Genomic DNA, 115,161 nt, shown 5'->3' with positions numbered 1-115,161 from the left:
TAAAGATCCAGACAATAAAACTTACTTTGCACTCGGCATAGCGCTGCCGTTGTTCCAATGTCAATTCCCCAATCTACCCACACCACAGCCAAAGAGGAACTATGGTCTCCAGCGCGACTCTGGAACTTGACCTTGTTCGACAATTTCGTTTGCTATCAGCTCCTGGTCTTAACCATGTCAACCCCTTCAGTTGGGAGCGGTCCTTGTATTTGTTAAAACCGCCAGCGGCCAGTGAGCTGAAGGCAAGTCGCTCGAACCACCTGCACTCCTGACAATTCCCCAAAAGCGTACGTCGGAACACAAATCATTTTGTGCTTCAGTTCCCCGGTGTCTCACAGGCACGGGATGGGATGTGGGGAAGGAAGAACAACCACCACGTTGCGGAAGGCTGATCCCTTTGCGAATCGGGGTGGGATGGACGTGTCCTCCCGAGTTGAGGGGGTCGCATTGGTGGCGGTATTGGGTTTGGAGGAGGAGAGGTCGTTTTAAACCCGGGCTTGCTCGACCCGATCCAGTGAATGTCCTGGGGAGAAGGTCTCCCTCTGAAAGCAGAGCGCATTTTTAAAACTCAGTTTCATTCAACCTACCTCAAACTTGCGTGTAATCATCCTTTATGTAGAGATAGAGAACGAAGTTTGTATTTGAACTTCGCCCTCACACTTGAACTAAAGTGTTTGAGTTCGACCCGTCGAATCTCTTGAATAGCGGGAGAGAAAGAATCAACTCAACGATACAGTCTATAATTAAGAACTAAGTTAAACCAATTTTAACACAAGTCTCAATTAATAGGCAAAGACAAGATGACCAATTACAACCGAGCCCCACCTGTACCCGTCACTTGTGCAGAGGACGTATTTAGGCTATTTTACGTAATGGACGAGGTGGGAAGGACGTGGCAGGAACAGAACTGGGGCAACCACCGATTTATCGCCGGCTGCGATATAATATAGAAATATTATAGCTGTCCAGATGTAAGGAAGTTCGATTAGTCCCCTCTGCAAACTTCTAAACGTTAATGTTGCGTATGAAGATTTGATTTTTTTTTTCCGGATATTTCTTTTCAGCTTGCATTTTTTAATTGAAAGTTCAATCATTTGTTTAAACTCGAGCATTTCCCTTGAAAAACGACAAAGCAAACGTGCGGTGTCTGTGGAGATGCGCTGCATTAAAGAGATTCGTAGAACGTGGAGATTTTACTATTCGGGAGTCTGCAAGATTAAAGAGTTCAACATGCAGAACTCCGAGGATTTTGCGCAGAAGGTGTTACATTTGCTTAATTACCTTACTGCTGACTTCAGAAACACTTTCACCGGCCTCACTCAATCCAGGAGAATGCACCTCTTTCCTGCAAATCACTAAACCACCTGAAATTAATCCAAGCAGCTGTTTTGTTAAATGTGGTCAGATTAGTTGAGGTAATTGAGCAAACTTCTTAAATCTTCATCGTGTGGTTCTACTTCAACCCAGCACCCTTTGAGTTTCTATTGGAAACGCCTTCAGCTTGTCTGTGTGCATGAGGTGCAGAGTGGTTTCACGGCGCACATAAAATGGAGTTTCTGGATTGCCTGTGAGATGATCTTCCTCCACTGTTCGCTTCCAAAGCCCTAGTTCACATCACATTCATCTCTTGTTCCCAAATGCTTTCATGCGGATCCCATAAAGCAGCCATTCTCAACAGCAGCACAGCGCATTTAAATAAATTGGGTTTTTTTTTCACCCCACATAACGTGTACATTTTAATTTTTTTTAAGTCATAGGGAAGAAACTAAAACTTAACTGCTTCTCGGGGAAGGGGGGACTATACACCGACCAGAGTCCTAAAAAGGCTGCAAAGCATAAGCCAAATTATTCTCTTCCATAGGGTGTTGAACTACCAGGTCAAAATGGCCCCAGTCAAGAGGGAATGACTCGGGAGAGGTAAATCAGACAGCTCCTTTTCTGCCTCTCTCCCCCTGTCATTCTGGTGTCTCGGTCACACATGTTTCACTTCTCCCACATAGATTGTGTCCTACTCCTCCAACCCTGTCCTCTTCTCCACATCCTCCATCTTGATGAAGGCTAAGGTTCCTTCTATTGTTACTTAATATATTAAAAATGTCATATGCATGATGTACTTCAATTTTTGTCTGCAGTTAGGCAGGGTCACCCTGAGCATTGCCTGGTGCCCCCAACCATGGGAGAAAGGGAAACAGAAGAGAGTCCCTTTAGAGACATTGGGTGTCCATGGATTTGCCTCTAGGGTCCCACAGTCTCTGTAGCCACACAGGCTTTATACCCAAACACCTGACACACACACAGGCATCAATAGGGTTGGTGTCACCCCACCCCCCCCCCCCCCCCACCTAGACCTCCTCCTGGACAGACCATACAGAATCCTTAGTTATGTTTTTTGTACCAACATTGCTCATAAATTGTAATTCCCATATATCACTGAATGTCATACCAACAGTAGTGAGATAAACTAGCAACATTAAAATTACAATATGATATGCACAGCCTAAATGTATTTATATTTACATAGTTTTGGGTGGTTAAAGTGAAAATTCAGTAAGAAAGCATTAGAATTGGAAATAAAGATGTTTATAAACTACATCAAAATTGTTAATTTTAACATTAAAGTTTATTCTTACTTGAGAAACATTAATGGATTAATTAGGTTTGCATAATCTCCTTTTCCTTCAATTACTTCTTTATTCTCAAAATACTTATTGATCTAGGTTCACAAATACTAATGACCACAATATTGTAGCTAAAACGCAGAAAATATGACAAAAGCAGTGACTATAAAAATACCAGCAGCAATGAAAACAACAGCGCGTGCTGATAGCGTGGGCAGACGAAACCACGTGATTCAAAGCATCATTATAATTGGGTAATAATGACATCTCTAATCAGAGCACATTAGAAGGTTCAAAAAGTAAATTAGCAGAGTTTCAGCCTTGTAAGCTGGGCTTACGAAAAATGTTTCAACTACAAGGATATTTTTGTAAAAAATAATAAATTTTTGCTGAAACACTGCACAAAAATGCTATAGACAGCATTTTGTTGTCACCCTTTCTAATGGTGTCACCCAGTGTGGTCATATCCCCCTAGTGACATCAATGCTGACATAATAAGGAAGCATTCAGCACTCAAGGCCCTCTGGGAGCCGTTCTTGCTCTCATCACCCTCTTGAATCCCAGTTCTGATACCTGGTTCCCATGAGCCAGTCTCCAGCTCGCAGCCTGTGTGGGTCCTTCAACTGCAAGTCGCCTGTGTGGTCTGCTTTCACCATCACCTTCCTCGTAGGGTCGCCTCCCACAGGTCTTCTCACCAGGAATTGTTCTCCCTATTTCTGATATCCTGCGCCAGTCCATTGCTCTTTCAGAGTCTGCAACCCTCATGGTATGCTGCACAGCAAGGACCACCATCTTGGGCATAGATTCCATGGATGCAAATACTTTAGGGCTTGAACCCTAAACATCAATCTCTCCCATTGATGCTGCGCAACCATTGAGTTTCTCCAGCATATTGTAGTAGTTTTAGATTCCAGCATCTGCAATCTCCTGTGTGTCTCCAGAAAAGTTATTGCTCGTTTCTAACATGTGTGTAATGTTGGAACTGCTGTTGTCACACAGAAAGTTATATAAAACCCAGACAAGACCAATAAATGTAAAGAAAATCCAGTTAGGGATCTGAACCCACTTCCTTGATACCATCCACAATGCAGGACTGACTACATGACCTCAAGGCAATGAAACTGGAAAGGTGAATACACAGCTGGGAGAATTGTGGTGATGCTGAGGTTTGGTTAGTGGTTGGAGTGTATTGGCCAGGGCTATCAGTAACTCACTTTAAGGAGCTGAACATTGATCAAGGGATACAGGAAATGAACAATGGGGAAAAGACTAAAATGTGAAACTATTTCTTCCCTTTCTCTGGCCTTCCCAAATGTGTTGCGTGGAGTTCCAGTCTCAACATTATCAGTACCTTCAGTGACCTTCCTAGTACAGCTGCACTCATATCCATTACTGATTAAAATGTAGGACACAGGAAGAATGTTTTAATTCAACATGAATTTTCATTCCCATCCACACATTATGTGGAGATCCATGACCGAACAATGCCCCAATTAAGAGTAGGCTGATGCAAGAGGAAGAGTTTGACCAGTGCACTGTATCATTCAGAAGATAGTTTGCAAAATGTTACACATTCTTGCTTCATTAAACGTTGCATCAAAAGAGGAATGGAGTTGGTAGATTATTAAACGTGTCTCCAACTAAACTCTTTGCTTAATGACTCATTTAATCAAGGGAATCTTCCATCATCCTTTAATGGCGCTTACATTTAGCTTATTCTGAAAAAGGGGAAAGATCTGCTTGAATGTGCTTCTTATAGACCTATTTCTTTACTTAATGTTGATATGAAGATTTTGGCTAAAGTATTGGTTCACAGATCAGAGAATATTTTATCATCAATCATTTCTGAAGATCAAACTGGCTTTATTAAAAATCATTATTCTGATTTTAATATACACTGTTTATTGAATATTTTATATTTATCCCTCACTCCCGTCTCTGAATGTGTTCTTTATTTAGATGCAGAGAAAGCTTTTGATCGGGTGGAATGGGGTTATTTACTTGTGACCCTGTAAAAATTTAATTATGGACCATGCTTTTATTAAATGTATTAAATTATTATATTTATGTCCTACCGCTTCAATTCTTACTAATCTACAACAATCAAAACCTTTTAATCTTCAACAGGCTACATGTCAAGGTTGTCCTTTAAGTCCATTACTTTTTGAATTGGTATTAGAACCATTAGCAATTGTCCTTCAGGAAGATAGAGAATTTACAAGGATTTACAGGAAGGGCATTGAAGATAAGATTTCCTCATATGCAGATGATCATTTGCTTTTTGTATCCAATACAGATGTTTCTTTACCAAGCATATTATCTTTGTTATTTCAATTTAGCCAATTTTCAGGATACAAGTTGAATCTGCACAAGAGTGACCTTTTACCTCTAAATGGTCCTTTATCAAGGTATTTTAATTTTCCCTTTAAAATTGTGAAGGATCAATTTACTTATCTTGGTAGTAAAATTATTAGGAATTATAAACATTATTTTAAGGAATTTTTTCTATTTTATTTAATCATGTTAAATCATTCCTATTGAGATGGTCACCTTTACTTCTTTCCATGATTGTCACCTCAATTCTATTAAAAATATTTTTCTTAAATTTTTGTATCTTTTCCAATCTTTAATTTCTAAATCTTTTTTCGATTCACTCATATCTTCTTATATATGGCAAAGAAAACATCCCTGTTTAAATAAGGTTTATTTTCAAACAGCTAAAATGAACAGAGGTTTGGCATTTCCTAATTATAGATTTTATTACTGAGCGGTTAATATATGTTACTTGATCCAATTTGATATTTGTGTTGACTGCCCCACATGGGTAGAAATGAAACTTAATTTTGTTAAGAATACTTCCTTTTTGGCAATTCTAGGGTCTTTCTCATCTTCTTCTTTATATAAACTAACTGATATCCTGATAATTAAACATAGTTTGAGATTATAGATGCAATTTTGAAGGTTTTTTTATTTCAGTGTTTTTCTTCTGCCAGCCCTATTACATCCAATCACTCTTTTCTACCTTCTTTACAAGACATTGATACAGATTGGGTATTAAATGTTTTAAAGACCTTTTTATTGGCAACAATTTTGCATCTTTTGAACAATTGGTGGTAAAATTTAATTTACCCAAAATTCACTTTTTTAGATATTTACAAATTAGACACGTTGTTCAATCTGAGATCCCTGATTTTCCTAGAATCCCTGAGGTCACTATTCTTGACACCTTCCCATAAAGGCTTAATATCTCTTATTTATGATAGTTTGACTGATCTAAGACTAGCCTCCCTCTAGTTAAAATCAAGAATGCCTGGGAGCAGTATCGAATCTTTCATTGTCCGATGAGGTTTGGGACTTCATTTTGTGCAGGGCATTGTTTGCTTCGATTTAAAGCATTACATAAAGCACATATGTCTAAAGTTAAACTGTCTCATTTCTATTCATACATAAATCCTCTATGTGGCAAATGTAAAATAGGTAATGCTTCTTTAATTCATATGCTCTGGATCTGCCCTGACTGAGAAAATTTTGGAAAAATATTTTTGAAGATTCAATTTATTGTCATAGTAATAAAGCAGTGTCATGTTACATGAAATTTCTTTTTGCCTGCTGCAAGGTAGACAGATTTGCCACCAGCAGGAATTGCCTAAGTGCCCCTTACAATCTGACTCACAGTCAGAGAGAGAAGCAAAAGACAGTCCCCCAGAGTCACCAAATGTCCGTAGATTCGCCTTCAGCACTTCCACAGCCCCCACAGCTACATGGAGTCCAGTCCAAATCACTGACAACCTGAGCTCCAGGTCCGAACCTCTGACACGGTCTGGAACCCTTCAGTGCCCTTGGCACCTCCTCGCATCCCGATTCCGATTCCTGGTACCAGCCAATTCGAACCAGCCTTCAGCAGTCCACAGCTCAGTGCAAGTCTTCCAACAGCACCCTACAGCTTCCACGGGTTCCTCACCTTGACTCACCAGCAGCCTGGAGCATGCATTGGTCCCTCAGCCTCAGAGTCACTGGTCCGCTGCCATGGTCTCCAACCCCAAGGTTCGTCTCCTCTGCTTCTCCCTCTCAGATGGTGCGTGATCTTCCCGTCCTCCACTTCCTTGGAATCTGCAGCCCCTCATGGCTGCTGCCGATTAATAGGTGCTGCCATCTTGGGCGCAGACCTGCGGTCATGGGATTTTGATTAAAACTGCCGTCGGCTCCCTCAATAGGCCGTTCAAATGCGGAGCTGATGGCAGTCAACTAGCGGGCCCTCGGGTAGCAGAGATGCAGTGCTCCTGCATGGTCCATGCAGAATGCTGCATCTCCACCCCCCCACCCTCCCCACGGGTCCACCCCAGTGGCAGCACGGCTGCTATAGCGGCTCAGTTATCTTAAGGACATCTTTCAAAGACTATCGGTAATTCTCAAGTTAAAATTGGAACCTTGCTCTTTAATTGCTCTTTTTAAGATTATCTCAGGGTATGATGTCTTATTGACTTCATTTCAAAGCCATATGTTATCTTTTACATCATTGATAGCCAGCTGTCCAATTTTGTTTAATGGAAAGATAATACTCCACCTACACATGCACAATAGCTAAGGGATATTATGGCTTATTTAACTCTAGAATAAATTAGATATGTTATCAAGGACTCAAATGTTAAGTTCCAAAAGACATGGGGCCCATTTATGGACTATTATCATAATCTTAAGATTTAAGGTTGTTCTGGAATTCTGGGACCGTGCTGTCCATCTCCAAGTCGTTGTCACTTGATTCATTCACATCAACTTTCAACCTTACTTAGAGAGGAAGGGGTTTTGAAATTTTTCTTTTGTTTTTTTTTTGTTGTTAAATCTTATTTTATTGTTTTTTTTAAATACTTTATTAATTACATGTATGGAAAAAGTTTTAAATAAACAATTAATATATAACAACAGAAATTTAAATGGAAGGTTATAATCTCTCCCCCCTCATCCTCCCCTCTAAACCTACCCCCACCCCCCCAAAGAAGTTTATATATAAGCAAAATAAAGAACATTTTAGTTTTTATCTTATTTTATCGATATGATCATGCTCTATGCTCTGGATTTCCTTATCATGAGAATATTGGATAACGTTTTAATTTTTTTCTTTCTTGAATCTTGTAGCGCATTGTATAATTGTACTGTTCAATTGTTTATATTGTAAAATATCAATAAAATATTTTAAAAAGAAAAAGTGTTAACAGTCTGTATTGGATAAACCCACAAATTTTAACAGGCATTTAGTCATTAACAAGGCAGATCTTGCACTTTGTCATCCTCCTCCTATGACATGAGTTCATGAACCTCCTTGTTAAATAGTGAACTTCAATGCACCTTTACAATGAATTTTCAGATTGCCTTTTCTACGAGCTCATGTTAATGTTGCACCTACTCTGGCTGTCCAAGGAACACTGTTATACATTAAAAAAAACTCTCTATCCATTTCCCTTTCACCAAAAGCCAATTACAGTGGATATTGATAGTTTTATTCCAAATACAGAAAATGTTGGAAACTCTTCATAGCCCAGGCAGCATCTATGATAAGTGAAACAGAATTCGAACATAAAACAGTCCTTTCAGCCCACGATGTTGTACCAACCAATGTAAAACTACTCCACAACATTGTAATTTTACCCAACCTTACACCTGTCACCCTCTATTTTTCCTCACAGGTTAAACAATGTTTTATTTTAATCAGAACCAATAATGCCAAGTAGCAGAATGAAAGGAGTTGTGGGGGGGGGGGGGGGGCAGGGAAACAAGGGAGATTTTAAGGAGGTAAATTGAAAGAGAAGTAGTGATGAAGATGTGTAGATAGAGATCTTTTAGCTCTGATATGGTCAGTTCTCATGACAATTAGTTATATTTTTTGCATAAGCTTCAGCTACAAGAAGAAAAATCACACGGGACCAACCCAAATCCATTCAAGGTCGCACTAACCTTCATACTGAATTTTTTGCAGGAAATTCACTCCTACACTGGAATAGCAGCTGAGTGAGGTGCCAACACCAGTGAGCATGGGATTGTACGTTTTGACAATAGGATCAGTGGGGAGTCAATTCCAAAGGAAAACAGAACAGAATCAGCCCTATAGCACCAATCTAACCCTTCCTTACTAACAGCCCATACCTTTCCATTTTTCTTAGATTCTTGTGCTTATCTAAGATTTTTAAAAATGTCCCAATTGTACCATCTTTCAATACTATCCATGGCAGTATGTTCCAGGCACCCATCACTCTGAGTTTTAAAAAAAATACCTTTGACATCTCCCCTAAACTTTCATCCGCTCACCTTAAACTGATGTCCTTTGTATTGGCCATTGCCACCCTAGGAAAAAGGAAACTCAACAGATGGTAAATGCAGAGATGGAAACATTCCCCAAAAAAGAGATTAAACACTGAACTGTGGCTCATTTGCTGAAAATTCCTTGCACAATCTGCATTTGATTTACTGGGTTGACAGATGATATTCATTCCAATTTGTTCAGCCTCTGTGGTTATGTGAACTGATACTTTTCCTGTCCTTGCGAAATTCTTGAATTTTGAAATTCTGAATATGGGAAAAATTTTGTTTTAAACAGTTAAGAATAACTATTTAATGTGATTATTTGTCATACTTGCAGGGATCTGAAGTTTACAGTCTTTGTGCTTCAGATGAATTGCAGTGCCCAATAGAAAATATTATCACATAAATCGTTTAAATCAGCATATAAAGTCAAGGAAGAAAAGTGAGAATTTCTATCCTGATCGCTTTTCAACAGTTTCTTTTGGAAGTTGCTTGAGTGGACAACAACACGTTTTACCCAGCAATACACAGAAGTGCTGGAGAAAGACAGCATGTATAAGAAGCAATGGGTAGCCAATGTTTCGAGACATTTTGCTCAGTTTGCTTATCAGCTCGCAAAGGAAGGGGGCATAAATGGAATATACCCCAGAAAGAGTCATACCTTCATACAAGTAAAGAATAAACCTGAAAACAAAGATTACAGGAAATGAATGGACATAAAAATTGATAGATTATGCAACTAATATTAATGTCAGTGCTTACTGAATAAAAATCTGAAAGATGGTATTAAATTTGAATGCAAATGCCAAACAGTTTATACTAATGTTTTGAACATGAGGTTACAATTTATTCATTGAAATTAATGAGTTTATTCTCTAGCTGGAAATACTTTGACTTTGCCTTGATGGGCTATATTGTATCCATAGGCAGCTCTCTAGGACACCTTCACTAAGTTGTGGCCAGTGCAAATTTAACACATACAAATAGCAATTAACTTCCTTTATTTTAGTTTAGAGTTACAGCACGGTAATAGGCCCTTCCTGCCCACAGCGCTCAAATACACCCACATGACCAATTAGCCTACTAATCTCGTACATCCTTGGAATATGGGAGTAAACTGAAGCACCTGGAAAAAAAACCCACTCCGTCATGGGGAGAATGTACAAACTCTTTCCAGACAGTGGCTCACTTGAATCCGGTTCTCTGGTGCTGTAATAGCATTGTTGCCCCAGCAACAAATTGTTATTATTATATCTTTTTAAAGAAATAAAGGGCAGTTATGGTTAGCATAGCGGTTAACGCAACACTATTACTGTGCCAATGACCCAGGTTCAAATCCCGCACTCTTTGTAAGGAGTTTGTACATTCTCTCTGTCTCATACTGGGATTGTGGGTTAATTGGAGCATTTGGGAGGCTTGGGCCAGAAGGGCCTGTTACCTTGCAATACATCTAAAAACAATCTCAAATCAGGTGTAACAAAGCAAGTTGATCATAAGGATCACAATCAGTCGAAAATCTAGATGAAACCAAAATGAATATATTTGGTAACTGAGGAAGGAAGGAATTGTCCATGTAACTATGGGCATGTCAGCATCATCATTTTTGGTCAAACTTCACCCCCTACAGGAGTTCTAAGGTGGTGCATCACAATTGCCAGAGAGAAATCATGGAACGTTATTAGCAAGCTTTTGAGAAACTGACGTTGATACATGCAACTGTAAATATTTTTGGCATCTCCATAGCCATCATGTCATTATAATGAATTAGGCATTGCAGAGGGATGAGGAAATGTAGAAGTTAATGGAACTAAAAGACAATTCAATCCCCACAACTCTGTCCTCTGGTTTGGAAGGAGATAGTAATGAATCTTGCCAAATTGAAAAGTTCCCAGAGCTGTTGACACAGACATAAATGTGCAAGTGTAACCCTACAATTTCAGGAAAGAGAAAATAGCAAACTACAGACCAGTGAGGAGGGAAAATCCTGCAATCATTTATTTTAAACAGCGCACTCAGAAAATGATCAGTATTGGGTAATCAATGGATTCATGAAAAGAAAATGATGCCTTCTAATTTTCTTTTCGGCAGGATAGAGGCCAATCTGGTGTATCAGAGGCCTTTGACAAGAGGACATTAACAAAAAAAGGATGGTGGGTTTACCAGCAAGATATTGATATGGATTGAGGTTTGGCCATTTGATCAAACATGGAGCAGGGATTAAATGATGGCCAGATTCTGATGCTACAATTAGTGTGATACCACAGGATTTGGAATTGGGTCGTTGAATGTACAAAATATGTAGCAAAGGTTTAGATTTATTATACGTGGTATTCTAATTCATGTCTGCTCATGCTTCATAACTGGATGATAACATGGTTAATGAGGTTCAAACAGAGCAGATTCAGGAATGGAGACAGGCTAAACAAATGGGGAGAAACATGACAGATGAGATATGTGGAAAAATCTTGATAGAGCAAAATAGAAGAGCTGAATATTTGTTAACTGAGAGATTGAAAGGTGTTGTTGTTCTGAGGGACCTGGGTATCCTCGAACTAGATAGTTAACATCTAGGTTCAGCAAACAATTAGGAAGACAAGTGGTGTGTTAGCCTTTATTGCAAGAGGATATGAGAGCAAGAATAAAGATGTCTTACCCCAATTACATAGGAAGGTTGTGGATGGGTCTGCTTTCAATTCCTCAGGAAAGGAATACTCGTGACAGAGTAAGGGAAACCCATTGATTCCTGGGAAAGGATGTTAGTATTATGAGATGTTAATCAGTGTTGCCACATCCTTTTGAAGTTAAAGACAGAGGTGAAATCATTGAGACGTGCAACATTATTAGTGCCTGGCATGGCAATGCATGCTGTTTCCCCTGGTTGGGAAGTCCAGAACCAGAGGTTACAGCCTCAAAGACAGGAATTAGCCATTCAGGACTGAAGTAAGAAAATATTTCTTCATCCACAGGGCAGCAAACAATTGGATTCACTGGATTGTCAAGTATAGAATCAAATACTTTTTTGGAGAATAAGGGAATGATGAGGTACAATTAACCACAATACTTCTGTTCTTCTCTTTGGCTTGGCTTCGCAGATGAAGATTTATGGAGGGGTAATGTCCACGTCTGCTGCAGGCTCGTTTGTGGCTGACAGGCAGACACGGTTGCAGCGGTTGCAAGGGAAAATTGGTTGGTTGGGGTTGGGTGTTGGGTTTTTCCTCTTTTGTCTTTTGTCAGTGAGGTGGGCTCTGCGGTCTTCTTCAAAGGAGGTTGCTGCCCGCCGAACTGTGAGGTGCCAAGATGCACGGTTTGAGGCGATATCAGCCCACTGGCGGTGGTCAATGTGGCAGGCACCAAGAGATTTCCTTAGTCAGTCCTTGTACCTCTTCTTTGGTGCACCTCTGTCTTGGTGGCCAGTGGAGAGCTCGCCATATAACACGATCTTGGGAAGGTGATGGTCCTCCATTCTGGAAAGGCGATGGTCCTCCATTCTGGAGACGTGACCTACCCAGCGGAGTTGGATCTTCAGCAGTATGGATTCGATGCTGTTGGCTTCTGCCATCTTGAGTACTTCGATGTTGCTGATGAAGTCGCTCCAATGAATGTTGAGGATGGAGCGGAGACAATGCTGGTGGAAGCATTCTAGGAGCCGTAGGAGATGCCGGTAGAGGACCCATGATTCGGAGCCGAACAGGAGTGTGGGTATGACAACAGCTCTGTATACGCTAATCTTTGTGAGGTTTTTCAGTTGGTTGTTTTTCCAGACTCTTTTGTGTAGTCTTCCAAAGGCGCTATTTGCCTTGGCGAGTCTGTTGTCTATCTCGTTGTCGATCCTTGCATCCGATGAAATGGTGCAGCCGAGATAGGTAAACTGGTTGACCGTTTTGAGTTTTGTGTGCCCGATGGAGATGTGGGGGGGCTGGTAGTCATGGTGGGGAGCTGGCTGATGGAGGACCTCAGTTTTCTTCAGGCTGACTTCCAGGCCAAACATTTTGGCAGTTTCCGCAAAACAGGACGTCAAGCACTGAAGAACTGGCTCTGAATGGGCATCTAAAGCGGCATCGTCTGCAAAGAGTAGTTCATGGACAAGTTGCTCTTGTGTCTTGGTGTGAGCTTGCAGGTGCCTCAGATTGAAGAGACTGCCATCCGTGCGGTACCGGATGTAAACAACGTCTTCATTGTTGAGGTCTTTCATGGCTTGTTTTAGCATCATGCTGAAGAAGATTGAAAAGAGGGTTGGTGCGAGAACGCAGCCTTGCTTCATGCCATTGTTAATGGAGAAGGGTTCAGAGAGCTCATTGCTGTATCTGACCTGACCTTGTTGGTACCTTGGAAGGCCATTTCTGAAACAAAGGAACAAAATTATTGTTGCCAGATGCAGTCTTGTTGAGAATTTCAAAACTGCTCAGTTTCTTATACTGTTAATGTTAAGATAGCTCAAGCATTAAAGATACTTTAGGAAACAAAGTCATTTTGAAAGGGTCAAAGTAACTAAGGCACAAATCAAAAACCCAATGTTGAATTTCAAAGTCCATACTGAGAAATACAACTGAGGACACTTCGACGAAACAACTTAAAGCTGTGGTGCAACTACAACATGATCTTTGGTTTCGGTCATCTAAGCACTTAAGCATTGAGGTCAGCAGAGAGGAGCTAAGGGCTGCACAATGAAGAATTCAAACCAATGGATTAAAGCTAAAAACGTTAGGATATTACTATATATTTTCTTGATCAACATTTTGTAATGGACTTCCAGAAAAAGCGTGAGAAGGTGCAAGCATCTTTGTGAATTGACCAAATGCAATTATAGTTGAAATATTTCCTCATCTGATATTCCCTTTCCAGCAGAGGTCAGTAAAAGGCAACGTGAAGAATGAACTTGGGTGCTCCTGATCTGAAGCATCAAGATAAATTTGCAGATTAATCCAAAAGATGCCCATTTCTGTGCTTTTCAAAACAATTTTCTTCTCTTCCTTCTGAAAATGGGGAATGGTGATCCATGCTTCTGAAATGGAAACAGCTTGCTCTTTCTCTCCTGTCTGCCTTATTGGTGCATGCAGACACCCAGTGGCATACTGATCAAGGTCAATGAAGAGTCCCAGGCCAAAATGTCGACTGACCATTTATCCCTATGGATACTGCGTGAACTAAAAAGTCCCTTTAACTTCTCATTGTTCACGTAGCCAGGTCACAGTGCTTGTCAGACTTGGGTGCAATTATGGTTGAAACTGAAGCTGCGTTCACTGGGCATCCATTTAATGAGATACTTCTGAACGTATGAATGGGGACCAACAATCTACAATCAACCGAGCCCAAGTATCAGAAGTATTTAGGCCCTCAACACATTATAATTAATACAGATTATACATACTGGTTGTAATGAATCAAAATTACATTATAATGAATCATTTTATATTTCTTGTACCCTCATGTTGATTGTGAATGCTGCCCATGCTTTCAGTTATATTAGTTTGAATGTATTTTCATTCTAATGGGAAAGATCAATTAGAATGCAAGGCCAAACCTGACACCCCCTAAATTTAGTTATGATTACCCCAGCTATTAATGCTGCACGAGCATTATTATAGTCACAACCTTGTAGAACAACAAAGTATTTTGCTTTTGCTTATAAGGACATAGAATGGGCCACTGCTAAAATGTCATTTTCCACGCATTTCTCCATTCCACACGATGCTAAAGCTTCCACATCTCTTGTGCTTTTAAAAAAAGTTTTCCTGATGGCATTTTTTTCTCAGTTGGTGAGCCTTAAAGTGAATGCCTTTGGAGCCATGAGTTGCAAGATTCTCAGTAGGATTGTTTTCCCTATTCGGTACAACAGCCACAGTTTCAGGAAAAAAAAGTTCACAAGCAAGTCATTGGAATTTTATTACAGAGGCCTGAGGATATTCAGATTGTGTATATTCTGGATTTTGTTTTGGAGAAAAGAATAAGATACTGGCATCAGGTGCAAACATGGACTTGACCATCATTGTATTAAATGGTGGTGGAGGTTTGAGGCAATAATTGACCTTCAACGATCTCCATCTTTATGTTCATGAGACCTGAGGACAAAAAGCATTTTCAAAAATAAGCATTCAAAGCATTTTGGTCCACAACAATTCGATTATAACATTCTATTGCATAGTAGGGTAGCAAATCGGTTCTTAATAAATCAAAATGCTGATATTTATTTTGTGTGTTCACAATTCCAAATTATGAAATCTCTCAATGAAAACAGTTCAATACCCAAAGAGAAGATTTCAATTTACCTTTTAATAACATGGCAGCAGATGTTTGATGTTTCCCATTTGCAATTTCCTCTCTGGCTTTTCATCGAAATTCCTGAATAGCCTTTTCTGATACGCTGGCCAGGATAATTAAAAACCTGTGGACTTCATAGGTGTTGGAAGTAATGCAAGCTCAGTACTCATTATCCAACATCCATATACATTTTCCCTTCGGAAACAGATGGAAATTAGATAGATGACAACTCACCAATTCCCGACTGCAAAACGCACCCTATATTCTCCCCCCCCCAAAATCAGAATAGTTTCTTTCCTGCAATTAACAGACTCCTGAACAAACCACATTCATAAAGTTGCTGTTGCTCTGTTTTAACTGATCTCTCTCTGCAAGTCTGCACCCTGCTGCTGCACTACATATGGGTTGATTAGCTAGACTGCTCGCAAAACAAACATTCTCAGTACACTTTGGTAAACATGAACATCAGCCTCTTTGCAATCAAGAGGAAGGATGCAGTTTATTGTATTTTTATGTCCTCTTAGCCAAGGCAAGCTAGCTGTCATGGATCTAATCCAGATCTAAATCCTTTTGTCTCTGATGTTTTTATTTTGTCCAAGATGAATGGCATTCATTGAGTTTAGCATTTGGAAAATCAACTTTCCAATAATTTACCACTTACAGTCTATTTGGTTTTCACACTTGGTTTCAAGCTTCTCATCTCAAAATCTTAATCGAGTATATTACTTGTATCCAAGCAGAATTGGAAACTTGTCTGATTCATTAACAGGGACATTGTAACATGAAGCTAAACAATTTATAGAGAAAATTCCTTGGTATTATTTGAAAACACAGTACAAATGCTTGCAATTGATATGAATATTACTTGAGTATATTAGTGGCCAATCGGGTAGTACATAGTCATAGACTCCTGACCTGTGTTGAGTTACTTCTGTATTCACAGCACTGCCCTTGTTGGGGAATTAACAAGGAAATAACTGAACATTTGATATAGTTTATGTTCCAGTAATTACTCTCCACCAATCCTACTACACAGTCCATTTCCAAGACTTTGCCAAAAACAGGGTAGGACTTGTGGGCACCACCAATTTTAGGACAAAAGTCTATCTTCCCTTGCACGCTATACTGTGATGTTGCAATCAGCCATTTATCTGAATCTGTGAATCACTGCCTTCAAAGGGAAAGGAAATAAGAAACTCAGCTGATGTAATATTGTAGCATCACAATAGCACTAAAGTAAACCACATGAACTTGAAGTTAACCCTTAAAATGGAATAGTGCCTTGATTATCAGTTACTCATTATCCTGATGTAATTTACACTAGAATTGATAATAATAAGTTTGAGAAAATTCTCGTGGTAATCAAAAATTGCACTTAACACCACATTTAATTGTTCATTTTTGTCAATTGGACATGTGATAATTATTGTTGAACAAAGTCTAAGTTTTAAATATAATAATTCTTTGCAATTACTTTCAGTGAAGACAATGTGTGGTGAAATGTACAGTTTGCGATAGACCAATTCTGGAAAAAAAAAGGTTTTTTTTTGTTTAATTCCATGACCATTTATCATATTTAGAACACATGGCTAATTTACCTTGTGTGAAGAGATCTAAATACAAATTGCATCCAAGTTATTAATTACTTGTTAGCATCCACTGGCAAACGCCTTTAAAAAATGTAAAATGGCTTCACCAAGTCAGGCATTGAAATTGTCCTGAATTTGTTTTGTATACATAATGTAAAATATAATTGCAAAGTCATGATCACTACAGCCCCGATTACATCATATAGTACCTTCAAAGGATCTCAATGAACAAGCCTCTTGATCAATGCCTACCAGAAACTTGATATCAACTAATCAAGTGCATTGCTTTTATTTTGAGGTAGCAGATCACATACTTTTCACTTCTCCCCAAACTCAATGTTTCCCTCTTTTATTCAGATTTACATTGGGGAAAGGAATTCCTTCAGTTATTCTTCCAAATGTTATTCTTCATGCAAGTGCAGAAACTGCTAATAGTATCAAGCCCTTGAACTTTAAAGGACATTGAAGCTGAGCCCAATATTGTTCTCACCCAACTATTCACATTGCTTCTAATAGACTATGTTCTTTTTTTTTACTGTGGCCATAATAAATCTTGTTGTATGCTCAAAGCCAAAACATGGCAATAATCATTCCTCTTTCCATAGATGCTGCTGAGTATTTCCAATATTTTTTTTATTTTAATTAAACTTTTCTAGCAATTTACTTTTGTTGTAAATTACCCATTCTGAACCAGCCTTGTGATACAATTAAGGAGTTACAACCCCAGAGGACCCCAAAACCCAGCAGCAATAGATATTCACCAAGACAAATGGTTACTTAAACAAAAGTTGCTTTTAAATATCTTTAAATCTGAAAATAGAATCAAGCTTTAACTTATCTCCATTGACTAACTTAACCCCCTTCTAATTCTAATGTGTATAAGTTCAGAAAAGTTCTTTGGTTCACAGTCCAATCTCACTTCTCATTCCTCCAAGTTCATTGGTTGCAGGCAATTCTTGTACTGTGCACAGAATTTAACATTTATAAAGTTCTTAAAAGGTAAATAGTTACAGCTCAGGAAAGTTCTTGCCGGTTTTCAGAGAGAGATTTGTTGTTCCAGGATATCCACAACCGATGTAGTTCCATCAGCCACTCCAGTGTCTTGCTGATGAAATTTGCCCCTTCAGGGTTCTCCAGATGATATCCTCTTTCCTTCAGGTGACCAGAGTTCCTTTTTGATTCTCTTATTCCAAGCGAAACATTAGACAGCCAGTCCTCTCCTCTTGCATGAGCCACAAAGGCTTTGACCAACTGGCTTGCCAGCTTGTTCTGTTCCAGTCCCTGCTACTTCTGCTGGCTGCAACATTGTACAAGTGATCTGTGTGTGTGTGTGTGTGTGTGTGTGTGTGTGTGTGTGTGTGTGTGTGTGTCTCTCTCTCTCTCTGTGTGAGAGAAAGCCTGCTTGACTCTCTCTGCTTGCAAAACCACATGATCCTCAGAACAGTAAGTTCTCTTCCAGACATAGCGGCTCCGACATGCTCTTTCATCTGTTGCCTTTTGTAAACAACAATCCATTAGTGAAGTTTCTTGAGCACTCTTCTAAAGCTCTTGCAAAAGCTCTGGAGCTGATACGTCTACCATGGGGCAAAACTCCAGTATTTTAAATATGATCTGTTTTAAAGTGTTTTTATGTGACCTACTCTTACAAACCTTTCCCAATTTATCTCCCAAAAACATATCTATATATCTCTATATACTCTGTCACAAAGGCAACTGACATTAAACTCTGAATAGAAGAGAAATTAAGATTAATGGTAATTCTTGAGATGTACTTTATTTGAATAACTCACCATGATTTAAAATACATCACATATGAATGAGAAATAGATTGGAGAATTCTGATGGAACTGTGCATTCACATTAGTTTTTGGATGAAGCATCTTGCAAGTTCACTTGCAACAAAGTACCAATTTAACACTAAAAATATTTGACAAGCCTCAAAAAACAACTCCCACTTCATATTAAAATGTAATTATAGAACCAAATGTACGATGCAAGTGATTATTTGGATAATTGGATTTTGTGGATGAACATCAAGGCAGAAAAGATGGGAAGTCTTTATTTAGATCAGGTGTGGATAATAGTGTTAAAGCACACCCCGAATCAATGGAGTTAAACTACGTACTTGAACTTTGGCTCAAAATAGAAGAAAATTTAAGGTTTCCAATTATGAATGACTGAAGTTTCGGTAGAACCCCCAATATGTCTCTTTGGAACATACTGGTCTTAATACCAAATCATCAGAACAGCTCACTTCAATAGTCTGGAACGCACTCAGTTCTGCTCATATGTGGCTGTTGGTATAACCATACAACCATTTACAGAGCGGAAACAGGCCATGTCGGCCTTTCGAGTCCGCACCGGTTTGAAGCCAAGTGGATTGTCAGTAAGAACTGGAACAACTGTCAGTCAGCAACTTCTTGATGGTGGCAATGTGGAACGGCCATTCTTCATCTTCCTTTAGGCCCACTATCTTTATGTTGTTTTGGCTATTTATAATTTTCCAAAATATCAATTTTCTGAGCTAATAGGTATAACATTGTTTCAAAAGACATCAAAAGAAGGCATCCATGAATTCAATTCCATTACTCTTTAAGTAACAATATTTTAGTTTATCTGAATATTTGATATTTAAATAATGGTACCACACCTCTGGATTTAAATTTCTCTAATCACATTTTAGCTATACCCATTTTCCTTCCCAACGTACAAATATGAAGGAAAAATATTTGCTGAATTATTTTCAAAATGATTGTACTTGATAATCAAGTACATCCGCAAATATTTGCTTGCATATAATGTAGTCAGAAATGTGTGCCACTTGTTAATAAACATCTTCCAAATTCTGAGATAATAAGATTCATCCACGAGTATCCAGTGACGGGAATCATGCACCTCTCCAAAACGAGTGGAATTTCACATGAATGTCATGAGTTCTGAAACGATCAAAGTACTAGACAAATCAGTACTACCCTACATCAGAGATCTTCTTGTGCTGTTCAGTAGATACACCTGTCAGATCTAAGAGACACATGAGAGATTGCAGATACTAGAATCTCAGGCAAAAACAATCAGCCTGAGGAATGCAGCAGGTCAACTTGAAATATCAATAGTTCTTTTTCTCTCACGTACTGCTTGACCCTCTGAATTCTACCAACTCATTTTTAAAAATTAAATAATACCAAACATAATTGTTGTCTTTCTGGTATGACCAACGGGAATTGCATGTATTAAATCAGCCTTAACAAGGTTGGTACCTTCTCAAGTAACCCATCTGCAGGATAACATGTATAGAACCAGGCCCACGTTACTGCAGGTGGAGGCAACGTGTCAGTTTTCAATCAATTCCATTTCCTGGAATCTTTATGTTTTCACTTGTATTCAAGTTCATTCATAGAAATGAACATAAAAAAAATCTGCAGATTCTAGAAATCTGAAATAAAAACAATGTTGGAACTTTGCTGAAGGCTAGACAGCAACAACGAAAGAAAAAGTTAACATTTCAGACCAGAGACCCTATACAGAGGACCACTTAGGTAAATTTCCCTTAATACATCTGTTACTGAAACCCACAAAACAATCTTCAGAAGAGAACATGTAATATGTGAATTAGTGTACTCCTATGAACTATATATATATATATATATAGGAGTCTCAAGTTCCAACTTTTTTTCCTATAGTAACGAAAATCAAAGTTCTCATCAGCGAGATTTACAGAAAAAAATGAGGTGTACCTAATACTGATGTCCAAAGAAAACCAAATAGCATTTTATTACCTCAGCTGGTGAGCAAATCACTCCAAGGAGAATATCATGTCATTCAATTTTCATTTGACATGTACAAATTATGGTTCTGGATAAAAGTATTGCTCAATTGCAAAATGATTAATAGAAAGAACAAATTTGTAATGCAAAATAGTTGTAAGTTCTTCACCAAGTCTTCAAACTTGTGACCATTTTAAATTCATCAGTGGGATGTTGATTTGCTCAATTCCCAAATTGTTCTCCACCATCTTACATGTATGGAATATATTCCATCAGGACGGTTCGATTGGTAGCTTCATGAATTTGATCTGGAAATTATGAAGGAACGGTGACATTTTCAGAATGATGCACGTTGGAGTCTTAGAAATAGTTTCCTTGCACTTGTTGCCCCTAATCTATCAGATAAGAGAGGTCATTGATATTGAAATCACTAACTGTAGAACCTTTAGCTCATGCCATAAAACAGCTTGTAGACACACACTGCCACCACATTTGATTAGAGCTAGTGGAATTGAATACACATCATGCAGCCTCTTTACCACTGAATGACATCATTTTTGAATATTATACTCACCCGGATATCTGCAGAGTATTTCACCAGACTCCCCTGGTTGTTTTGCAGATGATGGACGAGGTGATGTGTCAAGTCACCACAGAGCAGGCAAACTTTCACCCATTCTTCTGGCCACAGTATTTATGTTGTTGATCCAATTTCTGGACAGCAGAGAGCCCAATGATGTGGATGGTAAAAACACTATATGTTAATCATAATGGACATGTAATTGCACAGAAATTTGAATTACCAGCAAGGTGTGTGTGGAGGAAATGTGCCCTCCCTGCCTATCTGGAATGTGTGTATTGTGGGTGGTCACATGCCATCCCAGTCTGAAACTTATTTGGCAGTCACATCACCTGTCAATCAAGGTTGGACATCTTTGCCAATTTAAATAGCCTAGGTTATTAGTACTGAATATAACACCAATGCCCAGCACATACTTTTTCTCTGCCTCGTGGTCCAAGCTCTGGACATCGCTTCATGCCAGATCACTACAGTGGACATCAGTGGAAGTGTCACGGGTAAGGTGTGCAGTACATTGAAGCTGAGCCATTAGTTCTGTGATAGGTCAGTACTTTGTGTGTGTGTGTGTGTGTGTGTGTATAAAAAGACCCAGTTTCTAGTGTGAGTGGGTTGAGTATTCAGTCCAACTGAAGTCAGAGGTAAACATCTATATCGTTCCTTAAGACAAATTATGATTGAGTACCATTTAACATTTTCCAATTTGTTTTCCATGTGTTAATAAAAGTTATGTGTGATTTTAACATGTGGGTCCAGACTTGTCTCTCTGTGAACCCAGCAAACCTGATACTCTTGCCAGCAAGACGCAAGGCCAAGCCCAAATATCGTCCCTATCTTAGGGCATGTACATACTAACTGCTCCATACTTGGGTAGTTACAAAACAGAACTCTGAAGTCACCAAATGTATGTGTGAGGTCAGATGATAATAAACGAATACTGAGGAACATTTCTGAATTTTTGGAGAAAGAGCCATTTCTGAAACAGATGGAAATGTTTAGTCCAAGTTCATTTCCCTAAAGAGCTCCTTTAACAATGTCTTGAGGCAGAAATTCAATCACAAGCATTGTACTAAACATGACTGCAGCCAATGGAATTTTCCCAATATCCGTAACCTTATAAGATTGAGATAAAGTAAGAGTAACCGCAAATCAATCTCTTGTCCAAACTTGGACCAAGATTGTAATGAGGTCAGGAGAACAGTGGAACCCAACTGGAGAACTTATGAGCATTTTACTTGCTGGTTCCAATAAACAAGCCTGTCAACAACTTTCCATCAGGAGGGTGCTAATTATGGATAAACCAATGAATGGGAATCAATCAGATTAATCTTAATTTTTAAATCAACAGGGAATAATGAAGCAATTGTCTATTGCCAGTGAGACAGCCAGGCATGTGAGAGGGGTCCAAAAAAAGAAAAAGAGCTGAGCACTTGCACGAGGCATACAGTGGGGATCAAGGAGACATAGCGCCCCTTGTGGGGTGTTTGGGGGGCAGCGACAGCAATTAGGAATATTTTTTGAAAAAGTACACACAAAATTACCTGCTTCAATCCATTAAAAAAGTAATTTCAAACAAAATAGTTTTTTTTTAAAACAGTGAACACAGTACACTGTATATCAGACAGACACCACCATCTGTACCCAGACTCCAAGCCCCTTCTAGATCACCAGGCAGTACCTGGTTGACCTATGCTCAACCAGAGTGTCTGGTTTTCCTGACCCCAAGCAGTACTTGCCCATAATTGGGCATCCAGCATGTCAAGCAGTGCCAAACTCACATCCAATCTCCAAGTAGTAACTATTACCCTGCACCCAATCCCCAGTTAGCACACCTGACCAACCTGCCCTCAATCCCCAGGCAGAGCCCCTTTCCAACCTGTACGCAATCCCCAGGCAGAGCCCCTGCCCAACCTGTACCCAATCCCCAGGCAGTGTCCCTGCCCAACCTGTACCCAATCCCCAGGCAGTGTCCCTGCCCACTCAATAACCATTTGCACTGATGTTCATCTATTACTCGGGGTTTTTCTTCAACTAACCGTAAAAGCAATGAGTCTTTCCCAATCGTTTCTTCACACACGGTTTTCGAGATATAAGTTAAAACACAAGGAAAAGCTGCTGGTATAAACAGCAAGGCATTGCAACACGTTGGAAACGCTTTGCAATTGAGGGGGAGTGTATTGGGGGCACACTGCTGCTGCAATGTTGCGGGAAACATGGCAGCCAAAGTTGGCATAATAAGATCATAGCACTGCATGGAACAAGCAGAGTCACAGTGGGCAGGTAAAATGTGGAGGTGGATTTTAAAAATGCAGAAATGCGGAAAATTCACAAGCCAGGATAGCTTCTCCAGAGTTGTGAAACTATCTGAACTATGTGTGGATCAACTGTTCAGATATGATGTTAAAATATACATATATGTTTTTATTGGAATGTGCTCAGCTGTTTCGTGATAACCATTCGGGGTTGGATGTGACAAAACTGCAAGAGTTTTGATTGATCTGTTGAATATAGGTTCACTTAGATAGGTTTCTAGCAAAATGTTTGTATTGCCAAGCATGTCTGTAGCTTCACCAGATCAGCATGTCACTTTTAGGGGTGCCTGGTACTGCTCTTGCTATTCTTATCTGTATTTCTCATTGATCCAGGATTGGTCTGATGGTTTGTTTGTAATTGTAGAAGGAGGGATATTCCAAACCGCTAATTATTCTGCTATTGCTAATGGCCAATAGCTCTTGTGGATCCCAAGTTTTGAACAACCGAGTCAAATCTATACCCGTGTTCGAGGACACTCAGAGGCAAATCTCCAAGTCATCCTCACCAAAGCAAATGAGAGGGTGGGCCACAACTCAAAAATCGCAAGCAGAAGTCCTCTAAAACTTACCACCAGGCTGATCGACAATATCAATTCGTGGCAAGAACGTGGAAAATGTGAACCACTGTGACACCACATATCAGTGACAGCAGACATCAGTGATGAAATTTACCACTGCCTTCAAAATGCCAGCATAACCTTTGGTTGACTGAGGATAAAAGCCTCACATGCGACCATACAGCAATCGCTGTTCTCCAACATGCCTCCAAGATCAAGGATTCAAAATGCTCCGACGTTAATCGAAGGGCACAGCAACTAATGTGACTCGCCCAAGCCAACATTCCCAGTGATGAGGTGCTGTACAATTTGCCTTCACCTCAGTCCTTCTGGCAGAGCCAGTGAGGTAGATTTGTCCTTTAGGGGTCGGGCAACATGGTGGAACTAGTAAGCTACTCTTTGTAATGCCATGCCCACAGTACCTTATATACCCCAGCTACCCTATATGCATATCAAATCTCCAGCTCAGAAAAAGCAGCTAAGTAACCAACAGGAGGGGGAACAGGTTAAAGGAAGAATCTGGAAAGTTGATTAAAAGAGGCAATGTCATGAATTGGACCATTCTTTGATCCTTCTATGGGACACTTCTCTCAATTTTTTTGGCAACCCAGAGGTTATTAAGGATACTCTGGGATTGACTGAGTTGTTGAACCATAACACTGAATATGTTCTTTAAGCATCAGTGGAAGGATCAAATCAAGGTCTGTGGTAAAAAGACATAAAAGTTGTAGGATTCTTTACATTAATGATTTTCTCATGTGACTGCAAAATTTCAGCAAGCTTTCAGAAGTCATTCGCAAGGTCAGTTATTTTAAATAAATTGCACAACTCTTCTAAATTCAGCTGACACACTTGTTAAGTACAACCAAGATTTAAATTAAAAATGTGTTGATTTTTCTTGATGAGGTTTTACAGCTTATGAACCTGAAACATTTGGAGTTCCAGTCATAAGTATATTCAGCAAATAACAAAAAATATATATTGAATCAAAAAGAGGTTTCACAAAATGACTCAAATGAGGGACCATTAGGATGGGGTGGCATGATGCATATCTCGAGAGACGCACAAAACAAAGATGAAATCTCACCACACCTATTCCAGGTTCAATTTCCAGCTTACAAGGTTAGTTGGGCTCCACCTAAGCATTAATTCAATGTAATACGTTGGTCGGATGATTTTTGGGCAGAAAGGAACATGAAAACAGTCAAGGTGGACATTCCTAACTATGATTTAATCATCATTGCATAAATAAATGTAAATCGGAGGAGGAACAACCAGTAATGATGGGATGATTGAATTTACTCTGTGCTCCAGTGGACCGAGTTACATCAACAGTGACTTTGAAAGTGGAGAAATCAGCGTCTGTGCATTTGATGACCTTGGTGCATTTATTCAGGTATATACATTCTCAAAATAAAGTCCCCGAGGAACTGGGTCAGAATGATTCTATCCATGGTTTCATTTATTATTCAACACCAGCTTGCTTGTTCACAAATTGTTCACATTAAGGATGTCAACTTTCAAAAGCTACAGAGTGTAATACTCCTATTTCTCTGGTTCACTCATGGTTAATTTTTTTAAAAAAGTTCACCTTTTCTGTTCAAGTGCACACAGTAAGTAATATCGGAGGTAAGCTACCTGCTTAAGCCATGATGAATTCAGAAAATACATCAGTATTCACTTCCTCCAAAAAGAAAACTCTGCAAAACCCATCAGAGCTACAAAATGGCTTTTTTCTTTTTGCTGTGTTTCATCATACAAGTTAATGTAATCATTTCCACAAATCATAAGTTGAAATACTGTACCCCTCAGGTTTCAGAAGTCAAACGTGCCACATTTATCGTGCAACCCTGCCCTTATCTGTATCCTGAAGTTTGTCCCACTTGTGACCCTTCAAGAACCCCAAAGGAATCACAGTGTTCATAAAAACTCCAGTCTACTTCATTGAACAGGTAAAGAGAAACCAAAGTTATTCACGCACCATTCATCAGGGACTTGCTAAATACTCTGGAAATGCACTACAAACGATGTCAGTGCAATCACAGCCACTGAATATAGAGCTACAAAACTTTATTTTTTTTTATTAAAAAGTCTGCTTGGAGCATGTGACTTTAACCATGCTTAAAGCTTCTAAATATAAATATAATACGCCAGTCAATCTAATTATTTCATGCCTACAAAAGATCTAACAAAAACATCCTCTCCATTCCGTCGTGGCTGTCTAATACTGTAAAGATGATGTGGCAACAAAAATCACTAGATCCCTTCTTCGAAAATGTCTCCAGACCTGCTTGTGAGAACATTACATTCGGTTTATATGCAAATACACCACATTTCCCCCTCCTGTTTAAACTGACAAGTTCAAAATTAAAAACATTGCCGACATTATGTTATCATTACTGCAGTATCATGGCAGATTCTTGGGAATCTGACACCTTGATGTGCTGTTCATTGAAATTCTGTTTTGCAGACAATTGTCCATCTTCATCCTCACAAAGTTCTGCTGGATGTGGATACTCAGCTCCACCATTTTGTGGACATGAATGATCATCTCTGCCTGGGTCAGCATGAGAATGGCAATCAGTATTTAGATCATTCTGCCCTTCTCTGTTGTTTCCTATAGGGGCACCTCCAGTATCTAAAGATGGATCTGAAACTTGACCAGGAAATACACGTTCTTGTCCCGCCAATTTTTGTTCTGTTCTGCCCTCATTGAGGGGCAACTGCTCGTCTGCTCCTTGCTGTGGTGTTGCTGCGACCTGCTGCACAGGAGATTTCAGCTGCTGGTGACATAATGGACAAGTTTCTTGCACATACAGCCACTTCTTGAGACAGGCCGAATGAAAGAAATGACTGCATGGTGTAATCACTGCAGAAAGCATATCCTAAAGAGAAGATCATTTAATTTGGTAAGAAACATAACAGATTATATTTTTTCCTCATTTAGCTTACCCTACCTTTCAATAATTAGTGACTTCTGCTTTTTCAACCTATACCAAGAACCCGATAGGTTACTCATTGACAAGACCAAATAAGCAATGGGTAATTAATACAATAGGTATATAACAGTCATGTTGTCCCCTTCCTCACTCGATGATTATCCACTGTTGTTAAGCAGAATCAAGGGTAATCACTTTAAACGTAAATGCTGCCAAACATTTTACTTGTTGATGTCAAACACTGCCCCAACTCAGCTATCTTAAACGTGCACCAAAAGTCAAACCCAGCTTAGAAAGGGCTGTGCAGTTTAATTTTAAACAGGGCAGTCCAAAATTCTATCAATTCGCAAAGGGAACAGTAACATTGATACACCATGATCTTGTTATTCCATCAAGCAAAAAAAGTGCCAGATGAACATTTGTGCAATCTCTTTTGAACATGTTCTCACCTTAGTATCGCTCAAAATAAAGAGAAAAAATAAAACTTAAATGGAAAATAACAATGCATTCCAATTTTTGACCCACTAGTATTAGTAACAATTTAATTAAATATATTTCATGCAATATTAAACATTAAAGTTGCCGTCAATTTAGATTACGACAGTCAGGAAACAGTTAGACCAGTTTCTATTCAAACTCTGGATAGGATTGGTTTCCTTAGTTAAGAATGATAATGTCATGCTGTTTCAGTAGTTTAGTATATATCACAAATTAAAAAAAGAATTAAGTCCATTTGTAATGAAACCAAAAAAAATTGATCGAGGATCTTAGCAAGTCAGGCAGCATCTTGATAGGCAGTGAGAAGGTCACTGGACTCCTGATGCAGGGTCTTGACCTGAAATGTTGACTGTCCATTTCTCTCTAAAGATGCTGCCAAACCTTCCAATCCTCTAGTTCCTCTTCATTTGTGCTGAATTCCTCTAGCAGTTTGTTTTTTGCTCCAAGGTACAACATTCACAGCCTTTTGAATTTTTATAATGAATGAAACATCCCTGAAGGTGTAATACATTAATATCTAGAATTTTAAAACTTGCATCTGAGTGACTGCTGCATCAGTCTCTCTCTCTCAGGGGGGATATCTGTGCACTGTCTAGTGTCTCTCCATATCTCTCCCCCAGGGGGGTGTCTATACATTAGCTGGTGCCTCTTGGTCTCAGTGTAATGCTGTGCATTGTTTAGTGCTTCTCAGTTCTCCTGGGTCACTGTCAGCATTTTAGAGTTTTCTAAATGAGTACTTGAATTGCCAAGACACACAAGGCTATGAATCGAGTGCAGGGAGATTGGACTAACATGGAAGGGTGCCCACTGGTTGGTGTGGACAATTTGCTTGTTTCTGTGCTATGAAAGATCTCTAAAGTTGAGGTCAGGATGCAAAGCCACAATAGTCCAAATAACAAGCAAAGTTAAGATACGCTATTCACATCAAAAAACAAATGACGTCACAGTTACAGCAGAATTATCTGATCAGACAGATTCTTCAGATGACCAACAAAGGAAAGCATATCAAAATAATGAAGGTAAATCCTTAGTGGGCAAGCCATGCAGGTCGGTTGACTTAGGTTCAATTAAAGCAGCATATCAAGTAACCTGATCTAGAAATGAGGAGTAGATTTATTTTTTAAAAATCAGATCGGGTTTGTTTTCTGTATTCCTATGGAGTGATTTGTACTAGAATGCATGTTTGTGAGTGTGCATGTGAAAGCAGTAGAGATTGTAACTACTGTTAAAGTAAACAAGCATATATGCATGCTGGAGTATGACATACCAGCCCCTTCCAAAAGGAAGAGAATGAGCTACAGATGCAATGCAGAATTACATGAAGGAGGGATGACCGAGCACATTCCCAAGTGAGCCACGAAGAGCCAAACTGCAGCCCAACCCTTCTGCACACAGTTAAATCTGTCCTTCTGGTCACCTTCAATAAACAGCCACCTGTGCAATAAAGCCATGATTCTCAAAACCAATAGGTTTCTAATTTACATGTAATTCAATTGAACCTGCAACTCAATTACGCAGCCATCTGCTAACCTGGAAGCAGATGCTAGCTTTTTCAAAAAATTATAGTGAAGTGACTCTTGCAAATGGAACCTTTACATGGTTTAAGAAAATGTTTTGAACACTTTTGTCCACTAATTAAACACATGTATCAAATGTTTTCATGGCAACTTATTGTTGTTTGAGACAATTATTTCCAATTATAATTACAACGCTTAAAGATATAAATTATATTCTTAAAAAGCTTCAAAAGCACCATCAGCAAAAGACATTGCAAAGAAATGTGGTTTCCACTGGACAAGATTTTATTCCTCCCTAAATGGTAAAATAAAAAATTCCTTTCTTATTTTCTTTACATGAGCTACCTTTGGTTTTGCATGAATATACTAAAGACAATCATCAATGAAATGTGAATGCTACCTCAATACCCTTACATTCAGTTGTTCACTCTTAAAAGCCTCAATCTCAGTGAAGGCCCAATTAAGTACAAAAAAAATCACAAGGATTTTTAAAACAACTTCTACTTTAAATATGGTTTGGTTATATTAAGGCAATTTCATAACTTAAGTCACAATGGAAAATATGAAAGGAATTTTATAGCAGTTAAAAATTACCAGAAGCTAATACACAAACAAAATGTGAGCTGAACATAAGGACAGCCAATTGCAATAGCCCTGAAAGAGACAGTTTGGGTACTAAAGCCAAGGCTTAAGTGTTTCACTGGTGCTTTGCTACATACCTGGTAACAGATGGAACAAATGTCATTGTGCTCTTCAAGCTGCTCTTTAGTGGCAGTTGGCAGTGAGTTGATCTTGTTTGCTGCATCCCTGCGGAGAAGAAAGCTCTTCCAGCCCAACTGTGCTCGAAGCCAGACATTGAAGTAGGAATGGACAAAGATGATGGATGAACCCATCCAAGTCCATTCTCCTAATATTGTCTCTGCGACACCATATGCAACAACACACAAAGCCACCAGGAATTCAAGTAAGCGGTAAGTACCATTCACATAATAGATTACATCATCAAGATTTTCCATTGGTTCCTTACTGAACTCCTCCACCATAAAAAGAATATAGATGAAGAGTGTTCCAAGTACCTGTTATCAATGGAAAGAAGAGTTACAAGCATGCTTTCAACCAAATATCAATTATCAACATGCCACCTCCAATTTGTGGATTTAAGTTACAGTGACAAAAAAAAGGTAATTTATAATACACAAAACACTAACAACTTAAATATTCAAAATGAATCTGTTACACAGAGTCAAATGGGATATGCTTAATATAAAAAATAGTATTTCCATTTCCACTCAAAATACAGACAGGCCTGCTATATGTATTAATCCAAATCAAATATTTCTCAAGAGATTCCACTCTTTAACTAACAGTGGGAATTTTAAGCCAATTGAAACTCGAGGCACAATTTCTCTAAGATTATACACGTTCAAACTAAATGAAGCACACAAGAATTCCCCCCCACTTCTGGATCTTTCTAAATCTTCAATTTAGAAACTTAAGAAATGTATATGGGTGAGGTTGGCATAAATTTGGTAGTTATTACACCAAGAGGTGGGTCAGATTGTTTATCACTCATTATTAGGCACCATCGCTTTGATTGACTTAATTCATAATCAGTTTAAGATGGTGTGAGATCAAACTGCTTCATCCTTTCCCAAAGGTGTTCTTAGAGTTGCTGTGAATTTTTGGCTGTTCCCTTACTTATCACACTTAGATTGCCACCCTGAAATCATGAAAGAATACTTGGGCAAAAGAAATAGAGATCTCTTTGCTTCAAGTTCAATATTCTGAAATGGGGTGGGTATAGGGGGGTGTGGTGGGAATTCTAGTCTTTAGGAATGAGACCATCAGATAAAAGAAGGGACTTCAGCTCGAGTCAAGACAAATTAATCACTTATTGAACATCTGTCAGATGAATAGGTACAAGATTAAATTCAATGGAAAAATATGTGAAGTAATACATTTTGACATTAATAACAGGAGAGGCATAGTACAATTTTAAAGATATCGCATAGAAATCTTTGAAAGTGGGAAGACAAAATAATAAAGCTATAGAAAAGGATATGGGATACTGGGCATAATAAATGTGGAGAATATACAAAAGATGAAACTACACTAAAGTCACAAAGAGGTAGAAAATTTGTGTATAGAAAAAGATGGATTAAATAGTTTTTAAGGATAAGGAACTAGAGAAATGTGAATATGCTGAGGAAGCTGTCTGTTCTCTGCAAAGACAAAACAAAGTAAAGATTTGATAAGCATACAAAAGAGCATAAAAAGGCTTTAGTTAGAATAATGAAAAGTATTTGATTAATTTAACAATAAGAACACAGCTGCAATTAAACTGAGTGACCAGCATCTTTTGTTCCTTTTGTTTTTCAATGTAACAAAGTGGTAAAGGTTTGGAAAATATAACCTAATAGGGTGTTCAAAATAAAATCTGACCAACATAAGAAAAAAAAACTGTGGGGATGTGGAGAAAGCACGAGGGAGTGGGATTATCCAGGATGCCCCCTGAAAGATGTGCCACAGATTTGGTTAAGTTGAACAAATTACTAATGAAAGGCTGAGTCCCAAAACATTGGTCATCTTTTACTTTCTTTTTTGTAATATTTTATTTATCATTTTAATATATTTAACAATCAACAATCATATCAAATGTAAAATATCAAGTAACCCCCTTCCACCCCTCCCCTCTATACGTCCTATTAAACAGAGAAAGAATGAAAAATCATCCCATTGTCAGTGCGTACAGTAAAACATATGGAGGCACAATAATACCACATACTTAAAATCTTTACAGAGATCTACTGACTAGCCAGTAGGAATTGTAACTATATTGGGCCAGTGAGGTACCTATATGCCAAATTTTTAGGAAGGCATTATATCCTTTCCTGAGATTGTATGCAACCTTTAGAGTGGGATGCAAATATTCATCTCCAAAAACACCTATCCATGGGAGTCAGACTTCCATGTTACTGCTATGCATATCATGCCCACACATAAAGCAATTTCTGTGAATTTAATTTGAGAATTAGTTAGTAATCTACCAACCGTGGTAAAGTTCCCCAGAAGACAAACCTCTGGGGTTTGTACTAAGGATCTTAGTACAGAGGTCATATCAGAAGGTCCTCACCTTCATGCAAAGCCAGGTAGAATGTAAAAAGGAACCAACCTCTATACAACATCCAAAACATATCTCTGATAATTAAGGTTCATATTGGTGTAATTTCTATGGGGTGAGGTCTGGTTGATGGAGAAAGTTATAATGGACCAATCTATACCTGGCATTGATAGCAGCCATAAACTTCCCTGACAGAGATCTGTCAATTGTTGTGTCTAGGTCTGACTCCCATCTCACCCTAGACTTATGCAAGCCTGGCTTTGGGCTCTCACTCATCAATAAAAGTACATTCTAGAAATAAACTTATATACATTTCCTTCATGAAGTAGTTTAACCTTTTCAGCAAGTCCCGGTAGAGTCATTTCAGGACCCAAATTGGCCATAAGGAAGGATGCCTTTTACTTCCTAATGGATACTATGTGACCTGCTGTGTTTCTCCAAAACTTTTGTGTATTGCAGGTTTCCTTCTAGGATTCAAACATTCACTGGTGGTGAGGATACATGTATTCCAGAAGCAGGCTTAATTAATAATGAAAGAAATAGATTTTTGTTTTCCTTTCAAATCCTCTCCATATTGTGAACAGACTTTAATGTTTAAGACGACAAAATATAAATAAAAAATAGTATGACAGTTATAAAAATTAACATGTTAGGCTATGACCTAAAAAGGACAGAGAGAAAAGAGTGCTGGTTTGCTGAGGAGACGAGCTGGGTGAGAAAATTAGCCGACAAAGCAGTCTGTAAAAAGATACAAGATTGAGAAAGTGGGCAGCTGGTGTAATGACAGTGCAAAATCATAAGATGGCGTACATTTTGATTGGAAGAAATAAACAATTTTAATTGTTCTCTTTGGAAGGGGAGTGGAGAACCAAAGACATCTTTCCACAATTGTACAGGGGGACAAGAGTGTCATTTAAAGTTTTGGGCTTCAAAACCAAAGTTGAAATGCAGCATAGATTTACCAGGTTGATTCACAGCTATCGGATGGCTGCTAGATGAAGAATGGAGCAAGACCGGCCTATATTTATGAACAATGTAATCTGCTGGAGGAACCTGGTGCATCAAGTGGGAGAAAAATAGTCATTTCAGGCCAGAACCCTTCATGAAGGCCTTCACTAAGTTTTGACAAAGACTTTGGTCCTGAAACATTGACCACTCTTTTTCTCCCACAATCCTGCTCATCCCACCAAGTTCCTCCAGCAGATGGGGTTTTTTTTAGACTCCAGATTTTAGCATCTGCAGTCTCTCGTGCATCCATACATGTTTAAAAGAACTGAGAGCTGACTGCATTGAGACACAATTCTGGGAGGTAAATGTTGACAGAATGTAGAATCAAGGTACACAATCTCAGCATTAAGGATTATTCAATTTAGAGCCCACTTGGCCGATGAACATGCTGGACAAAAAAGATCAATTTAGCACATCCCATCTTAACTATTGGTCTGCTGTTCGATAATTTAGTTCTTCATTTTGATAGTTTTTAATTGTGATGGGTGCTTATACCTTCAACAATTTTACCAGCTGCAAGTTCCAGGTCTTCACCATTGTGATAGGGTAAAAGAAACTTCAACCTCCTTCTAATCCTTCTTCAATGACCTTACATTTATTTTCCAGTAGATACTGTAGCTTCTTTCTATTCACCACACATAGGCCTCTCTATTTCATAAAAATTTCTCCCTTTCATTATAATAAAATTACCCCAAAAATTAAAAAAATATACTCTCGGGAGACTTGTGTTTCACATTTTTTCTAGCAAGACCTGTCTCTTCTTACATTATGCTTCATCCTCCCAAGCACAGATAAGTATCTTTTAACTTTGATCATCTGTTCTGCTGCCTTCAGAGATTTGTAGAAATGCATTTCAAGTTACCTTTGTTTTCTACACTTCAGGATCCAATTGCTAGACTCTTGCCTAGTTGAACTCTTTAAATGCACAACCTTAGATCTCAAGGCTGAATTCCATTTGTTACTTTTTAGTCAATGAAGCAATCCACTAATATCCTCCCACAGGAAATAGACTTCATCATCACACTGCCAATTTTGTCATCTGGAAAGTAATGGGTCCTACATTCAAATGCAAGCCACTAACAATGTGCATAAAAATAAGGGACTTGGCACTGATGTCTGTGGAACCCCACTGAACATCAAACTTCAAAGTTCATATTTATTGTCAGAGTTCATACATGACATCACATACAACCATGAGATTCTATTACCTGTGGGCAGGCAGAATTTTGACTTATCGGTAATTATACTCAAGAAAAAAGATAGGTATACAAAAGTCAGAAATGAACAAAGAAAGAAATGTAAATAAACTGGCTGCCATACAGAAAAAAATAAATATTCAGCAATAAATAATATGCAAAGTAAGAGCCTTTAAATGAGTCTCTTGCCCCTTTCACACTGGCATGTGATCCCTGGAATTAACAGTCAATCAGCCTTTAAATTGCCTAGTGTGAAAGCAAAATCAGCTCAACACCGGCATCAGATGACATAATCTCACGCTGGGGATTGACAACCTTGACCCCAAGTACAATCCCTGGTGTCTCCAGTCACTGGCATTGCAATAAGGCAAGTGAGAAATGGACAATTGCATTGTGGGATTGAAATGACCCAAGTTTTTGCGTGAGTGTAGGAACGTGAGGAAGATTAAAATGAAGGTATAAACTTTGCCATGGAAAGTTGCAGCAGGAGAGAGAGAGAGGAAATAAATGGCAATAGTAGACTATTTTTAAACAGCATGGGAAAGTTGGGAGCACTATAGTGCACAATTTATAAAGACCATGGGAAAAAGCAATGGCGGCAGAGAAACCCCTCCGTGAATACTCCTGGCACACAACAGTACATACAGCCCTTTATCTGCCACATGGAATTCTGGGAAGGCAGGTCTGCCATCCCTTTGTCCCCATGGTCTTTATAAATGTGCGCAATAGTGCTACCAAATATCCCATACTGTACAAATTGTGCGCTATAGCACTACCACCTTTCCCATTCTGTTTAAAATTGGTCTGCTATTGCTATTTATTGCTAGCACTTTCCCACGGTTTTTATAAAGGTTTGTACTGGTCGGCACAACAACAACAGGGGCTGAAGGGCTCATACTGTGCTGTACTTAAAGCTTAAGTATGTTATAATTAGGCATGATTAATTTTGTTCAATATAAAATCATAATGTATTGATCAGGTTTTAGGGCAGGTCTACCATTGCTCGATGCGTCCTGATGTCACTAGTAGAAGGTAGAACAGTCCTAACCCCAGAGATGGCTCCTTGCAACTGTGAAAGCATTCAATGTCCAGTTAGGAGTGGTCGTGTGAAAAGCCAAACCCCCATTCCTATTCTGGGACACTGCAAGGCCAATTTAGTGGGACACAGGTATGAAAAGGGCTTTTGATAGAATCTGTTGTTTAGGAGCCTGATGGTGGAGGGGTTGCAACTGTTGCTGAACCTGGTGGTACGAGTCTTGAAGACAGCAGCAAAAACAGAGAATGTCCTGAGTGATGTAGATCCTTGATGATTGCTGCTGCTTTCTCCTGGCAACGTTCCATGTAGATGTTAACTTGAACAACACATCATACATCTCATAGCCTTAAAACCAATGAAACAAACATTGACTTTTCTAATCTCATCTAATCCCTCACCTCTTTGATCCCATTGTTCTTAGTTTTCTTTCTAATTTCCTCCCCTCTCCATCACCATATCCATCCTGCTCTCCTACCTTCTGTCTATACCCTATCACCTCTTGGCCATTCCCAGATTCTTTTCACCTTCATACAAGTAATATCAACCCCCTTTTACTTGAGTTTCAATAAAACGTTCTGGTCCACAATGCTGATTGACAATTTTTGCCCATGGATATTGCCTAAAACTCGCTGAGCTCCTCCAGTTTCCCATTAGTGACTTCCAATTACAATTTCTAAAATTAATCTCAAGGATTGGCATCACGATCAAATTGGCATTTATTGTCATTCCCAAAGTTGGGTGAATTGTATTCTTGAACTGTCGTGGCCCGCCAATTAAAGGTACTCACAACATTGTTCAGAAGACAGCTCAGAATTTAAACCCAGCGACAATGAAGAACTGACATAAAGTTACCAAGTGAAGGTGGTGTGGAAGTTTGGGAAGTGAAGGGACAGCAAGAAGTGGTGGTGGCAGTCCTATGTATCTGCTGGCCTTGTCATTCTTAGCGGTAGAGGCATAAGAGATGGGAGATTATGTTGAAGACACTATGACAAATAACTACGCCCTATTTTGTATGTAATGGATGAACCAGCTACAAAGGTCCAGTAGCAATGAAATGCTCACTGTGCAGATGGGACATTAATCAGTAAATCTTCCTTGTCCTAACAGTGAAGTGTTGAATTTCTTGTACATTACTATAGCTGCTTTAAATGAGATAAATGGGGTGCATTCCATTATATTTTGAATGAGCCCTGTAGATGGGGAAAGGCTCTGCAGTGTCAGAAAGTGAGTCATTCAGAGGATATCCAATCTCTAACCCAGTGGTTCTCAACCTTTTTCCTTCCTCACACATACCACTTTAAGTAATCCTTTAGTAAGGGATTGCAGAAGGCCGAGAGGGGAGGAGAAGGAAAAATGTGAAATCCTGCAGTAAGTGCTGGAAATTCTGGCAGATAATGGATATGGAGGCTGGTGAGGAGGTAGGTGAGGCAGAGGGGTCCAGGGCAGATGAGCAGGAAATTGAGGAGATGCAAGTGGAAGAAGGAAGACATTTTGGAAGATCTGGACTTGAAGACCTCACGTTGACAGCAGATGAGGCAGAGAAAGTGAGAGAAGGGGACGGAATCCTTGCAGGGGACAGGGTGTGAGGAAGTGTAGTCCAGGTAGCTATGGGAGTAAGAGGGTTTGTAGTATATGCCAATGGGAAGCTTGTCTCTTGAGATGGAAACAGAGAGATCCAGGAAGGGGAGAGTGTTATCAGAGATTGACCAGATAAATTTGAGATCAGGGTGGAAGTTGGTTTACATAATTGTGGAATGGGGTTACAAAGGTTGAAACAACATTGTGGGAGAAGGATCTGTACTGTGCTATAATGTTCTATGTTCTTAAAACCAAGATATTAATAAGAGATGGAATTGGTTCTCATGCGCACATCTTCAGCATTGCAGGCAGGATAGTACCTGTTGCCACGCGATCAACAATATGCCAAATTGTACTGGCTGAAAGCCTGGTGTTTAACTGTTCCTTTTTTTAAAATCAGACATTCACATCTATAGTGCAAAGCAAAAGTCCAATGTGCTGGAGGTCAAATGCTGGCAGCCAAACTATCTATTGGATTCACCATTGATTCAAATGGAGCGTAATACTGAAGAGAAGGACTGAATGAACATCACATCTGACTCAATATCATACCTGACCATCAACTCTATTCCAAACATCCCTAGCAAAGGACACTCATCAATATTTGTTTCAATTGTACTAGAAAAGGTTACATGTTTGGAATTTTATGCTTTGGATTATTTGGTAGCATTGGATTAAAAAAAAATTGTGCATCTTTTTCTCTTACTTTAGACATTTTTCATCAATTCAAATCAAGGAAACGGGCCCTTCAGCCTAACTTAACCATGGCGTCTTCCTGACCTCATCCAATTTGCCTGCATTTGTCCACATCCCTTAAGACCTTTCCCTTGCCATGTCCTTTTCCAAACATCTTTTGACAGCTATCAAAATTCTAGGGCAGGATCTTGCAACATGCTGTTTGTGGGCTTGTGACATTTTAAGGCCTTGATGCTTGTTTGGTACAGCCAGTCAGCTTGTTCAACTGTCCACAGACAAGAGCAACAAAAAAAGGCATATGTGGGTGGGATTGCAGCAGTCTGGTCTAGGATGATCTGGCTTATCCCTCTCAGCCATTTTTAGTTGTCACTGGTAGTGACATTCAATTCCCAAGGGCAAGATGTCGAGGGATGGGTTATTAAGTTTGCAAATAATATAAAGGTTGGAAGAGTTGTGGATAGTTTTGAAGGTTGTCATAGGTTACAACAGGATATTGACAGGATACAGAGTTGGGCAGAAAAGTGGCAGATGGAATTCAATCCAGATAAATGCGAGGTGATGCATTTTTGGAAGGTCAAACTTGAAGGCAGAATACATGGTTAATTGTAGGATATCGAACAGTGTGGAAGAACAGCATTTTATGAGCACATTGTAATGCAATAATGCCAGAACATGGTTGTGGGATTGCAAAACAAAAATTGACCTTTTACCTGCAATGAAGTCAGAACACTACTTGAGATGATGATGAGCAGCCAGAAGTCCATCTGGAAAAACTGAGAAATCATGTACGCCATATAAGCTGGAAACACCAGTAAGAACAAACACAGACTGACTGCTCGAAAGTGCTTCCACAGACTCCTGTAAGCAAGGAAAACATGCAATGAATATGTGATATCAAATTCCAGACATTCACCAGGATTTGAAGAGCTCAGTCACAGGAGTTTCTTCTGCCATTGGCCTCAGTAATCCAGTTTTTAAAATAACTACCTAGTCTTATTTGTAGATGTTCTTATCAATTTTTTTTTACCTGCTTGAAATCTGAATATTCAAATATATAATCTGTAATATTTGCTAATGAATGGCTATTTAACTAATGGATTGCTCACACCCAAGGCCCCATACTTACCCCTGGTGTCTGCACAATTTAACATCACAGTCCTCAAAGAGAGTGAAAACATGCAAGCTAAACTTTATAGCCATCACAATGAAAATTAAAAAATGAATCAAATTGGCAGAAAATCTTAAAAAAAGAACCAAACTGGCAAAATAAAATTAGTTTCAAGCTTGAGTCTTTTTTCTTATCTTACTCATTACAAGATTTTTTTCTAAAATTTGGTACAAGCAAATGTCTTGAAAAATATCTCATGGTCAGTGCTCCAAATGAAAAATGTTTAAAGATCTTGAATTCAACTACAAAAAATAAAAGTATCGCAAAACTTTAACAAAATCTTCCCACTGCTAATTTACGCAAGTTTCAGAGGTATCTTCTTTTTATGTATCAGTAATAAAACAAGTACCTAATGACTCTCCCAGCTGAGATGCTATTACAAGTGGAAATTAAAAAAACATGATTTTTAAACATTTGTCACTGGATTCAACATCTAATCACCAGTTACACTGCTCGAAGTGAACCACTAAATTGTAGCGTAGCAACCATTTAGAGTAGTGTGGTGATAAGGCATTTAGAAACTTGTACAATCAAGTAGAGACAACATTGTTTAATGACAGGAAAGTATATTTTCAGAATTATTAGAATTCTTTGAGAACGTAACAAGCAGATAAAAGATCAACAAATGAGGCATGTTTAAATTTCCTGATTTGGAGAAGTATGGCATGAAGGATAATTATTAACATGATTAAATGATTGGCTGAATAACAGAATTATAATATTATCATGGTGGTAAAATGCTACTAGTGAATGCCACAGAGATCAACTATTTATAAATTACATTAATGACATATAAAAAGATCAGTGCACTGTAGTAAAATCTTACAAGGACAGATGGAAAAAACAAGTTGTGCAAATGATGCAAAAAAATAAATAGGTTCAGCAAGTGTCAAAAATATGGCAGATGGAGTAAAATGTGCAATAAATGCTGTTTGCCAGAAACATCTTTATCCCATTTAAACTTGTTTCCAAAAAAAAAGTTGGTAATAGCTTAAGGAATTCTCGCTTTAAGCCAAGTTTTTCCGTTCAGCAGGACTTTTTGAAGTCAATTCTGGTGTACAAGTCATATTTATTTTTTACACTGTATAAGACTTGGTAAAAGGAACACAACTACATTTCTAAAATGATGGTGACATAATAGTGAATCAAAAGATCAGCCAATGTCTCCATCTGCGCTGATCTAAAATTTAAATGCAAGTTAGTCATATAATTTTAAGAGTGAGCGATGTACTTTAGATATTTTCGTCATTAAGAGAGAACATACTATGGCGGCCTATAAAATTTTGACATGTGGAGATGTATCACAAATACAACCTGCAGCACACTTCAAAACACACTGCTGGTTGTAAATCAAAATCTGGTTTATCATACCCAAAACTACTTTCAGCCATTTGGTATTTTAAAGACTATTTAAAAAAAAACTTCATCATGAAATGCACATTAAAAATTGCTTGCTGATAAGCAAATCACAGCAATCTTAATGGCAAATGTATCGGATAAAGTTGGGTTTTCAAGTTTAATTTTAAAAGCCCAAATTGGAGTCAGCACCTTTAAAGGATCTATGGCAAAGTAGATAGGAGAGGGAAAATGGATATTAAAGTTTCAGGTGGAAGATATTCAAAAGATATGGAATTATATGGGAGATACTACCATGGTTAGAGTATTTTCTGATCGGCAGAAAACAGAGTGGGAATAAAGGATGCTATTCTGGTTGGATATCGGTTACCAGCAGTGTTCCGCAGGGATCGCTGTTGGGGCCACTTCTTTTTACCTTGTATGTTAATTATTTAGATTGTGGAATAAATGGCTTTGTGGTTAAGCTTGAAGATGATACAAAGATCGATGAAGGGGCAGGTAGTAAGAAGGAGAAGTGGCAAATGAAATACAATGTTGAAAAGTGTATGGTCATGTACTTTAATAGAAGGAATAAAAGGACAGATTATTATTAGGATGGAGAGAAAATACAAAATTAAGAAGTGCAAAGGGCGTTGGGAATCCTCGTGCAGGATGCCCTAAAAGTTAACCTCTAGGTTGAATTAATGATGAAGAAGGCGAGGACAATGTTGGCATTCATATCTAGAGGAATAGGATACAAGAACAGGAATGTGATGTTGAGGCTTTAGAAGGCACTGGTTGGACCTCATTTGGAGTAAGGGGGACAGTTTTGGGCTCCTTATTTCAGAAAGGATGTGCTGGCATTGGAGAGGATTCTCAGAAGGATTACAAGAATGATTCCTGGAATTAAGGGATTAGCAAAGGTACGCTGTGGAGAATTTACTGACTGGTTGCATTATAGCCTGATTTGGCAATTCATCTCCAAGAATGCAGAAGGTAGCCAACAGCCAGGTCCATCACAAACTCTGACCTCCCATCCATTGCAGACATCTATGTGAGCTGCTGCCTCAAGAAGGCTGCCAACATCTCAAAGGAACCCTGTCATCCTGGTCACAATATCTTTTCACTGCTACCTTCGGGCAGAAGGTGCAGAAGTCTGAAGACCAGCATCTCTAGATTCAAGAACAGTTTCTTTCCAACAGCATCAGGCTCCTGAATTTCCCCTTATTACACTAAACAAAGGCTGCTCCAACAGCATCTTCTATTGCAAGTCCCTTTTTTGCACAAGGATTACTGTGAATATTATCTCAGATATTTGTTAATTCTTTTAATTCAATTAGTTTACTGTTATAGCTTTTCTTTACAAATACCTATTTGGCTGCAGCAAGTTAGAATACCAAAGGACATTGTCCAATGTGTTTGACAGTATCATCATTAATTTTGGTCAAATCAGTACATCTTCCATTCTGTGGGGAATTGAATTAGATGGTTACTGAAAATCCAATTAGTAAAGTAGTCAACTAAACACTTCCCTTGTGACAAGTGAGGGAAGTAATATTCACCAGCTGACAAGCCAATAACTTTGGTCTCACAGTAGAATCCGTTCAATTGCCCAGATATATTAGTGTGTCAACGTTTTACCCACACAGAACAGATTACATACAATGTGACTATTTTAAATCCATACTCAAGAATTCAGGAACCAACCTCAATGTGTATATCACCACCACTCCTGACATTCCTAGCAACTGTGTGGAGTACTGTGTGCCAAATAGGACAATCCATGGGTTTCAAGGCTGAACTGTGAGCTCAACTAAATATCAAAGACCAGATCAGAGACATTCAACTCAGGCAAGAGATCCAAGTATGACTTGAAACACAGGGGTCTGAGGACCCCCCCCCCCACCTCCCCACACCATCCACATTACTGGCAAGTGTCCAGTCACAGGAGAATAAAATTGACAACCTGAGGGCAAAGCTACTTTATCAGAGACAGGCAAGACAAATCTCAATTGTATGCTGCACCAAGACCTGGCTAACATAGAACACACCAAACACCACGATCCAACCAGACAGTTTTACCATTCATAGAATGGATCAGAACCGGAATTTTGGAAAAGGGAGAGAGGGTAGTGTGTGCTTTTTCATTAAGACTTAATGGTGCACAGACATTGGGGTTATGTCAACTCCTGCTCTACTCCCTTACTCTTCTATCTACCCTGAGACTTCTCATCAGTAGCCCCTTTTCCATTGGCACCCTGTCCCAGGAATTAACGGGAAAAGGGTCCAGTAGAAAAGGAGCATTGTCTGAACGCCGAAGTCAAATGATATCATTTTAGGCGGGGGATTAACCCCCTCTACCTCTACTCATATCCCCAGTGTTTGCTGATGCTAACCAGTGGAAAAGGGAAAGACGTCCATTTCTAGGTGAAGGTAGAACACTCCAATCCCCAGGGATGAGTGTGTTCAGTGGAAAAGCAGTTAGTGTCCCAGTTAAGAGTGGCCCATTGGAAATGACACAAAGGGTTTCCTATCCTGGGACACTACACAGGCAATTAACTGGGATGCTGCTGGAAAAGGGGCTAGTGATTCTCACTTGGAGTTTATATCCTTCCTGATGCCAATTACAAACAGGCACTTGCAGCGCTGCATGAGGTGGCCAGTAAACAGATATAGCCCAGCCCGACACACTATAAATCTTAGTTGGTGATTTTAACCAGGCCTGTGTCACGAAAACCCTGCCCGACTAGCACCATCATGTAATCTCCGTACCAGAGGTCCCAGCATACTCATTCACTGCTTGGCCAAGATAAGGAAGGCCTACCATTCTTTCCTGAGACTGCATTTTGGCAAGTCAGATCACCTGGCTGTGCTCCTTCTGCCTTCAATATAGACAGAGCCTAAAGAAAGGCTTTGGAGATTAGGACAGCTAGAAGGTGGTCACAAGAGACTGAAGAACAGTTACATGACTTCCTCGAGTCAGCAGATTGGGCAGTGTTCAAGGACTCAGCTGAGGGTGGGAACGATTACATCAGGGCTGTCAGAGACTATCAAAACAGCCGTGGACGAGTGTGTCCCCACCAAATTGTTCAAGGTATTCCCCAACTAGGAGCCCTGGATGAACAATGAAATCCAAGACCTGCTGAGAGCCAGAGCACAGGCATTTAAGTCCAGAGATCTAGATCAATACAGAATGAGCAGGTATGACCTGCAAAAAGACATCTCCCAGGCCAAGTTAAGATTCCGAAATGAAAATAGAAATAACACAGGACATCTGACAGCTGTGGCAAGGCCTAAATGCCATAAGCTGCTACAAAAACAAATCCGGTGCAGCAGCAGATGGCAAAGCTTCATTCCCAGTGGAACTCAATGCCTTCTGCAATTGATTTAACCACCATAAGAGGGAAGAACTATCCCTCTGCACCACCACGTCCCAAGATGATCCCATCCAGTCCGTATCGGAGGATGACATGCATGCTGCCTGCAGGAGAATGAATCTGAGGAAAGCATCTGGCCTGGAGTACCTGGCTGAGTATTAAAAATCTGGCTGACCAATGTACCAATATATTCACAGATATCTTCAACATCTCACTCCAACAGGGTATGGTACCTACCTGTTTCAAACAGGCTTCAATCATACTGATGCCCTAGAAGAGCCTTAATGACCATCAACCAGTAGCACTTGCATCAACAGTGATGAAGTGTTTTAAAAGTGTGGTGTTTTTTTAAATTTTTCACACTATGAACCATATTTACCAAAATACACACAAACATTTCCCTCTTGAATATACACAGTGTCTTTTTCCCCCCCCTCCCTTCCCACCCCACTCCCTACCCACTAAACGTTTAACATATACAATAAACCCATTAAACAATGTCATCACATAATGAAAATAAACAAGAAAATTGTGTCATCTACTTTTACACACTGGATCAGTTCATTTCGTCTTCTTCTCATTCTATCATTTTAGGGGGTGGAGGTCCGCGGTAGGCCCTCTCTGTTGTGTTCCATGTACGGTTCACAAATTTGTTCGAATACTGTGACTTTATTTTTTAAATTATATTTTATTTTTTTCCAATGGAATATATTTATTCATTTCCATGTACCATTGCTGTACTCTCAGGCTCTCTTCTGATTTCCTTGCTACAGCTAAAGCTATCATAATAAATCTTTTTTGTGCTTCATCCAATTTCAGGCCTAGTTCTTATATTACTTAGAAGAAAGATCTCTGGATTTTTTGGTATGTTGCTTTTTGTGATTTTATTTAATACCTGATTTCGATCTTCCCAAAACTTTTCCACTTTCTCACATGCCCAAATTGCTTGTACTGTTGTTCCCGTTTCCTTCTTACAGCGAAAACATCTATCTGATATTGTTGGGTCCCATTTATTTAACTTTTGGGGTGTGATATATAGCCTGTGTAACCAATTATATTGTATCATGCGTAACCTTGTGTTTATTGTATTTCTCATAGTTCCAGAGCATAGCTTTTCCCATTTTTCATTTCTTATCTTTATGTTTAGATCTTGTTCCCACTTTTGCTTGGATTTACAGCTTATTTCATCGTTCTCTTTCTCTTGCAGCTTGATGTACATGTTTGTTATAAATCTTTTAATTATCATTGTGTCTGTAATCATATGTTCAAAGCTGCTTCCTTCTGGTAACCTCAGCCTGCATCCCAATTTGTCCTTTAAGTAGGTTTTCAGTTGGTGGAATGCGAACATTGTAACGTGAGTTATACCATATTTGTACTTCATTTGTTCAAAAGATAATAAATTATTTCCTAAGAAACAATTTTCTATTCTTTTGATCCCTTTTCTCTCCCATTCTCTAAAGGAAAGGTTATCTATTGTGAAAGGGATTAGTTGATTTTGCGTCAATAATAATTTTGGTAGTTGGTCATTTGGTTTTTTCCTTTCCATGTGAATCTTCTTCCAAATGTTGAGCAGATGGTGCAGTACTGGTGAACTATATTGCACCAGCTTTTCATTCCACTTATAAAGTATATGTTCTGGTACCTTCTCCCCTATTTTATCTAGCTCTAACCTGGTCCAAATCTGGTTTTTCCCATGTTTGATAAAAATCTGATAGATATCTTAATTGTGCTGCTCTATAATAATTCTTAAAGTTTGGTAGCTGTAAGCCCCCTTGTTTGTACCATTCTGTTAATTTATCTAGCGCTATCCTCGGTTTCCCCCCTTTCCATAAGAATTTCCTTATTATTTTCTTTAGCTCATTGAAGAATTTCTCTGTTAAGGGAATTGGTAACGATTGAAATAGGTATTGTATCCTTGGGAAGATATGCATTTTAATGCAATTTACCCTTCCGATCAGTGTTAGTGGTAAATCTTTCCAATGTTCTAAGTCATCTTGTAATTTCTTCATTAATGGCTGATCATTTAATTTGTATAGATGGCCTAGATTATTATCTAGTCGAATACCTAGGTATCGGATTGCTTGTGTTTGACATTTAAATGGTAATTCTTTCTTAAACTTTGTGAAATCTGCATTATTCATTGGCATCGGTTCACTTTTATTTGCGTTGATCTTGTACCCCGATATTTCTCCATATTCCTTCAATTTCTTATGTAATTCTTTTATTGATAATTCTGGTTCTGTTAAGTATACTATGACGTCATCTGCAAATAGACTGATTTTCTATTCCTTCTCTTTTATTTTTATCCCTTTTATTTTATTTTCTGTTCTTATCTGTTCTGCCAAGGGTTCAATAACTAAAGTGAACAGTGAGGGAGATAGTGGACATCCCTGCCTAGTTGACTTGCTTATTTAAATTGGTTCGATATATATCCATTTACTGTCACCTTTGCCAATGGTCCCTCATATAATGCTTTAATCCAATTAATGTATTTCTCTGGTAGGTTGAACCTCTGTAGTACTTTGAATAAATAATTCCATTCTACCCTGTCAAAGGCTTTCTCTGCGTCTAAAGCAACCGCCACTGTTGGCGTCTTATTTCCTTGTACTGCATGGATTAAGTTCATGAACTTACAGATATTGTGCGTTGTTTGTCTTTTCTTAATAAATCCAGTTTGATCTAGTTTTACTATTTTTGGTACACAGTCAGCCAATCTGTTTGCTAATAGTTTTCCTATTATCTTATAATCTGAGTTAAGTAGAGATATTGGTCTATAGGATGCAGGTGTTAGTGGATCTTTCCCCGTCTTTGGTATTACTGTAATTATTGCTGTTTTACATTAATCTGGCATGTTTTGTGTTTCTTCAATCTGGTTCATTACTTCCAGGAGAGGAGGAATTAGTAAGTCTTTAAATGTTTGATAGAATTCTATTGGGAGTCCGTCCTCTCCAGGCATTTTATTGTTTGGTAGCTTTTTTAATATATCCTGTATTACCTCTATTTCAAATGGTTTTATTAATTTGTTTTGCTCCTCTTCTTGCAATTTCGGTACTTCAGTTTTAGCTAGAAACTCATCTATTTTGTCTTCTTTCCCTTCGTTCTCAGTTCAGTATAATTGCTTGTAGAATTCCTTGAAGTTTTCATTGATCTCTGTTGGGTTATATGTAATTTGTTTGTCCTTTTTCCTTGATGCCAATAACGTTCTTTTAGCTTGTTCTGTTTTAAGCTGCCAAGCTAGTATTTTGTGTGTTTTTTCTCCTAGCTCATAATACTTCTGCTTTGTCTTCATTATGTTCTTCTCCACCTTAACTACGTTTGTAGTGTTTCGTATTTTATTTTTTTGTCTGCCAATTCTCTTCTTTTTGTTGTATCCTCCCTTGTTGCTAGTTCTTTTTCTGTACTTACTATTTCCCTTTCCAGCTGTTCTATTTCCCGATTCTAGACCTTCTTCATCTTAGTTACAATAACTTATTATCTGCCCTCTGATGAAGGGTTTCATTGCAGCCCATAATATAAATTTATCTTTCACTGATTCCGTATTTATTTCAAAGTACATTTTAATTTGGTGCTCAATGAATTCTCTAAAATCCTGTCTTTTAAGTAGCATGGAGTTTAATCTCCATCTATACGTTCTTGGTGGGATGGCCTCCAGCTCTATTGCTAATAACGGGTGAGTGATCCTATAACAATCTAGCTCCTGTCTGAGCGACCATGGGGACACCAATACCCTTCAGCTTAAAGCCCTACAGAAGGTAGTGAACACAACTCAGGACATCACAGGCAAAACCCTCCCCACTATCGAGAACATCTACAGGGAATGCAGTTTTTTATTTGTTTACATGTATTCGCTATATACAGTTTTTTTTTGCACTACCAATAAGTGGCAATTCTGCCGCACCCGCAGGAAAAAAGAATCTTAGGGTTGCATGTGACATCATGAATGTATCCTTACAATAATGATGAAGTCTAACCTCTGTAAAGCCATCAAAGCCACCAAGAGACAGGAAAGAACCAACCTTGAAGCTCCATCACAGATAACCAATGACTATGGCAGGGCATGAATTCAATCACAGTCTACAAAGTGAAACCAGGTAGAACCGCAAGCAAAAATGCATCTCTCCTCAACATGCAAATGCATTATACATTCCTTTCAGACAAGACACTAGTGAGCCAGCAGCATACACTGCAACAACCTGCACCCACGGTCATCACTGTAGATGTCAGACAGGCCTTTCTGCGAGTGAACCTATGGAAAATAAGCAGAAAGCAAGGTACAACAAGTCTCCCAAATTCCCACAACTACGATGACTACATTTCTTCCCACTGTATTTCCTCCCAAGGGACTACTCTGCAGGTTCACTTCCCAATTTCCCCAAATACTTGTTCCTTTTCAGTATCTTGCCCTCTAACTACCATCTCCTATGTCACCAGTCCCAAACTCTGTGGATTAAGGATTTATTTCTGGTGCTTTTGCTTTCAATTCAATGCACTTGTTGTTCAATTTACAAGCAGCGCCTCCAAGTTTCCAGCCACATCAGAAGATATACTCTATCATAATTCAATGTAAGTTTGGCCTAATCCTGAAGAACACACTTCATCTTCTAATGAGTCACACTGAAGCCATCCAGACAATCTTTAATTCAGCAATTTCAGATAGTTCACCACTCAAGTCTCCTACCTTTAATTCCGACATTTATTATTTCTTCCTCTTTCCCTTCTGCTTATACAATGGAACTCTGTTATAACATGATGGTTTGGGTTGGGTAAAAAAAAACGCATTGTGATAAAAAGTGGGGTCGCACTATATTGGGGGTTTCAATAAATTGTTGTAGTTACAGTTGAAATTAAAACACAAATTAATTTTTAGTCAAGTGACTGTCCCCACCACTTGTGGCAGCCCCATGTCCCCGCTGCTCACGCAATTCAACGTCCCCACTGCTCGTGGCAGACCGACGTCAAAAGACCTGTTGCGTTATATACAAATTCGCATTAAATCAGGTTGCATTAAATCGGCGTTCTACTCTATTTGAGACACTTTTAATCAATTTCTATTTATCGCCCCAGGAAATACTTTTAAGTTGTTCACACCCTCATCTTTTTTCAGCTCACTTCATCACCACTTCTATTACACAATCTACTCTGTCCTCCACCTTTCAAATCAATCCTTTTTGTTTAATTGCCAATTTCTTTCTGTTCTTAAATAATAATTCCCTCTTTCCCCCCTTCTCCAAAGATGCATTTAGACATTAACTTTCTGCTGTATTTTACATGAGATTAGTTATGCTTTCAAGGCATGACAAAACAATCAATTTAGTGCAATTCCAAGGAGCCATAATGAGTCAATAGGAATTCAGCAATCAGGTTTAACCTCTCAATTGGATCATGACTAATTAAGTCATGCTCGCTTTTGTTCCCTATCCCCTAAAACCTTGGAATAATAAAAATCCATCAAACCTGGAAGCAAAATTAATTGACTTGGTACTAGGCAACACATAGCTTTGGTGAACAACAAAATTGGACATGTGGGTTTCTATTTTATTATCTGAGTCATTACAAAGTAAATACAGTGAAAAGCAACATTCCCAGCAGATTCTTACAAACATAGAATCATAAAATGATTACAGCACTGAAAGAGGGGATTCAGCACGTTATGACGGTTCACATCTTACCAAAATATCAGCCAATTATTTTAGCTAATGGGAATGCCAAATTTTAACCAAATCAGTCCTTTGATTATAGTTTCTTGTATTGGATTTTATCAAATGCATTTTGGAAGTTACATGTAAATAATATCCAAAGAGTTGTGCATCTTTGTGCCCTACAGCTAAACATATCAAAAAAAATTAAATCATGTCACCCTTTTTTAAAGAGCAGAGCAATGCATTCAATTTTTGAAAGGCACTTCTAAAAGACTGACCAACGGATAAGGAGAACGAGGTAACATGATAGTTGAAGCACACATGTTGATATCTATTTTGTTTATAACCATGAAATAAAACTGATCAAGAGATTTTGATATGCTTTTGTATTATTTTTCCAAAAGATGTCAACCAATTAAAAAATAATCAGTTATTCATGAAATTAAAATTAATTGCAAGTTAACTGTGGCTTCAATTGCTCTGTAAAATAATAACAAGCTACTAACTTTCTTGAATGGTCTAATGGGAAATATTTTGTATTTAAATTTAAATAGTCCTAAAACAACTGGCTGCCTTTATAATCCCAACTAAAACAATTTAAAAGTATTTGAGATGTTAAATCCCTCTATGAGCTTGAACCTTCCATTCTCTTCAAACTCTGCCAATCTCCAACTCTGTTTCTATGCTCTTGCACACCTTTGATTTCATTTGCCTCACCACTTGTGAATGCTTGGCCCATTGTCAAAAAGCCTGGGGACACTTAGTATTAAATTGATATAATAATTTTTTTTGGCTGAGACTTAGCATAGACGAAGCAGCAAGGATCTGAAGTAGATTCCTCTGCGAACATACGAGCAATGATTATGGTCATATGGTCTAATCCAGGGGTGGGAACCTTTTTAATTTAGACATACAGCATGGTAACAGGCCATTTCAGCCCATGAGTACATGCTATAGACGATAATTTCCAGGTTCTAGTATTTCCTAACTTCAAAATGTGTCATCTTCAAGGAAATGTAGGGATGATATTCCAAATTACTATTTTATTAATCCAATAACCAAACTTTGTAGATACAATTTTATGTAGCTTTAATTCGTTGATAAAACGAATAAACATTTTGTATAATTTTGCATTAAAATTTTCCTAATGATGAATAAGCAAAGCATTTGGCTATATTTATAGATTATACTGATATTCAACTTTAAAGAGATATACAAGAAGAAATAAGACAAAATAAGATGAATTCAAACAAAATTATCTCGGGCTCATGTCTCCTTCATAGTTCGCCGAAGAATGAGATGCAAGCTCTTAGTCTGCAAGGATATTATAACATATTATGTCATAGTCACTATGGTAACACTACAAACAATACTTTTTCTTAAAGAGACAGGCACAAAATTAACTAAGAATCAAAAATACAAGGTTTTAACCTTTACACATGCTGCCCAATTAACCTACACCACCAGTACATACTCATGGGCCAAAATGGCCTGTTACCGTGGTGAATGTCTTAATTAAAAATTAAAAGGTTGCCCACCCCTGAGTTACTGCTCAAATCTCCACCTGCTCTGGATGCTGGCAATCAAATGAAGTCAGTTTCAAGTCAAACATGAAAATCTGCAAATGTTCTGACTGTACTTTACACAAAAATGCTGGAGAAACTCAGCAAGTCATGCAGCTTCTTTATATAGCAAAGATAAAAATGCACAACCAACTTTTCTGGCCTGAATAAAATGGTGGGATAGAGGGAGAGGAGGAGAAGCAAAGGGCCACAGGCAAGAGGTCATAATGGATAGGAGTATGAGGACACAAGAGAAAAAAAAAGCTGTGAAGTGAGGGGATGGGGATATCTCTCTGAATAGAGAGGGCCAGGGATCAGGAAAGGTAAATGGAGGGTTGGGGAGAACAGAGAGCGGAGGTCAGAAGGAGGAGTTGGGGGATCAGAGGGGAGGGGGAGATGAGTGGGTCCAAGGGCTGGGGGTGGGGTTTAAGCAAGACAGTACTGCCATTATAGCAGGTATGTTGGTACCTACAGATTCATGAAAGAGAGACACCGTTGTTCTGAAGGGTTCAGTCCGAATGTTGGTGGCTTCAAACAGGCTTTAAATGGCCTGTTAAAAGAGGCGATGATGTTTATGTTAAATCCCACATCTGCAGAGTTCTGTGCCTAAGATAATGGCACCTGTGGTCTGCAGCAGCCATGAGTGACTGCAGGCTCTGGGGAGCAGCAGACCAATGCAGGAGACCAGAAACAGAGGAATAGATAGGGATGAATGGGGAGAGATGTGAGGGAATAGAGAAGAGCAAGGAGTGAGGGGATGAGAAAGTGGGATCCACCAACAAAGGAATGCGAGGTGTCAGCCTTGTGGAGGCTGACGTTGGTGTGGGATTTGATGATGGAGTCAACATTGACGGGACCCAAGTATCTGCATTGGCGAAGACGTCGGGGCAACGGTATGTTGGCACTCAGGGTCACTGACGAAGGCCAGAACCAGGGTTAGCAACAAAGGACTCAGAAGCTCCAGTGTGTGGATGACGGGGCTGGGGTGATCATCTGCATTGTAAACTCTAGCCTGAAGGCAGCTGGACCAGGCAGGAGCTCCTGTTGAGGGTTTCCACCTCAGCCTTGGCTGCCCACCTCAGCCTTGGCTGCCCACCTCAGCCTTGGCTGCCCACCTCAGCCTTGGCTGCCCACCTCAGCCTTGGCTGCCCACCTCAGCCGGCTGCCCACCTCAGCCTTGGCTGCCCACCTCAGCCTTGGCTGCCCATCTCAGCCTTGGCTGCCCACCGCAGCCTTGGCTGCCCACCGCAGCCTTGGCTGCCCACCTCAGCCTTGGCTGCCCACCTCAGCCTTGGCTGCCCACCTCAGCCTTGGCTGCCCACCTCAGCCTTGGCTGCCCACCTCAGCCTTGGCTGCCCACCGCAGCCTTGGCTGCCCACCGCAGCCTTGGCTGCCCACCTCAGCCTTGGCTGCCCACCTCAGCCTTGGCTGCCCACCTCAGCCTTGGCTGCCCACCTCAGCCTTGGCTGCCCACCTCAGCCTTGGCTGCCCACCTCAGCCTTGGCTGCCCACCTCAGCCTTGGCTGCCCACCTCAGCCTTGGCTGCCCACCTCAGCCTTGGCTGCCCACCTCAGCCTTGGCTGCCCACCTTAGCCTTGGCTGCCCACCTCAGCCTTGGCTGCCCACCTCAGCCTTGGCTGCCCACAGGACCAAGCTTCCAACATCTCCATGCTAACCCCAGTCCCAGTCACCCACATGCTGCAGCCATAGTCACCTCTGCCAGTGATCCTGATTGCCAACATACTGTAGCCACCGACGCCTCTGTTGATGCAGGTACTTACCCCATTCCCAACCAACACTATTCTGGTGCCTATGCCGACTGCATTACCATTTTCCACACCAACCACATCCTCCACAAGGCTGACATCTTGGATTCCTCTGCCAATCGATCCCACTGCTTCATCCCTCAACTCCTTACCCTTTCTCTCCCCCTCACACCTATCCCAACTCACCCCATCTACTCCTTTGAGCTCCACGTTTCTTCCCATCCCCTACCCTCAGACCCTCTTATTTCTACCAATACCCATCTGTCCTCCCCCTTTCATCCCACACCCCTGGCCCTCAGACCCTCCCATCTCCCCAACTCCCTTTTGAACCTCCACCCTGCCACCTCCACTCTCTGACCTACTTAACCCTCCACCCCGCCTCCAACTTTCCCAACCCTTCATTCCACTCTCTTGATCCCCCTACCCCCTCCATTCAGAGCTAACCCCTCCCCCACCTTTCAGACTTTTTTGTATGCCCTCCTACCCCTATCATTTATGACTTCTTGCCTGTGGTCCTGTGCTCCTCCTGCTGCCCCCCTCCACCATGTTATTCAGGCCTTGAGGAAAGGCGCAGTTTTAAAACATTAGTCATGTATCTTATCTTTGCTACATGAAGAATGCTGCATGACTTGAGTTTCTCCAGTAATTTTGTGTAAACGTCAAGAGAATGTGAAGCATGTAATTCAACTGCATGGAGCTGTAGATCAAGAATAGAACAGGTTACCGCTCAGATCCAAATGCCAGTGGAGTTGCCCCAAACCTGGTCCTGTCTGAATCCACATCCTGCAAGATTATGAATCAAATGACTCGGATTTTGCCATTGACCAAAGCCTAAGTGGCAAATTCAGGATCCTTTCTGGATATTTGATCCTTTTCCAATTTCCAGTGCACACTTCAAACCTTTGTCACTCTTTCTCCTCCTTGTCCCATCTCTCTCAAAACCTGTTTGACCAGCTATGCCATGCTGCTACTTTGTGAACATTCCACAGCTTTAAGTAGGCTGTGTGAAGTCAAGCACTCATTATGTCTAATGGCCATTTTTCCATTGTGATCCCTGGTCTTGTTTCAGTCCCATTTCCTCTGTGATTCTGGCATCGCTTACTTTGACACAAGGCAACTTTCCAGGGTATCTGGCAAACACCCTCCCACCCCCCACCCCCCTACCCTTTCCTATGTTCTAAATAGAACATAAAACTTTTTATTCAAATACCACTTTCATCTTTTTCATTTAGAATATCAATATTATGAAGTTGTTCGTATTATTTCAAACAATCACTTTTCCTGATATTACAACAAAAATTATAGATTTTTATCATCCCATGCTACTTATTCTTCACATCCCATTTGTTTGCTCTTCTTATCCATTTTGGCCTATTGATATTTCATGCAGACAATTGTTCTTGTCATACAATACAGAAACTGTCCCTTTGACTCACTAAGAGTGCAATAACCTATTTACACTAATCCTATTTTATTCTCCACACTTGACAATTTGCCTGCACTCTATGGGCAATTTACATTGGCCAATGAATCTATAACCTGCATGTCTGAGATGTGGGAAGAAACTTACACAGTCATCCTTAATGTAAACTCCATATGGAAAGTATAGAAATAAAACAGAGTCTGGAGCTATGAATCAACAGTTCTGCACTTGCTCCACTGTGCTATGAAAATAAATAAAAATGACATAATACTACATTCCTCCTCCTATTTTAGGAGGATGGACGTCGCTCAAGACCAGACAAGAAAGGTTGCTGATTAATATGTGCAATAAATTTACAAGTGTTGAAACAAAATTGGTAGCAATATGAATGACTGTCTCACTGGAACATTATCTAAGTTGTTAAGACATTCAAAATGATCACTAAATATATAAAATTATTTAGTTAGAAAATGGAGGTAATTTACAATGGATGAATAAAACTAATGACAAACAGCAAATTGGATAGCAAGCTAACTTAAAAATAGATTGGTTATAGATAATTTCTCATACTAGCTACAGAGAAGTAGTATGTGAAAAGATGTATGAAATTTACAAGAATCATACCAGAATTTTAAGTTTTAGTCCAAAGGATTGGGCTGTGTCTTTCCAACAAAAGGGAAGTTTTTAAACAACTTGAAAATATTTTAGAGAATAGGAAGATTTTTTGGATAAGGCAAAACAAAGTGCAGAAATACAAGATAGTCACGAACAAATCTAACAAGAGAACCTTAATTATTTATGGTGGTGAGAATGTGGAATTTGCTATAAATATCAGAACATCAGGAAGAAAACATAACGATAAACAAAGGGCAGTTGATATGAGAGGAAATATACTGTATGCTTAGTGAACACAGGACAAAAGGAATAGAGAAAATGGAGATGAGAGTAAAGGATGACAGGAGGTTCAAAGAGTCATTTTGGCTAAAGGTCTGTTTAGAGTGGAATGATGGAAAGGGATGGTGTAACATTAATGGATAACTTTGCAATTTAGACAGTGAAAAATTACAAAGGACAATAAAAGCATTCAGGAAACTAACACAAGTAAAATGAACTAAATCTGCCTCCTCAATTTGTAAGGCATTCTTACTTGTTTCTTGAAGCTCCAAGTGCGAGGACAATTGGATCAGCAATTTCTAACATTGATTGAAGAATGGAAGCTACCACAATGAAGAGGATAATGCTCAACAGAAAGGCTCGATGCACAACCTGTAATTCAATCAGGCCAGTCTGTACTGCTAGGATCAGCAATGTGATACCCTCAGTCATCCCTCTGAAAATTTGAAAATAAAATCTCTCAATAAGATATTGACACTTGCAGTTTGAGCAATAATCGATACATTTATGGAAGTGAAACAAATTTTATATGTTGCAAAGAATTTAATACAGTAAAACCCCTGGTACCTGCACCTATGGAGATTGGTAGATGCTGGATAAGCAGTACCTTGAGATTTACAATGCCTCACCTGCATAATAATAAATAGTTTAGAAGTCAAAAGACATAAATAAGAGACTGTACTTACACTGAACAAACTTAACTTTCATGAAACCTTAAAGCATTTACTTTATTTTAGTCCATTCTTTGAAAACATTTAACCGCTGATGCATTTGCAGGTTCCTCCCCCTCCAAAAGACGAACGATGACATTATTGATAATTAACTCACCCCCCTCCCCCCATCCCCACCGCAATTATACAAATAAAGCCCTCTTATGAAGCAGAAATAAGGAGACACTAAGAAAGTCACTCCTATGGCGAGCGGAATTAACCAGCTCTTCATCCTGGGCAACGCCATTGCTGTTTCACACAACTTTATTCAAACACCTGCAACAAGCAAAGCATGGCCAAGGCACTCTGCTAGCTGAATATTTGCTCCCATCTTCACCAAAGGTTTTTGTGTTATTTCAGAAAACAAATACTTCTACAGTGTTAAACTTAAGTATTCTTTACCTATTATTTTATTCTTACTTATTTAAATTATTTTATTTTCCTCGATATTTTACTGGTAGCTTGAATGCCAGATAGCAGGGGTTTTAAAAACTAAAAGTAGAATTTTAGAAAATTGATATTAATTTAACAGAATAGCAGTTAAGTATACTGATTCTTCCATCACTGTGAGCAGTACTTTTCATATCTAGTTTAGCTGAATTTCCAACACCAACCTGATGACAATGCTCCCACCGAGAGATTTGTGTATTGTAGTTTATTTCATAATTTTCATAATTTCTTTGGCATGGAAAGAATCAGTCTTGTTAAGCCTATGCACAGGAATAATAAGTTTCCTAGTGTCTAATAAGTCACAGGTGCAGCAACTAGAGCTTCTGGCAAAATTGTTCATAAACAGCAAAAGTTGGCATGCTGCTGTCGAGACCTGTAAGGGGCATAACCAAAGGATAGAGGTGAAGAACTCCAAGGTAAGTTCAGGAGTTGTGCACATGGCCTTTGGAAATAGTTTGTATTGTCACCTAATCCTTACTTCACATACATTATGGATTACAAGCCTTGACCAAAATGTCCTGAGAACATGGGATTGACAGATGCAACAACACTTTTGGAACCAACTGACTGATAATAAAATGCCTGATATCTGGTGATCCATGAAGTGGTAATTTTTTTTTCCTTTGCTCTCCAGTAATATTCCTTGCTTTTTATAAAATATTTTTATTGAGTTCAATATCATAATCGGATATTCATGCTGCATTAATATAACAAAGAAAATATCATAACATTATACATATAACTGGTAAAAATTCACTAATTAACAATTTCCTATTTTCATTAATAATTATTGATTAATATTGTTAAATTTAAAAATCAATGAATGACATTATAAGCAAATCTGCTCATAACTTGGTATAATATCAAATGATATTATGGTCTAGGACAATCATATATAACCCTAATTAATCAACTTATTTTTTTTTAAAAAAGCAAGAAAAATAAAAAAACTAAACACTAATCTAACCCCTCCCACTAATCAAGGTTACTTATAAAACCAAACAAAGTGAAAGAAAAACGAAACTGGATTGGATTGCTACCTCTGGAAGCCAGACGGAGCATCAGCGGAGCAGCCCAACAGCCCAAAACTGCCAACCATGATATTGGACCCCATATCTTTTCAAACTGGAACTTTTGATCTTTGATATTGTATATAATTTGTTTCCAAACTTAAATATGCTGTTACATCATTGCAGCCGCTGCCCATGAGTTAATGAAAGTTCATCTTTCCACTTCATTAAAACCCCTCGTCTGGCTATCAACGTACTAAAAGCTGAAACCTTCTCTTGCAATGCCAACAAAGGTATGATTGAAGCCAAACAACACAATTAAAGGCCACGGATCTATTGTAATCTTAAAAATCACTGATAAAGATTGAAAAATGCTCTCCCAGAATCTTCCTAATTTGGGACATTACCAAAACATCTGAATTAGTGAGGCCTCACTAATTTTACACCTTTCACACAATGGATCAACATCTGCATAAAAACGAGATAATGTAAGTTTGTACAAATGTATTCTGTGTACCACTTTAAATTGTAATATACAATGTCTAGCACAAAATGACGAATCATTAATCAAGCTAAGAGTAGAATGCCAGTCCTCAACGAGAAGGTTATATTAAGATCCCATTCCCAGTCATTTTTAATTTTAACCATTGATGTTAGTCTTAAATCCAGTAAATTATTGTAAATACATGATATTAACCCACTGTGAACAAACAATAAAAAAAAATCAAGAATATTTGAGTCTGCAATTCGAGTAAAATCTTGTAACTTAGATTGGACAAAGTGTCCAACTTGCGAGTATCTAAAAAATGTTGATTGGAAATCTTAAATTTAACTGACAATTATTCAAAAGAAGCAAAATTTTTACAAATAAATAAATCTTTGTCACTTTTAACACCTGATCTATACCATTCCTTAAAGCCTGCATCTATATCAGAAGGTGGAAAGTAGTGGTTATGGAACTCACCAGGGGAAAAACTATTACAACCCAAAAAAATTTCCTAAATTGAACTCATATTCTTAGCCTATTCCTCATTATCTGATTCTGAGTCAGTTTAAAAAGTGATAGAGATAGAACAGAACTTAAAAGTGCCAACAATGATGCTTTCCTAGAAAAATTCAGTTCTGTTCCTATCCAAGTAACTCATTTATCAAATTTTAATAGTAAAAATAAACTCTGTATATTAATTGGCCAATAATAAAATCGAAAGTTTGGAAGTGATAGTCCTCCATTCCTTACCATTTTCTGAAGATGGGTTTTGTTTATTTGTGGTTGTTTTCTAATGAATCAAAAAATGATTTGGGAATAAAAATTGATAAAGCTTGATAAAGATATAGAAATTTGGATAAAATAATCATTTTAATCAAATGAATATGTCTAATCATTACAATAGAGAATGGAGACCATCCAAATAGTGACACTTTAATCTGATTAAACAGTACTACAAATTTTCTTTCATAAGCCTTTTATAACTTTTTGCAATTATTATTCCTAAATATTGGAATTGGTCCTTAACCATCTTGAATGAAAAGTTGGAATACATAGAAATATGTCCCTTTAAAGTTCACTTTTATATAAATTTACTTATAACCTGAAAAAAAGTCCAAATTGAGCAAACATATTTAATGTATTAGATATAGAAACCTCTGTATTTGAAATAAACAGCAATGAATCATCTGCATAAAGAGATACATTATGTTCATTTCCATGTCTGGTTATTCCCTTAAATTCTCTATGCTGTCGGAGAACAGCGGCTTGAGTTTCTAACGCTAAGTCAGAGAGTAAAGGACTTAACGGACATCCTTGATGGGTTCCTCTATTTAGCCTAAACATTTTTGATTGTTGTAAATTAGTACAAATTGAAGCCATAGGGCATAAATATAATAATTTGATCCTATTGATAAAATCTGGACCAAAATTAAATTTCTCTAAAGTAGCAAATAAATAGTTCCATTCTACCCAATCAAAAGCTTTTTTGGCATCTATTAAAAGTACACATTTCATTGTATGTGTAGAAATATATTATATTCAGTACACTTTATATATAAGAATTTTTAAAAATAAAACCTGGTTGGTCTGAATTAATAATTATTGGTAAATTATTTTCTAACCAATGTGCTAACAATTTAGATATAATCTTCACATCACATTATGTAGTGAAATAGGTCCATAGGAGGCATATTCTGTTGCTTCTTTCCCTTTTTTTCAAAATAAGAGAGATGCTTGCTTCATTAAAAGATGGGAGCATTTCTTTAATTGAATCTTAAAACACCAAATTTATATATGGTGCAAGCATTTTATAAAAGAGTTTATAAAATTCTACAGGGAAACAATCTGGTCTTGAAGATTTTGAAGAGGCGACTTGGAATGTTAATGAGGGTAGAGCAGTGAATGTTGTCTATATGGACTTCAGTAAGGCCTTTGATAAGGTTCTGCGTGGAAGGTTAGTTAGAAAGGTTCAGTCGTTGGGTATTAATTTTGAGAGAGTCAAATGGATTCAACAGTGGCTGGAAGGGGGATTCCAGAGAGTTGTAGTAGATAACTGTTTGTCAGGTTGGAGGCTGGTGACAAGCAGTGTGCCTCAGGGATCTGTATTGGGTCCATTGTTGTTTGTTATATATATTAATAATCAGGGTGATGAGGTGGTAAATTGGATTAGTAAATATGCAGATGACACTAAAATAGGTAGAATTGTGGATAATAAAGAAGATTTTCAAAAGGCTTCTTCAGGTGCATTCTCCGCTAAGAATGCGCCTGCAGAAGCTGAAGCGGACCTGTGAATTGCCATTCAGGTGGCAGCACTAAAAGCTCAGCGCTGGCCATCTGAAAGGGACAGCTGCACGGGAGGTGCCTCGGAGGGCACTCTGGCTCCTGTCCCTTTGGGCTGTCAGGGTTGGGGCAGTGGGCTGTTAGCGCTGGGGCAGCCAGTCCCCAAACTGATCCCACTTATAAGGGACAGATAATTTGTTGTTTTCCAATGCAGGCACCAAGCACCAAATGTTTGTTGGTAATCTGCCCATAGCCATAGTAATGGGATCAGTGTGGGGACCGACATGGGGCTATGGAGAGAGAGCAGAGCAGTGGGATCAGTGTGGGGACCGACATGGGGCTAGTTTAATTGGGGGTTAATGTTTGGTGCAGACATTGTGTGCAAAAGGGCTGTTCCTGTACTGTACTTTTCTTTATCTTAGATATTCATTCTATTTGGTGTTTGCATTTCCCTCTGATAAACTCCCTGGGCTTTTATTTGCCATCCTGATGCCTTTTGCTAACTGGTTCATGTGTAAATTGTTCTGCACCACCGAGACCTGTGTGGTTATATATTTCTCCCGATGCCTCTGCTAGTTCAAAGTCTCTGCTGGTCTGATTCCTCTCTGAGCACTCAAGGCTTGGTGTGGGTATAGGCAAATTATCAACAAACATTTGGTGCTCGGTGCCTGCATTAGAAAGCAACAAATTAATCTGTCCCTCATAAGTGGGATCAGTATGGGGACAGCCCACGCCGACCGACCCAGCGCCGACACCCCGCACCAGCCACCCCAAACCCGACAGCCCACGCTGGCCGCCCCTGCCTTGACATCCCACGCCGGGGTCAGGGGCAACGGGGAAGGGGGTTGTCAGGCGCTCGCCAACTGATTGTCATCCCCTCAGCACTGCTTTCAGGCAGCTGCGTTCAGATGCCTGGGGTGGGGTTGGAGGAACCACTGTGCTTCAACAATTATCCCTCCCGGAGGAGGGTTACAATGTTCGCCTCGCAGGTGCCTCCTGTGCTTTCAAGTGGCCTCCCGACAGCCACATATGGGCATAATATGTGGCTTTTTGTCAGGGGATTTTGGCCACCTGAAAGTCCCTAAAGATTTCAGAATGATTTGGACTCGTTAGAAGAGTGGGCTGAAAGATGGCAGATGGAGTTTAATGCTGATAAGTGTGAAGTGCTTCATTTTGGTAGGAATAATCAAAACAGGGCATGTGTAGAAAGTGGGAGGGCATTGAAGAATTCAGTGGAGCAGAAAGATCAAGGAATAATGATACATCGTTCACTGAAGGTATAATCTCATGTGGATAGGATGGTGAAGAAGGCTTTTAGTATGCTGGCCTTTATAAATCAATGCATAGAATACAGGAGTTGGGAAGCGATGTTGAGACTGTTCAATGCATTGGTGAGGCCAAATTTAGAGTACTGCATGCAGTTCTGGTCACTGAATTATAGGAAGGATATCAACAAGGTAGAGAGAGTGCAAAGAAGATTTATGAAACTGTTATCTGGGTTTCAGCATCTAGATTACAAAGAAAGACTGAGCAAATTTGGTCTTTATTCTTTGGAGCGTAGAAGGTTGAGAGGGGATTTGATAGAGGTATTTAAGATTATGAGAGGGATATATTGAGTTGATTTAGATAGGCTTTTTCCATTGAGAGTAGGAGAGATTGAAACAAGAGGTCATAAGTTAAGAGTTAAGGGGAAAAAGTTGAGAAGTAACATGAGGGGGAATTTTACTCAGAGAGTGGTGGTTGTGTGGAATGAGCTTCCAGGAGAAGTAGTGGCGGCAGAATCAATTTTGTCATTTAAGGAAAAATTGGATAGGTATATAGATGGGAGGGGATTGGAGGGTTATGGGCAGGATGCAGGAAGGTGGGACTAGAGTTGAGTACTCGGTTCAGTGTGTACTAGAAGGGCCAAAATGGCCTGTTTCCATGCTGTAATTGTTATATGTAAGGAAGAAATAGCAATGGAAATTTCTTCATGAGAGATAGGTGCCTCGAACTTTAAACACTCATCCTGTGATATGGTGAATAAATTTATTTGGTCTAAATATTCTGACATTGAAATGAAATTATTCTTAAACTCTGAACTGTAAAGATTAGAATAAAATTGTCTAAAAGTCTTATTAATTTTAGATGTTGTCATCGTACCATCTCTCATCCGAATCTTGTTAATTTCCTTCTTCACTGCAATACCTTGCAATTGACCTGCAAGTAACTTACCAGTTTTTTCACCATGAATATAGAAAATATTCCTACTTCTCAACAATTGCTCATATGTAGAAAGAAGATCAAACTTGATTTTGAGTTAGACATGTCTTTTGTATTGATCCATATTTTTATTTTGAGCAAATAATGTATCAATTTGCTTAATCTGATTTATGATTCCAGTCTTTCTTTCTTGGCCTTTTTATTAATATTAGGTGTATAAGAAATAATTTGTCCCCTCAAATAAGCTTTCATAGTATCCCAAACAATCAAATTAGATGTTGATGGGGAGGAGTTAGTACTAAAAAAATTTGTATTTTTTGTTCCAGAAAATTTAAAAATGATTTATCTGCAAGTAGAGAAGTATTAAATATCCATTGTTTTTTTTAAAAAAGGCAGGGATACCAGAGAAATTCAAGGATAGTACAATAGGAGCATAATCAGAAATAACTATTGCTTGTTAATCACAAGTTTTGGTCAATGAAATAAATTGATTATCGAATTAAAAAAATCAACTCTAGAATAAGAACGGTGAACGTTCGAAAAAAAATGAGTATTCTCAATTATCATGATTTAAAATTCATCATACATCTGAAACAATGAAATTTGATTGAAAAGAATGAATTAAAGTTGCCAATTTAGAAAGAGCAATAGTTCTAGAAGCGCAAAGATCTAATCCAGCATTGAAACAGTTAAATCAATGAATAATGATTTAAAACAGATAAAGCTGAGAAAAATTTCTCCAAAAAAATGGTGATTTATCTGTGATTGTTGCAGAAACATTGGTCAATACAACCATTTTGTTATACAATTTACCTGTGAGAATAATAAACCAATGCTGTTTATCTAAAATACTGTTATGTAATTCAAATGGAATGTTTTGATTAATTAGAATGGAAACCCCTCTAATCTTAGCCTCTGAACAAGATTGAAAATCTTGCCTTTTCCATTTAAACATTAACCTACCTTTATCAGAACTTTTTAATGTGCCTCCTGAAAAAAGACTACATCTCCCTTTAAATTCTTAATATGAGCCACAACTCTGCATCTTTTAATGAGTCCATTCATACCTTTGACATTCCAAGATATATTAATTGAACAAATCATTGATTAGGCAATCACCCTTGGATGCTCTGGCTCCCCACCAGCAATCCGAAGGCTGCCACCCCAGATCCAACACGCATTCAAAAAAAATAAGCAACCTTGCTACTTCTACTAAAAATTAAACAAAATCCCCCTTCCAACCCACCCAAAAATGAAGATAAAAAACAGAGTTTGTTACCTGCTCTGAAAATAAATTTCCCAAAACATTTCACTGAAATTTTTTTCATTCCAGATTTTATCCAGAATTAATAGTAACTTTCCACATCAACAATTGTTTGAAAATATAAAAATTAAACAAACACATTAATTCCAACCTTTCCCAACATAGATTTTAAACATCTACTTTCATAACCACCTACTATAACATTTATTGTAATATTCAATATACAAGTGTAAAATGTAAAATACAAAATAAATTTGAACAAAAACTGAAAAATTAATTCATTTAATATAACAAACATATTAAATCCTGTATTAACATAGAAAAATAAAAGAACAGCCCTGCCCAAACAGAAAAGCTGGTATGTGCATGCGCAGTAGCGATCAGTATGATGTCATAAATTTTTTTAAAACTTTAAAGAACAGAGAGTCCCCCATCCCTATAATTCAGCAAAAACCCAATGAATTATTAAAAAATATTGGGAAAATAAAGAGAGGGCTTCCATATCTATATTTTAAAAAGGAGGAATATTAAAAAAATCCTCTCTCAGCCCAAAGCTGACCACCTCACGGATGCGCAATGGAGATACTTGCTGACTAAAGAGCATACAGACACAAAAAAAAGTTTATTTAATTTAATCCACTTTTATGTGTTTGTTCAGGGTTTAAAGGTTAAAATTAACTAGCTAGGAATTAATTATAACTCAAAGTAATTAAAAATATCCACCCACATCTTGATCGAATTACATGATGACATCATGACACTGCGCATGCACAATAACAGTTCCTTTTTTTCAGGCACACTGAGATCCTGTAAATTCAGGCTAGGAAATCCCTACGTTGAAAATAATCACACATGCCCTGTATCCATCACTTTGTTCTCAGCCACATTGAGAACCTGTAAATTAGACTAGGAAACCCCTCCAAATAAATAAATTAACCACATATGTCCAGTCATATTTCTTTGTTCTTCACCATGCTAAAATCCTGCAAGTTCAAGCCAAGGAAAGCCCTCCATTTTTTAAAAACTTACACATCTTGCTGTTAATTTATTAATTTAGTTAATAATAATAAATAAATACCCCACTTAAATAATAACAAAAAATAATTAAGGAAAAAATATCTTTAAAAAATTCAGAGAGTTAGATCTAATATATGCACGCATATTATACTTCTTTGTTCTTAGCTGACTTGTAACAAGAAATTTAAAAAAAGTTAACCCTTAGCTTCCCTAAATTCTCAGTAATAATTTAACTAATACATATTACTAAAATACAAAAAGGGGAAGAAAAAGGAAATTTATGAACTCCTGTATAAACTTGAAAAAAAATCCTCACCAAACACCCCCCTTTATCTAAAATATTATATATCAATACCCCTTCAATTCAGTGTAGTTCGTAGTGCGTCGAAAACAACTTAACTTTAAATCATTCTGAGTCTGATGCTGCAGCTAGTCCTTCAGCTAAGACTTGATGAGCTTCAATCACAGACTTCAGAAATTTTAGTTCCATCTTTCAAGACGATCTTCAGTCATGCCTGATACAGCAAAGATGGCTTAAAACAATGTTTATAAAGTTCCACCATTACATTATAATATTTCTTCCCCATTTCAACATCTTCCGGGCAGTAATTCTCGGCAAATTGGATATTTTGGTCTTGGTACAATAGGATTTTCTTTTGCCAAGCATCAGAGATAATCTGTTTCGGCTGAAAATAATGAAGTTGAGTAATCACCGGTCTTGGATGATCTCCCGAGGGTATCTTGGGATATGGAGCCCGATGTGCAGGGTACAGGGTCTGCACCCAGAAACACTTTCCCAAACTTTTCTATAAGTAGCTTGGTGAAAAATTGCATAGGTGATCTTTCTCTGTACCTTCTTTTCGCCCCAAAATACAAATATTGTTATGTCTGCTTCTGCTCTCCAAATTAATTACATGAGATGTCAACTTGTTGCTCCTTCCAGCCTTTACATCTTTTGCTCATTGTGCGCATCTCTTTTTCCACTGCAGACTCCAAATTTACAATGCATTCTTCAAGCACTGGAATTTTGTCCAAAGTTTTAAGAAGCTTGTTCTCAATTCCGACGAACATTGTTCTACGTGTTTCAATAATTTATCCATAAAATCCTTAGATTGCTCCGCATTCATTTTGGCCATCATTTTAGTCACTTGATTAATTAAACGTGACATAAGTTCAGACTGAAGTCTTGCTGGTTTTGATGCTACCATTGGCTACACTAATTCTAACATTTTAGAAAATATCACCAGTCCCTTTTACACAGAATGGGTAAATGCTATTCTTTAAAAAGCACATAACCTATTTATAGAATATGCATGCAATGTACTTAGTCTTACCTGTGCATTAGATTGTCATTCATGAAAGCACCATAACCTTGAAGGTAGAATTTACATAGCGTGAGGACACCCAGCGTAATGAAGGAGATCGTGAACATGAGGCCCAGCAAGGAATAAGGAGTGCTGCAACATTCTGCAATACTGCAACATAAATTGTCAGCTTTTGAATGATATTTAAGAGTTGAGATCTTTACTATTTCTGTTCGTAACACAAAAAACTGGCTAGAAGTTTTTTTCCAAGCATCTACTTTTCCATCTTTAGCTGAAAGTCATGGAATTACCCCAATACTCTCCTACCATCATTTCAAATACTATACTTGAGCAGGAAGAAAGAGTCCAAGGGTCACAATAGTAAAAATGTCCTTGTTCTGCTCAACAAGTCCATATATTGCTGAATTTAGCTTTCATAAAAGAATAGTTTGCATTAATAAATTATAATTTAGTTGTTCTCTGCAAACAAGAGCCAAAATTGAAATAATTTCATTTGAAAACTTTTCTTAGAGTCAGCATTCATAGCGAGAATTTTGAATGCTACTGTAAATCTCTAGAGTTGGTAATGACCTTCAGCTTACTCCAAAAGACTGGCATCCTCTCCAACAACCCTGGTATTTGAGAATTCTAACAATCAAGCTAAACTAAAATGTTTTTTTTTCAAGTGCAAAAAAACCATACCTTGTAAGGAAGAGGAAGAGCAGTCTCTCACGAGATGTGGGGTGATCACGTGTACTGAAGTAAGAATAGATTTGAAGAGCAAAAAGAACCAGCCAGAAAACCATGAAGAGCACAGGGACGACCAACTGATTCCAGAGAGACATTCCTAATGCCAACAGACCATAAACTTCAACTACCTGTGTGCAAGAAAGATAGGATAAAATAACTTAACTGGCATGGGATAATACAAAAAGTTAGAACCAGGTGTAAAACAAGAATCAAACATGCGAACATGCAGACAATATTAATTCATGATTCATGTCAGATTGCAATACCATATTACTTCTCATACACACATTGAATATCTCTCAACCCCTAATGAAGTATACAAAATCTCAGCTTAATGTGATCAATAAAAAGGCAGTCAATTTGCAAGGTTCAAGTAAAGAATGGAAAATGGATGGATTAGTATTCAAACAGCAAGGGAGCTTTTGAAAGTTTAGGTCTGAAAAATGTGAAGGCAGAATAAAGAGGACGCTTAACTCATTCCTCCTCCTTTGTGGATGCTGACAAAAAAGTGGATTTTTTTTTTCTTTGTTCCACAGTTGTGAATTCCACAAATAATAAAAAAAATTACATATTTGTATTAGAAATTGTCAGTCACTGGAATTAGTATTGCAAAAAAAAAATCACATATGTGGTTGTGTCTAAGGATAGAACAAACAGTACATCCCTTTAAAGATTGAGGTAAAAAGGAAAAACGGACAAAATTAGAGACTATTTAAAGGGTAATGGGTGAAGATTCCGTTATTGTCATGTAATACTATATTTGGAATGTAATTTAGAATTTAGATGAAGAAAAGGAAAAAAAATCTGAATTAAGAGAAAATAAAACAAAGAAAAATCTAAAATATTAAGAACTTCAAACAGTTTCTTGCTTGCATCAATAAAACAATTCCCTTTGTGACCTATAGATGTCGAGTTGCTTTACAAGAACAAAGCTAGTCAGAAAAAATAATGCTCCAATGAAATTCTTCATATTCTTTCTACACAAATGTGATAATTCTTTGAAACTTGAGGGACAAAGAATGCATTAACTGTTGGCAATCATCAAGAAGCACACCAATGTTCTTCATTGACTGCTTTAAATACCAATTTGACTAGAGCTTCTCTCACCTGAACCAACTCCCTATATGCTGATTTGGCCAACTTGTACGGCACCAACAAGTTTGAGGCCAGGAAATAAAGCACCTCCAATCCTGTGAATATCAAGGCAAATCTGTTGATAATAACGAGCATTTCCACAGGAACCATGCAGAACCGTGCCAGTAGGGGGAGCAGGTGAGCAGAAAAGAGCCAGATCTGTTTTGTCTTCATTGCAAAGGAGCAAAGAGTGCACACCACAAGTTGTCCTGTATTGAACATAATACAATACAAATGCAATTTTAACTAATCTGTTCAAAAGGTTAAATTACATCACAAAGGTCATGAGATCAGTAGCATTTATATTATTCAACCTATCCTCCACAAATTAATCATGAATAAGCATGAATTTATCACAACACCTTGTCCAGAGGCTTTTCTCAAGTTTAGTGAATATGGGCCAAGTGCCATATCCTTACCTGATAACCACACAGAGTTTGGGAAGTGTTATAAAAGAGAATTATTTTCCTTTTACAAATCCTATTTTTGTATTCTAAGTAAGCACATTGAAAAGATCCAAAAAGGGCTTGAAGATATGACCTACTCTACCAGAAAATCATAACATTTGGGACATTTATGTTAAACCAAGGGCAATTTTTTGGAGGATTTGATTTAAAATGTTTTGAAATCATGTTGTATTTCAAGATGGTTTAATCTGGGTATAAAAATACAACACCAATCTAATAATATAGAAATGTATTGGACATTAACTCGCTAAGATGGTGGTTTTCAAGATAATAATCAAAAGCTCACATTACTCCGTTCTATTATCAACTCTGAAGATGGGGTTCATTATCAAGATTCCTTTATTATCATGTAATAATGCAGAAATGTAATAGATGCTCCCCTGGAATTTGCCATTTTGGAGCAAAGGCAATGCCATCTTGCAGGATTTTATTTAAAAACACCGTCAGCTCCTTTAATAGGCCATTTGAAGCCTATATGGATCCGCCAGCGTTAGGACCAAGTGTCTGGACCCTGTGGAGCAGCACTGTGTCTGCATTGCCCACTCTCCCAGTGGCAGCACTGCCATTACAGCAGTTCTTGCTGCGCCATCATTTTCTTCAGATCTAGTTCTCACATGTCATCCATGTGTGTATTTCAAGCAGAGCACAATGCCCAATGATTGAAGTTTTCACCACGTTGAAGCAATCCGACATACCAAGAGAAACTAATTCAACTTCAGCTGAGAATTGAAGGAGACTGCTGCATTTTTGCAAGAAAATATTTAAATGAATGCAGGCTCTAATGTGCTTGAGACTTTTACTTTAAGGAAAATATAAACTAATGAACAAAGTGAAAACTCGTGCTAAACCATAGAAACCTCACAATACTTTTTTGTCAAGTGAAAATTGCATAGTATGTGCAACGGATGGAGATCCACCATAACCACTACCTTTGGGCTCCATCATCTCTACTTGGAATCAGATTTTCAACAATCCACAATGATCTTACCATAATAATAGTACTGCAAATAGAAGAGTGAGGTTATTCAAATCTCTCATTTATTGCACTGAAATAAATGACAAAGAAGTGGAAACAATTAACTGTAATATTAATGTCTTTCAACAATAACTAGCAACATAATGCAGAGGCAAACAGTAAACAAGTGAAATATAAGAACTGCAAATTTTGGAATCTTGAGCACACAATGAAAGTCTCAGGCCCAAAATGTCGGCAATATAGCCTTATTTCCTATGGACGCTGCAAACCTGGCTGAGTTCCTCCAGTATTTCGGTATGTTTTTACTGCCATCACAGTGTCTGCAGACTTTTGTGCTTCACTCCATGAGAAATTCCTGGACTTCACCCCTTGCCCTTGCGTTTCTGCTGTTTGTGCAGCACACAAGAAGGATTTGTTGTTTAAAGTATCAAGTGGATCCCAAAACTATAGTTTGAATAAGCAGACATCTAGGGAATCTCACTCTCAAATCATATTTTCGTTTGTATCTTCCTTTAATGGATAAGAGATATCTCTGGTAAAATAATCAAGACACTGACACAATTCTTCTTCTAAATCCCAGTGTGATCCAATTTGAGCAGTATCACTGATCTGAGGTACATCAGTGTTCACATCAGCATGGCGAAATTACTTCTTAAAATTCTTGGAGTTCAGTGTCACAAACTGGATTAGATTTATCCAATGGACATACAAAGTCCTGGTATTCAAATAATTTAGGTGAAATATTACCTTGGTCAAACATGCTATCTACAAGTTTGATGATGATACCAGTTGTCAGCAGAATTACAAACAGCAATGAGGAAGCGAACAGGAGGGAGATAAATCAGCTTGTTGAATGATGTAATAATGACAACAACCACCTTGCGCTCAATGTCAGCTAAACCAAGGAGATAATTATGGACTTCAGGAGGAAGTCAGGGGAACACGACCTAGTTTTCAAAGGCTCAGTAGTGAAGAGGGTCAAGAATTTCAAATTCCTGGGTGTAAACATCTCCAAGTATCTGTCCTGGAGCCTCCACATTGATGCAATCATAAAGAAGGCTCACCAGCTGCTATACTTTGTGGAGTTTCTGAGGAGATTTGGTATGTCACTGAAGAATCTTGTAAACTTCCACAGGTGTACCATCGAGAACATTTTGGCTGGTTGTATCACTGCCTGGTATGAAGACACCAACTCTAAGGACAAGAATAAACTCCAGAGGGCTGTTAACTTGTCCTGCAACATCACAGGCACCAGTCTTCACTCTATCAAGGACATCTTCATGAGATGGTGTCTTCAAAAAAAGCATCCTCTATCCTCAATGACCCCCACCACCCAGGCCATGCCCTCTTCACTCTGCTACCATTGGGAAAAAGGTACAGGAGCCTAAAGATGATCACTCAACAGCTTCTTCCCTGCTGCCATCAGATTCCTGAATAATCAATGAACCAAAGACACTGCCTTACTTATCGTGCACTATTATTTTTATATATTATATATATATATATATAATGTTGTAAGATGGTTATAATATGGATATGGTACCGTCACAAAATGGAATTTCATGGCAATAAATTCTGATTCTGAATCATGTCTTTTAAAGCAAGGTACCAGAGGCAATGAACATCTTTGGAACTATTATCCTACAATGACTGGAAAAGGTTTGAGAAAAGAGGGACTAAGACATTAAAACTTGCTGTCTCTTCAGCGTGTTATTTATTAAAGATTTTATACAGTATTTAACAGATTTTATACAATCTCTTTTGCACCAAAACAGGGTAAACAATTTCCCTCATCAGAGCATACAAATCAGTGACATTTTCCTTCATTTGGAGGAAAGTGGCAAAGAATGGTGGGATCTGGCTCTTACGGTCTTGAAATATAATAGAAGCATACATTTTGAAATGTATCTGGCTGACCACCTGAAAAGTCATAACCTACAAGACTAGGGAATAGAATTAAATGCAAATTCATTTTTGGGTGTCATGAATGTAATTGTGCCAAATGATGTCTTCCATTGCTGAATGTGCATTTCTAAAACTCCAGAGCAAATATATTCAGTCTTCATCATGAGATCATCGTATTTTCCCAAGTGCCTTTGCCAGGACCATCAATGAGATGAAACGTTGTTGTCTTTTTTTTAAAGAGATGGAAAGCCTCTCCAAATCAAATGAAGCCCACAGGATACTGTCATGTCAAGAAAGCCAGCAGAAGAAGTTTTATATTATAAACACACAATGCTGGAGAAACTCAGCAGATTAAACAGTGTCCTTTTTCTGTCAAAGGTATGGAAAAATGGCAGCAGGCTTCCGAGCAAAAGAGTTGGGGGGAGGAGAAAGAACTGGAAAGTGGGAGGGGGGTGGGGAAAAGGAGAGCCGTTTGCAGAAACGTGAAAAGTCGATGTTAATGCCATCTAGTGGGAGACTGCCCAGATGGAAAATCAGGTGGTGTTCCTCCAACTTGCGGGTGGTCTTGGTGGGATAGTACATAAGGTCATGGACAGAATCGTGAGTATGGGAGTGTGACTCAGAATTGAAATGGTTGGCTTCTGGGAGGTCTTGGTCACTGCTGCACTCAGAGCGAAGCGATTTCCTAATCTGCACTTAGTCTCTCCAAAGGGAGTACCAGATGCAGTAATCAGTCCTACAGATACACAAGTGAGGAGTTGTTTCATTTGAAAGGCCTGTTTGGGGCACCGGACCGTGGTGAGGGGAGAGGTGTGGGTGCAAGTGTTGCATCTCCTGCAGCCATTTTATATTAAGCTGAGTTTTTAGATATTAACAAACCAACCGCCACTCTACAACTTAAGTGTTGGATATATTTTATTTTGCAATACTCAAATATTTCTGTCTCTGGGGATCTGTAAATGTATTTAGTACCAACACCAAGACAGCCACCTGTCAACTGACGAATGAAGGTATTGATTCTACTTTCAAAGTCACCAACTTATACCACTTAAAATCTCACAACTTTTTAGATCGGTTTACTCAATGGACTCCCCCATACAAAATGGATGAATTAATATTGAAGTAAATATTTTAAAACGTACAATTTAAAACATCTGCATTGTTGGATTAAATGCACATTAAAGAGTCGTACAGCATGAAAGCAGGCAATTTAGCCCACTGTCCATGCTGACCAGTAGGCAACCATGTGTATTAATCCCATCCTTCTGCTCTTAATCTGTAGCCTTGTATGTCAAGGTGAATCAAGAGTCCATCTCAATATTTCTTAAATCCTCTGACAGAGGCTCTGCTTCCACCATTCTGTCTGGTTGTGGATTGTAGTGACTCAGCACTCTCAAGGAGAAAACAATCCCTTAATTTACCTCTTACCCTAAATGGATGCACTCCAGTTTTATTTACTTCAGATAACAACGACAGTTTCCTGCCATCGACCTTATGTTAAACTTGTAATTTTTTTTATGCACCTCAATCATGTTCCCTCGTTTTCTCTTCATCAGGGAAAACATATCTAGCATTTCCAGTCTCTCCTCACAACCAACACCTTTCCCCATAACTCTTAATTCTCCTACAACACAAAAATCAGTCTGTGTCAATGAGGCAGCCTCCATTGTTCCTTTAGGCAAAGAATTTCACGATTCATTACTCTCTGGGAGAAGCAGTTTGCCCTCATCTTCGACTCAAATCTACTCCCCTGAAACTTGAGGCAAAGTCCCCAAGTTCTTGTCTTGCACATTAGAGAAAACAATCCTCTCTGCTTCATTCGATATCTTTCATAATTTTATAGTTTTTTTTCCCCAAATTCTCCATCATCCTTCAAAACTCCAGACGATTTAAACAAGAAAATCTGCAGACTCTGACACAAAAGAGCTGAAACAACTCATCAGGTCACTTTTTATTGAAAATTTTATTTTTCAATTCTTCCAAAAACAGCATCACATCTGAAAAAAAGTTATTTTTAACATATTTACACTTTCTTTTAGTATAATTCACTTCTCAGATACAAATACTATGTCAGGTTACTTACAATTTTCTCTCCCACCCCTTAAAACTTTGAAAATTAAACAACTAAAGCAATTAAAGTGACAAACAGAAAAATGGTAAAAAGAAAAAGAAAAATTCAGCATACCGCCAGTCTTTCTAATCTAATTCTATTCTTTGAGGTGCTTGTTACTGTTGTCTTTAATGTATTTTGTTAGCTTTTTATATCACTGCGCACGAAAGTTCTCCAGATAAGGTTGCCATATTTTGGCAAAATTATCATACTTGTTTCTTAAATTATATGATATTTTCTCTTTGGGCATGCAATTGTGCATCTCCGTGGTCCACTGAGTGATGAGCAGGGGGTGTCGGACTTCCAGGTGATTGCAATGCATTTTTTGGCTACTGACAGAGCAATATTTAAAAATTTAATTTGTAATTTAGTTAATGATCTGCCCACATCCTCAAGGTTTCCCAATAAATACAGCTCTGGATCCAGCGGGATGTCCGTTCCCGTGATCCTAGTTATTAGATTATTCCAACCAAAAGGGCCTCATCTTCGCGCAGGTCCCTGTGGAGTGTATAAAGGTACCAATTTCTAACACCACATTTCTGATATCCTTGGTTTTCCTTTATGTAATTTTTGTGGCGTGAGATATAATTGGTGGAAGAAATTATATTGTATCAACCTTAGTCTGGCATCAATCACCGATCCTACTCTTTCCCTACATAAATCTGGCCAACACTCCTCATCGATCATTATTCCCAAGTCCGACACCCACCTCTCCCTCAATCCTTGCAGGCCAAGTTTTGGCTCTCACTTTGAAGTACAAAGTACATTCTGGATATAAATTTCGGAGTTCCTCCCAGTCAAAGTAGCCCTTCCACCTCGTTCCCTTCAGGCAGGGTCATGGTAGGGCCCCATTTTTCCCTCAGGAAGAATTCTAACTGTAGAAGGTGGTGAAAGGTTCCATGAGACAAATCATATTTATCCTTCAGTTGTTCGAAGGACACGAGCAGTCTCTTCTCATAGCAGTCCTCAATAGTTCAGATCCCCTTTCGGTGCCAAATATCCAGAATTTTGTTACCTAAAGCCTTAGTCTAGGCTATTCAATATCTCCTCATAACCTTGCACCCTAATTTCCAGAATCAACATACTGAACCTCCTATGCTCCTCCTACCTCCAAAGTTAGTATACCTTTTCTCAAGCAAGGAGACCAGAACTGCACACAGTGCTCCAGAAGTGGCTTAACTAGTACTGTGCCATTTTAAATGTTATCATTTGATGGCCTGTAGATATTGAACCAGTGATTTTTTTTTTCCTCTCTACCACTCCAAATTGCTCCCAGATTGATTCCACATTTTGCAACTTCAACTCTACATCATCTCTTACTATCACACTCATCTAGTTTTTAAGAGCACCACTGCAACTCCCTTGCTTTCCTACCTATTCTTCCGAATTACCTGATACCCTAGATCAGGGTTTCCCAAACTGGGTTCCGTGAAAAAAAAATAGGGTTCCGGAGAAAAAGTGATGGAGTAATATAGAAGGCTTATAGTAATGTGATACCTTTTTAACAAAAATTTACTTATTTCTTCTGTCCTTAATTGAATTTGTTTCTTAAAGAATCCAAATTTATTTAGGACAGCAGCAAACTGTACACCCACCACCCCTGAAAAAGATAGCGTCATGAGGCCCGATTGTCAGCTGCGCAGAGAACACTTAGCACATAATTTTTAACCAACAAGAATGAGAATTCTTCATGCACTGGTGCAAAGCTAGTGAAGGAGCTGGCCATATCTTACCGATATACCATGTTGACATTCTGCATGGTGATAAGTTTATAGTGTTGATGTTTCTTTTTGTGTGATTATTACAGTACGTTTCCTATTATCTAGAAACAGATCTAACGAAAATTCTCAAATATCCAAAAAAAAATTCAACCGAGACAAGATGTCACAATTCGAAAAAAGTTGAAAAAATTTTACCCACCGTGCTCATGTTCTGACATGTGGTTAGTGCTATTTTGAATCAACAGAGCACTCGTGTACTGATCAAAGATACAGCAGCAAGGGCAAGATTTTACCCAACTGCTCAAGTGGGGCTGACGGAATCAACAGAATTCTCATGTACTATTCAAAGATACACCTCAGGTGGGGGATCTGTCACATAGTTCGTGCCATTGGAATCAATGGAGCTTTCATGTACTGTTCAAAGATAGAGTTTGGTTTGTTGCTGCATTTTGTAAGCAGAGATCATGTTGCTTTTTAGTAAGATTTAAACATTATTTTATGCTTGAAAAACCTGTTATTTGTTCTTGTTTAACTGCAGATAAAAGTGTTCTGTTGATATTACTGGTCTGCTTAAAGAAATTTCTCGATTATCTGAAAAAATCAGGATAACTGAGATCGGTCAGGTCCCAAGCATTTCAGATAATCAATTTAAGTGTGCAATATCGTGAACAATATCTTGATAGGGTTACTTTTTTTCATGCAATGTTTTAATCCATGGATCATTGGATTAAAAAAAGAAACCAAGAGACAGGATAATTCCTCTGAAGAACATACTGAAGTGACACTGTTTTTTCCATGAAGAATCTTCGAAAAAGCCTATATCTGAAAAATCAAGTGTCATGAAGAAAAAGAAGTATGACAACAATTATTTGTTGCTTGGATTCACTTTTGCTGGGAATAAAGAGGCACCAGGTGCACAATGTTTTCTTTTCCTTTTAAAATATCTTTATTGAGTTTAATTTTTTTAAAACATCACATCTAATTGATTTGCTGGAGCATAAAAACAAAAAAAAATTACATTTCAAATAAAACCTTGATTATACATAGTATAAACTGTGTGCAGCACAATGTGTTTTATGTGGTAAAATTCTGTCTGCTCTGCATTCCCCATTACCATTTTCCACATCTTACATGTGCAAAACTGGATTTCGCAGCAGCAAAAACAAAATACAGAAACCAACTTGATGCCACTACAGGCATGAGGATTTAACTATCTAATATTGTCCCCAACATTAAGAAGACCTGTGACGACAAGAAACAATTTCATTCTTCTTATTAAATGTAAACACGAGGCAACAAATAGCTTCAACGTGGAGAATTGGTAAATTTATTTACTTTCTTACTACATCTTTTTTTATATACCTGATGTGGAAAAAGTGACACTTCTTTTTAATCATACATATCTCAAAAAATCTGAAATAATCAGACATTTTTCTTAGCAATACAGTATTATTAGAGGCTAAATAAAAATCCATCAATTTCTTTGAGAATAAATAAATACATGAGAGTATAAAAAAGGATTCCACTTTTTCATCAATTTGTACATTTACACATGCATTATTTAAATTTAAAAATAAAAAGATTAATTCCCAAATCACACTCGTTTCAACCTTTGTTCGAACACAAGGTAAATTCGTTCGTTTATCTCTTATTATTATCATTATTTGCAGGGAGGTTTCTCCTTATTCTAATAATGAAGGAGCACTCTACTTGCGCAAATTGTACATCAAGATTAGGGTTTCACCATTTCCAAGAGCTCCCTAAAAGGGTTTCATGAGCTAAAAAAGTTCAGGATAATTCATTTCCAGTCATCTCAACCCTGCAACCATGTTTCTGTAATGCCACTAAATCATACCCATTTGTGCAGATTTGCACCCTATGCTCACTGACCTTGTTTCAAATGCTACAGGCATTCAATAAAGTGACCTTGCACTCATTGATTGCTCCAGTCTAATTGCAGTGTTACCATTTTTATCCTCTGCATTTCATTTTACAGCCCTTCATTCTTGGCACTCTCTTTTTTAACCTTTGCTTCCATTTCATTTTACCTCCATAGAACATCACAACACATAAAAAAACAGGCCCTTCCACCTTCTCGTCTGTGCTGAACTATTATTCAATCTAAATCCATTGAACTGCACCTAATCCATATCCTCCATACACCCCAATCGATGTACCTATTCAAAATTTTCTTAAATGTTAAAATTAAGCCTGCATTCACCACTTCAGTTGGCAGCTCTTTGTATACTGCCACAACTCTGTGTGAAGAAATTTTCCCTAATGTTCTCCTAACTTCTCCCTCTTCACCCTTTATCCAGATCCTCTGGTTTGTATTTCACAACTTCAGAGGAAAGAGCTGACTTGCATTTACTTTATACCCATTGTAATTTGGTATACCTCCATAACATCTCTAGAAGTCTAATTGATATTGCATCCTTACTATGCCCACTGCTAATCTCTATTAATGTATTATAACACTTTTTAAATATATTCTAAGGAGTTTGTGTAATTGTAGTTTGTAAGTGTAAGAGAACTAGTTTAATTTATGATGTTCAAATCCTGTGAGGATAGAGTAGCAGGCCTGGTTTCAAGATGGCGGTGTGGCAGACACTCACAGCAGCCTCTTGGATATGGTACTATTGTACCTTGCTGTGTTGTAGTCCCTTATGTTCTTTTTGTAACACTTTGGTCTCAGAGCACGTTGTCTATACATATATATAATATATATATATATATAAAACAAATAAAGGTATTTGAACTGGAATTGAAATCTCCTCTCATTCTTTTACAGTCCAGAGAATAAAGTTCTAATTGTTTAACCTTCCCCTGTAACACAGCTCAAGTCCCAGAAACATCCGAGTAAATATTTTCTGCACTCTTTCAATCTTATTGATATCTTTACTGTGGTTAGGTGACCGAAACTGCACACAATATTGGAAATTTGGCCTCACCAATGACTTATACAGTATGCTTCTGATTATCCAAAACTCTCAGGACCAGACGTGTATCAGTTAACTGCATTTTTCGGATAACTGAGAAATGGCTTGAAGCAGCCCAGTAGCATCAGCAGAATACTTGTATCAGCCATCACCGATCCCCAACAACTCCCCACTGCCGTTGCAGAACCTGCCCGAGGTCCCCACTTGGATCCCTGTCACCAACCTGCCTGGGAGCCCGAGGTCCCCATTCCAATCCCAGACACCTCCCCACCATCGTCAAGCCTGGCCAGAAGCCCGATGTCTTTGCTTCAACCCCAGACACCTCCCCACCACTATTGCCGAGCCTGTCCAGGAGCAGGATGTCCCCGCTCCTGCCGCTACCACTCCCACCCTGGTCCGCTGCTGCCCCTGCCCCCACAGTCCGACACTGCTGAAAAATCAGTGCCCCCCACGGTTACCCTAATGCCCACAGATTAGATTTGTTCTGGCGCCAACTCTGGGGACAGCAGAGAACCAAGTACAATGGAGGGTAAAGAAGAAATGGAAAGAAATAGGGGAGGGAGTTACCTGAAATGAAGACAATCTTCCCAAGCGCTGCCTGACCCGCTGACTTCTTCTAATCGCTCATTGATGATACCAAACTGGCGCTGACATGAGCACATTGCGTGAAAACTTTTTTTCAACTTGTGATGTTGTGTTTGCTGAAAATATTTTTCTGATCACTAAGAATTTCAATTCATTGATTTTCAGATAATCAGAAACTTACTTACAACTTTATACCATAATATTCCAAATGCGAGACTCAATACTTTGATTTATGAAGGGCAATATGCCAAAAGTTCTCTTTATGACCCTCTCTACCTGTGACACCACTTTCAAGGAATTATTTATCTACTGCAATCCTCAGTGCCCTATCCTTTATTGCGTCCTACCTTGGTTTGCCCTTCCAAAATGTAACACCTCACACTTGTCAGCATTAAATTCCATCTGCTATTTGTAGCCAATTTTTCCAATTGGTGCAGATCCCTCTTCAAGTTTTGAAAATCTTCCTCATTGTCCACTGCACCTCCAATCTTAGTGTCATCTCTTAAATCGCTGATCCAATTTACCACATCATCTAGATCACACATGTCAAACTCTGGCCCGCGGGCCAAATTTTGCCCGCGATATAATAATATTTGGCCCGCAAGATCATATCAAAAATGTATTAGAGGTGGCCCGCTGGCCGCCGCGCCAGTATAGCGCATGCACAGTAACCGCTGTGTCCCAGGGTGAGAGAGAGAGAGAAAAATCCTGGTCCTTGAAAAGTAGTGGTGGGTGGTTTTATAAACACGCTGTCGTGTCCCCCCACCCACCCCCCCACTGCAGTGTGGCCTGGCCGGTGTCAGGGGAAGCCAAGGCTGCTTCCCAGCGCCCGGAACCCCAGTGGCACAGCGTTTCTTGGAGCTGCAGATGGAGTCGAGACGCCGGAGGGAAGATTGGGGCTCCCCGCCGGGCGATGGGGGCGCCGGCCGCCCTGCGCTTTCCCACCAGACCAGCGGCGGGTGCCCGGAGTACACGTGGAGAGCGAGGCTGGTCGGGCAGGTAGGGTGGAACCCCCCGCCAATCCCGGGAGTGGCGTGGGCTGGATCGGGATTAGCCACGCTCACCTGCTCCTCCACCGCTGACCGGGATCCCAGCGCGGTCCTGAGCGCGGAGACTGCCCTGGAAAGGTCCTGGGACACTGGCACGGAAAGAAGAGCAGGGTCCGTAGAACATTACAGATCAGAAACAGGCCCTTCGGCCCTTTGACTCTACCTCGTGAAAACCCAACTCTGGAGAAACTCAGCAGGTTAAACCGTATCCTTTATCCAGCAGAGAGGTACATGACAATGTTTGGCCCTTGATCCCCCTCATCAATGTGTGAGCGAAAGTCTGTGGTTCTCGTAAAAACACCAGAAGAGAGAAACTCAGCAGGTCAAAGGGGGTCCGGGAGAAACTCAGCAGGTCAAAGGGGGATCCGGGAGAAACTCAGCAGGTCAAAGGGGGATTCGGGAGAAACTCAGCAGGTCAAGAGGGAGGGGTCCGGAAGAAACTCAGCAGGTCAAGGGGGGTCCGGGAGAAACTCAGCAGGTCAAGGGAGGTCCGGGAGAAACTCAGCAGGTCAAGGGAGGTCCGGGAGAAACTCAGCAGGTCAAGGGGGGTCCGGGAGAAACTCAGCAGGTCAAGGGGGGTCCGGGAGAAACTCAGCAGGTCAAGGGGGGGTCTGGCAGAAACTCAGGGGGGGCCTGACCTCGCCAGGACCGTTGCCCACTCCCCCTCCCTGCCGCAGGCCGACCCGCGACTCACGGTGACGGGGCCACTGATCCGCCGAGATGCCGCCCTGCAGCGAGTGCCGATGCCCCCGCACTGTCGTCCAACCCGATTGCCCGCAAACCCCGCCCTCCCGCACACAGGCCTGAGAAAGTATTATGAACTTTATTCTCAGGATAAAACGATCTTCCAATAGTTTCATGTCACAGTGATAAATATATTCCTGGTTAAAAATGGTCCTGCACCTGGATACAAGCTCATTAGGCATAAAACTTGAAAAGTGTGTAAATCAAAGGATATCTGTACCACTGAAAAAAGGGCATGGCAAATAACCCTGCTAGAGTTCATGCCCACAATCAGTCACCCATTTGATTGTTTCAGGAATCATGTTATTCTCCCACATTCTCAACAGCCCTCAGATTTTACTATTCGACAGCACACTAGCAACATTTGACAAATCCTCTATAGAGAAATATTATTTATTGATTATTTTATTTCTCATTTGTTAATGCTTCTGGAAAGAGTTTATCCAAAACTATTATTAAACATTTATTTTAATAAGAAAAAGTTTAACATTACATACGTTGAAAGAAGAGAAAACATGCAGATGTTGTTGAAAATTTTCAATAAATATTTAGTTCGGCCCTTGACTTAGTCCAAGTTTTTAATTTTGGCCCTCCGTGAATTTGAGTTTGACATCCCTGATCTAGATCATTGATATAGATGACAAACAAACAACGGACCCAGCACTGTTCCTTGAGGCACACCTCCAGTCACAGGCCTCCAGTCAGAGAGACAATCATCTGGCTAACACTCACCATGAATATGAATGAACCTTCCTGACTAACATTTGTGTAGGACATTGTTAAAGGCCTCGCCAAACTCCATGCAGACAATATTTTGAACTCCTTTTTGCATTGGTTCCTATCACTACAGACAATAATTCTACTCTGCATTAACAAGTTGAAAATGATCTGTTGACAAGACAGAATTGTTCAAATATTAAAATTCACACTCAATATCATCAACAGTTTTCACCATCAAAATTTAAGTATTAATTTGTACATTTGTTTTATGATTTTCACAAATAGGCCTCTACTTTTCCAACCATTCAATGATTTTGACAGGGAATGCGGTTTTCCTGGAAATGTACTGATGCTTTTTAGGTTCTGTAAACAACATAATAAATGAGCCACCAAGTCTACGTAGCAGGGGTAAAACACAGGATTCTGTTGACACAGTGGTTAAGGGAAAAAACACACAAATGCTGGAGAAACTCAGAAGGTCAAATAGTGCCTTTATGTAGCAAAGGTAAAGATTCATCACCAACATTTCAGGCTTGAGCCCTTACATTCTTTTTTGGTTTTTTTTTGTAGAAATGGGCGGTGCGAGGATGGGAGAAAATTAGGTTGGTGGCCATGGTTGGGGGGCCGGGGGCAGAGTTGATGAGATGAGAGATGGTATTGGAGACGGTGGCTTGATGGGTGACGGTGAGGTCCTGTGAAAGGGGTTGATAAGAGGAGGTGTCTGAGTGCTGTCGACTGGCCTCAGCAAGGTAGAGTCAATGTAGCAAATCAATTTTGTGACAAACTCATCTAAAATGAATTGTAAATCATAAAAATGGTTAAATTCTGAACATGAGATTTTTCCTCAAACAAATTTGCTGCTGTCTACATCAAAGAACATTTTTAATCATCTATCAGTGTCCGAGTTAATGACTCACATTCACTCTGCTAGAACAACTCAAATCACCAAGGCTCCTTGGACACTATTTTCCTCACATTAAGCCTTATTAAGTGTATTTCACTAATGCTCTCTAATGCCTATAATCAAGGGTTACAGGCAGTGCTGTGGAATTGAGGCCAGTGCAGATCAAACTGAGCCAGCAGAGCAAGCTTTCAGGGCTTTATTGCCAACTGATTTTTTTTTTTTAAAAAGGATAAAAGTTGAATATTTCTCAGAAGATAATGGAATAATTAGCATCTATGCAGGGTCCAACACCTGTAAACACACAAACATGGAATCATTTGATGGCCTCAAAAAAAAACCTAGATTATTTTGGTGACAAACAAAAATAAAAATCAAGCAATTTAAAAAATAGAGTAAAGAAAAAGTGTTCTGCAATGCTAACTTTCTGATGCTTAGGAAGCTAACTGGAAAATCATCTGGATTTTTGTTGCCTTAAGGTTATTTTGCATTTTTCAGCTTTGTTTTACCTCCCCTAAATATTTCTAAGACTGCTTGTGACAGAGTATATTAAAATACTATTTAATTCAAAATGGCATTCTGAGACGCTTAAAAATTAGCTTCCTGTTCAATATACTCATCATCAAAATTTCCTCCTTTTCTTTTGAAATCGCACCTACCATCCTATACAAAATTCTAAACTGAACTCAATATGTGGGGAAACTATCTCCACTTTCTATCTGAAGCTCTGGTTGCCCTGATTCTTCCTCATTTTTCTGACTTTAGGTTCCTTACATTTAAGAAAAAATAGGGTTAATCTGTTAATGTCAAATCAAACATGATTATCAGAATGAAACAACCAGCTTCCATTTCATCATGGTGGGAACGGAAACAGTGGAATTAACACCATATTTGCAATCTAAAAATCTACACCAGAGGAATTTAAATCATCTGCAATTTAGAGGAAAGAGAAAGTGTCAATAATAATAACCATGAAATTATGGGACTAAATCACAAAATTGACCTTCAAGAGAATACATTTACTCTCTTAATCCAGTCATGCCCCATGTGGTTGACTCCTAAATACCCTCTCTGGTTACTTGCACACAACTTAATTGCACCATTACATCTGTGTTTACACACCACAATGATTCAAGTGATGGCAATGAGGAACATGCTATTTTTGCCAGCAATATCCAGATGCTGGGATCAGATTTGCTTATATTCTATATAGTAAAAATCCTGTTATCTGTAAATTCAAGCAACCAGCAACCTCAAACAACTGGCAACAAATAAATAAATAAAGATTTAAATTAATGCAAATTAATAAATTGAAATTAAAGTTTAAAATTGTAAAAGTAAATGTTTTCTTAACTAACACAAAGCTGTGAAAATGGGAGAAAATGTTCAGCCAGCAGAGAGCCTTGGTCATTCTTTGCTTGTAGCAGCTGTTTGAATAAAATTGTGTTGGAATAAAATGGTGGCGCCCAGGATGAAGAGCTGGTTAATGCCGCTCACTATTGGGGTGACTCTTTTAAAGAGTCTCCTTATCCCTGCTTAGTAAGAATCTTTATCTTCATTAATATATTAAGTATATTAATTAGTAAGGCTTTATCTGTAAACTTGGGGGAGCAAATTACATCTTTCAGGTGGCTCTGTTGAGGGGGAGGAACCTATAGATGCAGTGATAGTTAAATCTTTTCAAAGAATGTAACTGAAAAAGTAAAATGCTTTAAGATCCATATTCATGCAAGTTAAGTTTGTTTATTGCAAATGAAGTATTTTTGTCTTTTAAACTGTTTATTCTTAATGCAGGTGTATTAGTTTGGCATTGTTAAGAGTGAGTCTCGAGCAGCAGAGGGTTTACCGTAAATAATTTCTTTTTTTTTAAACTGAAAGTATTTTCATTGTTATGTTACAAAGGAATTGACAAAGACAGGTTGATATGCATAGACATTCTCTGTCCTCCAATTTCCATGGATTCAAAACTACTCAGCAACTTTTCAAATTTCCAATAACCAGAAAAGATACAGATTTCACATTTCCTGCATGCGTCATGGATAGAGCTCTTGCAAATTTTGTTTCCTTCAGACACAAACATTCAAATAGTTTGTGTCTTAAAAACTGCATCTGTTTCAGACATGGAATAGCACAGCATAGAATGCCAAATTTATGACAAATTAAATAATAATTTTGTATTTTGACCTACAAAATCAAAATTTTTCCAAAAATACATTCAAAGTAGACATTGAATGGGAGAAAATTGGAATCAGGGAAGCACATATCACGCTATGAAAGTCAAAGCCAGGTCAAATATAGCTCACTCTAATGTAAACTATCAATTTTCAGTTATTAATACAAGATCATATTTTAAATTAATATAGTTTAGACATTTTTTGCACCACTCTCTCAAGTCAGCCAATTTATCCAAGGTGTAGCTGAATTTACAAGGTCAGAAGAGTATAATTCATGACACTTGCTTGACCAAGATTAACTTTGTATTTGGAAAACCTTTTACTGTCCCACCAATGGAATATGCTTCAATGAAGGCAGCATTGGTCAAATGGCTAATCTTAAAGTCCATTATTTGCATTTATTAAAAAAATACAGATATAACATAGCAACAAAGCCCTTCCAGTCCATGATCCCGCAAAGCCCAAATATACCACATGACCAACTAACTGATTAATCCCGAACATTTTTGGAACATGGGAAGAAATGGGAGGACCTAGAGAAACCCTGGCAGGCACACATGGGGAGAATTTTCAAGCTCCTCACAGATAGCACCGGATTCAAACCTGGGTCACTGGCGCTATAAATAGCACTACGCTAACTGTGCCAACCTTTGGTGAAATGAGCTGTTCCCTTTCCAAACTATCCATCCAAGTTGCTCCAGTATTCCTTCATAAGCAAGCCACCTGATCCAATCTGGCATAATTCAGCAGGTCAAGCAGCAGGGTAAAAAGAGTTATTAATATTTCAGACAGGAACTTTTTTGATGAAAGGTTCTGGCCCAAAATGTTGACAATTCTTTTTCTCCAATGATGTTGCTTGACTTGTTAAATTCCTCCAGCAGATGGTTGTTCCAGATTCCAGCATCTGCAGTCTGCTGTGTGTCTCTGATCCAAAGAACTAATCTTACAGTATCTACGACTCTTGACAACTCCAATAACTGACGTAAATTTAATGCCTCAACATTTGACTTACTTTTTTTTTTTAAAAACTCAACATGTCATTCTTTGACCACCCACTGTGGCAAACTATAAACCATTTATAAATTCCTTCAATAATTTTGCTAGTTCATTCATAAGCTTGAAACCATTGATGAAATGGCATCACTTCTTTATATGTAATATCTCATACTTATCATAACCAATGTAGCCAAATCTATCATCGAACATTTGGTGCATCGAACAACCAATACCAACCCCTGTAAAATAAGAGAAGCTTGCATTCAACTCATCAATCTATACTCCACATATTAAGAATAGATAAGATCATGGACTAATTGCTTTCAATTTACCATAAATCCATGGACCAGTTTGATGGAAATGATAACTCAAGATTCTATTCAACTCAAAAGAAATAAAGATTTTCCACTGTGAATGAGGTAATCAATTCCTTTTTCTTTGCCAAACAGATGAAGCCTTTTCTCAATGAATATCTCACACATAAACGTGAGCCAGCAAGACACTGTACTGCAAATGTTGATTATTTCTTCCTATCCTTGGCCAATTATAGTATTTCTATTCTCAGCCCATCTAATCAAATCAATGAAGATTCTGAATTGAATACACCATCTTAGAACCTATTGCATCAACTGAGAAAATTTGGCATGTCACTTGCATCCCTGAACAACTTCATCATTAAAATTATTTTGTTAGGGTGCATCACCATGTTGTCTGGACCTGCTCTGCTCAAGACCTCAAGTAACTGCTGTGTGCTGTAAATGCAGCTCAAATCATCACACAATTCCTCCCCCCCCCCCCTCCCCACTTCTATATTCCCACTGCTTGGAAAAGAAGCAAACATATTAAAAAACCATCTCAACGCAGCATACTCTTTCCCCCCCCCCTTTATATTTAATAAAAAGAGTCAGGAATAAGATTCATAAGGATGAGATCACAAGGACAGTTTATTTCCCAGCATTATCTGACTCCTGATCAAACCTCACCTTGTAAAATTATGTTGCCTTTGCTCTGTTTCCACTAATTTCCATCCAATATGGCACAATTGGTGTAGTGGTTAGCGCAATGCCTTTACAGCACCAGTGATTGGGACTGGACTGGGGTTTGAGTCCCGCACTGTCTGTAAGGAGTTTGCACATTCTCCCCATGTCTGCGTGGGTTTTCTCTGGGGGTTCTACTTTCCTCCTACCATTCAAAATGTACTGGGGTGTAGGTTAATGGGGTGTAAATTGAACAGCATGGACTCATGGGCCAAAATAACCTGTTACCATGCTGTATGTCTAAATTTAAATTCTGCACTTCTGTATAGTAGACATCATATTGCTGTACTATGTATGGTACGTCCAGATGAATTTTTTGCAAAGCAAACTTTCTCGATGCACCTTGGTACATATGACAATAAAATGAACTGAATCACTCTCAGATATATTGCCCACCATATTCAAAAACCCACTAATAGAGATCAACTAAGGAACAACAACATTCCACGTTTCGACACCTGTCCATGGGGTAGTCTACAGACATGCCACAAATAAGATTGATTTGTTAACTAAGTGAAAACTAGTTTCTTACCACCAGATTGTTAGAATCAACAAAACAAAGTTGTAATTAACCCAAACACATCCATTGTCTTTACAATAAAACTGGTACTTTGAGTCAGCCTGTTGCTAAATTAATTTTCACCAACATCATCAACAAATATATGAAATATACCAGAATGAATTATTTGTTGGATGAATTTCAAAAGGCCCACCATACCTATTAAAGCTGTAGTAAAGCGGTTCAATGACAAAGGTTCCTCATACACAGGTCCATCATGGCCAAATTCTATCTCACTCCTCACAAAGTCCCTAAAAAGTAAAGAAAACAAATACAATATGAAAATTTCAATCAAATCCATAGAAAAGGCTTCACTCCTGGCTCAGCAAGGTGATATATGGGCTTACATTCTATAGATCTGTCAGCATCAAGTTCCTAACCCGTTAACCCTATTTTCTTCGGTGAGACTCTGTGGTTAGAGTACCCTTGCATCTGTCAATGCCCAAAGGTTGGGATGGGGCATGGGTGTAGATAATGTCCCACCCACAAAAGAAAACTGAATTAAATAAGCCCAGTCAGCTGTGAATCTGTCACAAGTTTTAAACATCCAAAAAAATGCAAAAAGAACATTTAAAAAATGAACTCTTTATAAATGTTCATGTGCACAAGCTGAAACAAACATAGTAGGGAATACATTAGTAAGGGGTAAAAGGCTAATAGGGATTCAAAGAACATTTCAACATTGAAATGAATGAAAAAGCAAGATTAAAAGCAATGCAGTTATATCCAACTGAATAATAGTGTTGAGCGTTAAATGCCAAACTTTAGTCGATAAAGAGCATCCTGATGTATGCGTCTTTGCTGTCCAGGTGTTCCAGGGATTCGTGTAGAGCTACTGAGATGGCATCTCCCATTGACCTGCTGCTGTGGTAGGCAAATTGGAAAAGAACCATGTCGCCGCTCAGCCAGGAGCTCATATGCTTCAGCACCAGCCTCTCAAAACACCTAATCTCTGTGCATGTGAGTGCCACTGGTCAAGTAGTCATTCATGCAGATTACCACGTTCTTCTTGGGTACTGGTACGATTGAGGCTTGTTTGAAACAGGCAGGATACCACACCCTGCAGGATTGAGATGTTGAAGATATTCAGGAATATATAGGCAAGTTGGTCAACACAGGTTTTCAGTACTCCATCTGGACTGAATGCTTTCCTTGGAATCACTCTTCTGAAGGCAGTACGTTATCCTCAGATACCGACATGATAGGATCATCAGGGAACATGGGGTGCAGAGTGATTCTTTCTTGTTCTGGTGACCAAATCAGGCATAGAAGGCCTTGAGTTCATCTGGGAGGTAAAGCTTTGCTGTCCTCAACCAAACTAGATTTGGTATTAAAGTAGGTTAAAGTAGATTTAGGCCCTGCCACAGCTATGGGAAATAGCTTTGTTGTTTCCATTCTCATCCAGAGTCTTCACTTTGCCCAGTGATGGCTTTCCACAGATCGAGCCTGCTCCTTGTGTAGGGTTCTTGATCTCCAGATTTAAATGCCCATGATCTGACTCTCAGCTGGTTCCAGCTTTCATCATTCTTCCAGGGTTTCAGGTTGGGGAAAACCCTGAATAATTTGGTGGGGACACACTCTCCCTCAGCTGTTTTGATTAAGTATGAAACTGCCCTGACATAATAAATCAGATCATCAGCTGAGTTCTAGAACACCACCTAATCCACTGACTCGAAGCAGTCCTATAACTATTCTTCAGTCTCCCGCAACCTCTTTCTGGCCATCTTGATCTTTGGAACCTCTCTTTTTTGGCTGTGTCTGTACGAAGGAAGGAGAACAGCCATAATGAAGTCTTTGGAATGTACAGTTGGCCTCATCTTGGTGTAGCAGTGATCAAGTGTGTTGGGGGCTCTGGTACAGAAGGTTACGTGCTGGTGATAATTGGGTAGTGTTTCATTGAGACAGGCCTGGTTAAAATCATGAACTAGGAAATGTAGTGCATCAGGCTGGGCCATTTCTTGTTTACTGACCATATCATGTAGCTCTGCAAGTGCCTGTTGCTAATCTGCATCCAGAGGAATATGAACTCTGGTGTGAATCACTGATGAGAACTCAGGGGAGAGAGAAGTTTGCTCTAAGAAGTGGAATTGGAGGTCAAATTTTTCCTCCATGTGCTCCGGTTTCTTCCAACCCTTCAAAATGTATGGGGATTGTTGGTTAATTGGGGTATTGGAGGTTCATGGGCAGAAAGGGCCCTTACCATACAGTATGTCTATTTTTTTTTAATTAATGGAAGTTGCCTATACAACTCAATCCTTTTCTCAAAGTGTCAAAACACGTACACTTTCTTTGTGCAAGGATACATGGATTATGAATAGTGGTCGATATTTTGTTAACTTTCACACCTAACTGAGCTACCTACTGCATAACAGAGAGATTCACTCAAATGACAAAAACTACAAGAAGCACCCAACTAGATTTTGAAGGATTTTGAATTCCACTCAATCGCATCAGCAAATGAGTTATTGCGGCTGAACAGAAAATGTACCTATAATATGTAGGACATATAATTAAGATGAGAGTGGGAAAGTTTAAAGGAAACCGGAGGACAATTACAATAAAAATCCTGGTACCCAGTATTCAACCAACCAGAAATCTCAAGCAATCAGCAAAATAAATCAAGGAAAATAAATTAAAAAAATTAAAATGAATAACAAATAAAAAATTTAAAATTGTTCTCTAAATTAACGTATTTGTGAAGATGAAAGCAAATATTCAGCCTTGATCATGCTTTGCTCATAGCAACTGTTTCAATTAAGTTTTAATAAAGTTTGTATAAAACAGCATCACCCAGGATAAAGGTTGATACTGTTTGCTGTTGGAGTGACTCTCTTTAAGTGTCTCTTTATCCCTGTCTAACAATATGCTTCATCTTTATTAGATTGATATATAGAACCAGGTGTTACAATATATCAACCTAATAAAGATTAGGTGCTCAAAGTATATTGGTAAGGCTTTATCTGTAAACTTGGGAGAAGCAGGGGGGGTTAATTATGATATTATTGTTAGTCTTTCGAGTGGCTCTGTTGAGGGGGAGGAACCTGCAGATGCAGTGATGGCTAAATTTTTTCAAAGAATGTAACTGAAAATAAAGTAAAATGCTTTAAAGTTTATATAATCATGGCAGTGAAGCTTGTTCAGTGCAAGTACAGTATTTTTGTCTTTTAAGCTGTTTATTCCTAATGTAGGTGCATTAGGCATTGTAAGACTGAGTCTCAATCAACTGGAAAACTCACTTAATTGGCATCTATCAATCCCCTTAGGCGCTGGATACTCAAGTTTAAAAAAAAATTTATGCACAAAGTGATAGGTGACTGGAATAGGCTGTCTGATGTAGAGGTTGAAGACAGACAGTAAAATTTAAGAAGCTTCTGGAAAGATATGAACATGCAGGGAATGGAGGGATATGGATTATATGCAGACAGAAGAGATTGAAGTTTAATTTTTTGCAGATAGTGCAATTTGAAGGGCCTGTTCCTGTGCTCTGATGTTCCATATTTTATGTTTGAGCTGCAAACAGCTCAAGTAAATCACTAAGCAGACAAAAATTGCTGGAGGAACTCAGGAGGACAGATAGCATCCATGGTTAGAAATAGTCAGTCAACATTTCAGGTCTGAAACCTTTATCAGGACATCAAGTAAATCAGTGTTTTTCTCAGCAAATCAGTAAGCTTTGTCAATATAGCATAATGGATAGGGCTAATTATCTCTATGTGATGTACACTATGTTTGTTGGAGAATGCTAGAAAATAAAACAATACACAAGCTTTGGCAATACTTTGTCCCCTAGTGATCAAAATTATAGTATAGTGGAATCCCCATGATCTTGAATTCTATCAACCGGAAATAAACAACCAACAGAAAATTCAAAGAAATAAATAAATCTCAAGTAAATAAGATAGACCCCATGGGTCACGCATAGGTTTTCCCTGCTGAACTAGCAATGCCCCTCAGTGCACACACATTTTTTTCTCTGTTGTCACTTGCGTGAAGGTGAGCTGGATTGTCAGCATGAGGAAGGTGTTCCAAGGGCCTGACCCGGACACTTTTGTGGGGGTGAGCCAAGATGTCAGTATGAGGAAGGTACAGCGAGGGAGTGATTGGAACACTGCATGGAGGTGAGTCGGGTTGTCAGCAAAAGAAAGCTGCGCCAAGGGCCCCGGCAGCTGTTTGAATAAAGTTTCAAGAAAGTTATGTTGAAATGAAAAGCTGGCCGATGCTGGAGCAACTGTCTCAAAGCATCTCCCTATCTCTGCCTATTAAGAACCTTTATTAGTAAAGGGGAAGGGGTTTAATTATGACAGCAGTACGGTTAGCGTAGCAGCTAGTGCAATGTTGTTATAGCGCCAGTGACTGAGGTTCAAATTTAAATTTTGTAGGTTACGGGAATTACCTGATTAAAGTGAACTTTTCATAATTAAAGACTACAATACTGATTTTTTTGAGATTACATTTTGCACTGTCTTTGAAACAGTGTATTCTTAGAGCAGGTGTATTAGTTGGGCTCATGTAAGAGTCTCAGTCAACCGTAAAATTTGCATATCCAACATCCACGATCCCCTTAGGTGCTGGATAATGGGAATTCTACTGTAGATTGGCATTTCATGCTCTGAATATATCCACTCAATACATGCAATTCACAGCAGAAACGGTACCATTCAAATCAATTGGCATAAAATATAAAGAATAAAAAGAACATTTAATTAATTCAACGATAGACAATAATAGATTTAGTAACGATGAGATAAATTATTTTGAGTAGACTTGTTGAAAGCTTCATTTCATCAGGCTCATGGGTTTCCTGATAACTTACACAGCATTTTGGTGGAAGGAGGACTACAGTGAAAATCCAAACTACTGGTTATTTTTTTTTGTAATTCGCACTATGAATTGTATCAGCCAAAATATTTACAGATCTATCTCTTTAAATATGCACAGTAATATTTTCTCTATTTTTCCCCCATCCCTCCCCACCCCCCTCCAAAACCACAAACTACTGGTTATTAAAATATACCCATGAGAAACATTTTTTTTCCAAAAGCAGCTTTTGTTCCATCCAAGCCTTTTGAAGCTTCTCAACTCTCCAGTTCTTCTTGTACTTCCTAAGCCACACATGTCAAACTCAGGCCCGCGGGCCAAATTTGGCCCATGATATAATTATATTTGGCCTGTAAGATCATATTAAATATGTATTAGAGCTGGCCCGCTGGCCGCCGCGCCAGTATATTTAAGTAGTATATTTAAGCAGCTAATACTACAAATCCCAGAATGCTTTGCAAATGCGTTGGCGCCGGCCCGTCAGCCCGCTAATCGCCCCCACCTCCTCTCTTTACTTTCATTAGCATCTGCGACCTGTTGCCCAACTCACACGTAATAAACCCCTTACGAAAAATGGCTAAACGAAAGACAGGAAACAGGACCTTTCAAGACAGGTGGGAGGCAGACTAATGTTCATCATTTTAAAAGACAAACCTGTTTGTCATTGAAGCAAGTTGTTATTTTTTTGACTTGTTGGCTTGTGAAAAAAAATACATTTAAAAGGAGCTTAAAGGCTATAGAGAAATTTTATTTATTGAATATTTTATTTCTCATTTGTTAATGCTGCTTCTGGAAAGAGTTTAACCAAAACTATTATTAAACATTTATTTTAATAAGAAAAAGTTTAACATTACATATATTGAAAGAAGAGAAAACATGCAGATGTTGTTGAAAATTTTCAATAAATATTTAGTTTGGCCCACGATGTAGTCCAAGTTTTTAAATTTTGGCCCTCTGTGAATTTGAGTTTGACACCCCTGTCCTAAGCACTCCCCACTCCAACACTTTCTTTCTCTACTCCTAATACTTGTTGTTTCTCTGATCTCCTTTCTGTGGACCTTTTGTTGCTTTTTCTCTCCTCGCCATCTTCCATGCTCCTTTGCTGTTTCCTCATTAGCACTTCCCAATGACTATGATCCCTCTAATATCCTTTATTTTTAAAGCAGTTTTGAGCCTCCTTCTGATTGGTCAGGGAAAAAAAACTATTTTAATTGAATGATTCAATCAAGGTTAGGCTTGTGTTGAAAAACTGCATCTCAATAATGCACCATTGCTTAGGCATTCATTTCAGATGAAACGAATACAAGATACGAAAACTCTGTCACCTCAAACACCACTCCAGACCCAAAATGACCCACCACTCCAGACCAAAGAACTACCCAGATTAATCACAGTACAAGGTCTATAGCCTCACCAATCACAGCTCTTCAAGTGCACATCCAAGTTGTTTTTGAAAATAAGACTAGGACTTTTGCCTCCACCACTCTTTCAAACAAGCTTTTCCAGACACGTACCATTTTTAAAAATAAAGTTGTTTCCCTCATCTTCTTCCCATTTTTTTTTTCATTCAAATATTAGCAACTCATGCTACTGATCAATCAATAATAAAACAATGATCTCATAGGACCAACAAGGGAAACCAGATGGAAACCAAATGTGGGCCAGATCTGGTTGGTTGCACTACAACTTTCGAGCAGAATTTAGGCAAGTTTGCCACATGCAATTTCTTTGAAATATAAAATTCTCAACCAAAAGGATTAAAAAGAATTCAAATGAAGTTACAAAATTTAAACTCTCAGCCCAAGGAAGAGGCAATGTCATTAAATATATTTAAATCACAGATAGACTTTTGCACAGGAGGGGGCTTCAGGGTTTTGGGGAAAGAGCAGGAAGGTGAAGCTGAGCACCAGCAGATCAATCATGTGCGGCAGACCAGTCTTGACATGTCTGATGGTTGACCCCTATTCCAATTTCTTATTTTCTTATGGTCAATCATTTATTCGAATGAATGAAAGTGATTAACAAGAATTTTCACATCATTTTCTAATACTTCAAAAATTAACAAAGGATTCCATATTCTTCATTTTGACCTGCATTTTCCTTCATATACTGACCTCCTGTTTCCCTCAAATGATCTCAAAACGCACTATGCACCAGAATTTAGCTTTATCAGCAAATGTCAGATGTTTATTGTATGGGTTATACAAAAAAACCAAATTAAAAAGATTCCAAGACAGATCCTTAGGACTCACTGCCCAAAAGAAAATTTTGCCTTTTTTGTGACCTATCCATGTCTAGATCAACTCCACTAGATCCCTCCAAGTGTTTCTTTGTGGTTACCCATTGGTTTCCTCTGGCAAATTATTTAAGATCCATCCACTACTTTAAACATTTTGGTTGGAACAGTGAAATCCTTGATTTCAGAATGTAATCCTTCTTGTCAAAGATCTTTTAAAAAATGTTTAATTTTTCTTCACAAAATCTAATCATTGATACCAGTTTTCAGCCGTATTCTTTTGAAATACAAACCAGATTTATAAAACTACTTAAATAATATACTTTGCCACACAACCTACATGCATCCAACTGCTAAAAATGAGTTTCATTCTATTCATAAAAACAAAGCTCCTATATTTCCATTATATCAAAGACATGACATTCCAGACCATTGTATATTTTTGAAAATAAAGCAAATCAAACCAAAAAAGTAATAATCAGTGATGACATCCATTTCACTCAATTATCTGCAGCATCAAATGGTTAGACAATAAATACTGGTACAATAAATGCATGAGCAGGTTATTCAGAATCAGAATCTATGGTCATGAGCAAGTCATGAAATTTGGTGTTTTGCGGCAGTATTGTCGGGCAAACGTACATAACCATCTTGCAACAATATATTAAAAAAATAACAATAATAGGGCACAAAGAATAAGGCAGAGTCCTTGGTTCATTGATTGTTCAGGAATCTGATGGCAGCAGAGAAGAAACTGTCCCTGTGCCGCTGAGTGCTCGACTTTAGGCTCCTGTACCTCCTTCCCGATGGTAGCAGAGTGAAGAGGGCCTGGCCTGGGTGGTGGGGGTCTTTGAGGATAGAGGATTCTTTTTTAAGACACCGACTCGTGTAGGTGTTCTTGATGGAGTGAAGTCTGGTGCCTGTGATGTTGCAGTCTGAGTTAACAACCCTCTGGAGTTTATTCTTGTCTGGAGAGTTGGCACCTCCACACCAGGTAGTGATGCAACCAGTGAGAATGCTCTCCACAATACACTTGTAGAATTTTTACGAGAACCTTCAGTGACATACCGAACTGCCTCACACTTCACAAAGTATAGCCACTGACAAGTCTTCTTTGTGATTGCATCAATGTGGAGGCTCCAGGACAGATCCTCTGAGATATTGACACCCAGGAATCAAATGTTCTTGACCCTCTCCCCTACTGTGCCCTCTATGTGGGCTGGGTTGTGCTCCCCCAACTTCCTCCTGAAGTCCACAATTATCTCCCTGGTTTTTCTGATGTTGAGCACAAGGTTGTTATTGTTACACCATTCAATGAGCTGATCTATCTCCATCCTGTCTGCTTCCTCATTGCTGTTTGTGATGCTGCCGACAACTGTGGTGTCATTGGCAAACTTGTAGATGGCATTGGCATTGTGCCTGGCCGTACAGTCATGGGTGTATAAGGAATAGAAAAGTGAGCTAAGCCCGCATCCTTGAGGTGCACCTCTGTTGGAGGAGACATTGTTTCCAATTCGTACTGACTAGTCCTCCAATGAGGAAGTCAAGGATCCATTTGTGGGGATGGGGAGTGGTGCAGAGGCGCAGAGTTTGTAGCTTATTGAGCAGCACTGAGGGAATAACGGTGTTGTCAATGAAGAACAGCTGTATGTACAAGTTGCTGTTTTCAAGGTGATCCAGAGATGAATGGAGAGCCAGCAATATTGTGTTTGCTGTGGGTCCAGGCTTTTCTTTGGTATGTGTTAATCTTGGTCATGACCAGCCTCTCAAAGCATTTTTGACTGCCATTATTCCTACAGCACAACAAGCGTACTATTGGCTATAACACCCTTGGTCAGGACACACTCGTAAAAGCTGCAATAGAAATCTATTGTTAATTTGATTTCAGACCTACATTTGGGGCAAAAAGAAAAATAAGATAGTTTTCAAAACTGAAAGCATCACCTTGCTAATTTCATTCAATTGTATCCACAAGGAAACAGGAAGAGGAATAAAAACAAAACACAGGAACAGAAACTTGAAGAGGAACTTCACAATCAAAGTTAAACCACCAAAAATAGCAAATACAAAAGCAGAAAAAAAAACATTCAGATGGAACAATTTTCATTTATGCAGAATTTTCAAAATAATAAAGCTGGATTTGGAAGAGAATTCTCAATTTTAAAAAAGGGTACAGAGATACCTTGTATAACACTGTTTTGAACAGCGCTGGTTTTGATATAATGTGATTTATTTTAATATACTGTAGTAATAACCAAAAATGGTTAAATTTTATTAATATTGCATTATCAACAGTGGCAAAATTTAACACGTCAACAACAATGCTCGCTACGTTCATTCAACTTCATTATTGCTTTACTGATTTCAGTATCGCTCTACACTGAGCAGAAAGGTCATGGCTGCTCTATAATATTTTAATTGTGTTGCATAGAAGTTTACCTTTACAAACAAGAGCAGTGGAAAAAAAAGGAAATGCGGTGAAGGTGATACATGTAATAAGCATAAATGGCTAACTTTGGAAAAGAAACTGGAAATTATTGAGCAACATGAAGATGGTGCATCATTTGCTAAAAAGGCACAAGAGCAAGGCATGAATAAATCTTCTGTTCAAATTCTAATCAAGAATAAAGATAAAATTGAAGAACTTGGAATGGCAACAGCATCCTATATGACTAAAGTGATTGCTAGATAGAAATTTTGCAATGGAAAATATGGAACACCTTTTAATGATGTGGATTGAAGATTGCAACCAGAAAAGAATTCCATCAAGTCAAAAGCAATTCAAGCTAAAGCAACAAGTCTCTATTGAGCATTAAAAGAAAATGGAAATGAAGGGAAAACTTTTTCAGCAAGTTGTGGCTGGTTTTACAACTTCAAAAAAAAATTTGCATGAGGCTCCATCCTGTTCAAATTACAGGCAAATCTGCAAGGGCTGATAATGATGCAGCTGCAAGCTTTCCGACTGAACTAAAAGAAGTGATCGACCAAGGAGGCTACAAAGATGAGCACATTTTTTTTAATGCTGACGAAAGTTATTATTTTGGAAAAATATCTTTGTTATTTTTCCTTTTTCTATATACCTTTTAAATATTTTATGCACATGTTTGCATAAGGGTTCTAGGTAAAAGAATAAATAATTATTGGACTGGAACGTATATTGTAAGAATGCTTTGAACAGTGGAGTTTTCCATAACACTGCACTTTTTTGGAATGTTTTAACCATGTTATACAAGATATCCCTGTGAATTACAACTTTTTCTTGCTTCAGAGACAAAGCCTTACCTGCCGAAAATTCAGTTTATGTTTCAGATCTTAATGTCGTGGGAGCTGAAGGCACAGCCCCCAATAATGCTATATCCGATTTCAGGATATCAAAAAGTTATTGCATTGCAAGAAATTTCAGCGATGGGTAGAATCAAGATGTTTGAGCTGAGGCAATGCTCAACAGGAACTACAGATTGCCAAGCTTAATACAAATGAATGACTACATTGTTGGTAGTTTAGACCAAGTTTTAGATGACCAAATTTACAAGAGGAAGCTCAACATTTAACTCACTATGCATAACAATAAAAAAAACCTGAGGTTTCAGTTGTCAACATTAAGACCAAGCTGGGAAACAATATAGAACACCATTTTGGGTGACTAATAGATCGTTTGAAGTTTACTAATTAACTCAAGCCATAGATTCAACCAAGGCTCCTGTACAAACTACAGATAATTTGTCCTTTTGTATTGATACCTTTTACCTTGTATTTCCCCAATAATTGTCAGCATTCAAAACAACTCATGAAATGCTGAGGAACAGTTTCTATCAGGCAAGTCATCCATTCAGTCAGTTAAAACCAGATATCAGAACAAACAAATCAATGTCAAACATTGAATACATCCTATTTAAATTCTTTGCAAGCAATAAATTTCTTAATAAGCCTTACCTGGAAATTTGATGACCAGCATACAGAAGTAGTGCAGTCAAAACGTACAAATACAGCTGGACTAAGTGCTGCCGAGGCAAGGTTAGAAGCACGAGACTTATTATATATCCTGAAAGACAAAGAAAATTATTTAATGGTGTGAATAACAGCCATGCACCAAAGTGCATGAATATGCATTTTGGTAAAAGGAACTTGAACTTGGATGGAGAGCCACAGCATGATCTGAGTTTGCACAAACCTGAGTGCTCTTGCGCACGAACCACTCATAGCGAGTAGGTGCTGCAAATAGCAAGGAAGGTAAATGGCATATTGGCCTTCTCTGCAAAGGGTTGAAGTTTAGAAATGCTGCAATTGAACAGGATGTTCATGAGGCTACGTCTGGAGTACAATACTTCTTGGTCCCTTTTTTAAGAAAGCAGTGACTAGTATTCGAAGCTAATTCCTCAATGAGAGTGGGTGTAGCAGTTAAAAAAAAAAGCTAAACAGTTTTTTAAAAACCTGTTAATATACAAAAGTGCTGGAGCAACTCAGCAGGTCTCACAGCATCCAATGTTTCGGGCCTGGGCCCTTCTTAAGTATGAGCTAAAAGCAGGCTGGCGCCTGTATAAAAAACTTGGGGGAGGCGAGGAAAGAAGGGAGAAAGAGCAGGAGGACAGGCGAACAGCTCATAAGTGGACATGATATAAGAAGGCAGGAGAGAAAAAACTGAAAATTGATGGGGGAGGGGGCTGTAAATGGAAACTGGAGTTGATGTTAATGCCATCTGGTTGGAGAGTGCCCAGATAGAGTACGTGTGGTTCCTCCAATTTCCAGGTGATCTCATTTTGGCAGTGCACAAGACTTCTTCCCTCCTACCCCCACCTTTTTATTCAGGTGCCGGTCTGCTTTTTGCTTATACCTTAACAAAAGGTTCAGATTAGAAGCACTGGTTATATAACTTTCCTTTCTCTCTCTTTTACAGAGGCAAAAACAAGCCCACCCCCCAAATCAATTCTCACCTTTCCTCTCTCCTGTCCTTCTATCACATCCAATTGATAACTTTGGTCTGTTAGTCTGTTACCCCCACCACCACCACCCATTCTTCCCGTTGACCCAGCCTTTTATTCATACTTTAAACAATTGGTTATATATCTATCTCCTATGGATGCTGGGGGGCACCTGCTGAGTTTCTCCAGCACATTTAGTATTAAATGCAATCATAGCATCTGCAGACTTTTTTTCCACCTAAAAAAAATTGTGTTCTTTGATGTTTAGAAGAACGAGGGAGTACTCAAGAAACAGAGGCTCCAGTGGGGAGATGATAGGGTAGATGTTAAAATGTATCCACTAGTGGGAGAAACTTGAATGATGAGACAAGATGTGAAGGGTGTGATCATTTGAAACAGATGTGCAGGAATGTCTTCTCACAATAGAGGTAAATCTCTGGAAAATACTGCTCTGCAGAGTTGGAGCTATTTCAGGAAATAGACACATTTTAGCAGGACCAGAATTGAAAGCCATGGCGAATAGGCACAGAAGTGGAATTGAGGCCTTGGATAGATGAGACACAATTACACTGAATGCCAGAGCAGGCTTGAGGGACAAGATGGGAGTGTTCCTTGCGTATACTTGTGTAATATGACTGCACAGGAAATCAAAATAACACTAAATTCTGGAAATCTAAGATTAAAAACAGAAAATATTAGAAATCTGAAAGAAAAAAAAATTCTGTTGCAACAACACTGAGAATATTAGATTTCCATCTAATTGGCACATATGACCAGTTCAGAAATCGCAGTCCATGAAACCTGCAAACCTTGTACTAATTTTGCCCCAATAACACCAAATGAGTTTTGCAATAGCATTTTCAAATAAATATTGCATTCATGATCCAATCATGATAGCACAGACTGAAAATGAAGTACAGGTATAAAAATAACTTGTACTTCATACTTCCATTTCAGTCAATGCTATCATAGATATCTTTATTTAGCTTGAACAACTGCTATAATACAAAGGCGTTACAAAGACAAACCAAATACTTTCAGTAAAGACTGACAAATACCCAAAAACTACTAAAATCTACCCCTCCCCCTTCTGAATTCACAAATAATTACACAAAAGTTAGAGATCAGAAATAAAATTTGTAGTGGGGTAGGTAGGGGGAAGAATTAAATAAACAAAATGTGGAAAAAAAATCTTCATTAACAGAACACCAGTGGAGAACATTAGCTCCTGGGAGTCAATATATCAGAGGACCTCTCCCTTTGCCAGCACAGAAGCAACTACAAAGAATGTACACCAATGCCTCAACTTTCTATACAGACTGAGGAGATTTGGCAGGTTATTGAATACTGCAACCAACTTCAGCAAGTGAACCATAAAAAGTATGCTGACTGGTTGAATCATGGTCTGGTTTCATGATTTGAGTGCCCAGAAATCCAGAAAGTGCCAAACTAGGCATCCATCACAGGGATTGAATTTCTGTCCATTGAATGAATCTATGTGAGATATTGCCTCAAGAAAGCAGCCAACATCCTGAAGCACCCCTACATCCTGGTCACAGTTTCTCATTGCTACTACCTTCAGGCAGAAGGCATACAAGCCTGAATTCAAGCACCTTTTGGTTCAAGAACAGATTTTATCTAACAAACTATCAGGTTCTCACTTTTCTAACCATAAACTCGCACGGGACCATTAAAAGCTCTGCCTGCATGATTGAAACTTTTTTTTTAAAAATGCATTAACTGTAACTTTGTGTATTTATCTATCTATCCTTTAATATTTATCATTTCTTTAACTTTCTTGGAAATTGTGGTAATTTAATCCACACTATTGTAGTTGGTGATATTACATACCAGCGTATGGCCACAGCAATTTTAATGCACCTGTATATTTCACAAGCTGTATATGACAACAAGCTCTCATTGACCACCACCAGTGGGCTGATATCGTCTCAAACCGTGCATCTTGGTGCCTCACAGTTTGGCGGGCAGCAACCTCCTTTGAAGAAGACCAAAGAGCCCACCTCACTGTCAAAAGACAAAGGAAGAAAAACCCAACACCCAACCCCAACCAACCAATTTTCCCTTGCAACCGTGTCTGCCTGTCCCGCATCGGACTTGTCAGCCACAAACGAGCCTGCAGCTGACGTGGACTTTACCCCTCCATAAATCTTTGTCCGCGAAGCCAAGCCAAAGAAGATATGACAACAAGCTCTCATTACTACAGTTTTATTTTCCAACTCTCATTTCTTGGTACATGAACTGCTAATATGGCAGTGTTTTTAGTGAGTGGGTTAATTCTGTTGTCTAGCATTTCCCATCACTGTTGTCCCCACCCTCTCCCCCCATGTTTTCCATGTTGTTCATCCACAAGCTATCTGAAACAAGACCAGCAAGTTAAAGTCCAAGTTGTAAACCTAACCATGTTATATGTAGTGACTTACATCACTCAACTATCCTAACTTCTCTTTTACAAGTTTACTGAAACTTGGAAGGTTGTAAGCATCCGCAATTGCTTGAATCTCCAAATGTAACTGCTGCTCACTTAAGAGATTGCTCTATCAGTTTCCAAAGCAAATCCCTCAAGTGATCCCCATTGTCAACCAGCAGCACTTTTACTCGCAGTACTGTTGAGTGTAAAATAAATCATCTCCACTTATAATGTGAGATTTCGTGGGAAACAAAGTTTTGTACAGGTGGTCCCCTACCTACAGCCTACCATACACACTACCAAAAAAAACTATAAATTAAAAAAATTTAAAAATATGTAAATATAAAAATTACACATCAGGACTCAGGGATCCAGGGGCTGTTTATTTTAACGGACCAACGTGGCGGCGGCCATAGACCAGGAGGGCACTGAGACACTGAATGTGTTCTATTTTCAGGACACGAAGTCAGTAGCAGACCCAGTCTTCGAGATGGGGAAGGTGAGCCCAGGCCCGGAGTAATATATGACTGATTTTCGTCCATTTCAAGATCCGACCGATCGGTCAGAACTGAATTTGGATGTACGTTGGGGACCCCTGTATTACAGAAAATCCTGATGAGACAATTGAAAGAATGGAGAGATCACCAATATATTGGAGTAGAAGTAGGCCTATCAAATCTGATTTGAATATAGGAAACCATTTGATTCCATTTACTTTTCAACTCCTGCTCTCTTCTCATTTATCTCTCTCTTTATTGGTCACCAAGCTGTGATGGTGTTCTCTCCATCTCCTTTCACAAGAGACTTTTTAAAAAAATCAGAAATACAAAATATAGCAATGAAATTATGCCCCTAATTTTCAAGTACCATGCTTCAGTAGATTTCAAATTTTATTCAAACAAAAATTCTTTATATATCGTGCATCATTCATCAAATCTGCTGCACTCAATAGGCTACAAAGGCAAGGAAGAAACCTGACAGCCCATGTCAATACACAAATTTACAGTGCTATGGTCACTTTATCCTTGCTTTTAGACCCTGCATTCTTAAAATTCTTTATGGCTCCAGTCATTTGTTATCATATATAACCATATTACCAGACCAATTTGGCCCTTCTCGTCCACACTGATCCAAGTACCCTCCTCTAATCCCACTTACCAGCACTCTGCCCATATCCCTCCATTCCCCTCCCATCCATATACTTATCCAACCCTTTCTTAAATGACAAAATTGACCCGGCACCACCAACTTTCCCAGAAGTCTATTCCACACAGTAACCACTCTCTGAGTAAAGTTCCCCCTCGTGTTACTCCTAAACCTTTGCCCGTCAACTATCAACCCATGAGCTCTTGTATCCATCTCTACAACTCTAAATGGGAAAAGCCTTTCCACATCAACTCTATCCCTCTCATTATCTTAAACACCTCTATCAAATCCCCTCTCAGCCTTCTATGTTCCAAGGAATAAAGACCTAATTTGTTCAATCTCCTTGTATTCCAGATGCTGAAACCCAGGCAACATTTTTGTAAATCTTCTCTACACTCTTTCTATCTTGTAAATATCCTTCCTATAAACCGGTGACCAGAACTGCACACAGTACTCTAAATTTGGCATCACCAATGCCTTGTACAGTTTCATCATTACTTCCCAACTCATATATTCTATGCACTGATTTATATAAACAAGCATACTAAAGGCCTTCTTCACCACCCTATCCGCATGCGCTCCTACCTTCAGGGAACAATGCACTGTTATTCCTAGATCTTTCTGCTCCACTGCATTCTTCAATGCCCTCCCATTTACCACTCATGTCTTGCTTTGATTATTCTTTCCAAAATGAAGCACCTCACACTTATCAGCATTAAACTCCATCTGCCATCTTTCTGCCCACTCCTCTAAGCAGTTTAAATCCCTCTGCAATCTTTGAAAACCCTCTTCATCATCCACAATTCCCCCTATTTTAGTATCATCTGCATATTTACTAATCCAATTTACTGCCCCATCCTCCAGATCATTAATATATATGACAAACAGCAATGGTCCCAATTCAGAACCCTGAGGTACACCACTTGTCACCGGCCTCCATCCTGACAATTATCTACTACTAGTCTCTGGCACCTTCCTTCCAGCCACTGTTGAATCCATTTGACCATCTCCAAATTAATACCCAAGGCCTTAGCCTTCCTAACTAACCTCCCATGCGGAACCTTATCGAAGGCTTTACTGAAATCCATATAGACAACATCCACTGCTCTACCCTCATCAACATTCCTAGTCACCTCTTCAAAAAATTCAACAAGATTGGTCAAACGCGACTTCCATGCACAAATCCGTGTTGAGTGTTCCTGATCAGACCCTGTCCCTCCATATACTTATATATACACTATCTCTAACAACACTTTCCATCAATTTACCCACCACAGACGTCAAACTTACAGGCCGATAATTGCTAGGCTTGCTCCTCGAACCCTTTTTAAACGAAGGAACCACATGCACAACATGCCAATCCTCCAGCACTATACCCATCTCTAATGACAGCCAGAGACTCCGCTATTTCCTCACTAACTTCTCTCAAGGTCCTAGGGAAAATCCTGTCAGGACCTGGAGATTTATCCATCTTTATATGTTTCAAAAGCTCCAGTACTACCTCTTTCTTAATCACTATAGTCTCCATATATACCCCCTTTGCTTCCTTTACCCTGCACAGTTCAATATCCTTCTCCTCAGTAAATGCTGAGGAAACGAAATTGTTCAAGACCTCCACACACATTTGTCCTTTCTGATTCTCTATTGGACCAATTTTATCTCTATTTCCTTTTGCTATTTACACATTTGTAGAAACCCTTTGGATTTATTTTCACCCTGCTTGCAATAGCCACCTCATATCTTCTTTTAGCTCTTCTAATTTCTTTCTTAAGATTCTCTTTACATTCAATATAGTACCCAAACATCTTTTTTCCCGTTTCTTATATTTATTGTAGTACTCCCTCTTTTTTTTGAACCAAGTTTCCAATATCCCTTGAGAACCATGGCTCTCTCAAACTTTTGACCTTACCTTTCAACCTAACAGGTATATAAAGATTTTATACTCTTAAAACCTCTCCTTTAAAAGATCTCCATTTCTCTAATACATCCTTCCCAGAAAACAAATTGTCCCAATCCACCCCTTGTAAATCTTTTTGCATCTCCTCAAACCTAGCTTTTCCCCACTCAAAAACCTCAACTCTGGGCCCAGACCTATCCTTTTCCATAATCATCTTGAAGCTAATGGCACTATGATCACTGGACCCAAAGTGCTCCCCAACACATATCTGTCACCTGACCCATCTCACTCCCCAACAGTAAATCCAACACAGCTCCCTCTCTAGTTGGTACCTCCACGTATTGATGTAAAAAGTTATCCTGCACACATTTTACAAAGTCCAACCCATCCCCAGCCCTTTCACAGAACAGGTTTCCCAATCAATATTCGGAAAATTTAAATCCCCCACAATCACTATCCTGTGCTTATTACAAATATCTGCTGTCTCCCTACTAATTTGTTCCTCTAATTCGTGTTCCCCATTCGGTGGTCTATAATACACCCCTATAATTGTAACTTCCCATTTCCCATTCCACCCAAATAGCCTCCCTGGACGAGCCTTCTGTTCTATCGCACCTAAGCACCACTGTAATATTTTCTCTAACAACTAGTTGAACCCCACCCCCTCTTGCCCCCCCTCCCGGTTCTATCACACCTAAAGCAACTAAATCCAGGAATATTTAGCTGCCAGTCACATCCCTCCTGTAACCATGTTTCACTAATCGTTACCATGTCATACTTCCAAGTGTCAATCCATACCTTCAGCTCATCCACCTTCCTTACAATACTCCTAGCATTAAAATATATGCATTTTAGAGATTTCCCACTTTTTAACTTCCTTCAATTCTTCTACAATGCTACTCTTAATTTACAAGACATTTATCATTAGGGGTAATATCAATTGCACTCCTCAAAAGCCTTCTGAAATTCAGAAAAGTGTCACAGGGTAAAGTTTAGTTGTGGCACTTGCTTTGCTATTCAATGGATGGTTGTTTGGCTAACATGTTCAAAGTAATGAGTAAAATACACACTTTAGGTAAGGGGGGATGATTTAGAGATTGGCAATTATCTCAAAATTACTGCCTTTTAAAATGGCAGAAATGAAATCCACCAGAATTGCAAAAGAAAACAGGATAGGCATGTACTGGGAAGGGTTGTGGCTGTCACTTAACAGCACTGCTCCCTACTTAGTCAGAGGACACACCAGCTGCCAATCAAGGTTTGGTTCCACCCCAGCCATTAGTGCACACCTTGCCATTGGATCCATGTAAATTACCTGGTCTGGACTCTCCACCCTGCCTGTATTTGGCCTTGGGACATCGCTGTTGTAATTGGATTAACCCTCCTAGCACCAAGCCATTTTTTCATTGCTAATGACCTGGGCTGGACCCTCTTTGCCATCTTAGGACTGCCCTGCTTCACTCCAGGCCAAGAAACGTGGAAGGGTACTGGAGAAACTGTTGGTAAGATGTGCACTGTTAAAAGGGTTTGGAGCATTTAATTAGCATCCCTTGTAGCATAGAGTTGTGTTTACACTAAGTCAAGGGATGGTGGGGCAAGATGGTGATTTTTCCTTGATTATTGTATGTACCAGTTCAGAGTGTGTGTGTTGCATCTGTTTACCATTTCCCGCACTTGCCTTCTGTAAATTAAATACTTCCCTTCCAAAACTGCGTCCAGTGTCCTTGCCTTTGAGACCTACCAAAACCATTTCCTCACTCACAGCAAGACACTTAATGGATAATTTCAGGGCTACAATAAAAAGAGGGAAGGCAGAACTGATGGGACTGTGCTAAAAATGTTAAGCCGCAAAGGTTAAATGGTGTTCTTCTGCGCCATTTATGATTCTCAACTCAGTTGGATGAAAGCTGTATCCAATATAAATGTAGACTGATTGGAAGTTGAAAAGGAGGTGAACCAAGGAAAATTACATATCACCAGCCTGGTCTACCAAGCATTTACTGAAACTATGGACTGACAAATTCCTGAATCCTGTTGATCCTTAGTGGTTAAGGCATTTGTTGATGCATGGATTTTAATTTTCCAAAATTCAGTAATCATTGGGGAAGATCCATTGCTGCAAAAATAAAGCTAAAGTAACCCTTTTATTTAAAACTCTGGTGAGGCAGAAAACAAGAAACTGCAGGCAAATAGCTTAAAATAGATAATAAATGAGTCACAGCCATTGTTGAAGACCTTAAAACAACAAATATTCTGGAAAAGTCAACAAAGTTACTAATGTATTGGATGGACTCTTAGAAGATGAACCAAACCATAAAATGATGTGGCAATGGACAGATACAGTTTATTATATTTTGATTTCCAGGAAGCAAGGTGTCCAAAAGATTAATGAGGAAAATAAAAGATGGCCAGCAGAAATGACAGAATAAGCCTTTCCTGATTGGCATGCTGTTATATGCCACTTGGATCACTGCAGAGGACTTCAATTTTTCACTATTTTCATATATTACTTGGATGAACGCATCAAAATGGTATGACCAAAACACTGGAAAACAAGTTGCAACAAAGGAGCCTAAAGATACATTAAATGAGTAGACAAGGAGCTGATAAAATAAATATTTTGTGGGAAAATATAATATTCCCAATTCATGCAGTAAAATATGCATATAATCATAATGGCAATATATTGCAGAGCTCTGATGTGAAGGAATCTGGGTGCCCAAGCGCAGGATTTGCAAAAAGGCTTGTCTGCAGGTATTATATTTAAAAAGGCCAACAAATTGTATCAGATATTGATGAGTTCATATCTGGACAAGTATGTTGAATATTGATCATTGATAAGAGATTTTTCATATACTATACATTTCACAATACACATGCACCAAAATTCTTACTTGCTGCGGCCAAACAGGTTCAGGTACTTTTTAAAAAAAAAACTAACAGTAAATTTAATTGGATCTGAAAAAGACAATAAATACTCAAGATAGATCAATAATAAATATTCATCTTCATATTTGTGCAAGTGCACTGAAATTATTTCAGAAAAAAAATCAGATTGATACTTGGAATTGGTTAGATACAAGAATATGCTGGGGGTCTTGTGCAGAACACAAGTGTTGCAGTTTCTCCAAGCACTTTTGTGTACTGCACATTGGTTAGATGGGCTTGGCTTGCAATTTATAAGATCCCTCTCCTGTGAGGCTCTGCAACTTGCCAGTTCTTTTAAAATTAAATCAAGCAGTGAAGAGGAAAACAAGCCTCTCATTCAGAAGCAAATTCTTTGAATATTTTAAACCAAAGACAGACAGATTCTGGATAAACTAAGGGATGTAAAGATTCATGGAAAAACTCAGCTCACAAATTAGATCAGTGTTGACCTTACTGAATGGCTGACTAGACTCACAAGTGAGAGAGCCTTTTTATGTCGCTGATTCAAGATAAACTTGCTGCTCAAGACTCATATCAAGAAAACTCCTTCAGTCTGAGCATACAATAAATTGAAGAATTCTGTAGGATAATAATATAAAATATAAATTTTCACTTTATTTTTGGAGATAGCTTGGTCACAGAAGCCAATATTCCACAAATATTTTTTTCACAACCACCAACTAAATAATTGATGATATAGTGGTCAAATTCACAGGTTAAAGAAACTTTATCTTATGAGAAATGCATTTAAGAGATTCTTATCTAACTTCAATGGGTCAAAAAACTTTGGATATTCAGAAATGTATTTGTCCAGTTTGCAGTGTTGTTAATATGCATCAGTCTCAACTTCATAGACAGCTTTGAACACTTTTGTTTCAACTTTGAATGCTTTTGGATTATCCGAGTAGAAATTAATATTTTATGCATTCATATACTACACAGTGAACCAACCAAAATTACTTTCCTTTCCTTCCTGCTCACCGTATCACCCGAGAAGTTCCCAGACTTATCCTTGGGTACCCTTAACCAATTCTCATTGATTTTCCTTTAATATGCAAAAATGTTAGATTTTGGTTAGCAGACATTTCATTCACATATTGGGACCAGCAACTGCAAGTTCAAGAACAGTTTATTTTCAATAGCTATCAGACTCCTGAACCTCCCCTTAATACACTAATTAAAGACTGCTCCAACAACACAAAAGGATTGTGAGCACTATTGCACTTGTTTTGCACAAGGATTACAGTACATATTTATTATCTATGTATCATGTTTTTACTGTCTCTTTTAATTTAATTCAATTTCTTTATTAGTTTTTCTTCACAAGTATCTGTTCCCTGCAATAAGTAGGAATTTTGGTGCACATGAACATTGTACAATGTGACAATCTAATTTTCATTGTGTCAGATTTGCAGTCTCCAAACATTTATTTCCTCAGAAGGCAGTGTTGAACTTCAACAATGTTCTATGTTCACTGAGAAATGTAAACTGCTCCACATTTTACAGCTTGCAGGGACTGTCAGAGGGTATGCTTTACAGCATCTTCAGTAATTAATTTTGATTGAGATATCCAATGCAAAGCTTCCATGCTTTTGTTTTCCAATCTCTTTGCCTATTCTTAAATCATGTTTTTTTTTCTTTTTTTAAAATGAGTTACCAATTTAAAAAATCCTGAAATACTGAATGAAAATCAAAAAATAAAGCACAAACCAAATCATTTAAGCTTTTCCTTTTCACTAGTACAGAAACATCAAGATTGCACTGATGAACACTGGATACAACTTCTCCAGGAAAAAAGTAGGTGCAGAAGTGAGATGTCTATGATAAATGGGTACCTCCATGAGCTATTGCCTGAACATTAACTTTGTGAGGTGTCCAGTGAAACAAGACTCCACTGAACATCAATATTTCTCACCCTCACTTTAAAAAATGTTTTTTTTAAAAACCAATTCGATATCCTCACAATCCTCCTCATTATATTTGATCAGCCCTGTCCTCAACCATTTAACTTGTAGCTCTGTCATCTTAGTACACCATTTCCTTGCTTAGGTACTAAGCTTTCTCACTTTGGGTGATAGTTTACACACAATCCATTTCACCGTCATAAATTTTAAGTCATAATAGCCGAGGTTCAAGTGGCCATGTTTGTTGTCTGCAAACCTTTAAATTAATGCTCCATTCCAAATGTTTTCTGCCATAACTACAACCCCCAGACACACAAGAAACAAGAGCAATAGTTGGGTGTCTGGCTCATCCAGTCTGTTTCACCATTCAATGAGATGATGGCTGCCTTGGCATTGCCCTTCCAAACACACTTTTTTCTTTAATTACCTTTTTTCCACTTAACTGCTTTAAAAAAGTCCCTATTCATTACATCCATTTGTCCTTTTTTATACACTATTGAAATGCATGACACAAGCAACATTTGCTTTGCACCAGTAGTTTCCACATTTTCCCCTTCTCCTGGGATCTGATTAATTAATCCATGGTACTTTCCTCCTGAAATGGTTTAGATTTGTTGACCTCCAATATGTCAAAAACATTTTAAAAATCAGTGTAGCTACTCTCTACTGGCTACCATGAGGATTTTAAAATGTGCCTACCAGGCCCAGTAAGAGGTTATATTTTAGTATCACTAGACCATTTCCTTATCCAAAATAAATACTTGGTCATCATTATCTTTAAAATATACTTTTATTGTAGAGGCAATTACCAAGTTTAAAATTCATGTCTCTATCATTTTGTTATTCACATTTTAATTTTCCCTGCCTCTGCCTTTGTTCACTGTTGATTTCTTCCTCTTTAGTTAGCTATTAAAGCTTTTTCATCTACTTTACTCTCAATACTAAAAGCACCTCAAGTGGCCACATAAGTAGCAGAAATAACAACCAAGAAAAAAAATGTTCATCTACCTTTTCAGCATTTTTCTCCCTTGACCAGTTGCTGGAATTAAGATTCCAAAACGACAAGAATTCTCTAGCCCTTTACACAAATGGCTCTTAGAAAACAAATGTCACCAAAGGTAGCCAATCATGCAAATTATGACAACGCAGGCTGTACACAGGGCATAAATTAGGGCTCAGGAGTAGAAACATGAAATTGTCTCAATGGCATACAGCTCATTTTTCAGAATGCTTTGCATTCTTTGGCTTCATATCTGCAGGTTTAAGTGCACATTCTTCACTCAAATCCTTCCCAAATGCTTTCACTTTCTCCAGTGAGAATATATTCCCTCAATTTCTTTGTTTCCATTACAATAAGAAAAAAATTCACTTTCTGTCACCTGTTTGGAATTTTCATCCAATTAAACCACATGTTGGCTCCTCCTCCCCCACAAGTCTGTTCATGCATTTTCTCCTCTTCATAACTTTGCTGAAACTTCTCCACAAACCTTGCATTTTATCACTTTATTCAACTAAGTTGAGTCTCAAGATTGATTTATGCTTCACCAAACTTCTGTAAAGAGCCAATAATTGATATTTCAGTTTAAGCAGCTGTTGAATATTGCTAATCATGGTAAAAACATCAAATCTGGATTTTCTTGACATGTACACTTGAAGTAGATACTTGATCATCTGTTTAGAGATCCAGCAAGGATATTTGATTTCTGACTCAAATAATTACTTGCCCATTTTATTGATATGTTACAGAAACACCAACACATAATCCTTTTCAACATACACCTTAAAATCTGGCTTCCAGATGCAGGTCATAAAATAATTAAATGTACTAGCACACATCCTTGGAGTTTAAGATGGCATTTTACATCTTCAAAGTCATGAACCAAACCATAAAATGATGTGGCAACACAAGTTACAGTATTTGGATGATGGCAGGGCAAAGGAATCTGCAAGGAGTCCTCAGCTGCTTTTATTTTGTCATCTGAAACGCAAAGTCAGGGTTAACTGCACAATACGAAACTGTAATCAGGCAATCTCTTTCAGGAGGAAGACTGGGGGCGGGGAGAGTGGAAAGGGGAAATGAGATGCAGTGTTCGACGACTGGACTTTTAGAAGCAAAAACAGGTCAGCCCTGCCATTTAATCATGAGTTGATCCCATTTACCCACTCAGCCCCACCACCTTTGATGCCCTGGCTCATCAAGAACCTATCAATCTCTGCCTGACATACAGTACACCGCTTGGGTGTAACCGTCCGCGGTAACAAATTCCACAGATTCAAACTCCCCCCAACCCAACCCAAACCTGTGGCTAAAGAAATTCCTCCGCGTCTCTGTTCTAAGTGGACACCCTTCAATTCTGAAGCTGTGTTCGATCTACGTGCCCCCCACCCCCAAAAGGGAGCGGGATGTTAAAACTTGAGATAAGTGGAGGGGCTCCTGCCCGATACGCGAGTACAATGGACTCACCGACGTAGTGAAGGTTGAGCGCCAGGTACTTGGACTGGAAGAGCAGGTTGTTGTTGCGGGCCTGGATCTGCTGGAAGAAGGAGCTCACGTCCCACCGGTACAGCATCTCCAACACCATGATACTGGGCACCCGCAGGGCCACGTTCAGAATCGCCTCCAGCTTCTCCCTCACGCCGTTCATGATCATCGCCAGGCCGGCCATGGAGGCTCGGGGGGGGGGGGGGGGGGGGCTGCGGGCGGCCTCACAGCCCTGGCCGTCTGTCTCGGTCACTTCACGGGAACACAAAAGCGGGCGCCCGGCTCCTGGGACATACCCGAGCTCCTCGCCTCCCGATTCTCTGCCTCAGCGCCTTCCCCGGCCCCCTTTTGTTCGTTTAACGCGGCTTCGGTTTCTTTCAACGACCGGAAAGAAACAACGCACCAAGGCGGGGAAAGAGAAAGGAGGGAGGAGGTGGGGGGGGGGGAGGGAGGAGGGAAAAACACCCGTCAACCGGCCGCCATTATCCCGTCCGGCGCAGCGCGCAGGCGCACTGTGGGAGGCGGGGGCGCGCCTGGGGAAACCGCTGGCGTGACCGGCTGCTGGCGGGAGCGCCGTCTCCTCCCCGGGGTTCAGCTGGGATCGCGCACCAACGCGGTGTCCTGTCCCATTCCAGCCTCGGCTCCTCCACTGCTCTGCTGATTCACGCTCTTCCCGCCGCCGCCGATCATTTCGGAGCGGTCACCGACCAGTTCGTTTATTTCCTGTTCTTTTTCATGCAAATGCTGTAGAACACAACAATAACTGGATAACAACTAGATGAAAATTTTTCCATTCTCATCGAGGGTGCACAGCGCTCCCGGAATGGTGCCTGCGGATCCTGCATGCTCCCTTTCCAAGGCTACCCGGGCACACGCACCCCTCCCCACAACCCGGAAGAACAGAGCCCTCAGTTGCCTGCTTCCAGGCACAGGATCTAACCTGCAGCCCCCCCCCCCCAGATGACAAGTTCATTTATTACCACGTGTGGAGGTAAAAGTTTCTGGTTGAGCAGTTTCGCTTGACATCTCATGTCGAGTACAAAACAGAGTTCAGAATTGCAGTCAGAGAGAGAGCAACATAGGGTGCTGTTGTGAGGTTCATTCAGGAGGCAATAATAATGAAAGTTCGTTCATTTTTCAAAATATAGAGGCCCCAAAATTTTTACTTGCTGCAGCCAGGTACTTCGTTAAAAAAAATAGCCATCTTCAGTAGTAGACATTAAATGAATACACACAAAAGATGATAAATATTCACAGTTACCATAGTGCACAAAAAAGTGGAATTGCAATGATGTTGCTTTGAAGGAGTTCATGATGAGTGTACTGTTTATTCGTGTAATACCAGAAGGTTGAAGAGCATGCTAGCCATTGGAAAGAAGCAGGCCTAAGGCACAACCCAAGAAGGGCTTTGCCATTTCACTTGACCTTATTCCCGAAACATGTTCCTTGGTTGAATTGATTCTTCCTTTTAATCCAGGGAAGATGATCATTATCTCTCAGGATGTCTCTATCGATAATGTATCTGTTTAGATAGGGCATTAAAGCTGAGGGTGAAGTGACTTGACTTATCTGATTACCCAAATCCTCTTTAAGTCATCAAGTCAATTAGTCCTTCTATCAGAGAATCAATTTCTAGATTAATCCAACTTACAGCATCCTGTCGATCCTAATGATGAATCCAAAGAGTAATCTATCTAATATTAGCTGCCTAATAATCAAACTAAGATTAGGTAGTGGCAAACCCCCCTTTCTTTTTAGGGTTTTGAAGCAAAGTTTTATTAAGACGGGCGTTTATTTTTCCAAACGAAAGAAGAGATCATTGAATCAAGTGAACAACTTGGAAAAATAGGATGTTCATTTTAATGACATTAATATGTGCAATTAAGGACTTTGAGAGGAGACAATAGAGCTAAGGACTTCTTGACATGGTTCATTAAGGTGAGAAAGTTCTCTTTAAACAAATTATTGAAGGTCTTGGTAACAGCAACATCTAAATAATTAAACTGATCTTTAGCAATTTTAAAAGGAATAGCAAGGTCTAGGGTGCTGAAAGAGTTCAAAACAAACATCCCACTTTCCTTGAGGTTTAATTTACATCCTGAGAATTGACCAAATTGATGAAGGAGTGATAAAATAGCTGGAATTGAACAATCAGGGTCAAGATAACTTTATTTTTCATTAATACCATGCTCACAAAATAAGATGAAATAGTGTTTCTCAAGGACCACAGAGGATATTTACATAGATATAAATTAGGAAAGCAGTTAACAAATTCAAATATTAAGGTATTAAGACGTATACACTGAAAGTCCATGGAGCTCTCTGCACATCAGTACTTGGAGTTCAGGAGCCTGATGGCTTGGGGATAGAAAGCTGTTTCCCATTCTGGACATAAGGGCCCAAGTGCTTCGGAAGAACTGTTTACATGTGGGATTTGTGGATTCTTTCACAATGTTTAATGCTTTTTGTCTGAATCGAGTGCAGTAGATGTCCTCCATGCTAGGAAGAGGTTCCCCAATGGTCTTTTCTACTGATTTCACTATCCTCTGTAGGGTCTTGCTATCCAAATATATATATATACATAAAAATACACACATTCACCTCAGACATCAGTTAGACTCAGACAATGGTAAACCAATATTTGACCCACTCACAAACTATAAACGGGGACTCTTTCACCTGCTCTCGGTTCAATGATCCACTGGGATGTGGATCTATTGCAGTACTATGGCTCAGCTTCAGTGTTGTGCACACCTTAACCGCAGCCCTTCCAGCAATGTCCACAATAGCGACCTGGCATGGAGCAATGCCCAGGCCTTGGACCACAAGGCAGAGAGCGAGAATGTGCTGTGTGCTGGTACAATATATAGTGCTAATCTGTGCTTTTAGCCAATAATGACCCAAGGTGATTTAAATTGTCAATGGCAAAGTGCGCTGGAGTCCAACCTTGATTGACAGGTGATGTGACTTGTGAATAAGTTTAAGATGGGAAGGACACATGACCACCTGCAATACACACATTCTAGACAGGCAAAGAGGGCACATTTTCTCCACACACAACAGTCGGGTGGTGAAGGATTGTGTAGCCTCGTTGATGGAGGTCCCAACAGACATCTTCGACATCTCATTGCAACAGTCCACTATCCCCGCAGGATTCAAGGCAGTCGTCATCATTGTCGTGTGCAAGTGAGCAAAGATAACTGGACTAAATGACTTCTGCCCAGTTGCACTGACCTCATCATCATGAAATGCTTTGAGCAACTGATAATGATCATACTTTTCAGTGATATTGGGCCCATCCCAGTTTGCCTACTGTCCAAACTGGTCCACATATGATGCTAAAGCCTTGATGATCCACCAAGAGAATAATGCCTCCTATGCTAGACTGTTGTTCATTGACTTCAGATTGGTGTTCAACATGATCATACCTCAGAGGCTGGTGGATAAAGTCTCTTTGCTGGGGCTCAAAATTCCTCTCTGCAACTGGATTCTGGACTTCTTGACTGAAAGACCACAGTCAGTCCAGGTAAAATCTTAAGTCCCAACAAGCTGAGCACTAGTGCACTTCAGGCAATATCCTCAGCCCGCAACTGTTCATGCTGCTGATTCATGACTACAATCCCAGATTCTGTCTAACAGAATTATCATTTGTAGATGATCCAATAGTAGTTATCCTATCTGCAACAATGATGAGTCTGCTTACATAGAGGAAGTTGGGAGGCTCGTCAAGTGATGAGAAAACAATCTGAGTCTCAGTGTGGACAAGACAAAGGAGATGATTTTGGACATCTGGAGGATGAAGGTTGACCATTCTCCATTACATATCAATGGCCCCACTATGGAGAGAATGGAGCCACAGAGTTCCTTGGTGTGCATATAGCAGATGATCTATCGTGGATCCACAACTCCTTCTCATTAGTCAGGAACGTGCAGCACCATCTACATTCCCTAAGCAGGAGCAGGCTACTGGCCTCCATCTTGACAATATTTTACAGAAGCATAATTGAGAGTGTCTTGTCTGGTCTGGTAGCTGCAAAGCATCGGACCAGAAGTCAATACAGTGGATCATGAAAACACCCAAGAAAATCACTGGGGTTTCCATTTCCACTAGTGACAACAATCACTAGTGCTTATAGACAAAACCACGTAATTTGAAGCATCAATGTAATTGGGTAATAATGACAGCTCTG

General features: G+C 38.9%; 1 protein-coding gene across 3 annotated transcripts; it reads right to left on the bottom strand.

Annotated features, from left to right (window-relative positions):
• Positions 1-25,404: 25,404 nt before the first annotated feature.
• rnf145a (ring finger protein 145a) lies at positions 25,405-111,454 on the bottom strand. 3 transcript variants are annotated; one of them, XM_069898990.1, is made up of 10 exons: positions 110,954-111,452; positions 97,201-97,309; positions 86,373-86,464; positions 67,304-67,539; positions 66,149-66,324; positions 65,477-65,617; positions 54,976-55,158; positions 38,269-38,416; positions 29,643-29,999; positions 25,405-26,854 (listed from the first exon to the last, which is right to left on the bottom strand). In XM_069898990.1, exons 1-10 carry the CDS (start codon positions 111,153-111,155, stop codon positions 26,366-26,368), a joined length of 2,133 nt encoding a protein of 710 aa, XP_069755091.1. In that variant the 5' UTR covers positions 111,156-111,452; the 3' UTR covers positions 25,405-26,365. The 3 variants fall into 3 exon arrangements, with proteins under 3 accessions (XP_069755091.1, XP_069755092.1, XP_069755093.1); XM_069898991.1 differs by lacking the exons at positions 86,373-86,464; positions 97,201-97,309 and having other exon boundaries at positions 110,954-111,454; XM_069898992.1 differs by lacking the exons at positions 86,373-86,464; positions 110,954-111,452 and having other exon boundaries at positions 97,201-97,304.
• Positions 111,455-115,161: the final 3,707 nt, after the last annotated feature.

This window comes from Narcine bancroftii, chromosome 9 (genome assembly GCF_036971445.1).
Source record: "Narcine bancroftii isolate sNarBan1 chromosome 9, sNarBan1.hap1, whole genome shotgun sequence".
NCBI lineage: Eukaryota > Metazoa > Chordata > Chondrichthyes > Torpediniformes > Narcinidae > Narcine > Narcine bancroftii.
Note: the sequence above shows the minus strand (reverse complement) of the source record. Positions and strands in the feature narration are given on the sequence as shown.

Coding starts and splice junctions, on each gene's coding strand:
- rnf145a (XM_069898990.1), bottom strand. CDS start 111,155: ATGGCCGGCCTGGCGATGATCATGAACGGCGTGAGGGAGAAGCTGGAG. Junction 66,325..67,303: donor CATATAGGGAGTTGGTTCAG/GTGAGAGAAGCT, acceptor TCTTGCACACAG/GTAGTTGAAGTTTATGGTCT. Junction 26,855..29,642: donor TTTGTTCCATCTGTTACCAG/GTATGTAGCAAA, acceptor TCTTCTCTTTAG/GATATGCTTTCTGCAGTGAT.